General features: G+C 28.9%; 2 protein-coding genes and 1 pseudogene across 2 annotated transcripts; 2 read left to right on the forward strand and 1 right to left on the reverse strand.

Annotated features, from left to right (window-relative positions):
- The first annotated feature begins 12,212 nt into the window (after positions 1–12,212).
- On the forward strand, positions 12,213–91,661 carry LOC108564108. The gene is made up of 6 exons (XM_017923032.1): positions 12,213–12,225; positions 12,342–12,574; positions 28,019–28,154; positions 61,321–61,454; positions 79,233–79,455; positions 91,323–91,661. The coding sequence occupies exons 1-6, from the start codon at positions 12,213–12,215 to the stop codon at positions 91,388–91,390; spliced, it is 807 nt and encodes a 268-aa protein (XP_017778521.1). The 3' UTR covers positions 91,391–91,661.
- LOC108564109 lies at positions 39,627–40,436 on the reverse strand. The gene is made up of 3 exons (XM_017923033.1): positions 40,378–40,436; positions 40,157–40,318; positions 39,627–40,094 (listed from the first exon to the last, which is right to left on the reverse strand). The coding sequence occupies exons 1-3, from the start codon at positions 40,379–40,381 to the stop codon at positions 39,877–39,879; spliced, it is 384 nt and encodes a 127-aa protein (XP_017778522.1). The 5' UTR covers positions 40,382–40,436; the 3' UTR covers positions 39,627–39,876.
- Positions 47,122–51,908, forward strand: LOC108564107 (annotated as a pseudogene).
- Positions 91,662–126,871: the final 35,210 nt, after the last annotated feature.

The raw sequence follows: 126,871 nt of genomic DNA on the forward strand, positions 1-126,871 counted from the left end.
TTTCTACGATTTAGATTATCTTTTCGAAATTTGTTGCTAGGATTCCTATAATTGTCTGAATAATTTCCTTGCTGATGATCAGTAGATCTATATTTGGTATGATTCCTATGATTTGTGGAAAAGTCTTGTCTACTAGAATTGCTTTGCAAATTAAAATTTTGGAAATAATTAGTTAACTTAGTCAACTTATAAAGTTCGTCTTGATGTTTTCTTTTATTGTTTTCAATTTCTTTTTTCTCGGCTAATGCATAAGCTTCTTCTAGTGTATCTACACTACCTATATTGATAAATTTCTAATTTCTGGAAGGAGACCTAATTTGAAATAATTTAAAACTTCGTATGGTAATAATCGTTGGTGTTCTCGTCCATTTGCATATTGAACGTTATCGTCATTGCATCAACAATTTTAAGTGAAATTTCTTCTAAGCGCATCTTAAATGAAAAAACTGATTCATCATCACCTTGGTGACATACATTCAGTTTGTTCCTCCAGTACGCAACATCGGAAGATTCAGAAAATCTTTTTATTAATGCAGTCCGTAATTCATGCCAGTTATAGTCTTTTCCTCTAATGAATTGTTCTGCTTTGCCAACAAAGCTTGAAGTTATAGAATTTATAATTTGATGTTCTATGTGTCGAACTCTTTCACTTTCGATTAGGTTGTTACACTTTGCTATGAAAAATTCGGGAGTTGATGGATTACCATTGTAATGGAAATTCAGAATGTTTTGCAAGGCTTGTTGTTGAATAAAGTTCTCGAGAGAGTTATTAGAAGTATTAATGTCTTGGGTATTAGGATTGTGTGCTGCTGCAAAGGTAGACTCTAGCGACCTGGTATTAACCATTTTGAAAAGATTTTTTTTTTGAGAGACACATGAGAAAGTTTTCTTAATTAAAAGGAGAATAGAAACTAATAAATGTAAAATGAACAAAAATCTTTGAATTGAAAAAGAGTATACGACCGAAAATTAATATTTTGCTCGTTCAGAACGGTAAATTCGATAACGAAAACAGCAGCTCAATGATTTACACAATTATAATGATACAAAAATAATCGAATATCCACTTACATGAGTTTGAACATTGTTCTTCCTTTCCATCGGATTATACTTTGTTGATTCCTGAACCGTCGTAGTTTCTGGAATTGGTTTACCCTCTGTCGCAATTAGACTCGGAGAAACCAAAAATTCAAAGTTGAATCGTTGCAAGTTTCGACTAAGGATGAGTAACACGACCGCTCTGCCAACGGGAGTTGATTCCTGATGATTTGGCTTCAATCCTGGATGTTGTTGACTTATGACGGTGCTTGGCCACGCTGAGAGTTCGAGTACCGCTGCCACCAAAATTTTATATCGATAGCGTAATCACTGCTATCTTCAACTTTTGATTTTGGAACTTGGTACTCGGATTATTTGAGTTCGTACGCCGCTGCCACCAAAATTTTATATGTCGTGTCCCGGGGATGGAATTTGGACACATTGGATCTTCTTTTATTTCTGCAGTTGTGGAGTCTGAAGAGGGTTTTAGTAAAAGGCTAGAAAAGCAAAAGTCAATGAACGCAAATAATATATTTTAACACTGTAAATATAAGTAAACTCGTAGCTTGGGTTGCCCTTCTAGAACTTACTCTTAGACTAACTTTGTATTACATAAACATCCTATTTTATAGTAGGGAATTAACATAGTGGGAGTACAATATTTGGAAGGGAAAGATAGTACCTAGCTTTCGCTAATTCGTAAGTCATTAGGCAGATGTACATATTAAAGATCATTATAGATTGGACCTTCGAGTTTGTTCACAACATGGTGATTAAGAATAGTCGTTACACAATGATTAGTTATGGGATTTTCCTAAGTGGTATTTGTCTACACATGTATAGAATAATAAGGGCTAACATAATATAAACAATATCGGTTATACATAACAACAGACTCCACAACTGCAGAAATATAAGAAATCCACTGGGTCCAAATTCCATCTCCGGGACACGACATAACGTTCCCTGTTGAATATTCAACCTATTTTTTTTATAATAATTTATTTTAATTTCATTTATTGAATAAAAAATAAGAGTCTATGTAAACATAACTAAACAAAAGATAATTATTATTTATGGCCAATTTAAGTACTTTATTGATTAAAATATAAGTAAAATAAATAATTGATATTTGTTAATAATCATTAACATTTAATTTATTGCAATAGTATAAGTATTTTATAAGTTTAGTAATTTTTCAAATAATTTAAAAAACTTGAAAAGAGTTTTTGTTAGGAGTTCGTAAAGAAATAAAAAAAACCTGCATATAAACCTATTAATAAAATGTGTCTTCTTTGTTTATAATAAAAATCAATAAGTTATTTACATAAATAATTAATGAATGAGAAATTATTATTTTGAAGTTTTGTCGTGTCCCAGGGATGGAATTCTGGACACAGTGGAATATTGTCTGGTGTTGTCCATAAATCCATAAATTTGCTTCTTTGCAAAATTCCATTAACTACAAGAACGATTAATTTTTGATCAATATAGGAAACATCAGAAAAAGTTTTTTTTTTACGAAAAACAAAAAATCTAATAAATTCTGAGAGGAATGTTTAAATTGCGTGAAAGATGAAGAGAGGTTTATAAAAAATGTTACATACATAATTAAAAATGTTGTCGTGTTCCAGGGATGGAATTCAGGACACAGTGGAATATTGTCTGGTGTTGTCGTTGCGGAGTCTCAGTTGTAGGAGTTAAATAATTCAATTGGTTTAAAACAAGTTTATTATAATTGGTACTCTTGGGGTCCCTTTCCAAGACACTGTAGTTACTTTGATAGGTTGACTAAGACTAATTCTAAATATTTATTCTACTTATAAAGATAATTCTTATTAATACGGGGTGTGAGTTGTGATCGGGAGTAGGATTTGATGATTAAGCGTTCCCATGGGAATCGGCCTCGGTGGTTTTGTTTATTATAAGACAAATTCCTATGCATTTGTTTATATGAAAAAAATGATCAATTACGATTGTACATGTAACGATCGTTATGTGTTTATAATAAGGACTTGAATTCGGAGTAAAGGTATAGGAGTATTGATGGGAATGTTTACGCTTGGTGCCCTTTGTTTATATTAAAGTGTATCGAACTGGGATGACGGTAAAGATTTCTTTACATTGATGCTTATGTTTATATAATAATGCGACTAAGAACCGCCTTGGATGTTTCTAGTTCGTTAATACAATATGCTAATAATAACAAGTACAATAATAATGGTTGAACACAACAATGTATTTATCTATATATAAAAGTTTTGATTTTAAATTTTCGTGAAAAATCGGCACAAACTTTCCGGACAACCTAATACATAAATTAATTTGGTTTTTCAATTTATTACACAATTTATAAAAAAAACTATAATAAAATTAAGTTCCCATATAACTGTAATTAATTATCAACTTTCTTATGAAAAGAATCAATATTATATTCAAACTGATAATTAAATATTGTATAAGTAGATACATTATATATTGATGATTAATATATTATGTAAAATAAAATATAATAAATATTATTTTAAAATGATAATATATGATGATATTTTTTTAGTAAATTTTCAATAAAGTTTTCATTGAAAATTGTAGTAATATGCTTAAAAGGGTCATGATTCTGAGAGAACTCTTTCGAACGATTTATCAAAATTCAAATATTCCTTCCTTATAAAGTTGAGTGTTCCTAGATTTACGCATATGTTAAATATTTATCCCTTTAAACTTTTTGTTATAACATACAAATTGGAACTTACTTCGAAAATACCTCGAATAATGCGGTTTAGATTAGTCAGGATTCACTATAGTCCGGTTTGAACATTTCAAAACAAAGTAAATTTATATTAAGCATAATAAAAATAAATTCTAAAAAAATAGTACTGAATTTATTTTTGTACGTATTTAATTCCTCGGTTAATTTGGTTTCAAACACTTCGGGATATTGGCACAACCGATTACTATGCGAGGTTAAACCGCTGTATTTTCATATATTTAGGATTGTTCAATAAATAATTATGATTTGATACTGTGATGATTACTAGTTAGCTCTTTATTCGGGAACCAACATTAATATTAGAACATTTTTTAGAATTAAATATTTTTAATGGTAGTTTTGGAAAACAAAACATTAATGTATATTTGTTTGCTAATATTTACACTATTTTTCATTAACTATCAATTTTATTAAAACCTTTTTTACTATTAGAAAAAATAAAAAAAAACTGAATATGATTTTATAATGATTTATAATTATAATATAAATGAGTAAATACAAGCCAAAACACTCAAAAACCTTAATATATCTTGTTTCAAAAAAAAGAATATTTTAGATTTGTTATGATATACGTAAGTAAATCGTTAAGAAAAACCATTATTATTATTTTTTAAGTGCTTCTACAGAAAAAGTGGGCAAAATATGTCGGTGGGCGAATGATTTATGTATTTGTTAATACATTTGATTTCCTTTTATTGTAGCCATGTCAATAGTATATCATTAGGGGTGAAGAAGCAAATAACCCAATTATTATGTAGGTCGATAGAAAAAAAAAGTTCGTTGTATCGAGATGAAGCGAAAGTGAAGGACGGAAAGTCCAGGAATCGAAGTTACATTAATTCCAAACGGGCTTTTGGTTTGTTTCCAAAGTAAGGTGAGCCATGAAGCATCGTGTGCAATGTTGTGTGTATATACTTCCACTCCCATCGCTATTGTCTATCGATTCAACTAACAGCATTAAAACTCTACCTCGACCGAACTTAGTGCCCGAAAACCTAAACCGAATTAACAGCGCTGCCGTTACACTTTTGATAAACCTTGCAAATTGATATCCGTTTCGTTGAACAAATTGCATTAACGAACTTTTTAATTGGATAATATGAAAAACCCCTTACGAACTTTAACCTTTACCTTCCTTTTTCCTTCCTTCACATTCTCAGGTCTCCTGTTCTTCTTGCGTAAGTGGAGACAGCAACTTTTGGGCGATGTAACATCTTGACCATTAAGAGATCCTCCGACTAACGATGCCGTCGACTTTTCAACGAGCCATTTTGCGGCCCTAAAGGGTAAACACTAAACGAATTGCCGCCAAAGTGTGGGATAAAGACTTACGCTAATTGTAATCGGGCGGATTATTCCTCATTAAAAGAAATTACCGCAAAACTTTACCAGCTCGGCTCAATTAGCAATGCTACAATTTAGCATTTTTCACTTGGACGTATGTCCTTGGCTCCATTTATACTGCTCCACTCTTTTTTTATTCCCGCTAATTGCAACCCTCTTAGGACTTGCTAGTCTCTTCTCATCTCCTTTTTTTTTGTGTGCAAAAATTCATAATTGTTCCAGCGGAGTCCTAATTTCTGCAAGCGAGCTTCCGTAATTAATGCGAGAAATCTTATTAAAATAAAGAAGATTACAAGGCCTAAACCCTTTCAGTGGCAAGCTTTATATATTGCTCTTCGTTTTTTCTTTTTAACTTAAAAAGGAACCTAAACACCATCATGTACGGAATTTAATGCAATATGAAATATTTAAAAAACGCAGACATTATTATGAAATATTAGATTAATACTAAGAAATTGAGAACTAATCACTGATTTAATAACTAAATTCTTATTCAGTTTTAATCATTAAACTTATCCATCTAATTTTCCATCTTTAAATCATTCTTGATCTAACAATAAAATTATTGCCAAACTCTTTTGTTTTATATTTATCTTCATATCTTTCATTTGTCTAATAACTCTTATTTTTTTGCTATATTATGTAAAATGTATTCTGATAATAGAAAATTTACATTGTAACACATTTTGTCAATAAAGTCAATTTAACAAATATTTTACTCGAAATTTCATCTTCTCTAAATATTTTTTTTTATAATTAACAGTAATTATAAAAAAATATCGATCATAAGAAATAAACAGACACTTTTTATAGAATTTTGTTCAATTAAAGTTTAGTTTATTTTGAAATTTTCACTATGCGTTGTATTGCAGTATTTAAATATACATTTTCATAATAGAAACTAAAAACGAGAATACGAATACAAATTCAATAACTTTGAAAATAAATTGAAAAAAAATGAAAGGTGCATATAAATATACTAACGAAAAATTATTTTTATTTGTAAAATTTAAAATTGTAGTAGTTTGAAATATGCTTGTAATAAAAAAAATAGAACGCAGCGTTCAAATTGCATTTAATTATTTTTTAAAGTAAATTTAATTAACTTTTATATTGATTTATAATAATTAATTAATTCTGTATAATTTACATCTGACAGGTAACAATTATGTTTATGTTGAAATAATTATTTATTGGCTTATGATTATTTTGTTCACAATCGTGGAAGAAATTTACAATTCCAAGCCAAACAATGCAAGAAAATATGACTAGAAGTTGATTGAGAAGAATAAAGTAACATCAAAGAAATATAATTATCCAGATAGTTCAATCAACAGATATGGAAAATGTCGATAAAGATGATGTTAGAAATTTATTGAATGTAAAAGATGTTGTGGAAGATTTAAAAAACTTTGTTAGCAAAGCATACAAAGAATATGAAATATAAATTTAAGAAGTTCTTGTCTGAAGAATGTTAATAACCCAATATTTCAAAAGATGCTCCAATTTTTCAACAAAACTTCATTTCTAATTATGTATGCACTATTTCTATAAACCTTTCTTTATCTTTCACGCAACTTAAACATTAAGTTCTGGAATTTATTAAGTTTTTCGTCAAAAAAACTTCTTTAGTTGGTTTTTTAAATCGACTAAAATCTAAACGTTTTTGCAGTTAGTGGAATTTTGCAAGACCCAAATTTGTGGAAATCGGAAAGTGTATTGTCTGGTGAATACTGTGGATGGACGAAATTGGAAGAAATATAAAGGCTGATATTCTAATAATTTTTGTCCGTTAAATTGTATAAAACTTATATATCTTAATGGTTTATGTAAGCAAGTTTCAAAAACGATCGTCAATAATTGTTTTTGATATTTTTAATATATCGGCTCATTCAGATATCGTGTTATTCTCGATCAATGTCTTAATTTCAGTATTATTAATAGCAGAACTTTAATGCTGAAATCATCAGCTCTAAATTTAGAGAATTATGTTGCTAAAGTTCATTTAGCTAAAGCAACTTCTCCGTAGGCAGAATATATCTTAGTTATTGATTTAGTGGCATTTTTGGCTTTACAGTAATAACAAAGTATTAAAGTCTAAAATGCACTTTGTTTTATTCCATCTTCATGAGGGTACAAAATGTGTCATTTTCATTTGATTCAAACCAAACTTTTTTTTAAGGACAGTTGAAATCTTACTTTTTAGAATATATACACAAGTTCATTGTTTTTCACAATTCTGACAACTTTCAGGACAACCCAAAAATTTAGTAAAATGCATCCTATTCGTTAATCGAGGTATAACTGTATATTTTCTTACCAATTGTGAGTTCTGTATTTGATGAAATTGGTGCATGTCAAACTTATAAAGCATGAGTATCGAATATGTAACAGTACAAATGAATATAAATTAAATCGATAAGAATCGAAAGGGATTTCCGATAATTTTTCCCGGAGATCCAAAGGGAATTAAAATGCAGACGGCGAGCGCTACCCGTGCGCCCTTCTTCATAGTTACAGTTAAATCCGAGCAGATTTAAATATTTTTACATTATTCCGATGTTATTAATATCCCGTTCACGGATTCATTTTCGTTGAGCTTTCGTTCATCACGGAGCACGGAGTAAAAAAAGGAAGAAGTAGAGAAAAGAGGAAGAGGAGAATTGAGATGGTGATGAGGTGGTGGAGAAAGGGAGAGCAGATAAAAGGCGCTGGTACAGGGAGCGTCGGGACGCCTGAGAAAGGGAGAACAAAAAAATAGAAGAAATAAAATCCATTTTCGCCGCTAATGATCTCTCGCGGGCGAATAAAACATTATTGGATCCGTAAATCTGCGAGCACGTCAAAAGGAAGTATCAATATGTAAAGAAAGCCTTCGCCCTTTTCCTTGCCGACGCTCCCCGTTGCAACAACCGGTGTAATCCGATTGGAGAAGGAGCCGCGGGCGCCATCCGCAAGGCTGTAGGATCCTCTAGGATTATCCTTGCAGGATTTACCAACGCCAAAGATATTCATCATTGGTTTAATCAAATAAGAAATACTAATAAACAGAACAAACGTAAATATGATGTAACCAATAATATACATTTTGATCATGTTATTTACACGATATTTTAATAGATTAAACATTAAGTAAATTTTATTGAAGATGACAAAAAATTTGTAACTTTTTTGATTTATATGTACATCATAATACGCTCTGCCAATATGCTGAACTAATCGAGGACTTTAAAATTGCATAAAAATAAACTGCACATAATGAGAATTGACTGTACAAGAGAAAAACATAGACTCTACAGAAAAAGTCTTAATTCTATTTTCTTATAATTTGCTTATACTGTTAGATTGAAGCTGATTTACAATTTATAAGAAAGAGGTTTTCAATTGATTCAAATATAAAATTTATAATTATGTTTACTTTTATAAGACAAACAATAATTTTTGATCTTACCAACTAAATTAATAATAATGTTTAGATTGGAGAAAATTTCTATTTTTTTCTAAATTTCATTTGTTTATTTATTGGTTTCGTTATAGAAAAACTGTTATATCCATTCTACAATAATCACATGCAAATTACTGATTAAATAGGGAAATATAATATTAAAACAAAGTAAAATTTGGAATGCAATAATACAACTAAATTCTATTTTTGTTTTTGTAACTACTTAGTCGACTTTTTTCTACAGGCAAAATAAGCAACACATTTAAAAATCTATTCATATGAAAAAAAAAATACCTATTTGAAAGGCATTCATATTTTTTAAAACAATTTTTTGTTGGCTCTTGAGCCTACGTTAAATTAAACGAAAATTTCCCCGGAGACCTTTTTTATTCTCAGAGTAGATTTCCACTTTCCACCAACATCTTTGGATACAACTGCGATCTGATTTTCAGTAAAAAAGAGCATTCACAACTCAAATACTATGTATATTAAAACTGTATAAATATCTTTAAAAAAATTGAAATAGATTAAACATTGTAGAATTAATGTACTTTTTCACATGATAATAATACATACAAAGTTTATCTATTTTGTAGTTTACACATAAAATGACGTTTATTTTAAATTTTTTATAATTTAAGCCTCAAAATACGCTTCAGTTTCGGCAATCACTTCTTCATTGCTGCCAAATCTCTTTCCATTGAGAATTCTTTTTAGGTCTGAAAACAGATAGCAGTAGCTGGGAGCCAGATCTTGAGAATACGCTGAATGGGGAAGCAATTCAAAATGAAATTCGTGCATTTTTACCATCGTTTTAATCGACCAGAGTCACGATGCATTGTCTTGGCGAAAGAGCACTTTTTTCTTTTTTATTTGCAGCCGTTTATTCGTAATTTCTTCTTTCACTGTGAACAAACGCGGTACCCATTTCGAACAGAACTTTCTCATGATCAAATGTTCATGCAAAATGGAGAATACACTGCTTTAAAATATCTTCAGGGTGTCAGTAATTTCACACAAATTCATTTACTATCAGTCAAAACCATTTTGTGGACTTTTTGAACTAAACATGAAATTTTGACAGCCGTCATCTGAAAATTGGTACTTCTATATGTCATCCTACGAACTTATTAAGTGAGGTGTTTTATATTATTTACGGACTACTTTTCAGAGCAATGAAAAGTTCCACAAATTATAATAATACCTAAGAAATCAAATCATACAGACCCATAAGCCTCTTACAGATATTAACAAAAGTATTTGATAAATAAACTGATACCAGGCCATCAGTTTGGTTTTGGTTACAAACACGGCACAACAGAACAAGTAAATAGAATAGTAAACAAGGCTAACTTTTGAACAGCATTTACAAATTAAACCAGTATTTTCCAACCTTTTTTAGCCCATATTGCCTTAGAGGCGTGGGCCCCACATTACAATACTGGATTGAACTGTCTTAGATATAGCATTATGTTTCATTCTATTTGTGTTATTTATACTTACAAAAATATTTGTGATTGACGCGTTGGCCACCGCTTGATATATAGTGTTTAATATAATTTTCTATTTATTTTTTTTGAATATTATTATTTCTATATTTTATCCAATAATTGTATGTTTGTTTATTTTAAATAAAATTCAATATTATTATTTGTATACATATAAAACAAATATGTAAATACAAATATAATTATTATTTTATCTCTGGTCTTTAGGGCTTTGGTCCAAATAGGCGTCAATAAAAATATCTAAATAAATAATTATTATTATAATATTTAATAATGCATGTAATTCAAACTAATATTTTTAACAATAATAAATGCATTTTTTTTACTAAAATCTTAAAATGCAACCGACCGGAGAATTTCTTATCCATTATTATTTAGCATACATTTATCATCCTTTGTGCGGCCGTTCTTTAGAGTATATCATAAAGTGAACTAACCACAAAGCTTTTATTCATCTTTCTCAGTGCATACGTATAACTTACTCCTTTCGCTTCTATACAAAACCAATTCATCTCATTATCTCGAATATTAATAAAAAACTGTATAAATTCGCTACTACTTTACTTGAAAATGTATATATTTTGATTTTTTTTTAGTTCAAACGTATATATGAATAACATAAATTCGTGTATTAAATTACCTCAAATAGTGCGGATTCTCTATAGTTTGATTTGAATATTTTGTTAAAAAAAAATGTGCGGAATATTTTTTTTTTTCATTCAATGACCGGGAAAGATTAATTATCGGTTTTAATGTCTTCGATCAGTCCGATTTGAAGCAGTGCGAAATATTTTTTTTATTATGTCATAGTATATTTAATTTACAATCTTACCCAATCAAAGTTTTTACCATTATATTGTTCTGTAATTTATTGGTTGGCTGCCGCCTTGTATGTTAAATTCAGTATATTGATGCTCTGCGATTCCACTATTTCCTTCCACGTGAATCTGCTGCTGTCCTTAACACTTTCATTGACCATCGACTTGGCTGAAAATCCATATGCTGAACTTCTTTTATTTGACTGTCCATTCATGATGAACGATGGCCCTATTGCTGCATCCACTGAGAGGGTTCACAAACGGCCTGGTCAAACCAGGATTCAAACCTATTAGTCGCCCGTGTAAAATATAAGAAAATAAATAAATAAGAAAGACCTATGGTCAATAAATATTTCAAGCAGTTAATCTTTTTTGTTTTATTGCTATTTGTGATTTTTTTAAATTTTGGTTTTCTTTACTGTTGCAATAAATATTATTATTTTAAACAAAAGGTATTATAATAACCATAAAATTACATAGAAATATCATTATAAACTGATAAATTTTACTTAATTGTATCTGATTGAAGATCATTCTACTGCATATACCAGATGAAATAAAAATTATGTTACTTTTTTAATCAACTTCTAAATATTAGCATTAAAATACACTATCAAAATTGATATAAAGTCTATCTAGAACTGAATTGTAATCAAATATATTTGGTTTTTTAGAGCATCAATAATGGAATATACAAAAATATTGTCGAAAAGTTTACTAGTAATTATTGTGAATTTGTGTTTGTAAATCATTTAAAAAAAATGTATTCAAATTCGTTTCTGGATGGTAGTGAATCAGTGTATTTTCGCACCGATGAATGCACTTACAATTGCATTCATGTAATGTGGCTGATTGCAAAGCCCCCAATCAGTTTCCTCCCCATCACCGAATTAAAATAAAATAATTTGTGGCATGTAATTATGGCCTTCATATGTATGTATGTAGGTTGAATGGTTCGATCATGCAGCGAGAGAGATTCGTGAAATTTATTTCAAATGTCGATTGGAAATTGCAATATTTCCGATTTATTTATTGAATATATACGTGAAAACGAAAAAATAATATGTTTAATTGAAGGGAAAAAGTTCAATATTTGTATTTATGGGTGTTACGATTTTCAAATTGGATATTGTTGAAATTTTTAAAATACCATTTTGACGTACAATTTTTTAAGTGTGGTTTTAAGGTCATCGTATTCAAACAGTCCGGAATATTGGTGTATTTTTTATTTATATAAATTTGTATTAAATTAATCAAAAATATTTGTTTTATTTGATTTGGTATATATGATGTATAATAATAGTAATTAGAAATTTTAATTAAAAACATATAGTAATTACACTAATAAAGCCAAATTATAAAGTGTTTTCTTAACTGTATTATTATGAGAACTCTAGAAAAATTGTTTTTCTAATAAGGATTGTTTTTATTTTCAGGAATATACTGCAGTCGAAGTTTGTCGAATTTAAGACTGACCGTGCCTCGTGCGGTCAGGGTTGGCCATTCCGTAACGTTGCAGTGCGATTATGATCTGGAGGAAGCTCCACTCTATTCCGTTAAATGGTACAGGAACTCGGATGAGTTCTACAGATATGTTCCCAAAGAAGCACCTCCAACTAGAGTGTTCCCATTACCTGGATTACACGTCGATGTAAGTTAATCTTTCTTATACTTTTTTGTTAACTACCAATCATTACATAAATGACTTTCATCAATCGAAAATGATATAAATACCAAATATTTTATTTCAAATCATATTTTACAAAAATATCTTCATTAAAACTTATTTAGTTTAAATTTATCACTAATTATAATATTTTGTGGGAATAAAAATTGTCTCCAATTTTGAGTTTTTTTAAGGAACTAAAGCCAATAGTTGTTCTTTTAAAATTATTTTAGCGATAATTACTTTTAAAAAATTTCTCTATTTAGATAACCTTCATCCTTTATATTTAACGTAAATCTGAGAAATAATTTGTAAATCATGTTAAAAAATCAGAAATTTTTTGTGGTTTTAGAATATTTGATATGCATATGTCCATATTTTATTTGATTTTAAACTCAATAAAACTTAATAAATCATATATACATTAATAAAGTAACGTAATAAAACGTAATAAATTTTTTAAATATTATCTTACCTTAATTTCTTCATACTTCAGTAGCTTTTAAAAGTTAAATGGTTTATATAATGAACACAACATGATTAGATATGTTTAACTAGTATTAAGCATTTTGAAAAAACGAGCAGAACTAGTACTTCTATACATACATTTTTTTATGTCGTATAATTTTATTCATAATCTGTTCATCAATGTATATATATGTAGTAGTAGTATCAATGTAATATTGAAGAACTTAAGATCATGGTTGACATTAGGTAGGTAATCTTTCCCGGTGGATAGTTACCATCATGATGATTTGAACATTAAATCTAGTGGTTTGCAACTCTTCAGCCTGTTTGTGGTTTCACTGTTGTCGAGTAGGCCAATAGCCAGAACATTAGTAAGTGACTTCAGTCTATCTTGGTATCTACTACTAAATGTTGCTATTGTATCCTCGACCATATCTATATGAAGATCTTTGTGTATTTGTTTATTTCTGATGAACCATGGAGCCCTAATAATATTTTTTTGGCATTTTGATTGGAACTTTTGTATAATTTGTATGTTTGATTTACTGGCCGCACTCCACAATTGGATACCATATGTCCATACTGGTTTCAGTATTACATACATAGAGTTCTGAAAATAACATTACACTATAGTTATTTATATAAGGTAAAGCGAAAAGAAATGTCACTTTTTATTGTTACGATAATTTGAAACCATTTTGTCACCTGTTGTCTTTGAGTTAACATATTAGTAAATACACAGGTCAGAGATTGAAGAGATTGGTTTATGCTATTTTCACTTGATAAAGTAATTAAATAAAATGAACATACCCAGACCATTTGCGAAATTTATGGAGACATTTTCAATCCTTGAAAGTGGTTCCGAAAGATCTAAAATGATGATAGTGAGTTCAAGGACAAATCAAATATAGGAAGATTTCTTAAGATCGATAATGACACTTTAAACGCATTGATGGAGTCTGATCTGCTTAAAACAATCATGGAATTGTCGCAAGACCATGGACCACAATCAACAATGAAAGGAATAGTCTTGTTAAAAAAAAGAAGAAAATTGGGAGCCGCATGAATTTGCAGAAATCAACTGTTTATCTCTATTGTTCAGATATTATACCGGTCAGTTTATTAGAAGAATTGTTACAGCAATCCCAGAAAAAAAGTCAGCTTTATCAAATGAGGAATCTTTGTTTTCTCCCTTCGTCTTAAGGGGATTCACCCATTTGTTTAATAACTTTTTATGGAAATAATTCATTGTGAATTAGTAAAACCTAGTCTGACTGTTACAATAGAGATGTATTATGTCCAATTAGTAAAATTAAACTAAAAAAACAACAATTATAGTAAATAATCAAAAAAATATATGTAGCAAAACCACACATAGCAAGGATTACGTTGGACAAAATAAGAGAGCATTATCCACCATATACACCTGATTTTACACCCTCAGACTATTTTAGTCTTTACCTTTTTAAGTCCATAGAACATTCTCTTCATCATAAAAATATACAAATATTGAACTTTTTTAAATCACCGAGAGTTATCTATTAAGGAAAAACCGTCAGGAGAGGTAATTGATGTTACTGTAGCTGAATGATTTTCGTTATGAGAATATGAGGTTATTGTCCAAACATACAATTGTTTCGCGAAAGTGTTTGTTACAAAATTTGTTCACAGTTCAAACTGATCGTTAACCGATAATCCACTAAACTAATATTGAATCAATTGTCGACTAGTTAAAAGAAACCACTTCTAACAATTACAGATAATTATACTACTATCATCATTGTGTGTAAGCAAATTAAAGTAATTAATTTAATTAAATTGAAGTGTTCTATAGCAGCAAAGCACAATATAAATACCAAAAAAAGGTATCTCCTTTTTCATATTACAATTACATATTTTTTAATTATCGTAACAGGGATGTTCTGGGTTTCAATGAAAAGGCAAACGAAACAGCACAGCAGCTGCACCATAATGAGTGCGAGAAAATGCATGTTATTCCTTCCAAAACAATACCCATTTTTAATTATATTTATGCATCCATTTGGTGCGCGAGAAAAAAAATAAATAAATAAAGTGCAGCGCGGAAATGCGCAAAACATTTCCAACGAAAGATCTACGCTTGTAAATATTTTCGTTTAAGTCCGTTCATTATTTTTTTTGTAATATATATATTTTCGTTTGTTTGCTAAGCTCGTATACAAACAGCGCCAGGATTTAATTAAAAATATCCTGGCCGCAGTTTTTTTTACAAATTTATTTTTCTATTTATTTTTTACTCTCGCTGTCTCTGTGTGACGTGAATTGCTAGCTACGTACTTTTATACGTTTACATTGCTTCGCTTTGGTTTTTGAAGCTCGTTGAAAAATCCTACTTCCATCAGACATTTATGTCTCTTTCTAAATGTTCACTCTCGCGTTTGATCATTCAAATATTTTGATAAATATTTTCAGAGGTTTTAAAATTTTCTTATCTTAAGTAGAACTCTATAAATATATTATACTCTTTCAAATCATGTCACTGAAGATAAATTAAGAAATAGTTAACGATAATTGTAAAGACTAATATCTAAGCAGAATTAGTTTGCAGATTAAATAACTAACCTAAGCTATAAAGATATAACATATTTCTAAAACATATATGTGATCTTCACATAAACGAAATTGATAATAAAGAATTACATAGTGCTGCTAAGATCACTACTGATTTTGTTTTTTTTTTTAAATTTTCATGTCCTCGATTAGTGCGGTTTCAAATAGTGCAGGATATTGTCAAAACTGGTTACCCACACTCTACGATATATTGCTTTATTTATAATTGATTACGTAATGAATGTTGAATGTGTAGTTATCACCATAATTCTAATCACCATGATAAATAGGGAAAAAAAATGCGGAACAACGTGAAAAATTCTATTTGAGCTTTTACAAATAAAAGGCAAACAGCAGAAGGTTTCAATCTTCATTTATTCGGAATACTCTTCTTAATGACTGATTTTAATTATTAATGGGACACGATGTGTTCATATTCATGAGGAGGGGGATAAAATTTGAATTATCGTTTTCCGGATTTCGAGATGATTTACGATACAAATTTGTGTACGCAACAGCAGAACGAATAAAAATAATTATTACGTGTGGAAATATTACGTACAGCTTTATGACCGTGATTTTGTAATGGTTTTACTGAATAATAAATGGAACCAATTTTTAATGAATTATTATAAACTTTTGTCAAATTAGCTGTGTTTACATTATTTATGAATTTAATATGAATAAATAAATAAATATTTGTGTTCTTTCTATTAGAATAAAATTGCAAACACGATTTTAGTTTATAATTATATAATAAACTTAACCAGTACGTAGGTACTATTATATTCTATTGCAGATGTTAGTAAGAGCAAAGCAGGTGCGTTGAGATGTACTATAAATAGTATATTTCGGATAAAAGTGACCCGTGACCCCTTCATGTGTTTGCTGTAAAAATTAATAATTTAAATATTTAATAAAAGGGTCATTTTGACCTATAGTAATACTTGTGTTTTTTTAATTTGTCCGTAGTAATTACGGATTAATGCAGAACAAAATTTGAAAAAAAAAATATGTCGCAGTGTTAAAGAATATAATGCATAAAAAAGACAATAAGATAAATTATAATAAATTTTTGTTAAATATAATTTATTTAATTATGATTTTACAATTAAATTATGTGAGACTATTAAAATAATATTATAATATAAGCGAAACTTCATTTTCAGAGGTAAAAATACTCAGGCCAGAATGGATATGCTTCTTCGTAAATTAAACATGCAACTACCTTACTTAAATTAAAATCTAAATTTGATTGTGTTTTTTTCTTTTATTTACCTAGTATTGTTTTGCATTTAACACTGATCACTTAAAAATCACACTTCTTCGTAAATCAGTATCTTTTTAACGTCTGAAACAATTTCAATCATATTTCAGCGCTTTTTAAACCTTTGGTTGTTAACTTATTTTTAACAGGAACTTCTTTAATTATGTTATCATTCCTTTGTTGTTAACAAGGTATTATAAATATTTCATTATCTTCTCAATATAATATATATTTAACATCCTTTTCATCAGCATTTTTTAAACTTATTGTTTGAGCCATATGGAATATGCTTGAAATAACGTATCATTTTTTTATAAAACTGTAATTATTTCTACAAAAATAATAATTATATTTATTGCAACAGTCAAATTACAAAAAAAAACTCAATACAAATAATAATTATTATAAGAGAAATATTTATAAATATTAACTGTAATAAAAAGTAAAACTAATTAAATATTCTATTAATTATTTTTTGTATATGCAATTTAAGCTGTAAATTATATTTATAAATGATTTATTAATCTTTTTTATATGAAAGCAAGTAGAGTAATACACTTATGCGGTGTGAATGCAATTATGAAAGTTTGTTAAGTCCACGTCAACCACCCTTTTGTTTCTTATACCTGAGATTATCTTATCCGTTACATGAAGTACATGCTTATGCAATTTGCTTGCCGTGCACTTATATAATGCTCGGCGAGAGGAAAAAGAAAAATTAAAGTGCAGAAAAGTTCGCTCACATTAAACATACATAACATACACTTAATTAATCAAACTCTTCTAAACTATAAACAAATTGCATTTCAAATTATTGAATAAAACAATTTTGAATATTAAATTATCCTTGTAATACCATTAATATCTTGCATAACCGGATAACCGGACTAATCAAGAAATTACATACATACAAAGCTAAACCGGACAAAAAGATACTTTACTGTATAAACGGAAAAAATATTTCTATTTTTAAATAAAAGATGATTAATTTTGTTAAGTAATAAATTTATTAATAACAATTTGTTTTATTTATTTCACAATTTTGTATTTGTAATTTTCCATATATATTTAATAAAATGTTTTTTCTTAAAATATATTGTATATTTGAAATTGTGTGTTTAATTATTTAATTGTTGAAATAAATATTGTTATTATTAGTTTAATGTGTTTGGAAGGGAAGTTGTGCGAGAATCTGCTGAAATACGATGAAGATGAAATCACGCTGGAAACATTATGGCTAACAATTACAGTTGAGAAATGCACGCAGATGTAGCAGTTAATTGTAATAGCTTCAGACAGAATGCACAGCAATCTGAATCTAAATATAACTGAATTAAGCTGTCATCCATAAATGGAGACATTGCGAGATGTTACATTGTATCGCATATATTAACATCCGTTTATAAACAAACACTATGTTCCACTGAAACAAATGTTATATTTAAGTTTTGGGTAGATATTATAAGTTACGTAAGTTTAAAACGAAATTCATTGGAAAAATAAAATTGAATTTTCAAAAAAGAAATAATCTATTTACAAACTGAAAGAATGACACTTTGCCAAAAATGTATATTAAAATTTTAAAATGTTATAAATAAAGAACTGATATTTTAAATTTGACGTCAGAGTAGATATTTTTATATACTATTACATTGAGGTTATGGAAAAATACATGATCAAACAATGTAAAAAAATTGTTGAAGAAAATCATTCAACATTAATACGTCATCTTATTCAACAATTAAACATTTCCAGAAGATCTCTTCAACCGATTTTGACAAAAGATTTGGATTTGTTCGCTTACAAAGTTCAGTTGATACATGATAATTGAAGCCACATGATACAACAAACAAGATAATTTAACTAAAAATACAATTTCCATTTTGTCAAATATTGTATATTGTGTATATTGAGATAAAATATGACATAAGACGATTACAATATATAATTGTATAATCAATATAATATGTAATTATAATAATATTTATTGCAAAACGTACACCTAATGCAAATAAATATATATATAAATTAAATTATTACATCAGAATAATTCTAAATATTGTCATACCTTTACAAGAAAATATTGACCAAAGATTAAATTGATGTTACAACAATTGATGCCCTAAAAAAATATAATGTTATATTATTAATAATAGCAATATATATTTAATGGGTCTATATCGCAAGGCCGATAACCAAAATACCGTCTATCGAAATTCCGACGTTCGAAATCCCGACTGTATCGAAATCCCGACTATATCAAAAATTTCTACAATAACATATTTAAATGATTTCAGACCTATATTTAATAGATATACATTTCCATACATTTTGACGAACAAGAACAAAAATTATTACTTTACAATTATAATTTTAATGAAATCGAGTAAATTATTTAGGTTTAATAATAATAAAATTAATTTATTGCATTGTTTGCTTCTACATACATACAAAGGATGACACAAGTTTTTACCTATATAAGTTTATGTGTACAATAAATTTTATTTTACTTACTACATGAATTACCACAAGTAAATAAGTGTAATGTTACTTCTACACAATGCGTGACATGAAACATTATTGTATGATACCTGTAGTATGTAAAAATATTAGTATAGTATGAAATTGCATTTAGCGATTCAATATCATTTGGACTTCATAATTTCTATAAAAGTTGGTACACCTGCTTGATATTTATGTTTTATGTCACGCATTTTGTTGAAATATACATTATGTTTAACTGAAAAGTGTAAATGTTTATTATAATAATAAAATTCTAAAAATAATCGTTTTTTTTTCAATTATAAGTAGGTCTCCTTGTATTTAGTTTCTCGATTAAATCGGTTTTAAATAGTCCTGGTTATATACAAAACAGATTATCTGAGGTATTATTTTATTAATTTTTTTTATTAGTTTAAAGTATAGATTAATAGCATAAATTTATGAGTAAAATATCGTTTGCTGCAGAAAATCGGATATTTCAGCATTTTAAACGAAATGAGTGATGCAATGTTTAATATAATGCATTTGAGTGAGGATTGGAAAAGGTTTCTTAATGTATTTAAATTAATTTCAAGATCGTCTCAGGACGAATGAAGTGCCGGTATATTTCTTAGAACGATGTAATGTATTCCGGAATGGAGACGAAAGGCTGCCTCTGTCGGATAGAAGGAAGGATAAAGAGAGAAAGAGAAAGATTTGATTAAATATTTATGCGCTAAAATGAGTAGAGTCAAAAATTAAACGAAACCGCTTCGGAATGCATTTAAGTGTTGAACGAGGGCGGATGACGAGTTCTGCGAGGGGAATTTTCAGGATGAGAGAAAGAGAGATGGAGGTTATGTGATGGCTTTGCCGCTCTGTGAGTATTTATATACATACATATATAAGTATGTGTTTGTGCAACGCGCTGAAACGACTGAAAATAAATTTCTTTGTGTAAATTCCGTCGCTCCGCTGACAAACGGCCCTCCACTTTACATCCGGCGATATATAAATACACAAATTAAAGAAACAATTTCCATTAAAAGCGACTGCGTATATAAACGTGTATATGTACATGCGAAATTGGAAACGGGTTTAAATAAATTAGAGGGCGCGTGGAGAAAACGCGAAACGTGAGGGTTCCGTTTCGGTGGATGCGCCGGGTAACGGCGATACTGCGATTCTTCCCCAACCGAAACCGTGGGGTGTTGTAGATGGAGTTTGGTAGAAAGGGCAACAAAAAGCTGCGAGATGCGAGCTGCGACCTGGGGAGCTTCTTGCTTCTGGATGACTGCTGTATTAGCTTATTTCCAACTGATAAACGTTTTCCGTGCTACGCGGAGACGGCAACCCTAAATCATTCCAAACAAATACACGAATTAACAGACTCCACCCCGGATTAATTTAGTTTCTCTTTCGTTTTTTTTTTTGCATACACGTAAAACAAACGACACACGACGAATGAGAAAATAAATAATTAAACCGCAATCGAATTCCTAATCATTCTGCGCTTCGGCTTCTATTCCGCTTGTGTTCTTTTATTATCGTATTCATCTCCTTCTTGGCGTTCTCTCGTTTCGTAACTCCATTTAACGAATTCGCTTGGATACAATTAACTAAACAATTTAAATTAAATTATACATTCAATGATTAAATTGAGGCCGTCAAACCGAAATCAACAAAACCAATTATTTTTATTGAGAAAAATTAACGAAGCACTACATATTTAATAAGAAAATTGATTTTTAATATCCAAAGAATTTTCCTCTATATCGTATTTTTCCTATTTAATTAATTAAAACTACTTTTAAGATTCATTACTAATTCGATTTTCTAAATTCGCGAGATATCTTGCTCAGTAATTTATAGATTGATAAGATTACATGAGACTTGATGACGTCTCTGTCGACAAATCTTTATGAGTTTTATGAAGTACTAACCTTCAGACGACGTCTGTCAAAATTTCATGTCAATTTGACGTTTAGTTCACAAGTTACAGTAGTTTTACTGGCGCTACTTTTGTAATTTTGAAAACAATGGAAAAATCTGAATTTCGTGTGTTGCTTTTTGTTATAGTGACTCTTCTCCGTCGAGACATATGGCAGAGAATAGATTTTCTGAATGTTACCATTTCCATCACGATGCCTATATCTACCTAACTGTAATATGAATTCATTGCGGAATTGCGGCTACCTGAATACATTTTAAGATTTGAGCAATTTCAATGAAAAAAACCGTTTTCTTTTTAATTGAAAAAAATCGACAAACTCTGGCTTTTGCGTCTGTCAAAAAGTAAACTTAGGTTGAGTTTGAACAATTCATATTTATTCATATAGTAATTTATCGATTTACGACCATACGAAATTTTGACGAAATAAATTTTATACAAGAATGTAATGGTGTATGCTCTTGACGTAAAATCCATTAATGTACATATAAGTACATACATTTATATTTTTTATTAATTTTGTATGAAATTCGACTTATGAACCAAACCTGTACTGTTTTCGAAAATGCATAAATTAGACCCTACATCGAGAAGTGACTATACATTTAAAGTAAATTTATTTAAATATTGATATTTTGTAATTGAGATAAAAACTGGACATTTTTAATGAAAAGTGAAGTAGTTTCTCTGAAATGTTAGGTTTTTTTTATTATAATCTTTGCACCCTTCACTTAACATATGTCAAGTACAATTTCTCCAGCTACTGCTTAATGGAAATGTGACGTTTAGGTTATTTTAGTTATAATATGGAAAAGTTAAGAATATCAGAACTATTGAAAATATATATCTTACCATAATTGAACATATTTCATTATGACTATTTTAGATGATAGTAATATGCAAGAAATGTAAAAATACTATTTTCTTCAAATTAAGTGATAGTAATTAAAAATTGTTTGAATAATGACAATGTCACATGCGTATAAGATTCTGTTAATTTAATTCTTTGAATGTTTGTTTACTTCCTTTTATATTATTTTTATAATAATAGCAATATTTATTGAAATAATCATAAAATTACATAAATAATTACAGAAAGACTTATTAACAATTACACAAAAAGAAACACACGAATCATTAAAATCTTGTCATTAACTGTATCATCATCAATAAATGTACAATATTTCATTAATCTTGTATATTAGAACTATAAGTATTGACCTATTCCTATACAGTGGATCCTCGCTTAATGAGTTTAATCCGTTCCAAAATTTCCGGATTTTTACTCGTATAGTGAAACATATTAAAAAATACATATAATATGTTTTAAAAATGATGTAGCAGGTGTGCATTCCGGCACTTCTCTTCTCATCGACAGTCGCTATGCGAAACGTTGCTTGTTAACCGAGTCATTTTTTTACTATTCATTTTGCACGCGAAACGCTCGTTATGCGAGGTACTCCTTAAGCGAGGTTCCACTGTATTATATTTTTTATTATAAAACAGAATATAATATCATTATGTAAGTTTATTCAATCATCATTAATTGTTTGTGGTCATACCACTCCGTATAATTGTTCTCCAAAGACGAGGACAATGCCGGAGATTACCGAACAATCTGCACGTCGATCCATCACCAAAATGCGTCACTCTGACAATCACCTACATAATCCATTGAATCAGCTTTTTTTTACAAAAATAATAAAAGATAAAATTCTTAGAATACTTTCAAAATTACAATACGTATCAACGTCTACAAAATTGTTGTTTCTAATATGAGCCTTTTTGTTTAATAATTAATTATATTATGTTACAATAGAAATGTATTTGGATGAATAATATAATAATATTTTAATTCATATTTTGTGTGTGTGTTTTCTTATATTAACTGAGTTGAACCTGTTTGCACGTATACTTTTTATTAAATTTATGAATAAATCAATCTATCTTTAAAATAACAAGCGTTACAAATGGGTTAATAAGAGAAAGAAAAAGGACAATTAAATGGAAGTAACACGAACATTATAAAAATTTAAAATGCTTGGGATTCCGAAAAAAAAATCGGTTTTCTAACTGGTGAACTGATAATAAGGTTTACGAAATTTATTGTGATGATAATGGTTATGGTTTTCAAAGAAATTCGTATTTTTAAAGTTATTACAAAAATAAAAACCTAAAAAATAAGGAAATATTAAAAAATCAGAATACGAAACTCCCATCTTCGTTAATATTTTAAATCTACATATTTTTTTTTAAGATATTTATATCAGTTATTATTGATATAAATCTCTTGGGGTTTTTTCTGCCACCCTTTCAGTGCTTATTGGTTCATACAATTTTTTGTTGTTGGTTAGATTCGAGCTGCCAACTTTTGTATTCAATTTTATCTATATAGTTAAAGAATCATAAACTCTATTTTGATCTATTAGAAATATAAAACATAGACTTTTATCAAGTATATGTCTATTCAAGTCTATTCATATGTTTTAATCATAGAAATGACGTTTGTCTTTTTATTAATAGATTCTTTAATGGTATTATAAACCCTTATTAATCTCGTAATCAAGATTTGAATAATTAATAGGACGGATTAAACGCAGACCCCCAAAACGTAATTACTTGTTGTGATTGGAGTGATTGGTACGCATCATGATAATTGGATCGTTTGGTCTTCACTTGGTTGAATGCTCTCTCTGAACTATTTTATTGAACTCTTGTTCGAAACGCAATTAATTAAGTTACGGTTATTTTCACAAGTCAATCACCGTGAGTTTAACAGAACGATGCTGGCAGGTTTAGTTTTTATATAAGTTTTCTTAACCTAAATAGAAGACCAAATAATTTTAACAATAATCTAAATATTTTAATAGTTATATTATTACTGCTTATTGTAAATAATGAATTTATTTATATTGAATAAATAAATGGAATAATAGAACAGCAATAACTCATCAATGGGGATTCAATAAAGTAAACAAGTAACAAATTGGTATATAAAATTATTTTTTATATACGTGAATGATCGATATTTTCAATATATTTAAATTTCTTCGATTAGTCCGGTTTCAAACAATCCAATATATCGGATCCGATTACCACAATACATAAAATTATATTTAGTAAAAACATGGATTTCAACTAATTATGTTCTAAATAATTACATCAAATAGTGTAAAATAATTGTCATAAAAATATTTTGTAAAGAAAAAAAAAATAAGAAAACAGCGAAATTATAATCACATTATGTTTTTTTTATAAGTTTCATCAAACAGAAAAATGTGAAATGTGAAACATATCCTAAGTTTGTAACTTTTACGAAGTTAACGTGCATTTGTTAACTTCGAGGCTATTAAATAATCTAATTATGAAATTTATTTTATTCTTCAGCTTTCTTAGGTTGACACTAGTTTATATTGCGGTCTTGTGGCTCTCTCTGCATTCTTTCAATTTCACAAGTACTTTCTTGGCGGCAATCCAAGATGAAGTGTGACCATAATTTAGTTTCTTGAGAGGACATTTACAAAACCACAAAGAATATGTGAGTTACAATATTGTCAAATAATATAACTAGATTTACACTAGAACAATATATAAAGTGAATATGATATACCAAATATTTTGAGTTTAATCAAATATCAATGATTTCACATTAAATTTTTTTTTGCTTGTTCGAAAACCGAAACAAATTATACTTTTCATATATCTCATACAGTATTTCTAGTTTGTTCGAAAGTTTTGTTAGAAAACCGATGCATATTTTTCCTCATCGTTCGAGAACCTTGGTTTCTTTTTAATATTCTTTTGTTTGAAATTAAAAAAAAAATCATGTACAGGTATACTTAATGTTACTTAGTTATCTAGATATTATTTTTCTTAACAGTTTTTACACATAAAAAAATGATTTAAGGTATAGTTTTTCTGAATGGAACCACGGTTAAATGAGATCAAAAATATTAAACTATACCTGATTTGCAGTACGTCTGGGGAACCGAAACTGAGTGTTTTCTGGTTTTATGTTCGGGAACCGAATCGATCGGAATCGATTTAATATATTTTACATGTTTTTACCATTCTCAATATTAAATTAGGTCTTATAATTATGTCGTATAATAACAGTTATCTCCACTTACTTTTTTTTGTTAAATATTCTTTATATGGTTAAATTACTTTTCTTATCTATTGTAAAAAATAGTTATTAATAGTTAAGTTGTAAGTAACGAAAAAAGCTGAGGAAGGTATTAAATATTTAAAGACGTAATAAAACGATTAATGGTAAAGACGAATGAATGGAATTCGTCGAGCATAGAATCAGACAGGGAGTGAATTGTCCATGAATTGGTAATTAAATCGCTCACATTTCAGTTCTTGCTGAGGTCTATTGAAACGCTTTAAAAATGTAATAACGCGATTCAAATGCCATTCGAATACTCTTAAAAATCAATGTCGAGCTTTGCACGTACTTAAAACATTGAATTCTATTCACTCTCCACCCTCACTAAATATTCTACCATTTCTCGTATTTTTTTAAACCTCCTCCTCTACTCTCTACATTCTCCCTCTCAGTAATAAATACGCTTTAAATGTGTTCTTAATCGAATTAAAACCCCGTTTTCTCCCACTTAAACAACTCTCTAATTGCTCTCTTTTTCTTATTAATTCAGGGCCATCCGTTATCTGCGTAGTCCCCTTTTTCTTTCCTTGGCTACGGCTCTTGCTTATAGAACGCGTTTTAAGTGGAAAATAATGGTCGAAAGAGGACTTGGAAGGGAAGGAAGAAAAAAATATATAAAGAAAGAAGGAAAATATAAAGTGTTTGCGTGCGAAATATACGGGTCCGATTCGTCTCACCTGGCGTTAGAGGCGTTAATTAAAAGAAGTTGGAAAAGTGTTACCTTCGTTAAGGCGGACACGGGGATAAGAGAAAGGCAGGTAGAAGAAAGCCGAGGAATGTATGCGATTAATTCGATTCTGATTTCTTTTTAATCCTGATTAAGGACCGACATGGCCGCGATTAAGACAGGACGGAAAAATTAATTGGCTCTGCCTTGACTAGAAAAAACCTGCATGGATTTTCTTCAATAGTCGTCTTTTTCTACTTTCTTTATTTTTCTACAATTTAATAGGATTGTATTGATTTTGGGAATAAAATTAATTTATATTTCAATTTCATAAGATTAATTTCAAAAATAACCTAATATGTTATAATTAAATATTTATAATTGTAGTATATAACTTTGAGAATTTAACCAGAATTTAAACTGATTTTTTTTCTATTTCTATTTTTTTCTCTTGCAAATGCACTAATAATAAAAGTTCAAATATAATTAATTTTATATGTCTATATATAACTATATATGTAAGTATCAAGAAGCATATGTATTATATAAACTTTTAAAGTTATTGATAAATTTAGTTTATAGTTGACTTTTAAATTGGTCAGTAACTAAAATTGATGTAGTTTAAATTACTGATGAGAAATATATAATAAATGTTTTCAGTGAAGTGTAACAAAGCTATAATTTAAAACTTATCGCATAAACATGTTGAGTTCAGGTTAATGTTCGGAATCAGTCGAGGCTGTGTTTAGTGTAGCGCGAAATAAGAATTGTATGTGTAGTTTCTATGTGAACGAACTCACGGGACTTGATATAAGTATTTGTGAAATTGAGTGAAATCTTATTTGTAAGCATTAAAAATACATTCGCTTGCGTCGTCAGAAATCGCCATCTTTTCACGCAAACATTTCACATGTGGCAGCATTATAGTGAATAGTCTGCAAGGAAGGATCCGTAATAAAAATGCTGACATTTAAATGTCTGCACATAAATTGGACTGCAAACATCACATATATAGTCCACACCTAATCATGTATAGGAAATGCGAAATACATTCGTCGACAATATACATAGACAAAATGCTATGTATGCTAAATCAGAAGAGAAAATACTTTTTCTTGGTTCTTAACCACATTGAAACATAATATGAAACTAATTACCAAAAAAATACACGTAAAGAGATAAATTTGTTAAGTAATAAATACTAATTATATATTTTTTATGACCAATAATACTAATTCGTTTTTGCAGCTGATTTTTTCAAGTATTGAAATTTTATCTGTTTCAGCATATAAATAATTTAAAAGATTTATTTTTTTATATAACTTTTGTATACAACAATAGCTCGCAAAGTGCGTTAAATCTCCCACTGTTTTAAACCGGACTAATAGAGTATTTTAAAAACGTATAAAAATAAATAGTATATAATGTGACTTAACTGTGCAGAGATAGAAATGATATTTTTGTGTACTAATTTATCCGAATTTATTTTCATTTTAATCAACTAAAATTTTTGTGTTTTGAAATTTTTAAAACGTACTATAGTGAATCCGCACTAGTATATCTCAATCATAATTTTATCGATAATTCAAAACATAAGAATATAGGGGAGGATTACCAAATTTGACCACAAAAACATAATTTTTCCTTTTTAAATAATGACTATTTCCATTTCAACAAAGTGTAAATAGTTTAAAAATAATAAAAAAAATGATCAACTTCCAAATCAATATTTTGTATTGATGTTAAGAAAAAAAAAATCATCACAAGCAAACGTGCTACTGAGAATAATTTCGTGTTTGTTATATAATAATCTTGATTTACTTTTTTTGTTTCAGGTATCAGTGTCAAATGCCCAAAAGGTGACATTACTGGCAGTCGGTAGACCGCTTTCAGGAATTTTTCAGTGCGAAGTTTCAGCCGACGCTCCACTATTCCATACAGAAATCAAATCTGCGCCTATGACTGTTGCAGGTATGTGATTTTATATAAACAAATAACGGTATTAACCCTTTGTTACTAGCGCGACCGTACGTAGCATCGTTATTTACGTAACGTGAGAAACTCCGTTAAATATAACGTTAGTAATCAATTCATATAAATATATAATTGATTAGATTGAGGAAAAAACAAAAGATTAGTTTCTAAGCACCTTTATTTTATAAAAAAGGTAAAAAAATATCATCACTACAAACATGCAGTCAGTATAAAGAAGGGACATAGATAGGGGTTGCTCCTTTGTAGTTTTAAATGTTATGATTGATTTGAAGCCAATTTTCTTGAACTATAACACAAGATTTGCAACATTATATAGCAAATACATCGTATATTGCGGTTTCAATCTGTTCGGATTCACTATAGTCCGATTTAAAAATTTCAAAATAAACTAAATTTTAAGTAATATAAAAATATACTGACATGATTGTTTTATTTTTGTGTCTATTTTATTTGTATATGATTTTAACGTTTTCGTTTAGACCGGTTTCAAACAATTATAATGTATGGTTTTACTAGCTAGATGCGCCTGTCAGAATATCTTATACTAACCATAATCTAACATATCCAATATATGTAACTTCTAATGTTAGGTTTAGTACAGATTATACTGATTATACAAGATAATTCGTTAGATAAATTTTTTATTATAATTCTAATATTTATTTTATTAACAAATACTTGATTTAGGGTATAATAATATAATATTTGTTATTACGTTTTATAAAAATATTTATGAACTTGAAACATAATTCTAATATCATTTTTAATTATTCTTATTATATCTTATTCTCTCCACTCTTCTTCGGATTACTTTCGATCGAGCTGTTGAGAAAATAATAAAGTAATGACAAAATCACCCTGTATACAGTTATGAAATATTTCCCGAGAGTCATCATTTCCTGTGACTTCAATATCCCCCGCAGGAAGCTCCAGGACCATCAGTCATTTTAATATCCCGAATGGCGACTCACACCCGCCTCACGAGCCAAAACACCCTGATCCACCCGCACCCTTCTCCACCTCCTCTGGAGCCAATGTTTCAACCCACTCTCACCCATCGCAACCAACTTTTAATCCTGGCTATTGTGCAAGAAGTTGGAGGTGGAAAGAGTCCGCGTTTTTGTTTATTCAATCTGTGGACGACCTTTCAACGGCACCCCTTGCCCGGTTCATAATCGGACACACACACACATAGATACACAAAAAATACGCTGTATATGAAAGAGAAATAGCGTCGGTGATCGGCGACGTCGACGAGGAAAGATGAAGGGCGGCTACACAAAAAAGTGCTTATATATATATGTTTAGAGTGTGCGAAAGAAAGGGAAGGAGAAAGTCTTGTATAAAGAAAATGAAAGGCAATCAACTTTCAGGGACGCATTGGGCTCGTAAATGCATTAACGATATGGCGACGATGTAATTGATTACATTAGGCCTATTATTATGTGATTCCGTCAGAGTTGTTGTTGTGTAATATCCAATGTGACCGGTATTCGTTGTATGCGAAGTAAGATGAATGATGGTTTTAGGTATAATTAATACAACACATATCACAATTAAAATATTCTCTATCTATTTTTTTTTGTACTTTCATTATAATAATAATACATAAAGTTTGTAATGAATTTACTAAATAATTATATTTATTACACAAGGTACATTGTGATTGATTATTTGTAAATAAAAATATAAACACATTGAACAATTGAAATGAAAATAATAAAATATTGTAAAAAATTGCAGAAAATTAATAAAAAGCTTAAAATTATAATAATAAAAATCAATCATATTATAATATTAAAGACTATTTGTTTACATTATATTGGGTGAAGTAAAAAGTTTTGAGCGTTTTTCGTTAGATGACTTTAGTGAGCCTATCTCACGATGTATACGTTTCATCTTGTCATTCTATAATGCGACTTAAAGGCGACTTAAAGCCGACATAATGTTTTAAAAAAGTTCTTTGACAGTTTTGTCTTTAGTGAATCCAGTTGTGTGTTAGAGCGTTCTAAAATGGAGGTAAAAAAGAGAAAATTCGATACATTTTTCAGTGCCACTAAGACCAAAGGGAAAAGCGGAACAGGCGGCCAAAAACAAAAAATGTGATTTTTTATGGATCCAATACAGAGTAAAGCGTTGGTTCTAATACTTCCGTTCTGGTAATATGAACGTCGAAGATGAGACAGGCTCTGCTAGGCTAATCGTCAAAAATATTGATAAAACTTATTGGTTTGGAACCAAGGCTGGTCTCAAGAAGAAGTTCGATGTATGGGACAAAACGCTCAGAAGTTTTTACTTCACCCAATATTATCATTATGTATGTGAATTTCCAAGTAAATATTATTTTAATTAATGTTTGATATTAATCTTTTAACTTTGCTAGCAATTACCTTACAGTTCCTCATTAGATTTCGAATAATATTTATTATAGACTGTAAAAACGTTTTAAATACAGCTTAACGATCGACATTTCGCATAACGAGTGACGAGGAAAAGAGATGTCCCTAATTGTGCATCTGATACATCATTTTCAAAACTTTTGTTCGGACATATGAGTATTTTGTGCAAAACTGTTTCATTATACGAGTAAAAATCCGGAAATTTTGGAACGGTTTATGCTCGTTAAGCAAGGTTCCACTGTATATTAATTTAAAGTTATAGGTTTTAATTATTTCATTTTGTAAATATAAGTTATATTACGTTTTGTAATTGCTTGCGATTAAAATTTTAAATATTTAGAAGTGTCTTATTAATTTCATTAATAATTCAGTTCTAAGTGTAAAAAATCAATGAATAAAGAAGAAAAAAAGGAATATCGATTATATAAATAATGCAATAGACATTTCATATAAAAATAGTATTAAATATTTTTTATTTCTATATATTGTTTGTTCAAGAAATAAAGTAAAAAAAATAAAAGTATTATGTTTCAAGTTATTTATATTATTTATTTTATTCTTTTTATTACAATGAAGCCGGATTTAAATTGTAACAACTTAATTAGAACGATTCTAAAAATTGATAACATTAATATAAATTGACAGTAGAACATTTATATTTAGTTTAATAAAGTAAATTTTCAACAATTGTTTATTACAACCTGATAATTAAAAATAATTCAAATCAGTTTTCCATATATTCTTCAAACCAATCACACGCTAAACGAAATAGCGTTATACGAAGTATATTTAAAATTTATTTCTGATTGCGAATAAACCACATTATATAAAATTAGCGTTAATTTAGATATCATATTGCATATGATATTATATAATTATTATTTTAACTGTCATCGTAATTAATAATAAAAGTACAACAATATGCTAAATTTATCTAATACAATTGTTGTAGGTGTACCATACGATTTAGTTAAAATAAAAGTAGGTAGGTAGATTATCTCAAGTGAATTATCTCAGTGAAAAGAATCAAGAAAGTAAAATAATATTTTTTTCAACAAATTATGTATTTTTGTCTAGTATCACAAAAGGGAAAAAAACATGTTTTTTTGTATATTATATACAGTCTGCGAAATATTTATTTGTATAATATAATATGCTGAAAAGATTACAAAAACTTGTTTTTATACTTAAGAACTGCATTCAAAGTGGTCTTTCATGGAAAAATATTTGCCTTGATTCGACTATTTAATCCATATACTTGCCATACTAATTATAACATTTTCAATGTGCAATTTTTAATTGTATGTTTTTAAACAAATAATTTAATTTGAAGGATTAAATAGTAACATTTATTACATGTTCTTCTATTTTTTTTAATATAAAATATTATTCAAATTCGGTAATATTATTGTAAAATAGCGTTGTTAATGAAACCGAAGTGGAAAATACATTTGATACAATAATCCTGTTTTTGTTCATAAGTCTATCAAATTCATTGGATATTTGAAGCACACCTCTATACATATTTTTGCTAAAGTATTCCATAATTTTTGAATGTTTTTATACCAAAACTCTTTTTATTATCTCAACAGTTATGTTTTCTTTTTGCCCTAAACCGAAGGTTCTCGTTTTTTTTTATTCAACGGACTTTGTGGGCGTCGAGAGGAGAAGGAGGATGCAGAATTTTTATATCTCCGGGAAAATTTGATTGATTACATCGAGCGGAATAAAACATGAGGTCAATTTTGCACGCCCCGAAAGCCCATCAGAAAATGAAGAGATAGATAGAAACTAAAATAAAATTCGGTTTCGAAACGCAATCCATTTCGCGTCTTCCTTAGGTTTTCTTTTCAACTAAATATACATTTAAAAATATTCTAAATATCTATTTAATACAGGCAAAACATACAATAACATGAAGATCGAAATACCTCTCAGTTATTTGAATACAAATGGAAATACATTACAGACTTCGTCTGCGTTGAAACGAAAAGAAATACAAAACTTTCGACGAAAACCTATTTCAATTTTCCATCGGAATTTTTCACGAAATGTAAATTTGAGATACCGCGAATTAAATGCTCCAGAGGTAAATAATTCTGTAAACCGAAGTGAATGGGGGAGAACAGCGTGGAAGGAGTGTATCCTCCACCTCTTCATCCTCATCCTAGTGCTTTTCGCCCGAAGAGAAGGGAGGTGAAACCAACCAACCACCCACGCCCTCCTCTTACTCTTCCACCCCCGCAGTCTAATTGCGCCATAGAATTCCATCCCATTCTCGCAGCCCTTGGGGGCTCTATTAAAATGTCCGTCGGGATAATGGGGGACCTCAGGAGAATGTTCCTTCCTCTACGGCATTGCCGATGTTCGATGCCGAAAAGAAAATTAGAGATTACTATTTCTGCCCTATTTGTTTAATAACCCCAAAATTGAAACATAAAACTCAACGTTACTTTTTACGTTTATTAAGTGTTCAGTATTAGAACGAAGAAAGATATTCAAATAAAATTGCGAAATAAAAATGAAGCATAAGGAAATTTCGTAAAATATCATTCACATTTCATTTTATGTACATCTTTAATCAAATTTAATATTGTATGTATCCATAAAAATTATCATTTTTTTTGCTTAGGTCACCTTTGTTTAAAGATATTTCATATTTCATTTCCAAAAAAAATCCACAATTTACTTATTTCTGAATTTGAGGAAACAATTATTAAAGTAGGGTACACTTACTATTACAATTTAATGTTTAATTAACCATTTAAAAAATATGTAATATATGAAGTATGAATTGAAAATAAAAACTAAATTATAAATAATGTTCAGAAAAATTAATATTGAAATTAGTATAACATATATAACTATAATCCAATTAATCCAATTAATCTAACAAAATTTTAATTTTTTGAAGGAAACTTATAAGCGAATTAAATTAATTACAAATTATCAACTTTATGCCGATCATTATTTTGATGGTACTATCATTAAATTAACTATAATATATAGCGATAGATCAGATAATGCTGGCTATTAACCTACTTAATAATAATAATAGGAAACCATAAAGTCTTAAGTTTCTAATCTTGTTAAATTATCAAATAGAAAGATTTTCATGATGACAAAAATATAAATTAATAACTTTGAAACATTTAATGATTTTTTTATTATGATTAAATAAAAACTATATATTTTTTAATTGCTTATATATAATTGTTTTAATAAATCTTATTATTATTATTAAAACTTCAATAAACTGAATTTTTCTGCCATTAAATTTAAATATACTTGTATTTTTATAATTAGAAATCATTTAATAGAATAAATTGTCAATTAAATAAAATAAGAAAAAAAAAATACAATGTAATCTTGCTTATGTTCAGACATTTGCGTTTTTTTGGTGCAAAGTGTAAGTTCCCGTGCAATAATATCTTGCTTAACAAGTGTTTTGCGTTATGAGTAAGAGTCTGGAATGGATTATGTTCGTTAATAGGGTTTGTCGGTTTTTAAAACCCGGTTTAAAAAAAAAAATTTTTTTTGAAGAAATTTATATAATTTCAAACCAAAATAATGTGATGTTTTAACTCTCGATTACATCAGTTAATGAGCAGAATATCGTAAATTGTATAGTTCGTTAAAGTTGAAAAACCAATACGTCAATCAGGATGTGAATTTTAATTATGCCGGTTGAAAAAATAGAGAATTTTCATGAAAATTCTAAAACCGGTTTAAACCTGATTTATAGAAAAGTTGAGATTCGAAAACCGGTTCAATGTACCACTGAATAAAAATACTTACATTTGGTGTACATTAGGTCTTTTTAAATTGTATTTTTCATAAAAATTAGTAGATTTCATTGTATAACATGTTTTATTAATAAAATAGTCAATATCTATTGTCAAAATCAGACAAACTACTGCCCGAGCACCAACACCGTTGTAGTTGTGGATTAAGTTTACTAGTAAAAATTGTCTTCAAATTCTTATTAATTAATTTGCATCATATACATATTTTTTGTATATATTTCATTTCAGATAATGTTTTGGCTCTTGCGACTTAGTGCAGGAGTCGTAGGTGTAGTTTTTAGGTTAAAAAGTTTTGAGACCCTAGTATTACTATTACCATTTAAATAACTTATAGCTAAGATGATATAATCAATATTATATTAAAAAATGTACAGAAAGATCTATAGTCAATAGCAATTTGTAATGATCATGATTGAATGCAAATATCCTATTGTATATATATTATTTTTGTTAAAATTTTATATATTGCAAAAAACTAAAATTTTGTGACAAAAAATAATTAATTATTTTTTTAAAGGGTCATGTCATAAGGAATGCGTTGAAATAATATTTTTTTATGAATCGTACGTAGATATTTGTTCAGACAGTTGATAATAAATAAAATGTGTTCCAATATCCATTGATTACATGTGAAATGTGACGTGACACACATCCATGCACCGATATTTTAGTACAAATAATATCGGAGGAGAAGGGGAGAAAAGTTGGAAAGAGTAATGGGAACAATCTGTTATAGCAGAAGATGCGAAATGACATACACTTATAGAGTGGCAACTGGAAATTTTTACCACTCGATAAATGCCAGAGACGTCAGGAGCCAGGCGCATCCACATTTTAGCATTTCGCATCCAGAAACTATTCATATTTTTCGTTTTCCGCTTCGGTCTTTCATCCTCTTCTTTCCATGTCGTATTGTGTATATGTGAGTATACATGCATGTGTATATAACAAACATATACACAGTTTGCAGCGAAACAGACATCCGACCGAACAACAATCGATACGGGAAAAATTTGAATATCAGAGAAATACTCTAAACCGATCTTGTTTTCCTCTCCCACAATAATGACTTTACTATTATTGCGTTCCATTTGGTAATACGTACAGTATTTTGTTATTCCACATTGCTCGTGCATTTTATTAGACACGATAGGAATTTTCTTTTTTTTTTCACTTTGTTTTTGTATTGCATTTGTAATGCAAATAATATTGCATTCGAATTTCCAATTCAATTAAAGCTATACATTTTATTACAAATCCGTGCAACAATAATTTTCAAATCCTACAATATTTATTTACAATTCGTTCCAAGTTGTTGATTCCAACATTTTTACATTAATGATACAAAATTAAATCTTTTATTCTGCAGCTTTTTTATACTTATTAATTATAATAAATAATTATAATTTATAAAATTTGTATACAAGAGTTTCTTGCAACAATATTTTTAGATTTTCTAATAATTATTACAATTGATGCTGTCAACACAAACAAATCAATATTAAATTAAGCTTTGTTATGAAATATATCAATATACTAAAGTATATTTCAATTATTTCTAAATAGAATTTTTATATACAAAAATAAATATTTATTACATCCATTCTAATTATTTTCTTTAATGTTTTTTTTTTTATTAATTATACATTTTTCAATATTTTGTTTATTATACTTATTTCATTACATTACCGATTTTTTCTCTTAATTAATTAATTAATTAATTAAATAAATAATAAACTGTTAAAAAAATGAAAAATCTAGATTGATAATCTTTTGATATAAATTAGGGTTAACACAGGGTGGCCCAATTGAACTGCAACTTTTCAGAAAGCTGTATCTTTTTTATTTGAAATTGGATTTTATTGAACCAAAGCAAAAAATGCTGGATAACAATTAAATTTTTGAATACATTTAAAATTTTTGATATAACGTTATGAGTTGGTCGACAAGCGAGTCACACGCTGAATGAATGTGAACTTGCGGAATCTTCCTCCATCACGAAGAAGGGCTTTATTGAACACATTAACACTCTGGTATTTTTTTAGGACATTGGCCTGTAAAATGACCCATGCCGATAAGACGAGCGGTGAAATGAAGAGTGGAACTTTGTCTCTCGAACCTAGTTTTTTTTTTAACATCTGTGAGATCTTGTCCTTTTTGGATCTTGTAAGGCTTTACTTTGAGTTTGATTTTGAGTATGTGTTGCATGGTTATTATTGAAGGCAACTTAACTTAACATAAGTTGTCTTCGACTTGCTCGTGGATTTCATTCAATTCGAGCCTTATGTTTCCGAACCACTTCTACCACAGATGTAGTTTTTTCCGACCACCAAAATAGCATTTTTTAACACTACTAGCTTCGTTATAATATGTTATGGTTCGAGACACAAAAGATTTATTCACATTAAGGTGTTGGAGGGCTCTAACAATAGCCACTTTTGGTATTCCGCTCAAATAGTGGGCTCTCTCACTATTGCGTTTGAAATGCATCACTGATAACAAAAAACTGAGATACAAATGCTTCCGCAGGCTTGTAAATTATAAAATCAGCTATCATTAAACGAAATATGGACACAACATTGCTAACGGTTCAAATTTCAAATTGGACTGTACTGAATCCGTCGCCGCACTATTCGAGGTATTGCTGTACTTCTATTTGTTCTAAATATATAAATGCACCTAAATTATTTCTAAACACAATTTCCTAATAATTTATGTGTCGTATAAGGATCTGAAAGTAATTCATATGTTTAAAAATTTTGTATTTATTTTATTTTTGTTAACATTTTATAATTTGCACAAATATAAAATTTAATGATAAAAATAATTTATGAATGTAATAAAAACATATTTTTAAAGAATCATGTACTGAATCCGGATTAATCGATGCCGCACTATTCGAGATGTTGCAATCAATGCATATATCAATTAAATGTACTTAATTTATTTCTAAACACAATTTCTTTTATAATTTTGGTACAAGGATCTGATAGTATTTGTAGGGTTGTTGAAACACCTCCAGCATTTGCTACTACGGTACAGTTCATATGCTTATAAATTTCAATAATCACAGCTCGGCTTCGAAACCTGAACAACAGGTGATGATTAACTCGTAACAACTGTAATTGATGTAAACTAATTTACAACATACACGCATTGTTAAACAAATTGTAAATTATTAATAATGGATTTCCCATTGCAATTATTTCAACCAGATTATGGACTGAAATTATGTTACATAATTTTAATATAATTAAAATTAAAACTTTATTACAGATAAAAGTTCAATTATTATCCAATAAAAATAATTAATGTTAAAATGAAGGAAAATTTGAAGTCAATAAATGCAGTAATTAATATAGTAACAATATCTAAATAAAGCCTCTTTATACAATAATAATAAAAAATAAAAAGTTAATTATAATAACTCAAGAATATGTTTTCATTTATTAAATTAAATTAGTTTACGTTTTTTATTTGCTTATTATTAATAAGTTTTTCATAATTCTTTATTATATTACTAAAATAATATCATACATTGCTGAAATAAATTAAATAAAATAAAGTTATTAAATATTATTGAGATATTAATTATTATCAGGAATATTCAACATAAAATTAAATTTATTTATATTTTCTTTGCATTCGTTAGAAATGAACTCAAAGTAATAAATATGGAAATTCATCTGTACTGGAAATTAACTATTTGAAATCTTTGTAGTTATATAAAAGTTCAAGTGAGAATGTTTGAAGAAAGTTATTGGTTCTTTGTGTTAAATAAAAAAAAAACAGGAGTATACATAAGATCCTCTAAATGTAAACAGTGAAGAAAGCTATGGAAATAAATAGCTGCGCTTGAATGCCACATAAATGTTCTGGCTATAAATCCTCTTGACAACAGCTTAAGACTCCAACAAACCGAATCAATTTGATCCACTGGATTTACCTAGGAGATTTATTAAACAACATATATTAACACATTATTGAGAGTATATTATTAATCGAGAGATTTTTCACTCTTATAGTTACAATCCATTTATATTGAATAAATGGACTATAAGAGCCAATATAAATTTGTAATTAAATATTTTATTTATTTGTTTATTTTAATTATTTTTAATAGTAAATTATATTAATAATCTTTTTTGTAACACATAATAAACATTTGCATGAGATTCTTTATATTTTTTTTTCCTTCAGAAGCTTGTTGACCTAAATCTTTATGCTTTATTATTCTAATGATAATTTGTAAAATCTAGAATACAAATTTCTTGCAGCGTTTTATAACAATCTTTAATTATGTAATCAAGAAATTGATAAACTTATAGTAACAAAATTGATTGAATGTAGAGTATATAATTTCTTTATTTATTAATATGCAAACAACTTTACTAGGATAATAGATTCTCGTTAAAGTTTGATAGTTATATATTGATTGTTCTTTAAAATTATTTTTATCTTTTTATTTTCCATATTTTGAGAAATGATATTAACGCGAAATTATTCTACTAGACCAGTTGTAAAAATTAAAAGAACATACCAATGTTGGTTATAAAGATTTAGACGATTTAGATGTCCCGTCTTGGATTCAAAGCAACACATTTGGTATTTATTTCTCTTTGCAAGAAGAATTGAAACCAAAGAAGAATTTGGGAGTCTAAAAATCAAGTGAGTTTTTGCTAATTTTGGGCATTGCAAATACATTTTTAAAACATACGTCAGATTAACAAATACCTTTGAAAAATCATTTTGAAATTATTCTAATTCTTATTTGTTATTACGAAAAATAAGAAATAGATTAACAACATCAGAACGCGTTGGTTTAAGATTATTGTAACTATTTGCTCTAAAAGTATTACTAAAAAAATATCAACCACAATAATTGGATTAATCTAATTTGAATTTTTATTTAAGGTGATCATTATTGAAGTCAAACGAAGTTATACAATTTTTTATTAATAAAAAACTATTATGTAGCTGGATTTCTTATACCAATAGCTATTTGGGAAACAATTTAGAGGTCCATGATTTTTTTTAAGTAGGTCGATATAGAAAAAGGTTTGGGATTCCTTGTTATATAGCATTTTATAGAGGCAGAAATATTGAAAATTATAAACGTCAGACTATTTGCAGAAAAAGTCATATTTATCTACCGGAATATATTAGGAGCGACATCTAAAGTTTTTGGAATAAAATTTTAAAAAAAAGCTGAATCATAATGTATAATAATGTGTTATATTTTATTTGTTAGTGTAATATTTTATTGGAAGAGCCGCACTCGGCTCGGGAGCCGCTATAATGTACAATAACATGTTAAATTTAATATTAAAAGTAATGTATTCAAGTATTAAAATTTTGGGTTTAGTACAAACATTTTCACAAATAAAAAATTAAATGAGTATTTTCAGGTAATTGCTAAATGAATAACTACTCTATTAATATTCTTACATTTTTCACGAACGATATGAATTATGTCAGCTAATTTGTCCACATTCAAGTGTAATTTGGAAACATATTCTTAAATATATTGCATACCTTGCCCGCCAGAGTTGTCTTTGGAAATAATTCCATCAACAATTTTCGAGTAGCCAACACAGAGGAACGAATCAAACTTCTATTTGGTCCAATTGAAACCATATCTTCATGCCGAACTTGATTGACATGTTCCTCTTCCAGATGATTTTTCATAATCATCAAACTTTTTATTTTATCTGAATTGCAACAAGAAAATAATTAATATTGATTTAATTATCGAGCAAATATGTATACTCACCGGATTTATACAAATATTTTGCACTAATAATTTCGCCGTTTTCCAACCTTACCGAAACCGGCTTTCCCAGCTGCAAGAATGCGCTTAAAATATCTTCTTTTTTAATAATTTGATAGTAATATTTATACTGAATTGATGCGATTCTTACTAGAATATAAGATGCTGCAAGAAAATAAAAGAAATTAATTTTGAAAACTTCACTACATAATATCAATACTTACCCATAATCAAATTTCAGAAGCTGCAGATATTTATTTCTTAATTTAAAACTATTTCTTATAATTGATATATTCTATTATATAATAAATTTAATTAACAATTTTATACAAACATTTGCAAACATAATTACAACATCATATAAGTTATCTACATTGCTAATAACATTGCATTTTTTTTAATTAAAATTGTTATAATTAATGATTAATTATATTGTTATATTTATTTTATGATTGTTAATTGAAAAGTACATTAATTTTATAAATATTATTAAATATAGATGTTTCACTTTTAGTTGGAAATATAATTTATTTTGTACTAACAAATTTATATGAAAAATTTCTTCTTCTTCTTTTTTCCTTTTATTTTTTTCCTGCTCCTCTCGTTTAAATTTTATAGTATATACATTCTATTTTACCTTCTTTTTAAAATAATATATTTAATGTTGGAATTTTTGCTTAAAAAAAAACTGAAGTCGTAGTTTTTACTAGAACGAAAAGTGCGAGACTATGCAAGTGGTATCTGAGGCCCATAACGGAATGAATGTTCTAAGTCTTGTATTATTACTCCCCGCTTACAAATATTTTTTTATGCATCTGAAGGATGTGAAGGAATACAGCTTTGAGGAACGTAAAAGACAAGAAAGAGTTTACGTATTTCTTACTGGAAAAAGTAATGGCAACTCTATTTCTACCTGTTTGCTATGGTTCATTATTTAATACTCTAACGACGATTAAACCAAGCTTGTATATGCAATAGATCCATGTGAGCAATAGAAAACAAATTATAAAAATCCCTTTTCTCTATTTTTTTGAGAAAATACAAAAAACGGTTTAAACCGGTTTTGTAGAAAAGTTGAGATTTGAAAACCGGTTTTTATATAAACCCTGATAAGAACATATATTAAAAATAAAAATATGAAAAATTTTAGTAATCAAATTCATATATAATAAAATTTTAATGGGAGTCGCACTTGACTCAACGAAGAGCCGAATTTGTGCACATTTTTCATATAATTATAAAATCAAATGCATGCAAAAATATAATAAACTTAGTAAGAATCTATGGATATTTTAACCACTTTTTGTAATTTTATTTGTTTGGTTATACTACGTAATAATTAATCTTGTGCAATGCCCCATTTATTAGATTGCTTTATGGTTTCGAAAGTATTAAACAGGGAGCGGATTTATGCTGCTTCTGGTGGAAGTCACAGGGCGATTTTCCAAACGACTCCCCCGTCGCGATGAAAAAATAAATAAATAAAAATAACACAAAAACCGCCGGACCGACCAGAAAAAAAGAACCAATGATGAACAAAAAATAAACAAGGAGAGCACATAGAATGTCCCCCGCAGCTTTAATATATTCGCATATAATAACTGGTCACCGCGTGTTGCCAGAATCTAAATCAGGAACCGACTGGACCTTTAGCCTTTTTCATTTTTTTTTACTCTCATCTTCATTATTTATTTCCTTCTTTTCTGTAGTTTTCTTTGTCACTCGTTGGCTTTATTGCATTGTGCATATCTCTCTATCCATTTTGCAGCTAGCGAAATGCGAACGTACCCAGCGTGTGGCCATTGTTCTGCTAAAACGGCCGATGATGAATGTGCGAAAGAGTTGAACGAGCGATATTTTTCTGCTGGAGTTTAGCCGCCGCCTCCACAGCCGCCCGAGAAATTACCGGAGCGAGGAGCGTGATTAAGATTAATCGGCCCCCGCCGCCTCCGACGGCCCCCCACGGGATCTATATTTGAAATTAATTGCATTTTTCATTGTATCGGAATCAATAACACAACGAAAATATTCTTCGTCTTCGCCTGCTGAGAGCAAGAATACTGTCGATACAGCCAATGTATATTAATCTCTGGGAGAGCACAAAAAACCTACTTTTTCTTTCTTGAGAAGTTATAATGCCGTATAGTCGTCCAAATCGTTATTCAACCTCTTAGGACTGAGTTGCTGAAAATTTTAAAGTCTTATTTTCTCTTCATATTATTAAACTTAATATACATATTAATATTTTTAATCAGTATCGTCGCTATGAGCGGTCAATCAGACTATTATGGGGCCCACAAAAGGTAGTACTTGAGTCCCCCGCTTATACTTTGGGGCCCCACAACATATTTATGATCGGGGCCTCAAACTCCAAAGGACTTTTCTTTTTTAATAAACAACAATACCAAATATATTCTATAAATTAGTTTATACCATATAATATACATGAAAAACAAATTTTTTAGGCATATAATGAAGATAAAGTAAATTATTGAGCAGAAATACAGAAATGCATTTAAATCATTATTTAATGTAGAAATCAATTAATTTATTTATTTATAATATATGATTAATAAACTATATATTAACTATACTAATTGTTAATAATTTAAGTATATTTTTATTGATTATAAAAAATATTTTTTTTTCCGTTGAACGTTCATGTCATTTCATTAAATAAAATTTTTTATAATGTTTATAATTTAAACTTATTATTATTGATTGAAATTACATATGAATTACAAACTATTCTAATAAATATAAACAATAATATTCTAGTCTATTAATAATACATTGATTTTGAAGCATTAAATACATATAAATTATATATTAAATTTGGTTAATGTCAAAATTGCACTAATTAAACCTTTCATTATTTATTCAATTAACATTTTGTTAACTAATTTGGGTACATTTTAGTAGTAAAAGTTACATAATGTTAACGAAAGTGTATTTGATTAAAAACGATTATTTGTATTACGTTTACGAAGTTGGAATGCAAGAAGTTTATTTAAACAGACCACGGAAGTCTCTGGAAGTATATACTTTAAGGTGTTAAGGGGTGGTCTTGTAAGTTGGAAGTTGAATGTCATTTAGAAGATCCAGCAGAGAAAGCGAAGGGATATGATTTAAGAGTTTGCTTAATAAAAGGGTCCTAATTTCCCTTCGTTCGCTTGACTTATATGAGTCCCATCCTCGTAACTTAGTGAGATTTAAAATGCAGGAGACAAGGGGGAACCTGCGGGCTGCTGTCTACGGGCGGCAAAAGGTGAAGGTGGAGGAGGATGAAGGTGGAGGCAGATCCCTTTTTAAAATGTATAAATAATTTCTCGTCGTCCGTTTCATAAAGTTTCTCCACCGGAGATTACACTATAACGCGGCCGGAAGTTAATATTTTCTATTAGGAGCAGGCCCCTCCGTACACTTAAGAGCAGGCGCGCGTTTCAAAAACTTTCAGTTTAGTTGTAATGAAGTGCTTTATACCTACGTGCATATACATCTTCTCGTCGTTGGGTGTGTTCCGTCCTTCATCTACTTCCATTTTTTTGGTTTCTGCTCTCTATCTCTCTCTCTCTGCGTTTGGGCCCCTCTCTCTCTTTTGTGGATGGTGACATTTTTCCGAGGATGATTTAGACCGGATTTGCATTGCAAATTCCCACGGCCGAACGAGTCCTGGGACAGATTGTAAACGCGCACGCAATTTTTATCTTGCACAGAGAGGGAAAAAAATATCATGGAAGGCATTCACAACAGCCTAATTTCGTTTTAATCTTTCAGGACAACCTATTTGCCCTTACAGTCTAGCCCACAAGTTGAATACTGAACAAGATATTTAACTTAATTTTAAGAGTTGAATTTTAGCTAAGTGAGACCTGATGACTTTAGTGAAATAATCGGCAATGTAAATAATGAAATATAGCAATACCTCGCATAGTGCGGATAAACGATTAAGCCGATATTCAATTGTTTGAAATCGGATTAATCAATAAAACCGATTATTTTTTGATTATAGTCTGCATACTTGCAGTTTTTAATTTTTCAATTCAGATTTTAATGAATTTGTATTATGCGAGGTCCAAATATTTCAATGAAAATATGCAGTTTATTATTATATTGACAATGCTTTTCGAATAAATTATATCACATTTTTTTATTATATATAAAAGATGAACACCTAAAATATAATGTAATGTAAAAACAAAATGTTTAACTTAAATAGAAAAAAAAATAGAGTTAGAACATAATAAATATGTAACATTCACATCTGAACAAATTATATCGTACTGAACTTTATATTACTAAGTCTATGTTAGTAATATACAATATAAAACTAAGACTGCAAACATGTATATACATATCCTTTGAATATATATACTTATAAAATTAGTATATTATTTAGATTAAATTATTGAATTTTATTCGAAAGATATAACTATTGGTGGTTCATTTTTTATAGGCAATTAACAGTTTTGTTTTAAATAAAATAAGAATAATAATATTTATAAAATAACAAAATAAAAAAACTCAATACAATAGTATAAATATCGTAAATCAAAAAAGTGAACTGCTTCAAAGAGCTATTGACCATGGGTCTTTCTGCCCGAGCTAAAATATGAATAATATAATTTATCTAGTTTAGTTGTTTTGTATATAATCAACATTCAAATTATCTAAAGGTCCCAATCAAAATGCCCAATAAATATTATCAGGGCATACTAATATTCTTGCTATTGACCTGCTTGACGACAGAGAAACAATAATTAGACTTAAGCATTATAAACCACTAGATTTAGTATATAGATTTAAGTAATTATTAATCTTCATAATGGAAAACTTTATCCATTTCATGTCCACGGTAATTAAATTTATTTATTGTTTATACTGAATAAATAAATTATTACGACAAAAAAAGTATAGTATTTGGATCAAGTCTTCGTTTAAAAGAAAACGAATACTATTTTCTTTCTAAAACTGATGCAGGTATAATAAGTAGATGTTAAGTTGAAGTTGAAACAAAAGATAGAACTGAACATGAAGAAGTACTAAAATATGTAAAAAGGAAGGCAACATCTATTACAATTTTGAAAACAAATCTTTAGAAAAATAACACCCACCTTAGTAAAAAATGATGAAATGTATTATTTGCTACTACAAATGTTATGGTAATAAAATGTGTCATTTGCATCATTTTAGATAATATGAAAAAGTGATATGAAATTAAATCTTATTTAATTTTAATAAATTCACAAATTAAATCTATATCTATTTTAAACTAGTTTTGAGCAATAAGTGTGTATTTAATGAATTTAATTTACGTACAATAATATTAGAACTTTCTTTAGAATAGGAGAAATATATAACAAAATTATAAATTACTAAAATTGATTTTAATATAATTGTAATAATTTCTGTACATAATATATATATAATGTATACAAATTAATCACTATTTATATTTGAAATGTGTCTGCATATATTAAAACTGTAACACCCTGTATATGAACATATGAAAGGCGAGGGTAGAATCCGGCGCCTCCACCGAAAGTAGCGTGCCGAAAAGCTTTACGTTCATTCTTTTTCATCTGGCAGCCAGTTCTTTCTCCTCCTTTGTTTGCAACAATACGCGAAACGAGATGAAATATTTCAGGGGTCTCCGAATTAAAATATACACTTTATTGCATTGCCATAAATCCGCACAAAGCTTTACTGCCTTAATAAAAATTCTATTGAACATTGACCAAAAAAAAAAGAAGAAAATATAAACCATTTATTATTAATAGACTATTATTACTGTGCTATGCTTCAAATAACTTGAACTAGTATTCATAGTTCGTATATCAATTGTATATGAACATTCATGTGTAAAATAACACTTTCGATGAGAGTTGTATAGAAAATAGGTTCAACTGAAATTCGATACTTTTTTGTGAACATTGTGCGTATTTCAACAATGCTTTTCCATTAAATCCAATATTATTTTAATTGTAAAGCTGAACGAGTAAAAAATCAGATAATCAATAATGATTTCTATTTATTAAATAATTTATTTTTATGTCATGATCATGATTATAAAATTGAGAATAATAATTTGCTTATTGTTACAATAAATAAAAATAGATTATAAAACTTTATTCAAAAATATTGAAGTCAAAATCCTTATAGTTTTCAACCAGAAGATTTCTTTGTGTAATTATTCACTTTGTCAAGATTTTTTATATGTTTGCGATTTCGTGCGCGCCGGTTCGAATCCTGGTCAAGCTTTATCAGTCCTCTCGGTGCTTGCAGCAATATGGCCATCGTTCATCACAGATGAAATGAATGAGGTTTCACATATGGACCTTCAGCCAAGTCGATGGACAATGACAGTGTTAAGAATAGCAGCAGATTCACACTCAAAGGAAATAGTGGAATAGCAAAGCATCAATATACTACTGAAGTTAACCTACAAGACGACAACCAACCAATAAATTAAAATGAAAATCATCATAATGGTAACTATCCACCGGGAAAATTATCCATTTATTGTCAACCGCGATCTTAAATTTACTCAATGTTCACATTGATGAATAGATTGTGAATAAAATTATACTACATAAAAAAAGAACATATACATCTAATTTTATTTTATTTTTAATTATGGTTAAATTAAGCAAATCAGAATGAGCAAAATTTGATATATTCTTTTAACATTACAATTGTCAATCTCACAATTTCCTAATTGATAATCATGTATTATTTGACGACTAATTACAATATCAAATCGTAATATTTTAGTTCCAATTACAAGTATTACCTTTAACACACATTGCTTAACTTTATTAAATAGTAAAGGATTCATGTATGTGATCATCCAGAAATATTTTATTTACTTCAATTTATCACAGCCGTGTCTGTCGAAACGTCTGTCGCAGTGTCAGATTTGTTGATTTTTTTGTAGCACGACTTTTATTTCCGTTTTATTCCCAACTATGAATAAAAGTTTGGTGTCTGTGAATTTTGAGGTACACGGAAAAGTTCAAGGCGTTCACTTCCGAAAATTCACCTGCAGCCAGGCGGATAAATTGGGCCTGAAGGGTTTTTGCAGGAATACAAGGAGAGGCACTGTTCAAGGGATCTTGGAAGGAAGCGAAGAGAAGGTGGAAGACATGAAGAAGTGGTTACGTGAAGTGGGAAGCCCCAAGAGCCGCATAGATAAGGTCGTTTTCAGCGAACAAAAGCGGATAGAGGCAGCGCAGTCGAATTCGTTCGTAATAAAATATTTTTAGTGGTGATGAAAAAAAAATGTGGACAAAATGCCTAATGAAATACGCGTATAATTCTGCCGAATGCAGTTTGTTCTTTTAAAATTATTTTGCAGGCGCAAATTCCGGGAGCGAGATCAAATGTATTCGCGAAACAAAGCGTCCGGCTTACGAAATAAAACTTTGCGCGAATGACTTTCGTTACAGCTTTCATGGAATTCTCGTAAAAAAGTTTTATTTCTTTTTAAACGGTATTATAATACGGAAGCGTTTTGCAAAATTATAATAAAATTTATTTTAATCCTGGATTAATATAATAAAATATATAGAAATTTTATGTTTACTAAAAAATACAAAATAAATATTCATTATTATCGTATGTTTGATAATAATTTTCAATTTTTTAATACATTTGACAGCTCTAGCAACTTAATGATGTACCTATACGACTCTTGTTTATAACATTTAACTATAAATTTAGCAATTAATTAAACTATACGTTAAGCGAATATACAATAATTAGACGATACATTACTGAGTATATTCATTGTATATGTGTTATAGAGGCGAACATAATTGTGTTGTTCATTGCTTTTATTTTTATTAAGGAATATACGCCTCCTTAATAAAAATAAAATTAACATATACGATAAAGTGTACGTATGTACGAATCGTGCACAAATTAAGAGTGCCATAAATGAGTCTAGACTATTGTTAAAGTCACGTAAAGTTAGGGATGCTTTTATATTTACAATTAGGTAAGCTTTTGTCTCTTTGTTCGGATGAACATACAACTTGTTCAAACATACGTACACTTTGTAGTATATTAATTTTATTTTCGTTATAGAAGTGTACGTAGTCATGTACGTATTATCGAACTTAAATTAAGACTAAGTGTAGTTAGTAAAGCGTATTATTAACTAATATTCAATTATAAATTTAAGGATGCGAAAAGATATATATTATTTTTAATTAATAAATTATAAAGTTATTTCCGACGGAAACACAAAGATTTACGTTAAGCGAATGTAAAATAAGCACACGATGAATATATAATTTAATAGATGTTATATTTTTTGTTACACAATTCGTATTATCGAAATTGAATTAAGACAACGAGCATTAAGTGAGTCCTGAAGGAATATTGATGTATAGCTTGAAAAATCAGAACTCGAATATTAATAAAAAAAACTATATGTTCCAGAAAACAACCAGTGATTAATGATGACAAATTGATCTTGCAAATATATGGATTAGCGATATAATTAGGTAACTTAACCATTAAATAGTGGCAATCTCAATTGTGTTTAATGGGATCGGAATCAGCGGTGTGCTATAATTTGGTGTTAAAAAGATGTTAAACGTTATTATGCGTGCAGATGAAAGCCGGTGATGGTCGTTAAACTGCTATTACTACGAAAGTGCGAATGTTAATTCGGTTTTGATAACGGTAGCGGTATAGGCCGTTCCGGTGCTTCCGATGAGACCTGGGCTATTTCCACTCGTACCGTACTCGAAAATCATGATGTATCATTTTCTTCTTGTAGGGACGTTTATGGCTGCCCAAACGCACTGCAATTGAGAGAGTAGTGTATGCTTTTTTCTTTCTCTCTGACCCTTTCCTACGCCACGAACCCGCATTATTTCTATAGGGTTTTATAACAATAAAGTTATGGCTTCCAGATATTTTATTAACCTTATGCCACTCCTCCTACGAGTCCCAACTTTATGTTACATATTCGTAATAAAATTATCTAATATAAAAGAAAAGACCAATATATGTTTACGATATCAGAGAAAGGGAATAAATTTAATATAACATCTGCTATTGTTTTAGTAAATATGACATTATAATGTAATATTTAAATTTTAAATAATATTAATAATTTATAACTCTTAAAGATACGTGCACACCACCCGAAATTAGCAAGTAAATTGTGAAATATTGCATTATTAAGATAATAATCCCAAGGAACAATAGTATCTACTTTTATATTTGGACCACCTGAATTTATTTTTTTTTAATATTTTTCAAACAAAAACATTGATTTTCTTAGTATATAGTGTAATTAAACATTGTACATAGAACAATGTTTAATTCATTAGACTAATAAAATTTACAAATACAGAAGTACCTTGCTTAGTGCGGCTTCGATCAGTCCGGATATTCTATAGTACGACAAATGAAAAATGTATTCTCCAAATAAGTACACAAAATTATACATAAATCATTAGTTTATATCTATTATACTCTATTTTTGAATGGTTTATTATTATGCATAAAACCGTTGTTCTTAAATAGTCTGGTTTCAAACAGGCCAGTATATTAATTATTACCCGGACTATATGAGGTATTTATGAACAGCCGTGGCTTCAATTTAATTCTCATTAACTTAATATTGGGATGTATTATATCAAGTTAAGTTGACTAATATATTACACATACAAATTCGCAAGAACTGGGTGATGTGTACGCAACTTATGATATTGAAATACATGCAATATAGGTTGAAGGGGTCACATATTGCGATGCATGCTCATATTACGTAATTCCTGGCGCCACCCGACTGATGTTTAAATATTTATAACTGCAAAATTGTTTGACTTACATGGCTTGAGTATCAAATTATCCGATGCGCTCGTAAAAAATGCGCGATGTTAAATTAGTTCGGAAACTTGTGCCCATCAAAACATGGTGTCTTCGGGAGGAAGGTGGTAATGGTAGTTTGCTCCAGTTTCGCTATACATAAATTATTAGTGAGGTGTATGAAAATTAACGAAATATCCATTTTATTTAACAATACTTTATTTATTAAAATTTAAATTATGAGAAAAATAAATTTCCTTAAATTACTAAATGGAATAGTATTTTTATTTAACAATTTATATTGGCCCAAAGGCCTATCAACCGTAGTCTTTCCGCCCATGAAGTATATAGTTATTTATAGTTATTATAAGAAAAAGTTATTATGTACTCTTTCGTTATATATTATTTTTTATATATGGAGTTTAGTTAAGTTAATCCCTTTGATGAACTTCAAAGGCTGAAGATCTTAAGCTTAATGCATATTTTAATACTTATTATACGTTACTTTCATATAATAAATGTCTATTATAATTTGTTATTACTATTATTAGTACAGTAATAACTTTACGCAGTTTTGTTTAGCTTTTGTCATCTAGGAACGCATCCTATTCGCAAATCGAGGTATTACAGTAATTTAAAAACTATAATGTATGTAGCATACAAGTATATTAAACAAAAACATCAATACTATAATTAATACCGTCAATAACCTAAACTGTTTAAATCCATGTCAGTTCTCACAACTGATATTCGTATTCATAGAATTTGAAGACATACAAACTGAACTGTAAACTATCAAGTGCTCATAGTAATTGGTATACCTGACAGACATTTATGCCTCATTTCATAGATTAATTAACTCAGGAGGTATTAAATAATAACTATAGTTTTGCAGTACATCACTAATTATTTATAAAATTGTATTTTTTTAAGGTGTATTAATATAATTATTTTATTTCTCAAAAGAAAGTTTGCTGGATATAGTTATTTTTTAAATTATTTTATAATTAATTCAAAGTACCATAGTCTTTTTTGACCTTAAAGACCATTAAACTCATATTATTGAATCTTGCCAATTAAACCATTTTTTTTTTTCATAAAAATAAGATACTAAATATGAATAAATGCGGGCATGAAACAACTCGCGGCCCAATTGAAGTTTTCTGCATTCTAGATTTATGTTTTGTAACAGGTATAACAATGTAATTAAATGAATTAAATCAGGTACAAGATGAAAATAAGCTGATTATAAAATGTTATCAAGATATAAAATCGTTCGGAACAAAACTCATGCTTTATGAAAATCAATTCAGTATACAAATGGCTGCCAAGCTTGAATAAGCTGTTGGAGCTGTGGAATCTTTTCGGGTTTTTAGTGTAACTTGAATAATTATTACTGGTCACTGATTATTAAAGCATTTGAAAAGGAGCCTATCATTTCTGCGCTATCATCCAACATTGAGATTACACTCTGTAAGGCACTGACCACAATAATGGAGGGCTTTAGTGCTAAGTTTCAAAAGATGAACAGTGAAATTGAGTTGCTCATAACTGAGAATTTATACCTTAGAAGTAAAATGAGGAAGATTAGTGATTTTATGGAGCAAAACAAGAGAAGAAAAAATCTTTGCATGTTTAATCTGCCGTAAATTGAGAAAGAAGAACCAAAAAGACTTTAAGAAATGTTTTGAAAAAAAAAACTAATCATATGTTTGCCGTCGAACGCGGAATGTCTATAACGGCAAACTTGATGATTAAATTTTCGCATTTTTTTCGATGATTAAATTTAAGGGATCAAAAATTATGGAACACGAGGACTTGACAAAAACAAGATGTGAGTTATATAACTTTGTTCAGAAACGGTCGCGACAGTGAAAGGAAATCTATGAGAGTGGGATCGATTGGTGATTTGGAGGATAACTCTTAGCTATTGGTTGTATACTTGGGGGGTGCAATTACTACCAGCTGGTCAGTTATATTGTGTCTGCTTGTGCATTTATTGTATTGTAAGTTTGTTATTTATTGCTGCTGTATATTTTTATATTTTTTTACAATTATTTGCAGTTTCTTAATATTTGTTGCATTATTTTCTTGTTTTTTGTTTTGTTTAAGTATTTAATTGATTTTCTTGCATGACTAGCTGTATTTACGTAGTATTTAGTGTTAACATGCCTTATTCGATTCATTTCTGGTTATAAAATAGTGACAGTAAATATTTTTTTAAATATTTAAAATATATGCAAAAGTATGAGGAAATGTTCAAAATATTAATTACTCCATTTAACGTACAGGTGGATCATAGAGTTACAAAGTGCATATTCCAATAGAATAAGCTTGATTTTTTTCAGAAATGTATGCTGAAGATACATTTCCAAAATGAAAACGTGCATTATAGCCACAATGTAGTAAAAACAAAAATTGTTTTGGTCCACCAAACGATTGGGGTTGGGCACCCCAGAATTAGTTCATATACATGTCTTTATAATGGTCCTTTTATAAACATGCAATAAGGCGAAATTTGGAAAAAATAGAATCAGAATATAATAAAAACAAAAAATGCAAATATATTCAAATGACTCTGTGGACCACCAAAATGTAATTTTGTTTTAAACGAATATTAAACACAGAAATAAATGCTGGAAAGAAACATTGTATATATGGTTGTAAATCGAGTAACATATTGTCGGGAATTATCTCGAGTGGATTATGTGGTAAAACGTTTGCTAAAAATCTATTTGGAACAGCAGAATAGACTGCCAGAGCGAAAAGGATGCATAAGGAGAACAATTAAAACGTTATACGAATGTGCGGCGCTTTCAGCTCTCGTCCAGACATGATAATAATAGCTGGACGAGTCCGATGCTCTCTCATGTGAAATTGCATCCAAGCAAGTGAAGTGTCTCGAACCATTGTTAATTGATATTTTTACTTCCGGACGAATTGCTTTTACGGCGCCGGACGTCTTTTATTTGTGTATTAAGAGGTTTCGTGGCCGGCGAGAAGTATCGAAAGGAAAAATAATAATGAAGATGGAGGAAATAAAAGAGTGCGGATTGTGTGGATGTTGGATGGAAGAGGAAAAAATTGCGTGGACGGGGATGGAGCTGTGGCACGGTACGGGCATTGGGGAAAGGGGATGGATTTTAATCAGGATAATCGATGGCGGTGGGACGAAAGCTGCCTCTGCACTTCCGGGACCGACCATCAATCTAAATCAAACGTTGATTTTCAATTAGCACGGAAGACTTCATTTTTTTATTCCTGTCCTCCTGCCTTTTCCTAAAATTTATTAATAGAACGAAGCCTGTATTTAAACGGCCTTCACGGATTAATTAAAATATTTTTACTCTTATTAATTACTATGTCCATACATAAGCAATTTTACAAAAAATAAATAAACTCACATACAGTTACTTAAGTTTTTTATGTCTGCCTTCATTTTCCTGTAGTCTATAACATTTTTTAATACTTCAAGGTGTAGCTCGCACCTGTAGCCTAATATCTCCATTATTTAAGCTAAGTGCTTATTTTTAGGCTGTATAATAAAGTAAAAACTATTATATTATCTATACAAGGTTACACAAGGTTATACAAATACAACGCTTATCTGTAGTATTCGTGAACGTTAAAGCACGGATAATTGAAAAACAAGGTTAATACACATATTTCTTTTAATTTATAAAGAAACATGAAAGAGTCTTAAATACTTATATGTAATCTTTATATTATATACAAAAATTATTTGTTTTGCAATTGGAAACTCCAATGGACTATAAACCTACATTCAAGTAAAACATGTCATATCTGTACAGGTTATTTTCTTATGTTGTAAAGAAAAAAAAAAGATTAATTTGTTTATTTTAACTATGGTTTGGTAACAAAGGGTTAAAAGATAATCTCTATATATTTTTTTTTGTTTTCGTTATCCTTAGGGTTTACCAAACTTAGCTTATGAAATAAGTAAACATATGTACATCATATGTGATCATATATATTGCTTGCGGCATTAGTTCTTGTATAATTTACATTTAAATTTTAAATATAAATTTATCAAAACTAATTAATGTTCAATATATTCATCGAAATAATCATGTTAACTATTTTATTATGTATTCTAGTGATTATCAAAGTGGGAGTAGCGAAAAATATTTGGGTCGCCGTAGAAAAATTGATGATAAAAAATTTGAGAAACACTGCTGTATTTTATATAATCAAAAATTAACAGTATTGACATAATAAGTCATACAAATTTCACTCATATCGAGCATATAAGTTCAGATATTTACCATTAAATAATTGTAATCACATTTGTAGTAAATGAAAAATTGTATATTTTCAATCAGCACAAACTGAGCTGAGTCCCATCGAATCGGACGTTCCACAAGGTAGTGTCTTGGGACCAACTTTATATATATTATACACTGCATATATACCAACAACAGAGAAAACAAACATGGCAACATTTGCAGATGACACAGCAATCATGACATGAGACGAAAGTCCCATAATTGCATCTCGACATCTTCAAGGAGAGCTTAATTGAAATACCTGTCCTCCAATGTTCAGTAAAATAGATTGTAAATAAAAACTGTCAAAAAAAATCAATCTTGAGAAGAATTATTAAAATAATATTTGAATGATTTCAGCCAAATAAAAGAGATTTATAAAAACTTAATGAATCCCACATTCCATATTAATTTAATTCTGATTTTATATTCCGTTATATAATTTGCAATCATTTTAATTAACTTGGCTCTAAGAGAAGTAAAATCTTTATGTAAATGTACTTAATTCTAAAATATTGATAAATTATTACCATACTATTCAACTGCTCATAATTTTCGCTTGCGGTTTCGACATATCTCGATATTCCGTTGAATTTATTATATCTTGAATACATTTGAATATATCTCTTGTTCTTAATATCCCTTTTAACCTGAACGATAATAATTCTAAATCTATTTTTACCTTTATTATACTAAGACAGAAATTAAACTGTATTTAAAAAATAGCTATTTATTATCTTAGCTCGTATCAATATTTTGTCTCTTTAAGCTGAATAAGGAATTAATGTAATTAACGGCTTTGAATAGACATAAATAAATATAAAAATGTGCACAAAATTATTTTTTATCGTTTTTCTTTGCTATATATATCAAAATCTCTCAATTAATTCGATTTCAAAGAGTCCACATTAATGGCGAAAAAGATTATCCGCACTATGCGAGGTATTTCTGTTAATATTGATTATTTTTAAGCTTATTTTTAATTCTAAGAGAAACAGATTAAACTTTTCTTGAAAATAATTTCATGCAATTATTGGATATTTTTAAGATGTATACAGGATTTTTGTATACATTTTGCAATTTATTTTGTGTAAAATATTTATAAAATAAAACCCAATACAATAACATGTGATACACCATATACAATTTGATATACGAATGTCTCGGTTCCCGAATATAAACAAAAACATCTCAGTTTTCGAACCTGATTTTGGATTCTTAATTGGAAACTGGCAACCAAGTATGCGGGATTCGGTTTTCGAACAGCCGTAAGGAATTAATTATATTTGACAACCGAGGTTGCACTACAGTTCATATCATTATTCTTCACATTTAAGTACGAATTATTAATTAGTTGTAACATTGAAATGTAACCATGAAAATTTAGATTTTGTTACAAAATATAATTTAATTATTATAATAAATAAAATATTAAAACAATATTATTATACATTTATTTAGAAATATGTTAAATTAATTACGTATAGCAAACGATTAAATATGTTAATAATAGCCTGATGTAAAAGCCTCGTTACAAATCCCATCCACCCGCATTACGTACGGCGCGATAATAATTAAACTCTGCACGGTTAAAGTTTTGCAATTAGCTAAAAATACATTAATTGCAAAGTGATTTCAACTTTTACATTAATTTCGCAATCAAAACAATGTGGAGCCGAACAAAATGAAAAACAAACAAGTGAACAAAAAAATATGAAAAGGGAACTACGTTCCGTTTTTAATTGATGTTAATCACTTTGCGTTTCATCAGTCTCAACAGATTTAATTACATTCATTAGGCCCTGTCTTAATTAAATTCAAACTGTAATTTGTGCATATTTTTTCTTCTTCTCTTCTTTATTGTGTACATTTAAATGTCGACTCGTGGGCGAATTCCGCTTCTTGTATTTTTATTAGACTGGATTAACTTTGACGCCGTGCAATTTGTGTTGTTTTTTTCTTTAGTTCCTTTGTTTGTTTGTATGTTTAATTAAGTTAGTTCAGGAATGAAAATGATGTTTTGGTTTGGAGCCAATTTACAGTAAAGTTTACTACAACTTGTATAGTTTTACGTAAATTGTTTTATTTATCTATGAAAAATAATAATTAATAATTATTTACTATCAAAAATTGATATTTATAATTACAATAAATTCCACTTAATTGGGACACATCGGGACATGTACATTTTTTCCCAATTATCCCAAGTAACACAAACATTACAGGGTTAGTGTTTATTACTATTTTAAAACAAGTCACAAAACTATACGTATGCATACATATTGTAAAATAAATTCTGTGGTTGCGCTGCTGAATATTGTCCCGAAAAAGCAGAGTAAATTTGTGTTATTCCTTAGTTTTGTTTCAGTTCTTTAAGCTTTGTTAATAATAAACGGTTGTCCCGATTAATAGGTGTTCCAATTAAGCAGAATTGACTGTATTTGAATAGTTTTTAATTGATTATTAATAATTGAAGAATAAATGCACGAAGAACAAATTACAATAAAATCAATATAAAGTTTGAAGTTTGATTGAAAGAATATTAATTGCTTGATTTAGTTTATCCTTGACATATCGTGAGTATATGATGCTTGTGTTGGTATTTCAGGCAAAACTTTGGAAGTCATCAAATATATACAAGCAATATGTCATGTAATTCTATAATTATGAAGAAAATATTTCGATAATCATACCATAAATATTTTATAGACATAATTAAACTGTTTTATTAATAGTTAAGTTTATTATCTTGCTATTCTCATTTAATTAATTTTATCATAAAATCACTCACAAATCTATATTTTCAAAATATAATTACTTTAATAGAATATTAAAAATGTCCTTGGCAATCTTGTGGATTAACTATAAAGAACAGAGAGAAGATAACAGTGCTGCAGCCTCTAAATGATCTATAAATTAGGAGAAGATCCAATTGGATACATCACTTATATAAATTGTACAGACTGGTTTCTGCTAATGAAATGAAAGGAAAGCAATGAGCGGGATAAAGAAAAAAAAGAAGAGGGTTATTCTGAAAGTAATGGGTCATCATCTCCATATAGAAAAAAGCCTGGTTAATCATTAATACCGTTATTTAAATCTCTTTCAGGATTGAATAAAAAAAAGGTTTCTATTTAATTATATAAAGGTTTGTTCGCATAATCCGGTTTGAAAATTTCAAAATAAATTAAATTTTAATTTAGATAAATAAATTGCAATTATTTTGTTTATATAAATAATCGATTTTCTTCCTTTATTATTATTTTTTACATATATCTAGTATCTCGATTAGTTCGAGGATATCCGTGGAACCGAGTACCCGCGCTATGGGTATTAATGTATTTAGTTCCGCGATTAGTACGGTATCGAATAGTCCAAGATATTGGGGGAATCTGTACACGCACTATGCGAGATTTTATTTCAGTTACTTATATTTACATCAGATTTGATAATTCTGTCTTTTTGATATAGATCTGATGAACAATAATGATATAATTGGATACACTTCAATGTGATATACTAAACATAGTTAAATAAATACAATAAAACTATATGTATAACTTTTTACAAATTCATTGAAATATTACCATTGTATTTAAATGTATAGAATATAAACTAAAATTTCAAATACATTTCATTTCGTGTAATTGTTGTTAAAATGATGATTTACAATACGATTTGGGGAATTCGTGTCGTGTATTAGGGGCCATAAACATAACAGTTTTAGGGTCCGGGAAGTATAAAAAAAGTGGTTCAATAAATTGCAATAAAGAAGGGTTAGTGTTGACACTTTTATCAGCCGTGGAAATTTATGTATCAGGTTTAATGGAAAAGCTATGTGTAAAAATTATACATACTGATTACGCATTCATCGATTCAATTCGCAGTTTACATTAGAATACAAAGTGTTTAATTAAGTTTGATTGTATTTTTGTAGTAAAGTCGTTGTGAATACGCAGATTTTTTTCTCGTAGCAAATAGACCAAAGCTATCAAATAAGAACGTTCTGAATTACAGCAATACCTCGCATAGTGTGGGCAATTAGATCTTCCAATATTCCATATTATTCGAAACCGGACTAAGCGAGGAACTAAAATATATGACTGTCATAGGAAAAAAAACGATCATTCAGTTTTTTTGAAAATTTTAAATCTAATTATGATAAATCCGGACTGATCTTGACCACACTATGCGAGGTATTGTTCATGACATTCTTATAATACGATTACCCTCTAAAATAGTTTATGAATTGGATAAATCGCCGTTCTAACACTATTTTAGAATTAAAAAATGAAGAATAACACGGTTTTCTTTCAAAAAAGTTTCTATCTACCACGATTTGATAATTGAGAGAAAATATCCATATAGATTGCACAATAATAAGGATTACTAAGAAATTAAGTATATTAAGAAGAATTCCATTTGTAAGAATGTTTTATATCATCAAATGAATCCATTATACCAGAAAATTTTCAAATTGTTTAATTAAGTTTGTCACTTATCCAATTTTATATTATGTTAAAGTTATGAAGTTTACAAAATACGAGTATCTTTTTCTCCTGGGAAATGGATCGTAGCAATGAAAGTTTTAAAATAGAAAAATTGTTGATAATTCCGTTATGTTGCTGATAAACTGAGGGGGGTTGTGCGAATTTAATAAAGTAAATTATATGTTGTTGGCCTTCGCCGTCTGCTGCTGTTTCGAATTGGAATTCTGCAGGTCCCTCGTTTTATTATTATTTTTTCTTCCGGGTTGCCACACCTCCGCCCACCCAAATCCTCCCGTCATTTCATAGCACCCTACGACTCCCATCTTCCTTCCGCCGCCTTTCGCAGAACGCAGCCTGAATTATTGCCAAGTTCTTTCGCCGTACACGAAAAACAAAAGGAGAAAGAAGAAAAGTGGCTTTAATTCTATTCGAATGGAGTTTAATTCCGGGGGGCCGCACCGAGATAATTTAGCGCCGTTTTAAGGACAATGGGGTTAAATGTAATGCGAATGTTTACCAAGTCGGGTGGTTATTATACGGGACTTTGGGAACAGTTATATTGCCCGTATAGATGCCAAACTAGCGTCGTCGGCGTCTCTCGGTGAGTGCATTACGGGTGGCAAGAAAGGGCGGCTCTTTTCTCCCCATACCTAAAGCGCACAAACCCCACAGAAAACCGAAGAGGGGAAGACCCTTCTTCTTGGTTCAAGGGAAACGCGAGCGAGCGATCATTTTATTTTTCTTCCTTCTCTCCCCAACTGTTTGCGAACTACGCCAATAAACTCAGACGGAGGAGACTATAATGCGCAATTATTGTAATAATTATGGGAACGTGATTGGAATTAAAACGTTCCTTTTGGTGTTTCCTTTGGCATACAACCAAACCGTAATAGAAAAATTACGTTATTAGGTTATTCTGCAACTGCTATTGCAAACGTAATCGTTTTACAGTGGTGTAATTCCAATATCTATTAAGTAGAAACTTGTGGAGTTACGTGTAATAATGATAATTAAAGAACCATAACCGAACATATTGATGGTTTCTTTTGTATAATATAAAAATTCTATTATAAAAAATACAGTAAAATTTATTGAATACAAAAAAAAAATCATACAAAACGTTAATTAATATATAATTCTGTTATTAATATCACTTTTTTCAATTTATAATGGGTAAACCGAGAAATGATTAACGATTTTTAAATTAAAAAAAACAATTACAATTTTTTATAATGAAATATATAATAACTAATTTTATATATTTGTATTGCAACAAAAGAACAAAATTAAACATTTTTCTAGAATAATAATAACAAAAGTTGACTATTGACATCAACATTTTCTCTATGTTAGTTACATCACTCAACGTCATTTTACAATTCCATATAGCTTTCAGATACATTTTCAAATTGATAATTTAATGTTTTTTAACACAACCTATGTTTATGTAAGCAAAGTAACTAATGAATGTCTATCTAAAGTCCGGAAGATTAACACATGCAAATATAGTTTTTGTAGGTTGCAGTTTATTTTGTTATTATTGCCATTCTATGTTATTAAATTAATTGTAGATGCATTGTACATTTCTGTATTTTTTATAATTGAATGAAAAGTTCTATGTAAATCCAATTTTATTATACATCGATATAGTTTATGTTATTGGTTTAAAAGCTTGTTAAAATGTAATTAAAGTAAAATTAGTGTTTCAATTAAAATGGAAGCTGAAGAAATAAGCAAGAAAAGCCGGATTTTAGAGGCTTGAAATCATCACTTTATTAGTAGATATTTCTTTAATCGATACAAAGCAATTTTTGATGACTTCTATCAATGTTACAATTATATAGTTTTTATAGTTTTTCTCAACAAATTTTCAACAAATTAATTGTTATTAATTGAAAGTGAAGTTACATCCGCCGTATAGCTCTGACTTAGCGCCATTGCCATTTGTTCAGACAGAGCTTTACAAAATTCCTTGAATTGTAAAACCTTCAATAATTATTACGTTGTAAAATTACACTAGCTCAGTTTTTTGCTGATAAAGACCAGCAGTTCTGTGAGCGTGATATAATGAAGTTGACTGAAAGATGGCAAAAGGTCATTGATCAAAATAGAAAAATGTAGATAAAAAATGTTTCATTTGTATAGTCAAATTGGCAATTACATTGTTCTCAACCCAATCATTAGATAAAGGGATCGGGATAAATTTCTATTTGCAACTTGCGCACCATAAGTCCTAAACTAATGCCGTACATATAACATAAACGCGATGCAAATTAAATCCATTGCGTAATTGTACCACTTTGTGTATTCTAGTATATATGTTTTTTGTTTTCTGCTGTTTTGGGTTTAAACCATCTAGATTCTATAATATCTAAGTTGCTAATAGATAATTAATAATGTAATAATAAACATTAATAATGTAATGTTATTCACTATTGTTAGTACATAATTACTGATGTAAATGTAAATTAAACATGTAAATATATCTCGAAGAAAATAAATTTGCAATACATGGATCAACTTATTTTAGATTATTTTCAATTAGTTTTTGTTTCTTCTTCAGTTGTTCCAGATGGAGTTCCCACTATAAACGTAGATAAAGCTGGACTGGAAAGGGGTGGACCCCTAATTGCGGAGTGCTTTGCACCACCCGCATCCCCAGCACCCAACCTCACGTGGTACGTCAATGATCAAAGGGTAAGAACAACTTTTGTATTCTTTATATATATATGTGCCATAAATTATTATAATTGAATCGAAATTGTCACTTGTTGCTTGATATAACATTTACTTCTTATTGACGTTAGAAACTTTGACCTTATTTTTTTAAATGATTTTTACATTTTATATTTCACCTTACTAAATTAAACAAATCAGACAGTAAAAAATTATAAAATTAATTTAATTTATTTTCTAAATAATTTCTTTGAAATAATATTTTTATAAGGATTATTATCCTAATTATACCTATCACAAAGTAAATTAAAGCTTATAATGGTTTATCATTGCACAGAACAATGCTCGATTTAAATTTAATATACACACACTATGTGTATGTAATTCGTATTGTTGACTTTCTCTTTGTGGACACCCAGATCCTAAGAGACTTAGTCGATTCGGAGCACAACAGGAACATGAACAACAACAACAAAAAAGCCGTCATCTCAATAGTCCTCCTGCATACTTCTTCAAAGGAACTCCATTATGAGAAAACCCAAAATCCTTTCTACAATTCGTCTTTCTCCTCCACCCCATTTTTATCTTTCTCCGTTGCACAAGACGCATTACCTAAGTAAAGTACATAATGGATTGTGGCTCGATTCAAGAGAGTCGTTTAATAAATTCTGCGTGTAAAAAGAATGAACGTGAATGTATATGCAACATATGTAACTAAGTTCGTTGCGCTATATTCGCATTATGTAAAACATCAACGAAGCTTATGGAGAATGTATGGTGTTTATGGTGTGCTGATCTGTCAAGCTTAATGTACTCGGAGCCGTCGGTTGTGACATAATAATCTCAGTGCATTGATACACAACAACGATGCAATGTGTTTATCTTGGTATATACCACAAATCACGTTTTAATCAACGTAAGACATCAACATTTATGTAATGATAATTATTAGATATTTTTCAAAATACTATTGTATAAAAGTTAGTGCTACTATTTCTTTCTTTTTATAGTTGTCTTTATATGTTATGAATTATTTATTATGTATTATAATAATTAATTATTATAATAATCTGTTAATTATTTGTTTACTATATTTTAATGTTGCTTCTTTAACGCTGTTTCGTTTATGGCTTGTCATCTAGGAACGTATCATAAGCATATTCATACTACCTCGGTATGAAAATTATTATATTTTTGTAAAAATCTATTTAAAATTTGAAATATATTTGTATTTGGGATTATCATTTTGTTATCATGCTAGAAAGTAAAATATTAAATCACCGAAATGAGTTTTATACTAATAAAAAATACTCTGCAGTTAAATATACCAGCATAGATTGAAAATATTTAATATCCATTTGAATAAATACTAAAAAAAAAATGCAATGTACAGCAATACATCTCACTGTGCAGATAATCAATTATGGACTATTTGAAATAGTACTAATCGAGGGCCTAAGAACAAAAAGATACTTGACTATACATTATGTATAAACAGTAATTTTGTAAACCAATTTTTTAGAATTTATTTTTATTTTGATAATAAAAATTTAGTTTGTTTTGATATTTTCAAATTATAGTGAATCCGCACTGATTGAAACCTCACTATGAGGTATTGCTGTATGTATTAATATTTATAAAAATTCAAATATATAAATTGTTTAATAAATTATAATTATAATTAGTATAATTTCTGAATAATCAAGTATTAATTACTAATTAACATTAATAACTTAAGCTCAAATTAAACTGTTTGATTATTAATATAATTGTGCATTCATACTGCGTTTTATATATGTCTCATACACTCAACTACGTGTCTCATTCAGCTCTTGTGAATAAATGTTAACCTACATTTTAGTGAAGGAAGAAATATTATTTTTACAAAGAATATTGGAATAAAAACAATCAAAGTCAATGTTAAAAAATTTAGAGATTTAAATACAAAACTTTGATAATAACTATAAACAAATTATAAGAAAAAACTAATACTACCAACTAATGTGGTGACTAAAATATAACTAACTTAATTTGGTTCTGATTTATACTGAAACATTTAAACTAATTTAAAAATTAAAAATAATAAAAAAATCTTAAAATTACGTAGTTTTATCAGAATATAGATACAGTAATTAATATAATAGTGTGTAAACGCTGCATTTTGTAATCCGACGTAGATGTGATTTTGCTATTAATTTCTTTGTTAAGCTAATTTTCATTTACAACGGAAAAATGGTATCGCCATTTGTAAAGAAAATTAATAGTTTTTTTACGAACAAAGAATAATTTTATTAAATAAACAGTCTACTTCCATACAAAGTGAAATCGCATTTTAAAATGTGTCTTGAGTTGATTATTTTCCTTTTTATATGGAATTATAGCATGTAACAATGATCGATTAATTAGGAACATTAGGATTCTAAATTAGGAACATTTTCACTAACCAATGAAATTGTTTGTTTTCAATGTTATATAAGTACCTTCATCCTTGATTGTTAACAATATTTTGGCAAAAACCTCTTAAAAATAAAGAAAATTAAGAAGCAATCATTTTGTTTGTTTATTGCATTCAATAAGTTTCTAACATTTTCTTTTCGACATTATCAAAAGCTTTTTTTATATTATTTTCTTCGTCTGGTATAATTTATACCGCAGACTTCATTATAAAGTAGCTTCGTTATCAGAGATAACATTAACCGAGGTATCTCGGACATATATAAACTCAATATAGATGAATTCAATTGAAACGAGTAAATATGGGATAATTTTTCGGTAATGGAAAAAGTTCATATTTGCAGAAGGATCATTAATTACAATAAAATAATGTTTGCAAACATTGCGCAATTAGCTTGAGTACTCCCGGGGGGAAAGGTTCGAAAATAAATATGTGCGCATTAAACATTACATATTCATCATACGGTGCAAACTTGTGCAGTAGCGAGACAACAAAACATCGAGGCCAATGTGCAATCCCCGCAGGCCGAATTTACACGATGCATGTCTCTCCGCACAAACACACCCTCTTCATATACCGCAATGTCCCCAAAAAAAGCACATACATACATAGACAGCCTCAGAAAGGGGTGGAAGAGAGGTGACGGAGGCAACGTTACGTGCGGCCTTTTAAATAAGGAATGTCTTCTACGGGCGGAAAATGCAAATTGCCGGGGAATAATTCACAGGGGTTGGGGGGATGAAGTTAGCGAAGGGGTTCGTTTGGATGTGGGGTTTGTGTCAAAAAGCGGTCCCCCTCTTTTTTATCGGGCTGATTCGCGGGATTTCATAAATTTGATATAGATGAAGCGAATTCATTCGGTGCGATTTATTTATGCGATCGGAGGCTGCGTTATTCTTCCATTTCCTCCCCAATGATTTACATCTATTTTATATGATCGGAAACGAGCAGCCTTTAACGGCCACTCCGAGGAAACGTTTACTTGTATTCATAAATTTCGCTTCTTCGGGTCTTCGAGGATTTATGTACCTGGCCAACATAATACTAAATAATGTAAGCGTACTTCTTTGCACTCCTATCAGATGCAAGGTTTTATTTCATCGCTATTTTTAAACTTGTTCATATCATTAAAACAACCATTACAATCGATACGTAAATAAAGAACAATTATAATTTTAAATCAACATTTTAATTGTCGTATATAATCATTAAAAAAATAGAGACTTACTTTGTAAAGTCAGGCTTCGATCAGTCTATAGTAGGGTTTCTCGGTTTTCATAAGACGGTTTGGAAATACCGGTTTTTTTAAGAAATGTATGTTATTGGAAAACCGGGTTTATCAAACAAAATAAACAGGTTTTTGTGCCATAACTTTTTATATAAAAATTAATTAATTATTTCATTAAAAACATAACAATTTTGTCGTCTCTGACATAAAATCAGAAAAGGCCATAATAGCTTCTCATGTGCTTCTCACATGTAAAATTAAGCAAAGTATTTTAAAATTGTTCTGGAGGTAATAAATAGTCAATTATTGTTATTCATTTTTATATAATGTTCTACATTTTTTTTAAGTTTTGTTTTCTCAACTTTTATATTGATTTACTTTTTAATTTTATATATATGTAGTAGAAAAAAATACTTTGTAAAACTTCTTCCTCTCTATTTTGTTGTTGTGAAGATTCGAATACCGGTTTAAACCAGTTTTATAAAGCTTGCTAATTTTGAATAAACTATGTATGATTTTATTACAAAGTTTATTGATTTTCTTAACCTCTCTAAGGCTATCTATTCATATTTTGACTGATACACTACAAATTTCATCATAGCTGTAAACAAATATGGCAAGTAAACAAATTGCTATAACTGGGCGTCCTAGGCAATACCAACCTCGTAGTTGGCAGTGTTAAATGCTATTGGATGTGAAATATTTAGCAAAGTAGAATTACTCTAAATATATTTATAAACATTACATATAATTCAATCTACAGTGTAAATGTTAGCTATAATTCATATTCATTTTAATTCCTATATATTTAGAATATATAACTTATTTGCTTTAATTCAAGGAATAAACATCTACAGTTTATACAAAACAATTAAATTAATTGAAATTTTTAAGTAAAGTAAAATTACTCAAGGATCATATTTAAATCAGTAATTAGCATGTAAGTCATGCTCGAGTTTAAATGCTTAAAGCTCTAATTAAAATTTACATTTTAAGGTTAACATGCAAATTTTGTTAGAAATTAACACAATTAAAACTTGATATAAGAATATCAAACTTATTTGTGTTTCACTGCTATTTTTAACTTATTGAGCTAATTTCTCTTATTGTATTAAACTAGATAAAATTAATAATTTTGTAAGTAAGAATAATGAGTTTTATGTATGAAATTATTTAAAGTTCTGTATAAATTAATATTACATGTTATATTAATTCAAGAAATTCGTCTCATTTTTTTGATTGATATATCACTCGTCCAAGCACAGTCTGCTTAAATTGTTCGTTAACTGTTTATAATTAGCAATTTAATACTTTAATAAATTATAAATAAGTACAGCCGAACCTCGGTTAATGTTACCTCTCATAGCTTTCATATAACGTAGTTCGCAATTTCAAGCACTTAAATATTTCAATTTAAGGTCAACACTGAAAATCATCCTCAATACGTTGTAAAAATGAAAGTTGTCCAGATGACTCAATCAAAACGTTTCGAAAATGTCTGAAGAGGATGTTAGAAATTTATTTATTGCAAAAAATGATGTTTTTCATTATAAGTTTCAGGAAACCTTGTTAGCAATGAAAATAAAGAAACGAAATTCTGTCGAAAAACTGTTACTCCATCAAAATGAAGTAATTTCGTCCTATTCGTTAATCGAGGTATGCCTGCATTTAGTTCATTATAAATACAATTATTATAACAGAAATAATGGTATTAATAATAAGCATTTAACATTTTATATATTTCTATCTGTAAAATTAATTATGTTGTAGAAAATCTATGTATGATTGCAATTACCTGACAACAATGAAAACCATTAGAATACAGAACACATTATAATTGAATTACCCAAGTCAAGTGTTCAAGTTTCCCGTAGGGGGAAATAAGTTTTCCAATTTCCCGTCGTCAACCAATTGTATCACCATTTTAATAGTTATTTCCTGCGGGTTTTCGGGTGCCCGAATGTTTTCACCCGTCCCAAGGCAAACCCGATTGAAAACATAATTGGTCCAGAGTCCAGGCCCAGGTTTATTCACTTGCTGCTTATTACGTTTCAATTTTTTATTTTCTTCGTCGTAAATCCCGCTCAGTTGACCGTTGGGAAATTGGGAAATCCGTAGGAAAACTGTGGAGGAGTAAAAAGGCGGACGGAATCGAAATCAATCGAAGAGTGTTTACACACTACTCGCTCAGAGACAAAAGCAAAGGCAACAAATCATTGGATTCGCGAAAAGCGGACAATCGCCATTAATCGCTCTACTCTACACGATCCGAATTCAAAATCGCTCGCTTTTACTTTTCTGTTATTCAATTCTGCAGCAATTGGTAGATAGTGGTTTGGGATAGAAGTGTCTGGGGAGCGTTCGATGTGCCACCTCAGCGTATTCACGTAACGAAAATAATCAAATCAGTCGTAAAGTTTTCATTCCATGCAAAGAGGTCTGAATATTCAGACTGCATCAACTTTATCCCTAATCATTTTTTTTTGTTTTATTATTTTCAGTCGTTTTCTTTTATTCCTACGTTACTCGACTTCCTCTGATGGGTGCTGAAATGCAAGTGAGAATGGACCTGGAGTCTTTGAAAGACCTTTTTGCAAATTGCACTTTCTTCGCTGTAGTTTCAAAAGGTTTTGAATGAAATGGATACGGAATACAAAAAAAATCGTTCACCTATCACTGGAATGTGTTGCTAGCAAGAAAAACAGTTTTTCTTTGTATTTTCTCTTTTCTTTTATAATTAAATAAATTATTAATTATTTAAAATAATAATCCTTATATCTATTATACATAAAATCCTCTATGTCGGGGTTTTTACTTATTACCCCAAAATATATTCATTTACACACCCACTCAATCAGACGTGGTAACATTTTTTTATGGAAATATAGATAATGAGCGGGCGAGTAAATTTCAATATTTTTCATGGATAAACGATGACCGGAATTTAATCTTTCCAATATTTATTCATAGAAACATAAACAAACAATAATTCAATTTAACCCCCATTTGGGGTAATTTACCCTAGTTTGCCGACCCATTTTTATATTACATTTTAATTATGCATCGGATTTCTTCATATTTTATTAATGAAAATATTAAAATATCTCTTCTTTTCACAGTATTTAAATTGTATTTACAATTGAAAAGACATAATGGCAATATTCTATAGTATATTAACTATAAATAAATGTGGCGGATTGGCGTAAACACGACGAAAGAAAATATAAACGCATTCAAAGACAGCTAACGAAACTAAAATAATGTTAGCAAATGATCGAGACTAAACTAAATCAATATGATTAAAGTAAACTAGTACATGGAATTATAGGTTATACAAAATTTCAGAGTAAATAAAAAGAGCCAATGAAATTATAAAATTTAAAAGAAGATTACTGGAACACTACAATAACACAACAAGCTCATTCATTACCAGTTCCAAAGATTTCCGAAAGAACTGAAGTTGAGGAGCACCACTATTAAACAATAATAAAATTAAAATGTGAAATAGTATAAAACTTGTATATAGAAATAAAAAAAATACTGAAGAAAATCAAAAGAAATGTTTGAATAATGAAAAGTTTTATTAATTAAACAATCAACTTACATACAAAGTGAAATCATATTTTAAAATTGATTAAAGCTGATTGTTGATTGTTGATTGTTTGTGTTTTATTTTTCTTTCATTTAAAAATTCCCTATACGTTGTTATTGCATTTGACAATGATCGCTTAGCAAATCCCTAAATCAGGATAAAATTTGAGGTGGTTAACATTTTTTGGCAGAAACTTCTTTAAATTCGTCTTAATTTTTTTGTCTTCGTTGCTAACAAGAATATTATCTTTTATTCCTGAATTGTTGCTTGAATAAAAAAATTAAGTTTTTAACTTGCAGTTTTTTCAAAATTTTATTAGATATTATTTAGATTTTAGAAGAAAAATATATATTCCTCAAAATATTTAGATTTTATGTTTTTTAAGTATAAATTACATGATGCCATGAAAATGTTGTTATTGTAATTATTAACAAAAGGTTCGTATTTGTCACGTGAAAATACGAATCCGTTTCTAATGTAATAACTGTTGTTAGAGTTGTATATATCCCATTTGTGTAATCTAAATTGGATCCAGTGCGGTCCTCTGTTTACCTGAGCCCTGATCCTTGTCATGAAATACTTACTTTAAACAGACACACCGTATTTTGTGCCTAAAACGTATATGGATTAAGATCAATTTCACATTAATTATATGGACCTAAATTGCGACATTTAAATAGTAATTTGTATCTCTGTCTGTAACATTAAACAGTATTAAAACTTACAACAACCAAAAACGCAATATAATTTAAAAATTTCTGTATGAAAAAAATCCTAATTTCTACTGTCAAAAAAATAAATTAGACCCCATTCAATAAATTTTCATTTCATATTTATTATATTAACTTAAATTGTGACAGATAAACAATACTTTGGATTTTTATCTGTAATTTTATAAACTATTAAAAGAGAAAATATTTTTTTTAATATTAATTTAATCTTATAAACAACTAGACTTTAACATTTTGTATTTGTGGTTTTTATTGTCAAAACAATTACTTTCTAGTTAAAGCTTACTTTACTTTCCTAATCTGTACAACAAGTGTCTTTTTTTACTTATTTGAATGATAAATCATCTATATCAGAGGTGTCCAAACTACGACCCGCGGGCCAAACCCGGCCCGGCAGGCGATTTTATCCGGCCCGTCAAGTATTTTGAAAAATTTCGTAAAATATAAATGTAGCGTCGCACGTCGGTATTAGATCTCGCGCAGATGAAGAGCGCATTCTTTAATTCACATATTTACAATGCTTGGCCCCCGCTAATGAATTTAAATACCAAACTGGCCCTCGCAGCAAAAAGTTTGGACGCCTCTGATCTATATGTAAAAAATATTAAGTTAATGTATGAGTAAATGCATAAACTTCACCACACAATAAATTCCTTTTTTAAGTTATTATCCATGCAAAGCTTATTATTTTAAGACGAACCTAAAGTTTACAAGAGTGTAAAACGTTTTATACCGACGTGTAGCTTGGTCGAGATGAGCATAGAGACCAACAAAAAAAATTATAAATCAAAATTTTTATACTGGCGTAGTCGAATATCAAATTTTATAGCTCGTAATTCTCTTTATTGTATAAGCATGTAATAAAAGCGTTTACGATGATTATATAATGCAGTAGGTAAAATAGTGTATTCCGGACAGCAAAAACTGGTGCACACTGCATTAGATTTACTCATTTTGTGTGCAAAAATGAATATAGAAGTATTGATCTGTAATGAGTTTTTTTTGTGAGAAAAAAAAATAGGATAAAGCCCATTCAAAGAGGTTAACTTTTGTCAAAAGATAAAGTTATCTATTAACTCTGTCTGAAAAAAGAAACTAGTGGCGCATTGCTTAGAACTAATATTCAATGACTGCGCCAGTGATCTTGCGTGTAATTTTGCATAAGTAACCTTCTGAGTAGATGATAGGGCGGATATATCCGCCGCATTTTCACAAATGGATGAATCGCTTTTTAAATCAGAATCATTTTCATTAACTAACATTTTTAAGAACTTATTTAAATTTTTCGTTGTTAATTTATTTTCCACTACTTTCATTTTGTCTTCAATTCTTTGTTTTTGTTTCATCATCTTCATATTCAATAAATTTCTTACTCTTCTTCATCATCGTTTTCGAAACCGTTTGTACTGCGATTTGTATTAATTTTATTGAATAAATATATGAATAATCATTTATTATGTAACATTTAAAAGTGTTGTATTATTTAAGCATGTCAATAACTGTGTGCAAAAAGGACAATAGAGGAAGTAATGCTTGTTGCATCATTCCCAGGAGTTTCGATGAATCACAGTGGCACGTACACGCAGAAGATGTTCTCTTCGTGATTGTGAGGAGGGTGGGTTTTGTGTTGGTCATGGCACGAGTTTGTTTCGACAGCGGGGCTTGTCGTCGTCGACGGTCGGTTTTGAGCAGCAGTTGTTTTGAGTTATGCAGGTCGTCGAATGGGTGGAAATGAGGGTGTAAACGGGGAGGATGGTGGTGGTGAGCAGAACGAACAGTAAGTTTCTGTCGTTGTGTAACGTGCGACCGACGCCCGACCTCCCCCAAAACGCCGACATTTTGGGGGGAATCGCATGGGGAGTAACATATGCGTCGGGACGATCATTGGTCATGTCGGCGCAAATGTCGACGACGCCATTAACATTGCGCCGTTCTGGCACTTTCACGGAACTACGATAGAGATTTAATACGGAAACTATATTTCAACCATCGCGACTCACCACCCATTCCCTTCGCAAACATCCTCCCCACGCCAACCAAATGCGGATTTGGAACGGAAATGGAATATTGACTTATCCGCCTACCTAAAACCTACACCTCCACCCCTTCCTTTAGACCCCGCTTCTTCCTCTCAGGCAACAAAGTAATTAAGCAGAGATGCTTTTAGAAAATCATCAAAAAGTTTTTCACTTGCAGAACACAAAGCTTCACCTTTTAACCACTAATGCATACAAAAGCTAATTGATTTTTAAACTTCCGTAATACTTCGACACAATCAAATGCCGCTTTTGCTTCCTTCATCTTATATATACATATATACAAAAAGTTCATTCTATGTGGACTTCCTTTCTTCGATTCATTTCCTTTTTTGCCTTAGTAAATTCAATTTTAATTAACTTGCGCTACTTTATTTACTCTAAGAAACTTTCAGAGTTCATAACTGATTTCCATGAAAACGATAACATCGTTATTGCTTTCATACCTTCAAGGCTTCAAGATCGCGATTGATTTCAGCTTTACTTATTACATATTTCATACCGCATATTATTTTCCAATCATTGTAAATTAAACAACATAACAGTTCACATGATTAGTTTTATTTTTATGTTACCAACTACATTTCAATAAAAAACTGAACTATATAAAAGAAATTACATATATATCGACGCTTACAAATTAGAAAATAGTAAAGCTTTTTATATTATAAATTAGGTAGAAAGTGTGTTTAAACAACATCTTGTAAATATCTGTCATTAACAGTTTATAATTTATATACAGACTAATAGTATCATATCATATGGTTTTCAAAGTTAGTTTAGTTAAGTGATTTATCACACCATCATAGTAATATTACTATTTTTCGATATTTTATTCCCGGGAAACGAGAAACGAGTCAAATATAGAAATAGTAAGTAATAAAATAAAATTGTTATAAACCACAATCTTTCCATTTATCATCATTAACTACAAAATTAAAAATGAATATGAAACACATTAACATCTATGATTGTGAACATTAAAATTAGAATAAGTACGATCCTTTAGAACAATGCTTCGCAGCCAAAAAAAAAACAATTAATTTTACGTGGAAATACATAGGTTTAAATGATTAGATTAGAGTTTTTGACTGATTTTAGGAAATTGCACATTTAGGAATTTGAAGATTCCACATTTGTCAATCATGAATCAATAATTGTTCGATAAATATATTAAACATTTCCGGAAATTCTCGGGCGGTAAGGAAATTTTCCTAATGTTACTTCATGAGAATAATAATTTGATGTACAATAATTTACTTAGCAATTTGGCAATTTGGATATTTTTCTCTAAATCAAATATTTTACAAACAACATTTCCAAGTGTGTAATGGAAATATATACATTTACAAGCATGTTTGGAAATAATCAGTTAGTAACTAAAATTGTAGGTATATCATACAATTTATTGTCATTGTAAGCGGACTTTGGCTATTATTCCGAAATAACACATTAAACCGAACATAAGGTAATACATGAAGTAATCCTCTGAAGATAAATGTATTCGATTTTAATCTAGTTTTAATTACCGAGCATAACTTTACGGTGAATTACGGTGCGTTGTGTACGTGAAACTTAAACTGCATTAAATTAATTGAACTTGTACTCGGGTATTATTATTCTGCAGCGACATGAGATGTGTCAAGAGATTCAACCGAACACAGAATACGTGTATTAAAAACAAACAAAATTACGTTAAATTCCCATCTACTGCTTTTCTCATTATAATGTTCATCCGCTTTAGTTCTTTACATTATATGACAATGTTAATAGCTTACCAGTATATAATTTTATGTAAATTAAATATGATTTTAATTAATCACAGTTACATTTTATTGATAACTTGTGAATATTGGTTTGGCAACAAAGTAATTGACGATTTTCTTATACAAATGAAACATGATTTTTTTTTATATAATTATTAAACTTTATTCAATAATATATTTTCCATTTTGATGAATGACCTTTTGTCATCTTTCCGTCAACTTCATTATCTCGCGCTCATTGTATTCCAGTGATAATGAAAGTTGTCTAAGTCATATATTTTTCATTTGGGGATATTTTTTATGTATTTAAAATATTCCTGATAATTTGGTGGGATTATTTTTAATGGTTCATAGGATCACAAACATAAAATCACGATCGTTCGATAATAAATAATAACCAGATACCACAAATTTTCGAGAGTGCAAGTGAATTAGTCCACTTTCAACATAAACATTAACTGAATTTTGTTGAATCAACCTAATTTAATGATTCAATTTTGCAAATATTGCTCCAGATTACGTCAATGTAAAGAAATGCAACGCAAAATAACTGACAAACTCATTATTTTAGATTTTTGTCTCAGGCTAATTTTTGTTTTTGCTAATTTTATTCAGATTTATTATGTATATTGAAAATGAATTGATGATGTTATTTAGATAGTATAAACACAATAGTATAATTGAAATGTAATATACAAATTGTTTTAAATGTAGTAAGTTTTTGTTAATACAATCATAATTTTGTATGTCATGTTAATAAGCACTTGAAACGAGATAATGCAATTTTTAATGAAGTTTTTTGTAATAATTAAATTAATTAAAAAAGGATTATTAATATTTATATATAGACATAATATTTATTTCAACAATTACAATAACATAATATATTTCAATAAAATATAATTATTAAACATACTAAAGTAATTAAATTACGCACTAAAGAAACTAATTATTTTTTTCAATCAATTATGTTTTCTTTGAAAAAAATAAACGAGTTAACTGTTATTATTAGCGTGATCATTGTTTATAATAAATTAGTCGTGTGCTTTCGTTTCAAAACGAAATTGGATAGTCGCAAACAGGTTAATTATGTAATAATAAAAGTTTTAGGTGTGCTCGAAACTAACTCGTCCATGTTACATGTTTTAAAGTGTTAACTTTATTAGAACTTGACGGGAATTTAATTTGTATATTAATGTTGAGCTTTATTTATTTTTTTAAATTTATTTATTTTCTCTCTCTTTTTTTCGCTCATTTCGGCCGTAAAAAAGTTTCGGTCCCACTCGAGTTTTGGGGCAGTTTTCCGCAGATCGAGTGGCATTTGCTCCCTCTCGCCGCCCCCAGCCGATCCTCGGATTTCATATGGATCGCACGGAAACAGGCGGAGCGGACGTGGAAGTTTTCAATTACCGACAATAATTGAATCAATAATTAGCAAAGTTTCCTCCATGTCCGCAACGAATTGCATAATGAATACACAAACAAAATTGAGTGTGTATATGAGAAAGAAAGAACGAAAAAAAGAAGAGTAGAAGCACTTGAAAAACGTGCCGCTTTCATAATAACACTACTCATCTTGTCTGTGGCTGTAATTAAACTTACTTTCGTTTAATTGAATAAAGCTCTAATTATAAATTGCAATTACTCCGGTAATTAAGAGCGTTCTTTATTTCTATTTTGCTATTTCCATTGTTATTTCAATCTTTATTACACTTTATTACACTTTATTATTCTTATGTAACGCCAATTTGCATATAGGCTTTAAAACCAGTGGTTGTTATTTTATATTTATTTTTATTAGTTTTTTTTTACTTTTTAGTTAGCATCTTGTAATTAGGGTTTTCGATTCGATTAATTAGTCGAGCCCCACTCGGAAATGTGTGTATTACGCAAACGTTAATTGACAGTAATTGTGATGATTTAGGCCTTTATCACCCCCAGTCTTCTGAACACATGAATCACTGGTAATATTATCGTCGGGGGTTGCGTGCGGAGGCGGCGGAGGTGTAGCAGATTAGTCGCAATTTGGTGCTCCGGGGGGTTGGGATCCCCGCCGCCGTTGCCGCCGACACATTTTCATGCACGGCCCACTTCCGCACTTAATGTAATTACATAATTATTGCAACGCCTTCGGAAGTAAAACGTTCCAAATTGCTGCTAATACCGCTTCTTTTCAAAATTGGTTATATTTCATTATGGGCGAACAGCTTTTACTTTCTATTGCGGTAATTACGATTCATCACTTTAATTATTTGAAATGGATATAAAAGTTTTTTATATAATTTTATATAAAAAAAAATAATAAAACTTTAAAATAAAAATATTAAAAATTAATCATAACCAATTAAAAACACTATAAATATAATTGCAAAAACTACGAAAAGGTCAATTCGAACAATTATAGAAACATGCCTCTAAATCCAGCAAGTAGTTCGCACTGGTACTGAAAATGGGTGGAACATAAGATTTGTCAACCATCAAACAACCCCGATTTCAATGTCCCCGATTTGAGTTTTTTTAACGCTATTCAATGATTACAACACAAAGATGAACTCATTGTGGCCGTGCATGGGACGAAATAACCGCAAAATGATATAGGGCTTTCATACTGAATTCTAGGTTTATATAAAATTATTCTGTTATTAAGAGAAACGGTTATTTTCACTCGAATGAGAAGTCAATACGAAAATCAGATTATTTAGATTGTCGACATTCAGAGGATCAAAAAATAAAAATAAAGTCGTAAGGTTATTGTTCACAAGTACATATAACAATGCGATTCAGGACGTCCCCAACGGAACTCTTACGCTCTCCATCTTTATCTGATACAGAACTAAAATAGCATTGGTCAGTATCCAAGTTGGGTAGCGCTATAAAGTGTACTGGAATTACAGCTATTCAACGTAGATTTATGTATTGAAACGGAAGTGCAGATAAATTTCATTCTCTAGATAATTATACGAAAAAGGATGAGTATATGAAAACACGTTTATACTTTTAATTTTAATGCTGACTATAAACGTTATATTCATCATAACTTATGCCAGTGGTATTCAAACTTTGTCGAGTCATGACTATAAATTCTCTTCCCCACTACCATTTTTTCTAAAGAAAACTGTGAAAAAGAAATGAGTGTAACTTTGAATATCAATCATCTTCATAAATGTAATAAATTACAAGGATATCAATAACATAATAACAATAAATGTAGATACAAATAAAAATGTCATTAGACTTGACAATAATTATTAATACAAACTAAATGATATAACTATGTATAATTTATAGTATTCATGTAACACCTTTACACTATAGAAAATAATCCAAATATGTATGATGTACGGTGTAATTTAATGTTGATAATGTTCATCTTTTATTTTCCATTGCAATTTACTCTAAAACACACTAAATCATAAAAGTATACTAATATTGAAAACAATATAATTATGAGAATAACCTAATAATATTACATACATTTATTTGAGTTCATATACTTGGCATCATCATCGAAATCGTCGACTTCCAATTATTGAGTTGGCAACAAAATAATTGCCGATTTTCTTATACGAATGAAACGTGATGTTTAAAATATAATTATTAAACATTTCAATAACATTTCAATGATATATTTTACATTTTGATTAATGATCTTTTGCCATCTTTCCATCAACTTCACTATCCCAAGCTCATACAACTTCTCGTCTTTATCAGCAAAAAAATGGACTAGGTGTAATTTCACAACACTATCATCATTGAAGGTTTTACCATTCAACGAATTTTGTAAGGCTCTAAACAAATGGTAATCCGATGGTGATGGTTACATCCACCTGACGGATGTGACATCACTTCCCAACCAAGCGTCAATAATTTTTGGCTAGTGATTAATTATGTGTGTATCTGCTTTTGTTCTCCATGTTAAAATTGAAACAACACAAACAAATCTTACAAAAAATACACTTAATTTTATTTTTAAGAATGCCAAAGTACACTGCTGACAAATGCCAAAACTATATAATTATGTCACTGACAGAAGTCATTCAAAAGAAACACTACCTACTTTCATCCAAATATAAAATCAGCAATTACTTTGTTGCCATTCCAATAAATGTAAAGACATTACACATGCATCCTTGTATATGGCAGTGCTAGCCGTTTCTTCTTTAATACTACAGTATAATAGATTACGTAAAAGATGATGGGAATTATAAAATGGAAATATTATGTATTAAGAAAAAGCAAAATCAAAATTATATCCACAATGCAAAGATGAATAACAATAAACAAATATAATCGAATATAAGTTCACACCAACAAAAGAAAAGGAAATTCTAATAGAAAAAATAGAAATGGAAATAACATAAATATTCTTCATAATATTAAAATAAGAAAAATAAATCTAGCCAACGGTCTTTCTGCCCAATATATACATATAATTAAGTAATTGCTTATAAATGAGAAAATTGGAAACATGTATGTCTAATGAACGGTTCAAATTTATACTATTGTATTTAGCAACAAGAGATGTTAGGCAAAGTTCAAATTACACATAAACCTGTACACCAAGCGGACTAATTATTGAGGATGTAGGATGTAATTGAAAGTTCATAATGCAGTTTGCTCTTATATGTTCGAATTTCAATTAGAAGGACCAATTTTCAGTTCACGTAAAGATTATGACATTATGATTAGAATTACAAATTAGAAATAAATTAAAGGAGATAATAAATTGTGTAATATTGTATTTAGTATTATTAAGAAAATATGATGTAATGCAGCTTTCTACTATAAGTCAAATGCTTAGTTCGCTTATGATATTTTATATTATAAGATTACATGGAAGAAATTATTTAAAATTGTGAAATTAAGTAATATTGTTTTTAATGTTATTAGGGAAATATAATTTAGTTTAAGTAATTTATCTTACAAAATTAATATGAAACCAATGCTTGGCTTATCTAAGATATACCAGAAGTATTTCAATAATCTAGAAGAAATTAATGCGTTTGTTAATAGTCAGTTTACATAGAAAGTATCACATTTTATAATTATAAGGAAGCAATTAACTCAAAGCGTTTTTGAATTATGAAATAATAGATGCATTCCCAATCGAAAAACGCTAAACGAAAGGGTACTTTCACATGTAGCAAATATGTAAAGCTCTTTTTAGGCTTCGGGTAAACCGCATTATATAGAATAAGTTTTAATCGAGGAAACGATAAACGAGGTCTCACTGTATTGGATTTAGCATCATTGGCAATGTATGATGTATTATAATATTTATAATGTAGCTCACGTCCAATATTATATTTGCGTAATCACTCCAATGGTCATTTTACATAACAAGTATTATTTGAAAGAGATACAGGGAAAGTAAACGATATAGAATTTGAGTTCATATAATACATGCAATTCTATGTGAACGAACTTATTATTAACGATATAATTACAAGTGATAATGCGGTTTGTTATTAAAATTTCCTATTTCAATTGCAAACTTCAATATTTAGCTTAGGTAAACTTACAGGACATTATAAAATTATAAGGAAGAATTAAAAGAATTATAAAATTGTAAATTGTTGAACGTAATTGATAATTAATAATACAGATTTCTATTACATAGTTCAATAGTAATTTTACATAAGAAGTATCGTGTTACCAAATTATAAGGAAGAACTTAATTGAAAGCGATATAGAATTTTGTACTTTTGTATTTGGCTTTATTCATGGTGTATGATGTAATTATATATGAATAATGCAGTTTGCTATTATAAAGTCGAATGGTTAGTTTACATAAGAAGAATCGCATTACAGAATTACAAGGAAGGAAATAATTAAAAGCGATATATTGTAGAAACGTTGTATTTAGCAGCAAGGGACGTCAAGCAATGTTCATATTATTACACATACACCTGTACACGAAGCTTACTAATTATTTAGGATGTAGGGAATGTAATTGAATGTTAATAATTCGGTTTGCTTTTAACTTTTAAGGTACCTGGGTCCACGTCGTCGTCAATAATTAGGGACACGGAGCTGCTGGAAACGGCGAATAGTAGATTAGAGTTGACCGGCGTCGGGGGTAGCTGGGGTGCAATCCGTCTGCGATGCGAGGCGACACAGTTCCGACTATACAGGGCCAACAGTTTAGTGGTCGAGGTCAAACCGGACACCCCGCAGCCGGCCTCCGTCCTCCTCATGGGACCCAGCACCAACGGTACGAATATCCTTTCCGTAGAAACCCTATCCTATTCCCTTAAATTTCATAAATGGCCTCTACGCTGCATGAATATTTCCATACTATTACCACTGTATTCCAGATTACGTTGACATTGATTTACATTTGAACCATTCCTCTCTTCTTCCATGCCACCTAATAATAATAGTGCTGGTAGTGGTGGTGATATTTGGAGACGTCGATTAATTCGTGAGATACGGAGGCGCCTGGTGACGGCCCTCATGTCACACTCGCTTTGTGTATACCACTCACACAGTAACATACATATCCCTGTGTGTATATATACACACGCTTCCGTCGGGCCGTCAAAACTTCCTGTCAAGTTATCGTTATTGGGCTCGACGTCGACTTGAAATGACTATGCCTTCTGCACGCGAAATTGACGCGCCCGTCGCGACACATAAGCCCTTTCAATTGCGCCCATCCGTCGCCATCGTAAAATGCATTCATACTGTATGCGAATAGCTCCTCCATTTTTCTACATCCGCAAAACAAACAAGTTCCCCGAGCCATGCATTATAACTACAGCAAAAATACACTAAAAAATCGATAGTTCTATTGCCCACCATGCGATTAATCTTAAATCAATCATATATACTACATTATTTACAGTTTTAGACGTATGTCATTTAAATATCAACTGTTATATGCACATGACAACCAAAATCTAAGATAATATTTTTTAGGTCTTCAGAAATAAACGATTATGAAATATATCAATATATTTTTTTTTATATATGCTCTTCTTTATAATTATATACTCAAAGCTGGCATTACACTTTCCATTTTTTACATAGTTTATTAAATTAATCTATAGAAAAATAACAAAATTAAATACGTATTTCTGTATACAAAAATTCCCTAATGGTAAATCAAACTATTTTTACTGCTTTTTATTGCAAGTGTACACATACATTTTTGAAAACTCAGTGGAACCTCGCTTTACTACTTTAATTCGTTCCAAAATTTCCGGATTTCTACTTGTGTAGTGGAATTCTCGTATATTAAAACATATTCAAAAATACACATAATGTATGTACACAAGTTTTAAAAATGATGTAGCTGGCGCGCAAACCAGGACTTCTCTTCTCATCGTCGCTCGTTAAACGTCTTATTTTTCTTACAATTAATTTTGCTCGTTAAGCAAAATGCACGTTATGCAAGGTGCTCGTTAAGCGAGGTTCCACTGTATGTATTTATTAAGAAATTCGACTTGGAATATATTTTTTTTTTACTTGAACTCGTTTATTTTAAAAACTCAAACATCTGTCAAGACAAATTCAAGGAATTGAGAGAAGAACTTGAAGAAACTGAATTACATTAATATTTTATTATTATTGAATAAAGTTGGTTCCCAGTTTGCTTTCGGTTCTAAATATGTTTTTGAGCAAATTGTGAAAAGCTTTGAAAATTCAAGGAAATCACAAATTAGAATGTATTGGACAATGTATTATAAAAATTTGAATATTGTTTCAATATTAGATAGTTGTGTGTGTAACTAATACATATATTTTGTAATAATGAAATTGTAATCTAAATGTATTTTTTTTGACTCTTAGAAAATTAAGTTTGAAAAAATGCAAGAGTTTCTTTATTAAAATATTCAGTCGGAACAAAAAAGACAACTTCACGATGAGACAAGCGTTATAATTATATTTAATGAGTTTAAATTAAAACTATTCAGTGCAGCGCTGAAAAAGAATTGGGCAGAGTAAGAGAGAAAAAGGCAACAGGATAATTACGTTCGCGTTACGTTATTAAAGTCTGAATTAGAGACGGAAGAAAACGTAAAAGAGCATCTTTTCGTGAGACTCGTGATTTCTGTAATGAATGTTTAAATTATACTGTAATAAGGATTATATAACAAAATCTTTGAACTGATGAAAAGGTTTATTGCATAACCTGGCATATTTATAACTATTTAAATTGTTTCAAGAAAATGATAATTTTAAAATTTGGTAAAAATCATATTTCTTTTACATATCAGTTGTAGTTAATACTGTCTAATTAACAAAGTATAATTAATATATTAAATTGTTTTAAAATATTATTATATAAAAACATATGTATTTTTCAATAAAAATACAAACTAAATTGGCTAGAAATTATGCAATAACTTTATTATATTTCAATTATGCGATTATATAATAATTTGAATATACATCCTTTTAAACATTAAGCTCTATGTACTTTACATTAAATGATAGGAGGCGCGATTGCATCTTGAATGACGTAGGAGCTAAATAAGGTACAAAGTCGTGGATAATCGCTTCTGAAATCTCTTGCGTTCAAGAGGAAAAACTTCATGCTGTATTTCATATAATAATTTGGCAAGACAAGCGGAATCTAATTACGTAATTTCATTCCTCTTTTGTGTGGGCGTACAGAAGGGTTGAGAGAACTTTGCCTGCATAGAAAATGTACTCTCTCTCTGTATTATTCCGTTAGGAAGGATAATTGAACTTTGCATCAACTTAATCGAACAAGAAATAGAATAAAATGATTTAAGATTTGCGAGGGTACGCGACACGGTTGTCTGCCGAAGTGTGCAAAATTTGTAAGGATATTATACTCATCCAACTCTTCAAATCCCGTGTCAGTAGCAAATATGCTTTTGTTTTATTTATTTTAAAGAGTAATAGAAAAAAAAGTGTAGCAACTCTAAGTAAATCACTTATCTAATAAATTAAATATTACTTGGTTTTTGGACCATAAGACGCACCTTTTTTTATTTACTTATAGAAACCAAATCCTGTGCTTAATGTAGGGTTATGTCATGAGCGAAGCTATGCATGCTATAATACAGCAATTTCCCAATTGAAAGCCATTCTAGAATCAGGGAGTCATGTCAAACCTCTCCAACTGTTATGAAGTGCTTTACTCCTTTGCATCTACTAGCTAATCTATGTTTGTCTTGACATTCTGTTGTTACTGTGTTAGTTAGTACAGGAGTGACTCTCAATCAACCTAATAACAAACCAAAACAATACTTAACATTTGGAGACTGAAAGTAAGAGAAACCATCTGGGAGCAAAATAAGATCAACATCCATGTGAGTCTTTGCTGGCTACCTAGTCAACAAGGTATCCCAGGAACGAAATTTCAGACACTCATGCTATGTCATTGTGTCTGAAATTTGTATTATTATACAAACCACCTAGTTTGGTCTCGTGATTCTGGTAAAAATATGAAATACTTCCAATGACAACTTAAATAGACTTGACCTAATTATTTACCAACATCGTAGTAATGGCTGATTACAAGAATATGTATGTTATATCTCATATAGAGACAACATTGTATAATTCCACATTACATTACACTAATTTGCACCACTTGTATGTGTCCTCTCCTAATGTTTCATTTGTGAAGAAGCGTTTCATTCTACGGGTGGAAACGAAACATTTCCATATGGCAATATTTTCCCACCCTCGAGTTAAGCTGTTTTCGCAAGCAGCGAAATATGTTTACGTTTTACCGCACTTTATCCGCGCCCTCACGTTTTTTTTTTTCATTTTCACTTTTTTTGCTCTCTCTCTCAGCCCTCATACCCTTGCTGCCGATGTTATTATTCTGAACAGCCCTACCATTAGACCTCATCCACGGTTCCCCATGTACAAAGCAACATTATCATTACATGACGGCACGGAAGAGAAAGAGAAAACATGAAAGTAGAAACACCTTGCTGCATACATACATACATACATACATCCATTTGACGTTTATTGTTTCGAGTTTATTTTAAATAACGTAATCGTCGTTCGCTTTTACTTTTTACCTTTTTTCTCATTTCCCCATTTTTTTCTCTCATTTTCATTAACGAAACTCCAAGCAAATCCAATTTAAAACCCGACGAAAGTAAACAGATTTATTTATATATATACACGCATATAAATCGTAATTTTGTATTGAACTGCCAGTTACATAAAGGAGCGGATTTAATTGCGACCGAGTAGTTTCTGAATGAGGAAAAAATAATTTAAAAAAACAGGCCTTTAGAGTGGGTTTCTGCAATTATGCAAAATAATTTTGAAGTACGGGAATTTAAATGATATGTTGCCAGCTTTTTCTTTTCTCTGTACGTTTTTTTTTTGTATTCATTTCGTATACGTATTTTTATATATTTATTTCATACTTTTCTACATATTTGTATGGAGAAATGTGGTGTGTTTGGTAGCACATGCGTTTACACAATGCAATTTTAATATGGTTTTTATTTGACATTTACTGCACTTCTGCTCGCATCAAAATTGAATTTATTTTTAATTCCTCTTGTTTTTACATATAATTTCCATATATTTAAAACTAGTAATTTTAATATCTATTATTATATTATCATTAAATTTTAAATAAATTATAATTGAATATTAATAATATTTTATATATTTCGCATATTTCAACATCGAAATGTAGAAAAAACTGAAATGGAAAGTTTCTAAATATTATAATTAAACACATATAAGTTTTTTAAGTAATAGTTTTGAGACCAACTTCTTTCCCACTTTTGTTCGTAAATATATTATATTTATTGAATTATTTATTGGTATATCTTTCTTATATTTGAAAAAGTTGTGAAATACTTTAACAATGTGATAATGCTTCCAATGAAACTGATTATTTTTTTAGATTCAACATACATATGGGAAGCTGCTTGTCTATGATTTTGTAGTTTAGTTTGATAACAATTTTGTGGTGGAGAAACAGGTGTTTGCTTGAAAATATATCCAACATACTCCTCCTTTGAAGATGATAATCTTTATTAATAGTTAATTATCTTCGAAAAGCAAAGTTTATGTAGAGCATATTTGATATTTCCTTGTGATGTGCGGACGGTGACTATACGAACGATGTTGTCCTCCCTGGGATGATCCAAAAATGCTTTTCATATTAACCACCTGGAAGCCTGATTATTGACACATCTTGAATTTCCTCTTCGGCGAATGTGGTTAATGTTTCATCAATAATAAAATGACCAGGTGTAAGGGTTTGTAGGTCATTTGTATTAGATGATAAGAGTGTTAGGGAACAAAAATTATTGCATGCTTCAATTCATGTTAACACTGTTAACATTTAGCTTTAATTAAAATGATTAATTATTGTAAAATGGAAATTATAAAATGTGCGGGGCATGGTGTAAAAAAAGAAATAAGTTGCAACTGTGACGTGTATTTCCTATAATTTTGCGCATATAATTTTTTGCAAAGTTTCTTGTTTGATCTTATTGTAGCTTTGGATCGATCTAATTAATCGCCTTGTTTTCATTTTCGGATCATACTCCTGATTGTTTACGTATTTCTTCGTTAAAACTATTTAACGGCTTGATTTGTTGTTAAATTGAATCCGATTCGAAGGAATCTTGCAACACACTTATGTAAAATGTCTTACTTCATGAGTTTCTACATATGTGTAGATCTAAGATTTTATAGTTTAGTTTGTTCTTGTTTAGAGATATGCGACAACTGAATTACTTTTGTTACATATGATCTACATTAACAATATAGGGAACAGGTTGAAAGTATATCCAACAAATGTCATCTTTCTAATAGTGCGGGCACACCTTTATATGAATTATAATTTCAAGTAATATTTTCTGTGATTTTTAATTATAATAAATAATTTATTTTTAACTTAACAAAACTTAATTCGAACAGTGAGATATCTACTATAAACAAATTATTGTTGCAAATGATATTTACATTTTTGTAGTATAATATTTTAAATTATAATTAATAACTTTATTTGTAACTTTGCAAAACATGCCTATTACCTTAACCTAGTTAGGAGAATATATAAAGTATACACAGCAATGTTAATTATAAATTCTCATAAAACTTTATAACACAAAGAAACATTTGTTTTCGTTCTCTATTAAATATATTATACTGAAATTACGAGTATTTACGGTCCGTTATATTTAATTTGAGTTAATTACAAAGATTTTATACCAATTCCATTTCCTCAGATTACACCAATTAAACTAATTAGAATTTAAATTACTTAGACATTCATTCATTGCACGGATTAATTAAATACCAAATAACTAATTTAACTTGATTTTCCATACTAAAATAAGTAATTTATTTACATATTGATATTAAATAAAAATAAGTTTTGTATGTAGAAATTAAATACTTTATATAGTGGAACCTCGCTTAACGAGTTTAATCCGTTCCAAAATTTCCGGAATAGTCGTATAGTGAAACACGTTTCCCCATATAAACTAATATAAATTACGTTAATGCGTTTCATGACGGACAATAAGAAGTATAACTTGGTCTCGATTTTTCATGATTTTGCCTTTCATATCTATAGTTATTTTTATTATTTAGCTTTTTATTCGGAAACATGGCAGTGTTAATAAATTTTGCACAAAAAATCACAAATAACATATCTGAACACAAGTTTGGAAATATGTGTGAATAATATGTATACACAAGTTTTCAAAATGATGTAGCAGGCGCACAATCCAGGACTTATCTTCTTATCGTCACTCGTTATGCGAAACGTTACTCGTTAAACGAGTCATTTTTCGTACAATTCATTTTAATCGTTAAGCGAAATTATCGTTATGCGAGGTTCTCGTTAAGGGAGGTTCCACTGTAATCTAAATTTATACATTTTATAAAAAGTCTAGTTAATTTAAGTTATCTTAAGTTAAGACATTTTAAATCAAGCTCAGTTAAATTAATTAACCTAATATTAAGTGTACTTAAATTTCAGTGTACTTAAGTCAATAAAACGTCATAATTTATTTTTTGTGTATATTGAAAAATACATGTATTCTGAATTGTGATATGATTTGTATTTCAATTACTTTGTTGCCAAATAAAAAAAAACAGGCACATCCACCACTTGATTGTTACAATTCAATAAAAAATACAATGCAACCATTGAACTCGTAGTATCCATTTATTTACAAACGAAATATTATAATGAAAGATTTAGATATATCCACGTTCATGTCGGTAATCTAAGATACGTATGCAGGTAATCGATAATTCGCATAACTCCAGTGCTTATAAACGACTTAATTACCTCTATTTTCTGGACTTGGAAAGTTAGTTGTTATTCAAAGATTGTTATCAGCAGTAATCTTTATCGTTTCTACATCTATTTTTCCTTGTGCCCATTTACGTGATGCCGTGAATGTATTCCACTTAGTTAACCGATAACGGCCGTTTTCCTTCCATGTAAGCTTCCACATATTTCATATGAATCTTGCCCTATTATCACTTTATTGCCTCCCTTTCATTACGTTTGCTTTTGAACATATATATATATATATATCCATTGAACTCACGAAGCCAATTAAACTCTATATATAAAATACATTATTCATTTATATATTTTTTTACTATTTGTAGAATGCAAGATTTCTTTACCGCAAAAGAATTCATAAATATTTCCAACTATTTCCAACATAATGTGTGTAATTGGTTCCGCAAATATCGCGGACTATTCAAGAAACTAAATACATACATAAATAAACCGCACAATAATTTGAATATTATTTTTTACATTTTATAATCCGGATTTGTCGAAACCGCACTATGCGAGGCATTGATGTATATGTATATTAACATAGCAATTTAAGTTATACAGTGAAACCTCGGTTTAAGAACATAATTTCAACTACCAATAGCCGAATTGACGTATTAATTTTATATTAAATTTTCAAAAGTTTAATAACTTTCATTTGGATTAAATATTCTTAAAATTCTTTCATATTTAAGGCTTTTTCCCTATTTTACTTAATTTTAGGTTACGTAAATATTATTATTTATAAATTGATTAAGATTTTGTATATCTGATTAAAAGAAATAATTATTTATGCTACGTGAATGGATTTTTCCATTTTACATTAAATCTAGATAAATTGGTTTAGTTTTTACAATAACAAATCGGTTGACGTTCAACATTTAAGAATGTAAGAAGGATTTATCTTAAAAAATCAAGGTTCTACTATCTCTAATTTGGAGATAATTAGAGATGGAAAATAATTAAACTGCCTGATTATAGATTGATATACAATTTATATTAAATGCATTAAAATACGGTATTCAGAAACACTTTGATATTTTGTGAAAGTTAATTGAAAAAAGAGTATTTTGTGTATCTCTTTGGGAAATGTGACCCTATCGTTTAATTGAGTAATACATCCTTTGTTCTAACGTGAAATCGATTTCGTAAATAGGAAAAGTAATTAAAAATCTGTTGAGCGCAGATTGAGGAGATTACGAAGTAATAATGGTCTGAGCACATCGAGTGGAGTATACACGTGTGTATGTATATAGATATATGTATATATAGTATATATGGTATATATATATTACACAATGCCCTCAGCAGATCGGATTTCCAGCATTTGATCAATATTGATACATCCGCTAACAAATCAAACAGAAACTTTCCGCAAAGTACTTTGAGCTTCCGCGACTTTAGGGATTAAGTTATAATTGAAACTTTACCAACTTTTCGACAAACAATACTGAATAGAAGAGAGAGTAGGAGAATAAAAAATGAAATCCGGAACGGCAAGAGTAACCGCAATGCCGTTCATTAAAATTCATCAATGTTATGTTAACTTTCTGTAAGTTTAAATCATAGGAGAACATGAATTGCAATGAATGAACCTCGGTGGCCAAAAATAATATATTCTTAAAGTTCATATAATCTCTTCCTCGAAAAACAGATTTGTTCTTTATTGAATTCAATTTTTATAAGAGTAATTAATGCTTAAAGTATACAAAAATACTGTAAACAGGTAAAAACCTAAGTAATGATAAAAATAACAATTAGCGCAATAACAAATTATATGGAATAAATATATTTTTTTAAATTTATATTTAGAATTATTTGAAAAAAAATCATTTTATTTTATTTGTACGAACTGGTTAAGTCACCCTACCCACGTGCCAGTGGTCACAGGTTCAAATCCTGGTCAAGCCAGGCCCTTTGTGAGCCCTCTCGGTGCTTGCAGCAATAGGACCATCGTTCATCACAGATGGACAGTCAAATGAATGAGGTTCAGCATATGGACCTTCAGCCAAGTCGATGAACAATGACAGTGTTAAGGATAGCAGCAGATTCACAGTGAAAGGAAATAGTGGAATTACAGAGCATTAATATACTACTGAACCTACAAATTAAAAATCATCATAATGGTAACTATCCACCGGGAAAGATTACCTACCTAATGTCAACCGCGATCTTAAATTTAATCAATGTTCACATTGATGAAGAGATTGTAAATAAAATTACCCGACATAAAAAAAATTGTAGGAATAATTGATGACGTAACTAATGAGAGTATCTTACGAAGTACCATTGTGTATTCGTCCATAATTGCTAACTTTAATTTAAAAAAATAGAAATTCTATATTATTCATTTTGGATTTTTGTTCGGAAACCGACAAAATTCGATTTAGATTTTAGTGCGGAGACCGTTCTCAATTTTATTAATATTAGCAATTATTAAAACTTAAAAAAATAGTTTTCAAATATTTCTTTTTCTATTTCGCAAGTAAATGCTTTTATACGTAGAATCGATAATTATTGATAAATTTGTTCTTGAGAAAAGGAAGTACTACTTAAAAACCATAATTCTGTTCGGAAAGTGAGAAGTTTTTGGATTTGGTTTTGGAAACTAATTTCCATCTCATTTAATTTTATCTATCAAGTACTTTAATAAATTCTCTATCCGTAATTTGTATTTTTTAATGAATGTGTTAGATAATAAACAATTATAGAAATTTCAAAAATTAAAAAAGTTTTTTTTTTAATTTTTAACTAAAATGCATTTATTTATAGACTCCATATTTGCTGCATTCTTTCATATTCCCCATTGTATGAAAAAATGTGAAATATTTGATTGATAATTTGTTTTTTGGATTTGATAATTTGTATTTTGGATTTTTGTTTTGGAAAATAATTACCACCTCATTTTCATGTTTTTTTACCAGGTACTGTATTTAATACTCCGTAAATTGTACTGATTTATGGATGTGTCTCGTAATATCACCCAATTATTGAAACTAAAAAAAAGTTTTTGAAGTGTTTTTTTTTCAATTTTGCATGGAAATTTGTCTTTGATTTTAATTATAGAAACTAGTTTGCACTATGTGTAATTTTATCTACCAAGTACTTTAATTAACAAACCGTAAATTCTACTGATGAACGCATATGTTTCGAATTGTAAGTTACATAAAGAAATATGCAATTGCTTATTTGTTTGTTGATAAACGAAAATTTTATTTGAAAATAATAAACTTGTTCGGAAACCGAGACGTAATTTGTTTTAGATTTTAATTGTAGATACTAGTTTGCACTACGTTAACTTTTATCAAGTACTTTAATTAACAATCCATAAATATAATTGATTTATGCATGTTTCAGGTAATAATAACCAATTATTGAAACTTAAAAAAAAAAACATTTTTGAAGTGTTTTTTTTCAATTTCGAACTGAAATGCTTTTATGCGTAGAATCGATGTATGCTGCATTATTTCATATTCCCCGTTGCATAGAAAAATTTGCAATATTTTATGGCAGAAAACAAAAATTGTAGACTAGAAATATGCGTTGCTATCATTTATTTAGTATCATTTCGAGTTGTTCCCAGTGGGTGAATTTATTTTTGCACGTAAAAAACTATCGCTTTGTTTAAATTAACGGAATTGCGCTTTTTAGTAAATGTGATTGAAAGTTCTGCAGAGGTTTAACCGTCGGATATCTAAAATTTAAACAATTGTTGATTTTTCATACGCGATTTTATTTTGGTACGCAGTGTTTAATTACTTCTGATGCAACGAAATATTTAAACATCAATTTAATAAATTCATTTAAAATGTATTGTGTTTATAACATGTTTTTCGTCGTATTTTTTTATAATAATACTATTTTTTTATATTTTTCATAAAAATATAAACATAACTTCAATTGTTTTTTATTAATTAAGAAAGAGATCATGTTTAGAGACAATTTCTGTACTAGGAACATGAATCATTTTACTACTGATATAAAATGAACAAATTTCCCGGAAAACATCGTAATCTCTAAACTTTGTGTTGTTTTTCGCAGAGGATCAAGCGAAAATGGAATAAGTTCATCGGTTACCTAAAGTAAACTAAAATTTTCCTAGAATAACGGTACAAGTTTGTTGCTTTTATTTGTATTTCATAATCTTCTAATAGCTGCAATGCTTTAGATAATAAATAACAGATGTATATAACTTCTTCCATTATTATCATATCCTTTTCTGCCTCAATGTTGCAAGATAAAAACTTTGGGCTTTTCTTAATTATTTCTTGCGTTTTCCATTGAAATTCACTGAACTACGTTTTGTTTTATAATATTTCTACATCTACACCATCATTTTAATGGTACCAAATACTATGTAACTTTGAAGTTTCAAGTTTTATAAAAATTGACAATAGTACACATTCCTTTTTTAACACTTTGATATAAATATTTTTCCCAACTTACTTAATTTATATATATATTTTGTACATGTTAAGGACATTTTCTTTTATTTAATATTTCCATAATCAATTTTTTTCCTTATTTATTTACAAACAGTTTAAAGATATTTCTGTTTATTTAATTTGTCTACATTTTCATAATTCGTTTTTATGTGTATACAGCAATACCTCGCTTTGTGTGGTAATCAGCTTTGCCAATATCACGCACTGTTTGAAATAAGTCTAATTGATAACTTTAAATTACGATAATGAGAACAAAAAGAAACTTGACTGTATATAGAAAAGAAACCGCACTATGCGAGGTATAGCTGTAATGAAACAAATATATTAGGGGTATAATTATATAATTTGTTTGTATTGTTTCAGGTGGTGGTTGGATAATTCCTAGTGGAGCTCATCTGTTCTTCGTGTTGTTTATTGGTGCAATATGGTGATTCTTTTCTATGGACAGTTTTTTAGAACACTTTTGGGTGCGTTAAGTAAGTGAAAAATTAAATATTAGGTGATAACCAGAAGAAAACAAGAGGTACTTTCTATAGTCCCGATGCCAATCAAATACCCGGAACTTCAACAAAAACTTCATGAATAACATCTTTGAATTATTTAGTCAAAAGCTGAATTTGGAGAAACAGTATTAAACTTTAGTGAAATGAAAGCAGAATAGAGAAAATCATAATAATAAAGTTTATTATTTTTGAAGAAATATGTGCATAAAAAAGTAATGAAATTAAAATATTTATTAGATAAATTATATAGGTAAATTATGTTTACAAATTCGTTTAATAAAATTTACCTGGTTTAATTGTGCAGATAACATTGAAAACTTGTGCCAAGATATCATTGGATTCCTCTGAAATTATTTGATTTAAATGCAATTACATTTTTTTTAAATACTTTTGCATTCTATACAATATGTGTATAAAAAAATAAATAGTTAAGCAACGTCACAACACGTATACTACTTGGATGGATCATGATTATAGGCAGTGCCATCTATGGATATAATAAAGTAAATTTAATTGTGAGTTTACTAGTGTTATAAATTTCAATACTATACGTACACAAGGCTGAAAAAAGAACACTTGCAAATATTTTAAATGGGATTTGCAATTTACAAATGTTAAAAATATGTTACTTACGCACTGCGCCTGACATAAAACATACAAATCTATCAGGTGTACCAACTACTTTCTGCAGGTCGTCGTATACAAATCTGACAGGTCTACCAACCTATTGGTTATCATAGATTGATAAACCTGACAGATTTTTATTCCACTCACAGTGTTGATGCAACTTGATAAAAACAAAATAACTTCTGGATTAATATTGCTTATAAAAATAAAAAGGATTCGTGACGTAATGAGATATTAAATGTAAGTAAGGAAAACAGGTCTATTTGAACATAAGTATGAAATATCAAGTTACTCCGATGGTATTTGATTGGCTATAGGGTGACCAAGTCGTATTCAAAAAATTCAAAAGCCAAAATCTGTTGGCGTATTATTACGTTTCTTTTTTTTGTTTGTGAAATTACGTGCGCCAGGGCTGCGTTTACGCCATGTAAAAATATATCTTTACTCTCGTGTCGTTTGATAAATTTATGTATTTTACCTATACATATGTTGGCAGCCCTTTGTAATGGTTCGCATGTGATAGAAAGGCTGAGCATGTGTACGAAGAGAAGAATAAACAAAAAAATGAATGTATGAATGAATGAATGAGTGCATGAAAGAAGCGACGGATTATAACTGTGGTATGGGCTGATTCGTAGATGTAACAGAACAAGAATGTAACATACTAACATAAATAAATAAAACTTAAAACGCATACACACATACCATAATACTTATAATTACTATATAATAATGTACATATACTGTGGAACTGTATTATAATTCTTACTGGTTGATTTCATGATAAAAATAAAAGAAATTAATGTAAAAGTCTATATTTATTTTATTATTGTCCATCTGAATTCCATTTCCCATTTTTTTTCCTAATATTAAATATATTTATAACTAATGTTATTAAATTTACTTCTGTTAGTAACGTTTCATTATTTGGATAAACAATTTTAAGGTAAAGTACATATTTATAAAAAAATATAAATTATAATTGTAAATAATCTGTTACTATTTAATAAAATTGTTTCATAAATAAAATTAAATGCAGTTCTTAATACATTAATTCTTCAATTAACGAAATTATATCATTAAGCTAAACTTCGTTTTTAAAGATAAAAATATTATGACAAGAATGGTGAAAGAAAGTTTTATTTACATGTTAATACATGAATCTAAAGTTGATTTTTTATTGTTTTATTTTCTTTCATTTAACAATTGTCTGTTTTATTTAATTAACATTGATCGGTTTATAAAAAAACTTCGTCTTAAATCAGGTACATTTTCACTACAAGAATGAGACGTTTTCAATATTCTAGAAATATTTTCTTGGCTTTAAATTGGAATATTTATTATGAAATTGTATACTTCATTATAACAAAGCTTCGTTAACAGAGGTATCATTTCAAAAGCTGTAAATATATCTGTTTTATATATAATACAACTATTTTTTTTTAAATTTAAATCTAAATCTAAATTATTGTATTTAGAAATATATAAAAATTAATGAATAATACCATAGTAAATGAAAGTAATAAAAAAATGACTGACAACAATTTTATGTTGCGTAACGAGTTAAAATTTTGCGAGAATAGATTGATCAAGTGAAAGCGAAAATTATATCAAATGAAACATTTTGTTTTATACTTATAGTAAATAATGATGGACAGATATTCACGATTTTATTAATTAATAACAACTTTTCTCTAATAGATATGTAAAATCTGGAATATGTGCAATTTCTATAGTTTTTTTTTCTATCGTCACATACCAATCACTGTATATTGCATAATCTATATTTTAAACTGCAGTTGGAATTCATGTGTTAACTTTGAATCTATTGACGTTGTTGCCAAACTTAAATTAATTTACTATATTTAGTTATTTAAACATTAAATCTTCTGGGAAATACAGGAAAAGAACAAGATTATCTCACCCACCTTAATTGCGTGAACGAAGCAACTCTACAGAAAAGAGCTGATCTACGTGTTGAAGTCATTTTTCTTCACAAAAATGCGCGCCCAAAAACCACAAACATCGCGAATCGTTCTACCGTATGCTCCACACTCCATAATGAAACGAAGGACATTACTTTCGCCAATGACGAAGACTGAAAATTGATTATAATTGCAATTCGGAAAATTGCATATACTTTATATAACAAAATACAAATTTGTATGGAAAAATTAAATACAAAAAACTTGTGAACATATTACACCACCCAATACATAAGACGAATAGCGTAAGATACTTCCGGGTCTATATCGAAATAGATTACAATACTATCGGGATTATGGTTGTCGGGATTTCATTTACCACCGTTTCCTTCCTACTTACCTCAGCTCTACACCTTACATATCTACACCTTACATATAAAATGAAGTTAAATATTGATCCTAAATGAGCCAATAAAATTATAAAATAAATGGAATGGCACAACTGAATATTATTATAATTTTAAAATAGAAATGGTACTTAATAACAATAATATATTGCACAAAAATTATAAAACAACATAAATTTTAATATGACCAACATCCGACAAACCGATTTTCGTAGCCACTTCCCCCAGATGTTGACATGCAACTCGGAGGATCACGCTTCATGGTCATCCAAAAGCGCAACGAGACCAACAAAACCCACCCCGGGTATACCTAATACCAAAATAAGGACACAAGTTAAATTCGCCAAAGAATGCAGAAATCGCACAGAGGTTCTGCAACGCTTGAAGAGACGTTTTATAAATAACTTCAATGTTGAAACACACGTCTGTTTGTCAGGACATCATGTTTATGTTTTGATGTTTTACGTAGATGACCCGGAGCAGAAGTCTTCTACGAGTATGAACCACAGGACGTCCAGGTCTTTCATCATGAAGAGAGTATAGACCATGTCCGAACGAATTTTATCATTTTTTTTTGTATGATTTATTGTGACAATTTATATGTTTTTTGTGTCTCTTTGCGGAAAGTCTTAGGTCGATAGCCCTTTGCTCACATTTGTGATAAATAAATATTATTTGCAATATATAACAAAATTAAAATATATTATAAATCCAACAAATAATCGACCTAGTTTTTTTCACCCTAGTAAGTTTATAATGTTCTTTATTTATGGTACAGTTTTTCTGACATAACTATTTATGTATTGAGAATAGTCATATTTGCATCTGTTATTATTTGTGGATGGAATGACTTAGTTTCAAGTAAATTGCCGATAATGGATGCATTAATATACATGCAGTGATTTGCAATACGTAATATGCTGTTCGGACTAATGGGGGTTGTAGGCTAATAAACATTTGTATGTAATAATGTTTTGGTAGATGAGAGAGGGAGCATGTATGTATGTCTCTATTATCTCATTGGAATGTGTACATACCACAAAATTGCACAGCAGAGAACATCTCTCTCTCTCTATACAGGTGCTCCGCAACATAAATATTATTTATTGAGGGACGACCGATATAATTGTTTTTTATACCCTTGCGCGTTTTATTATTTCCGTTGCTGCAATGGAACAAAACGAGATTGGACTCCAACCAAAATAATCAAAAAAAAAATGGTTCAAATCCTTTCTCTCTCATGTACAAAAATATATATGTTGTACATAAATCCGTGCACGTACAAATATATATATATATATATAAACCACTAACCCCAAAAATACGCGCTAGAACAGATAAATTATATATACACTAGATCCCCGATATTTAGCAAACGAAATTAATTGCCCTTTTATTGGGCAATCGATTTATTTTTGATTGAATGAAAGATATGTTATTATTGCTGAAAAACGAAATAACATCAATAAAAACGGAAATGCGATGAAATAACTCTTTTCACAAGGGAAATTAACTAATCAGTTATTAATAATATATGTATTTATATTCACATAATGCTTAAATTCAATTCGAAAGGTAGCAGTTTTTTGTTTACAATTTATCCTATATAACAACGGTGAGCACACATGAGGCCAAAGAAAGCCGCAATCCGGTTTTTAAATTTTATAAAGAGCCACAAATTATTTTTTTTATTTAATATTATTGTATATTTTCATATAAAAAGTATAATTACAATTTGTAGTAAACTTAGGGAAAAAAACTAATGCTATCTATTGCAATTTGTTCAAGTTATTATCCTGAAAATGAATAATACGCCAAAAAGGGCACATTCAACTTTAACCTTTTTGACAGTTCATAGCAATCGAGTAGGGTTCTTTGAAGGACTAATCTTTTGTCTTTAATATGTTTGCAATATCTAAATTGGAACACTTTTTCAATTTGTTATATGAGCGGTTATTTTTGAAAATGGATAAATCTATTTTTTCATATTTAATTTATTTTTATTTTATATTTTATTTCTTGTCCAATAAATTGTTATTATTATTATAGTTATAAGTGAGTTTTTGAGTATTCGTCGCCCAGTTGGCAGGTGCTCACTTGACCGTCGCCGAGTTACCGTGTACCCTTTTTTTTTTAGCTCTAAATGGACTTTCAATAATAACATATTAACAGTTTCTTTTTTAATGTGGTAAAAGTTCATTTTGGAAAAAATAATAGTTAATGGTAATTTTAGTAAGATATACCAATATTTGCATAAAAAAAAGTTAATTGACCCTCGAAGAATAGATGTGTATAAAAATATTAATTAATCTGTCATCAATTTTTCTGCGATTCCCCAAATATGTTTCCCAACCCCTACTTTCAAAATCATTGATATAAATAATTTCTTTTTATAGGTCTTGACGTTTTATATTGTGGCAACATATTATGGTGTGCATTTGTGTATTTATTCTTCATATGTGTAGGTGCAGTCGTTGTGAAGAGTCCATTTCCGGGGAACTTGTATATGACCTTCCTAGGAGAGTGTATCTGTTAATCCGCCGAACGGGCAGGGGATAGGGAAGTGCGTCTATTGCTGACCCACTATTCCTATCATGGGCAATAGCGGTCCCACCATCCCGAGCTAAGCTAGCCAGCCGAAGGATACAAATTCTCAATCCACGGGGCCGGAGAACCCTGGGTGGGGGACCGAAAGGGGCTTCGGCCTGGGCATGGGCAGGTTCCCGTAAGGGGATGCAATCGTGGTTGGCCGTGGTGCCCCAATATCGGGAAAGTTGTGTCACCCTGCGGCGTGGTGGTTGCGAGAACAGGTACCCCACTACAGATCCTTACTTGAGGCGGCGGATTGATAGCGACCGGAGCCTTTTTTCCGCGTAGCTCGGAAGATCCTTTTGGACCTCGCATCGGCCAGGCAAAGCTTAATTGCAACCAGGCGCTATGAGAGGGATTCCTTCAGGAGACCATCACCATCATTCGACTGAGGCAACATATTAATTTTGATGAAATGTTTGGGTCTTACTTGTTTTCCAAATAAAAATTCTTAAAATGCAGCATTTTTTTTCATACTAGTTTCCTATTTATCATAAATATTTTTTTGCCTCTATTTCTTTTGATTTTATCTTGTTTACGATGTTGTTGTTTTTTAAACTAGCTAATATCTGCTAAAGGGCAGTGCATACTGAATCTCTAATAATCAATAATAATTGCAATTATAAAGTTCATTTTTCACTATGATTTATAGAAATGGATTTATACCAATTTCAAAAATAATAATGTTATTACAATAAAAAACATATACAGAAATAAAAAGAACAAAGTAAATATATATAATGTCAAAAAACAGGAATTGAACTTATGTACCAATTTATGAATGGAGAAATTTGTATAATTATTATTAATATTCAAAGAAAGGAAATTTTAACACAAATTTTGATAAAAAATAGTTCACTTAAATATTTTAAAATATGTATATTTAAAATAAAGTATTGTCTAAATATATTTATGTAATTAAAGTGTACAATACTAGCTTATTACATACCAATCTTCCGTGTTACGTTTCGCGGCTGTCTTTCGGTACGTTGTCTTCCTCTCGGTAAGAGTGTAGGAATAACATACATTCCAGCAATCGCTATGACTCTCAGCTCAAGCAACCTGTTTCCCAATTCTTGCATTATCTTTATAGATTCTCGCGCATGTTCACAAATCATAACCACAATTGCAATATTCTTCTTCGGATCATTCTGCTTTCTATAGGTTAATATTAATTTGGCAATACCCTTCTGATATTTATCATAGAATGCCTTTATATCGTCATACAAATCATTCTGTATAATTAAATACACTGAAAACGGAACGTTGCTCATCGGTGATTGTTTTAATTTGGACATGTCAATTAAAATTTCTATTAGCTTTCGTTTCCGCATTAGTGAATACAATTTTAAAGCATATTCGTAAAAATTTGTGATGTCAGATTTTGCAGCTCCATTTTGTTTACGATGTAACTCTCTTCCGAGCTTATGGCACATCACCAAACACTCCTTAATTCCATTCAATTCTTCGTTAACCTGTCGGGAATAGTCGTAACTTATATTTTTGTGAGATACTGCCATATTGAGATATTAGCTGGAACTGAGTTAGCTTTGAATATTGAAAAGTCTATTTGTACAAATTTTGACAGGTTTTGGGGGAAGTGAAGCGGTAGGGGGATCCTTCCGAGAAGCTGTAAATCACTAAAAGGAAGCAAAATCAATGAGAAAAGGATTTATTTTGCTGCTTTCAGAACTTTTAATACAATAGTATTATAGTATATAACAATTATAAGAAAAATAAAATATCTTGTAACGTTGTAAGCTGACAACACTGTAAACAACGCTCCACGGTGCAACGATGTCTCCAGAATTTCGAGGAGACCAAATAAATATATTTATTTAATTAAGGAAAAAATCTGTACATATTATTTTGTATACCGTATATATCGTTTCTCGTATACCGCACACCCACGTTTTCAGTGTGAGGTGAGCTGTTATTTATTTTTGTGAGATGTACCGCGATATGAAATTTGCGGTTTAAAATAGTCCGGGATACTGATTATCCTCACAATGTTGTATTAAAAAGTATTCTTTTATTTAACATATTTTTTGGCCAGACTTATGACAAAAGGGTAAAGGTTTATTGTTAAAGTGTTTTTGTATTCCATCGCTTTGGAACACTTGATGCAATGATGGAAAAATAAGAAATATTTGAACATTTCAAAGAAAATGGTTATTTATGGTAGAAAGATCAATTGTATGACTGTTACAATGATTGGTATTATTGATTCGTTCAATGTTTTAGTAAATTATTTAATAAATATATTATATAATAATAATTATGTTTTCATTTATTAATTTATTATTAGTTACAACAGTCATTTTTTTTCAAATATAATAATAATAATATTTTTTATTGCATCAGTGGGTCAAAAAACAAAATAAATATATTGTTATTATTATTAAATTTTCAAATATTATGTACTAATTGTTTATTTATAGTATTTATGGTATAATTTGTCTTTGGAGCCCCACGCGGTATTTAGAATATTCCAACGATTATTGTTCTCAGGTTAAGTAAACCCTCTGTAGTTTTGTTAGTGAGTGGTCATAACGAATATAAGATCTAAACGCGTCGCGTCTACTGTTTGAATACCATAAGCTTTTAAACTCTTTTTTGTTGTAACCTTTATTTTATACACAACTTGCCAATTTTTGGCAATGAGTAGAATATGTTTGGGCAGTGGTCAAAAAAGAAAATAAAAACAGAAAAACAGAAAAACAATATAACAAGTGTGGAGCGGAACGATTTCCCATCGGAAATCTTCCTATAAACAAATATAAATTTAAATAAAAATATTCACTCTAATGGACAATAAAACTAACTTTTAGTTTCTAAAGGGGAGGTCGAGAGTGTTGTGTCTCTTTAGTCTGTGGGGGGTGTCACTATTGTCGAGGGATAGTGGAGATCTTTTGCCGATCAGCCAGTACAATTTCGCGAACTTGATGCCCAGTTGCTTCATTTTGGTTGCGATGTGCTTCTTCCACATGAGTCGGCGATCCAAGAACAAGCCCAAGTACTTGGCATCGTCGGCCTGCGGGATGATTTTGCTGTTCAGTGTGAACGGGGGGCAGATTTCCTTTTTGCTTTGAAACTCTAGATCACAATTTTCAAAACCATATTGAAGTTTGAAGTTTAAAAAATATTTATTTAGAGTAGATATACATACATAGAGTGAGATATTTTTTTTTAAGGGGTGGCGTACATGTGAGCTTGAGCTCATTTAGCCAGAAAAACCATATTTTACGGCAAATTGAAAAATGAAAAACTAAATTGGAATTAAAAATAATTTGAATATTTTTAATTTAAGGTTTTTAAAAATGTATTCTTGTGCGATAAATTTTGTAATAGTCCTTTATACAAAGTCCTATTTTATACTCGGGAGGCCAAGTTGTAACATATTTTCTTTTTTTTCACCTTGAATGAGCATACATGGCAAATTCTTTGTCTACTTTCAGTAGAATGGTCTTTCCATGAAATTTACTGCAGCTAAATGATTAATGGTTTCCATACTTTGTCAGCCCGGTCAAGCTGTAGAGTTCCGTGTTTTTGTAAAAGTTGTATCACGTCGTTTCTAATAATAATTTTCAATGCAGTAAAATAATATTTTTAGAAGAAATTTTATAAGAAAATTGCAGGTAGATAGCACTAAATGAAATGTCACTACTACAACTACATTCGAAAATAAAATGTGGATAAATTAAATGCAGTCAATGCATCTAGAAAAAATAAATAGCTCGATATAATAAATAAGTATACTCATAAATCCAGTTACCAAAGATAATAAAATAATCATAGAATATATGTATTCGTGCATACTGTAATCATAATGAAGTTCCGAGATTAAGCATCCTACAATAATATATAGAATGGTCAATAGACATTTATAAAACATAGATGTTACAAATATACATTTGGAGTAATATTGAAGTTCTGGTAGTTCATTTCTTCAGCTATTCAGTTGAATAGTAGAATTTTAAGAATTTCAGGTATATTTTACTTGATTCTTAAAATCGAATTCAGACAAAGCAACAACCAATACTTCGGTCCCTTGATAATATTAAGCTTTTCTCTGGGATAATCTTTTGAAATCCTTTGAAATATTTTTGCTTCTACAAATTATTTTGAATTCGTGGATCAGATCTAACATTCCGACTAGTTCATTTCTCAATTTTAGAATATCATAAAATATAATCATCAGTTGCGTATGCTCGTCATGCCATCTATATTCTTAATCTAAACTTTTTTTTACAAATTTTAATGCACGAGTATTTTAAAATATTGTTTAATTTTATGTATACAATCAACTATATCCAACTATTGCCAGAAAATAATTGTGGTTTATAAAATTTATTTTAAATTTATGTAATATAAAAATAAATTAATTTTAATGTAATTACTAGCCAATTTTCAAAATATATTTCTATATTAAATAATTACATTAAATATTTACATAATAAATAAATACACAAATTTTGTTCAAGGGGAAAATATACTTCTTTTTATTGCAGTTGAAATAATATACATTTTTGAAGTAATTGTAATATTTATTCAATTTTAGAATATAATAAAATATAATCATCAGTTGCAATATTGCAATACTTGATTTATCTAACTCAGCCCGATATATGACAACACTACTAATTAAGTTAAATACAGTTAACTAAACACAAATAAGCACAAAAGCATTAAAACGTAATCAGTTCAGTTTACATTATGTCATGATATATTATGAAGTCTTTAATATTATGAAGTAATTAGTATAATTATGTTATTTCCATTTCTATTTTTGTTTATTATTATTTAATTAATTATATTTTTTTTAAATTTGAGTTATTTCTTTTATTTTGTATTATGGTTGTAATTTTGGTTTCGGTTTTTTTTTTGCCAATAAAATTCTATTATATAATAGTATAAAAATGTAACGAATAAAATAAATAAGTCATTATAAATAAACTTCTTAATAATAAATATTGTTTATTCGGGCAGAATGACTCTTAGGCAACAAAATAACCTTTCGCACTAAGTTTTTGTTTTGTTTTTATTGTTGTCAATGATTTTTTTTAATTTTGCAGTTATTTATTATTACTTTAAGTGTTACAAACATGGAATGTTGTTTTATCTTCAATATGTTTAAATTCACAAAATAATAATATTAAACTGTAATTGCATGCAATATTTATTTTAATGTTTAATTTTGAATTGAACAAATTACAATCATAATTAATTTTACATAATAAATATATTTATGTAATAGTTTATTTTATATGAATATGGTGATAATTTTATATCATTTGAATTATTTATATAAATAATTATGAAAATTAATTTGAATTATAAAAATTTAATTAAATATTGGATTATAAAAATACATATTTTTTATTCTAACGTCAAATTTTATTATACATTAAAAATTAGTGAATATATAAAAAAAATATTATTTTATAGATTAATAAAAAATACACAAGATCATAAAAATTTGATTATTTATGTTGTTGTTTTTCTATCTTATTTTTTAAATCAAAGTTAATATCAAAACTTATTTAATTCAAACTATTAAAGCATATTTCACACTATTTAAAATAATTAATTCTGATTATACAGTTCAGTTCTTTAGATATTCATATATTAAATGTTTACATAATAAATAAATACACAAATTTAGTTTAAGGCAAAAATATATGTTTATTGCAGTAGAATTAATATACATTTTAGGATGCAAATGCGTTAAAATAAAATATCTTAAAATGCACAACCATCAATGAAATATGTAGATGAAATTAATTAAATAAAACAATACAATATATTGGTGATATTAACACGATCCATGATTTCTTTGGAAACGGTTCGTCAAGATCCTATTCCTTGAATTAAGTGTTGGCCTTTCATAACCTCTAGGTATACGACCAATCACTATAAAAGTTTTCATTTCTCCCAACCTATCTTCCAGCTTCCTCATTTCTATGCCCACAGCGCGTACGTGCGAGGTTAATTCAAAAATCGGCTCTATGTTTTCCTCATTTATAAGGCCTTTCAATCTTAGAAATATATCACTTGTATGATAGTTACAGTTTCTCTCAAATTTAAAAATGTCCCTTGTTAGCTCATTCTGAATCTCCATGATAAAATCCCAATACGAAAAGCGCGTACACGGAGTTCTTATACCCCACATCTTCGACCATGCACCGCCTATGGATCTCTTACTTAGAATAGACTCTAATTCGTTCAAATTGTTGATCGAATCTTCAATATATCTAATATTATCGCTTTGATCGTTCCAGTGTATATCCCTTCCAATATCACGGCACTTTGTGTATAACTTCTCCACTTGCAAAATGTCGTTTTTCACTTGTACATCTAATTCATATTTTGAATGCCAATTTAAGTCGGACGCAAACATGGTAACGTTTCTCACAGTTTCACAAACAGAAATGATGCTTTTTTTCTAGTGGATGTTACTTACGATTTTTTGGGTTGCCGATGGTGGGGTAGAAAACGGTAGATTCCAAGAATGGGATGGTTTAAAGGGAAAGGCAGCAAAATGCGCTTTACCTAAGTCCTTCCAAAAACTTGAGGGTAAGATTTTAGGATCCGATCTTAGCCGACAGACTCTAATGAAAGCAAATTCGTATAGTCAAATTTACCCATATAATAAATATGACAAATTAATATACAGGCGTCTCTGAATCTACACGGTACTTTTTGTACGTGTAAATTAGAACTATATTTACGAGATATTTTTTCTACGCGAAATTAATTTACTGCAGAAATTCATGGTAAACCTCTTCAATTAGCCATAAAATAAAAAGTTTAATTGTAGACATAGATCCAAACATTCAACGTAAAAATTTCAGCAAATATCACCAAATTTATGAAAACTTAATAAAAGAAAATATTGAAAAAAAAATTGTTCCAAAAAAAAACTTTAATAATGAATATGAAATCGAATTTCTAAATATTTCAAGCCATGAAAATGATGGATGTGTGACAATTAAAAATAAAAGCAATAGTAAACAGAATAAAATTTACTCTTGTTTTCTGAAATGTTATAATTAATTTTTGTTAAGCTATATGAAATATATATGTATTTCCAAAACATATACCAGCTTTTATTTCTATTTTTGTTGCTGTACTTACAGACTTTATTTACGCAATTTTTATTCGAGTTAAAAAACAAGTGAAACGGAAAATCGCATAATTATCGCACAATGTCAAATAGTAAATAAGTAGTTTTACAGCTTTCTTAGGTTACGAGTAGACAGCATTACATCTAGGAAGCGATAAACAAGATTTTTATAAACCATAGTTTATTAAATATGACAAATTTAGTTATTATAAAACTGTAATGACTACTAATAAACTTGAACATTTTTTTTAAATTTTAATTAACCATTCCAAAATTCATTCATAACTTTTTGTTACTGTTAATGCGTAAAATCGGTTATTTTATAAAGTATCTAGTTATTATACCTATTTATACAATAGGTCAAGATTATGTATAGAATAATCAGCTAAATAATTCAAATAATCCAAATAATTTATACATTTATTATAAACTTTAAAGTATAGAAAGACAGTTTTTTTAACAAATTTAAAAATTATTAAACTTTATTTTTCATTTTTAGCAATTATCATTTGTTATATTAGTCGGAGATTATCTTATGAATTCATTCATATTTTTTTCTAGTTCAATTTATTTACATTTGCTTGAGTTTTTATTTTGTAAATTATTGTTACAATTATATTTCTTGAATCAGATCTAACTACGGTATATTCCTCAGCAATACATTTATTTTTGCTACATACATACTTTTGTCAATGATGCAATGGAGTAATTTGGAAGTATCATAAAAGAGATCGTCTGTTGCATCTGATCTTCATTTTTTAATCATTTTATAGCTAAGTAATATGAAGAAATTCAAATTAATTAATATAAGAAGATATCATTACTTGATTTATCTTGACATGTGACAACACTGCAAATTAACTTAAATAGTGTTGACTTAATTCTTTCCGGTTTGTTTTTTTTTTGAAATGAATAAAAAATATTATAAACAATGTTTTGAGAACTTAGTATATATCCAAAATTAAAAAATAGTTAGGTATTTTGTTTTTATTTATTGTGTGAGACTTTATTTTTATCAGGACAGACATTGTAATTATTTATCTCTGGTACCAACAGGCTTGAAAGGGATAATATAAATAAACAACAATTAAAATGTAATTAGTTTATTTAAATAATAACTATCATCTAATATTATCACTATCATCTAATATTATCACAATTTATAACGTTCAGCGTCTCAAACTGAACTCTCAAATCTAATATTAATAGAAAATCATTGCACTGTAATAATTAAATTTTAATTTATGTGGTGATATTATAAAAATAAATTAATTTTAAAGTCATTGCTAGCCAATTTAAAAAAAAATCTTATATTAAATGTTTACATAATAAATAAATATACAAATTTAGTTAAATGCAAAAATATATTTTTTATTGTAGTAGAAAAATAAAATATCTTCAAATGCACATGTATCAATTATGTAGACGAAATTTATTAAATGTTATTGTATTATAAATCAATACAATTTTATAACTTTTATATACAATGATTTTTTATGTATATAAATGAAGTTATATGGATATTGTTGATATTAACATTATCCATGAGCTTCCTCATTGCTATGCTTACAGCGAGTAGGTGCGAGCTTAATTCCGAAATTGGCGCTGCTGTATTTTGCATTTTATAGAAGCATATTTAAAATTATATTTTATGTATATAAAAGATGTTATGTGGATATTGGTGATATTAAAATTATCCATGATTTCGTTGGAAACGTTCCCTTAAGATCCAATTCCTTGGATTAAATATTGGCCTTGGATTAAATTCATAGCCTCGAGGTAAACAACCAATCATTATAAAACTTTTAATTTGTCCCAACCTATCTTCCAGCTTCCTCATTTCCATGCCCACAGCTAGTACGTGCGAGGTTAATTCAGAAATCGGCGCTATGTTTTCCGAATTTCTAAGGCCTTCCAATTTTAGAAATAAAATATCTGTATCACAGTCAAATTTTCTCTCAAACTTATAAATATCTATGCTTAGCTCATTCTGAATCCCCATGAAAAAATGGCAGTTCGTAGAGCGTCTATACCTAGTACTTATACCCCACATCTTCGACCACGCACAGCTTATGGATCTCTTACATAGAATAGACGCTAATTCGTTCACATTTTCAATCGAATTTGCAATGTGTCTATTCTTATCACTTTCATCGTTCCAGTGTATATCTCTTCCAACATCACGGCACTTTGTGTATAACTTCTCCACTTGCAAAATATCTTTTTTCACTTCTCCATGCAATGGATATTTTGAATGCCAATTTAAGTCGGACGCAAACATGGTAATGTTTCTCACAGTTTCACAAACAGAAATGATGCTTTCTAGTGGATGTTGCTTATATTTTGTTGCCGATGGTGGGGTAGAAAACGGTAGATTCCAAGAAAGGGATGGTTTAAAGGGAAAGGCGGAAAAATGCGCTTTACCTTACAAAAAAATCGAAGGTAAGATTTTAGGATCCGACCTTAGCCGACAGATTGAACAAAGCAGCTTTAGTATTTTTTTAAGCACAAATTAGAATTTTTTACGTAAAATTAATTTACGCAGCCAGAAAATATAAATAATTAACTGCAGAAAATTAACTACGATGAAAATGATGGCTTTGTGACAATTAAAAATAAATGCGCTAGTAACATAGAATTAATTTTTCTCTTGTTTTCCGTAATGTTATAATTAATTTATGTTAAGCTATATGAAATATATATGTATTTCCAAAACGTATACCAGCTTTTATTTAAATTGTTTGTTGCTGTACTTACAGACTTTATTTTTGCGATTTTCATTCGAGTAAAAAACAAGTGAAACGAAAATTGCATAATGATCACATTATTATATAGTAAATAAGTAGTTTTACAGCTTTCTTAGGTTACGAGTAGAAAGCATTACATAGATGAAGCGCTAAACGAGATTTTAATAAGCTATAGTTTATTAAATGTGACAAATTTAGTTATTATAAAATTGTAATAAATATTAATAAAAATGCATCCATTGATGTTATAAGCGTTGCTCAATTTGGACCATTTGAATTGCATGAGAAATGCATTTAACCAACGCGCTAATGTTTTCAAAGTCAGTGGTACTATTCGCTTGCCCAACTAATTTACACACCGAAATTAGTTTCTTCCCGACGGTATCCAAATCCTTGATCAGTTTATTTATGTTTTCCACGTCTGGGATGAAGAACGGCGGTCGATTTGGTGCGCTTTTAAGTTTTTGATTTTAAATTTGTATGGCTTTAGGCTGGGACTCTTCCGAGTCGTTCGGTAGACTAGCTAAAACTGAATATGGGTTATTGACTAAAAGGTTTATTGGCTCATTACTACTCATGTTTTGTTGTTATTTCTGTTTCTGCTGTTGTTGCTGCTGTTGGTTTTGCGACATTCTCAAAGCACGCAACTCTCCGCAGTCACTTGCTTAATCGAAATATTTATCTCAGCTTATTTTTCAGTCTCTATATTTTTTCTCCTGGTTCGGGTAGAATGTGCTCCAAAGAGCCTTTGTCTGCCATTCTGGTTGGCACTACCAGCACCGAACTCACTCACCCAACAACAATTGATTTTTCACAACTGTGCTGAATGCAATAAACTGTATTAATTTATCACAATTTATAACTCTTAGCTTAGAATATTCTAAAGCGGAGCACACGCCTTAACTCTTCAACATCTCAAACTGAATTCTCAAACCTAATATTAATAGAAAATCATTGTATCATAAATCAATACAATTTATAGAAGCATATTTAAAATGATATTTTATGTATATGAAATATGTTTTATGGATATTGGTGATATTAACATGATCCATGATTTCGTTGGATACGTTTACTTAAGATCCAATGCATTGGATTAAATGTTGGACTTGGATTAATTTCATAGCCTCGAGATAAATGACCAATCAATATAAAAAAAAACATTCTATTTTCCAGCTTCCTCATTTCTATGCCCACAGTGAGTATGTGAGGCGTTTCAATTTTACTGTAATCAAAATTGTATCATTATAAAATTTGAATTCAAACTTTTAATTGTCTACGATTATTTGCTGATTCCGAATACCCTTTACATACTCCCACATTGAGCGTTGAGGTCTTATACGCGAGATCTTTACCCATGCACGTTCCATGGATGTCCTACATAGAATAGACGTTAATTTTTTCGCATGGAATTTGCAATATATCTAATCTTATCACATTGATCGCTCCAATAGATATCCTTTCCAATATCACGGCACTTTGTATATAATTGTTCCACTTCCAAAATATATTTGCAGCAGGTAACCTTTTTTGTTTTACTATTGTTGTCAATGAAAATGTTTTTTGACTTATCAATTATTATTTATTGTTGTTTTTAAGAAAATCATTTAATTTGTACACAATGTACAATGTTGTTTGTACCCCAAACCCAACATGTTTTGGTTTAATTTCACAAAACATTAATGCAGTGGAACCTCGCTTAACGAGCATTTTGCGTAACGATCAAAATAAATTATAAGAAAAATGACTCGCTTAACAAGCGACGTTTTGCATAATGAGTGACGATGAGCAGAGAAAACACCTCATCGCGGAGTGCAAGAAGGAGAAAACAACAGAAGCAACATGTGCCATGTGCAGCAGGAAATACCCTGCCAACTACAAGGATAGTCCGTTGCCCAAAAATATTCCACTTATTGTCAACAATTGGCAGGTAATGTATAAAATAAAGGTTAAAAAAAATATTTATATTACTATCTAATTTTGAATTTAACAAATGACCGTACAATTATAATAGTATTATTTCCTTTATTTGTATAATTTATTATGAAATTACAATTATCAGAAAAATTATCATTAAAAATGTACATATTTTATTTTAACTTTAAAATTAATTTATTGTAATTTAAAACTTATCACATGTATAAAGAAAAATTATCAAAATAATTTATATAGGTTAATGCAAATCTAACTTGTTCATATGTTATTGTTAATAAAAAATAATTTAATTAAAATAAATGTGTTTTATATAAATATATAAAAAAAAACAAAGTAATGTTTAAAAAACAACCATTAAATATGTATTTAGGTAAATAAAAAAAATCAAATTTAGTTTAAGGTGAAAATATATTTTTTTTATTGCAGTAAAAATAATATACATTTCATAATACAAATGCGTTTTAATAAAATATTTTAACATGTTGAACAATCAATTAATAAGTTGAATACATTTATTAAATCTATTAACAAATAATAAAATAGCTTTAATTACACTACATATAGGAAGCATATTTAGAATTATTTTTAAGTAACTTATATAATAGATATAATATGGATATTGGTGATATTAATATAATCCATGCGAACGATTGTATTCTCTAGTGCTACGCGATCCAAGCACTGGCATTGGATATATTTCAGTACTATCCACCGTATTACTTTTTATATATGCCATCCTCTCGTCCATCTTCTGCATTGCTCTGATTACAGAAAGTACGTACGTGCTAAATTCAGAAATCGGCTTCGCTATGTTTTCCGTGTTATTAATGCTTTCAAATTTCCGTACGAATCTAGTTGTTTCAATATCGTATTTATTTTCAAATCTATTAACATCCAAGGTTAACCTGGAGATTAAAATACTTCGAAGTTTTAGTATACCATCAAGATTTAAACACCACAACCTAGCCCATGCATTGCCTATGGCTCTTTTAAATAGAATGATTGACAATTTTTTTGCATGATCGAGGCTCTTCGCTATAAGCACGTTCCTGTCACAATTTTTATTCCAGTGAAGAATCCTTCCAACTACACGGCACTTGATGTATATCTTCTTAATTTCTAAAATATGATTATCAACCTCTGCATCAAATTGTTCTTTCGAATGCAAATGTATCTCACCCACGTACATAATAACGTTCTTCACAATGCCATAAACAGAAATGAAGCTGATTTTTGTAGCTGCATTTACACCTTATGTTTTGTTGGGTAACCGATGGTGGGGTTGGAAACGGTAAATTCCAGGAATGATATAATTTAAAGGGAAAAACAGCAAAATGTGCTTTACCTAAGTCCTTCCAAAAAATGGAGGGTAAAATCTCAGGGCGCTATACAAGTTTCTTAAATATACACTAAGACTTTATGATTCGACAAAACGAAATAGCTTTGTTCAGTTACATATACATATAATAAATATGTAAAATTGTCATATAATGACAATAAATAGGTCATATTAGCATATGAGTCGTTATTTTAGAAAGTGGTAAAAGTCAGTTTTTCATCGAAATGTTTAAGGGTTTGCGTTTGAATCAATTTAAAAATATTGATAAACGTTAATCAATTCGAGTGATGTTCTTTTTATTATACAATAATAATTACTAAAAAATAAACGTTCCAAACTCTTACTCGTAACGCGAAACACTCGTTAAACGAAACATTTTTTTCTTATATAAATTTCTGTCTAAATTATCATTCGAATATATTGAACTTATTTTCATTATTAAGAAATATAATTAGGTTAGGGTCTATATCGCAAGCCCGACAACCGAAAGACCGTCTATTGAAATCCCGAGTATATTGAAATCCCAACGTTCGAAATCCAGGCTGTATTAAAATCCCGACTATGTCAAAATCCCGGCTATATCAAAATCCCAATTACCATAATCCCGACAATCAAAATCCCGACAACCATAAAAATGTTATTGTAGAAATTTATAATAATAAAAGACACACTCGGGATTTCGATATAGTCAGGATTTCGAACGTCGGGATTTCGATTCTTTCATCCTTAAAAAAAAGTTCTAATTTTAATTTGTTTGTTAATATTTATTTTTGCATTAGAGTATTTTTTTTTCAAATAGTAAAGTTGATTAAAGTATTATAATTATATTTATTCAATATAATTTACTTATTCTGATATTTTCTGATATTTCTGAAGTTTTCTTTGTTGCCACGTCTACGAAAGAGAAGGATATTTTGACAATCCTTGTATCTGCAATATTTCTCCATACTTTATGAGGATTAGATTTTGCTTAATATAATATGGTTATTAAGAATCAATTGGTGGTTATTGTTTACGTGACAGAGCATAACAATACCAAACTGCATACATGGAACAATTAGATGAAGACCACTTTGGCAAATCCTCGATTCAATTAAACTACTCTCCAGTAATGCACTCCCACTTATAACGTATGACTAATTAGTTAATTATATTGGTACAAGCTTGAATCTACCATAAGTCAGAAAGTTTATACATAATTTCTAATCAATAATAGTTTTTCTGGAAAAAAAATATGATTAATTTAATAATTACTTAAATGCAAGCTTAAATCCATTGAAAGTTAGAAGGTTTCTACATCATTTTTAAAACCGAACTAATGGAGGAAATTACTTTATAAGGAGAAGAAATAGATCATTTATATAATATCAATTAATATTTAATTTGTTTTTAAATTTTCAAACCGGACTATAGTGAATCCGGACAAATCGAAGCAACACAATGTGATATATTAACTAGAAAAATTTCAACAAAAAAAATAGTTTTTGCATATTGTTATATCGTATTGAAAGATAGTAATTACATCAAAGCAATTAAAGTTTAATAGAAGAATATTATTTTCTATAAAAAATTTCTTTTTTTCAAAGTATAGTGCATTTGGTTACATAAGGTGTGACATTGTTGTAATTAGTTGTATATTGAACTCGAAAATTAGAAAATAAATTGAAATAATACATTTAAAAATGAATAATTTACAAATTGCAATTATTTTATATCCCGGAAGTTTGAAGAAGTTTAAATTGATTTAGCAATCTGGTTTCTATACTAAAACATGATTTGCATATTTATTAGCAATCAAGTAAAAGGATGAGGTACCATGCATGTAATTTTCTTTAGGAAACTTGAAATCGCTAATGTACAAATTGAAATATTTAATTGAACTAATTTTTAATTACTGCATGAGAAAAACAAGAAACTTTTAAAATAAAATCGTGCTAGAAATGATTTAAATACGAGCGCAAAGGAATAGTGGTATAAATTGAAGTCGACTGGAATTTGTCGTTATTTACGTTTAAAACATATCAGATTGCGCGATTCGCGTCGTTAATCCCGGAGCCTACAAAAAAAAGAGAGGCTGTATACTTGCTTTCCGCTAGCCTAGGCACAACATCCAGTCAGCCAAATTTCTCTCTCTCTTTCATACTCGTGTTCATATAGAATCTGTCTATTACTCTCTTTCTATCTCTGCGATTTTAATTAAATTCAGTTTATCCGTTTTATTTTGCAACGACGACGAACGCACTTAACTAACTTTTGGGCTTCCTCCAGGACACCTCGTCGCCCGCCGTACCCGACTAACAAGTCCCTAATTTAAATCCGCCCTACAGGTACTAAATTAATCCCCGCGTCGCGAGTGTGTGTCTTGTTGTCCGGATTTCATTATTTATTTTCACATCCACGTTTTACTTCGTTTCCCTACACCTGTTCTTGAAGTGAAGACTTAATTCATCTTACTTTATTGCATTTAACATCTTCGATATTTCATTAATATTACATAAAACATCTTTGTAATAACACCAAAAATGGTTATATTCCAATTTATAATTTAAAAATCGAAATTTCATATTGTTGTTTAATTGAACTTTTCGACATTGTAATATTCTATTGAATTCGATAAAAACTTGAAGTAGAGAGTTGATTCATATTGATTTGAACATATTTAGAATTTCATTATAAACACTTATTTGATACTAATTAAAACATGAATGTAATAGCAGTAAAACTGTTAGATTTTAATTTTTTAGAAATCAACATGTATTTTTATATATAATTAATTAAATTTGCTTTATATAATTCATCATTTTTGCTATTTCGTCTGAGGCAGTTAGATTTATTTATAAATTGTTTAAATATGTTATATATGATTTTTAAATGTATTATTTACATTTTTTGTTGTCTAATGCATGGATATTTGATTTATCTGATGTATTAAACAATTGTTATCTTTTTTCGTATTTATGAATTCTGTTTCTTAGTATTTTCTCCTTTACAAAATTGTATGACAACTAACAAAAGAATTGAAGATTTCACAACTGACAAGGAAAATTAGGGTTACGGTCAGAAAATACGCAAAAGGTTTAAACGTGACTTTTATGGGTTATCTAGAGATAGTTTTAAGAAAATAGTACGAACATAGTTATAATTTACATGTACAGCAATACTTCGTATATTGCGGCTTCAATAAGTATGAATTTATTATATCACGGATTGAAAATTTAAAAACAAACTAAATTTTAAAATTAAAATAATTTCTAAAAAAAATATAAATATAAATATTATTAATATAATAAATTTGGTTTACATTAATATTGTAAAAATCGCGTCTTTTGGTAAATGTGATTAATAAATTGTAATAATTATATTTAATTATAATTATAAATAATTACTTATGTAGCTTGATACATTTAAGAACAGCATATGTTTGTGTTATTTTTTTTACATACTATTTCTTTATTTTTGTACATTTAAAAATGTTATTGTAGAAATTTTCGATACAGTCGGGATATTGTTATAGTCGGGATTTGATATAATCGGGATTTCGATACAGATCCCAACTGTCGGGATTTCGAACGTCGAAAAATTAGTAATAATAATGACCGATTATTATTAATATTAACCGATTAATTGTTTTAACCGTAACACGTACATAAATTATAGAATTTTTCTTGTATACTATAATTAAGTTTTGTTCTGCTGATTATTTCTTGGCAAAACCAAATATTTATACACAATGCAAGAATATTTTGTATTTGAATTTTCTTATTAAAGTTTCTGTATTTATTGAAATAATTAAACACGAATAAACAAATGTAAATGTGATACCACCAGCAATATGAGATAGTTTTAAATTGCAAATGTTGTTTAAATAACAAAAATACTAGATTTTGACGTTTCGTGTATCAAAAAAAAACTGCTGCTCACTCTACCCCCAACGTGCACATACTCACATCCTCTCTATATCAGTCGATTGATTGTATAAATAAACTGGGGAAGGGAAACTGGATGTATGACAGCAATATATTGAATTACAAATCAGTTCTATATGTAATTTTAATTCCGGACCCGGCCGTATTATATGTTTGTGTACAGTTTGCGACCGGAATATTGGATAGGCCTGACGTGACCCATTCCATTACCAACGAACCAGCACCCTAAAAACCCTCCTCCACTCCCCCATATGATTTTCCAAACATTTCTCTACGAACCACGCACGTTGGCATACCAACAACAACGCACAGGATGCATGCTGAAAAGGATGTGTACAACCCGCACATGGAATATACTCTACACGTCCTACTCTTCCTTCTCCACCCCAACCCTTTGAACACAACCTGCAATATTGAATAACATATAAGTATCACTATTCAACGTGGATATGTAATACTGGCACATGCAAAATAATTTACTAAAAGCGTTTTATAACAGATTTATAAACTTACTCATTTCATTAAACTACTTCGATTCTGTTATTAAGATTTTTCGGATCAAAATTTGAAATAAAAAACATTGTATTGAAAAATAGTCTTTTTGTCTCATTAAATTAATATCATTAATATACTGAGTTTTGCAAGTATAATAATATTGAACCACCCGCAAAGTTTGTGCTGATTTTTTACAAAAAATAAAAATATTCTTTCACGCAACTTAAACATTCGATCTTCCCAGAATTCTTAAGGTTTCTTGTCAAAAACCTTTTCCAGGTCATTTTTTGTCAACCAAAAATTAACCATTTTTAGAGTTAAAGGTATTTTGCAAAGACCCGAATAAGTAGAAATCGGATGGTACATTGTCTGGTGAATACTACGGGTGGACAAATAAAACTGTCTAACTTCAACATTTTTTTTTGTGGATTTTTTTTTTGATTGATATTTATAATTTATCTGTTAATTCAAGTGTCGTATAGTGCTGGTTATTATGGTTATTATTATTTTAAACAAATGTGCACGAACTTTTCGGACATATTGGATAGATGTATCTAATTTCTCAATTTGGTTTAATGTATAATGTATATCAATTACGTTCATTATATATAAAGATTTATATTAATAGTGTTTTTTCAATGTGAGTTTAATGTTTCCATTGAATACAAGTTGTTTTGGTAGATTATCGAGATTTGATCATAATTTGTGTGATAATCCCGTATAAATCACAGCTTTTTTTGGCATACATTAACCTGCTCTACATTAAACGCAACTTATAAAATATGTATACTAATACTATAATCCGCATTAGTAGCTCCGTGCTTTAAGATATTTTTTTATAAACCGCAGGGTTAATTTGGAGTGAATCATCAAAAGATTTTCTTTACTAAATCAAAATTGATATTATATATTATAAAATTGTGTTATTTATTTTTAACTTGAATTATTGAAATAACAATAATAATATAGTTCTTTTAAGGAAAAACAAATCCAACACACTTATTTAATTATATATATTTAAATCAACACAAATTTGTTTAAATTATTAATAAACAATATCAATCATATATAAAAATACTTACATAAATATTTTAAATTAAATATAAATTAATTATTGCACTAAGTAAATCTCTTGATATCTGAATAATTATATAATTAAATTTGGCACAAAATTTTTGTATAATGTTAGCACTCATTTTTTAAACTTGCTATTAGTAAATTAGTAAATGCAGCACAAAATATTATTATTATTAAGTCATTTTATAATAGGTAATGTTTTATACTTTGTAAAATTCATGGAATTTTCCATAGAAATAATTGAAAGATAAATTTAAAAAAATAAGGAACCTAAGTCGATTTTGTAAAGAACAATAAGTTAGAAAACATTACAATAGAATTAAAGAATTAAACGTTTCAGAAAGCTGTAAGGTGCAAATTTTCCAGAAAAAATGATCTGCATACCTACAAGTACAATTACACGCAAGTATGTTTGGTTGCGCGCCAAAGATGTTTAGAAACACAGATCTAACCTAGACTACTGGGGTGGCCGTTGTCGTGTGGCTATGGTAGCCTGTATCACAAAAATCTGATACAAAAGGTCGTTGGTGCGATTCCCAAAAACCAACAATTTTTTTTTCGCGCCTCCCTTACCTTTATTGTTTTAATAGATTAAATAATATAGACACGTTTTATTTATTACAAGATATTAGGTATAAAAATTAATTTATTAAAACATTTTGGCCTCTCCCCTGGCAATAGTCCGCGCCTCCCCGGTTGGAAACCGCTGGTCTACTTTAATTTTTGTTTTTATATATTTATTTTCTTCAATCTTTTTAATACCAATTGATAATAAATACTAAATGAAAAAAAAATCATATGTTTTCCTTATAATTTAAATAAGTGTGCTACAACCTTTTAATCCCCATGGCCAGGAGAAAATAAGACAAATATTATACGAGTCTGCAAAATCTAGAAATAAAAATAATGTATATAGAAAATGATTTATTAAATCTAATGTTAAAATAATTGCATTTATAATTAACATAGCTTTCCGAGTTGAATATCAGCAGACTGGACTTGATCAGTTTTTCTTTCTCACAAGGATCAAATTTAATAAATTTTAAAGTTTTTAGTTAACGCTCTTAAATATTGACTTCTTATGTTGAATATAATTTTCCGGTTTATATCAGCAGCATTCAAAAGTTCTTCTCGCAGATATATATTTCAAGAGCTTATTTTTTATTTGTATTTCTTTGTGTGTTAAGTCAATTGATTCATTAAGTTCAATCGCGAAACATTTCGATTTCTTTATCCCAGTCATATCAAAATGGTGTTGTCCAAAAGAGGTATTGCCTCTAGTTTTTTAGTGGCTTTAAAACCCAACATATTATGTACTACATCTAAGATGCAAAGATTTACTCCTCGCATTTTGTTTTAGCTAATCGAAGAGGAACAAAATAAGACGTTGGAACCAGTCATCGTCATTTACATTTTACTTTTTTTAAGTGTCATCTGTTCATATCATCTCTATGCTTCGAATTCAATCAGTTTGGACAGGTTTAAAGTGTTATTTGGATGTACATCTGAACATATTACACACAAAAGGAAAATTTTCGCGGACCAGCAAAAAAATTTGCTCTCGAACCGGAGCCAATCCGCAGTTACATTTATGTAATTATAATAATATATTTCAATGAATAATATTGACATACACATCACACTATATATTTCACTAAACAGAAGTGCTTCAGACATTTTGAAGCACGAATGCTGCGATTGTTACGTATTGGATATACAGTGGTGGTTGTTGAATGTTGGAGCATCCACGAAATATTAAAATTCTGTAAACTGGAAACGAAATTTCGCTGCGAGCATCAAAGAATATTGCCATTAATATTATAATATCGAGGGGACGGCATCCCTAATTGTCGGATGCCACTCGAAAAGAAAATCAGAACTGAAGGCAACCGCGTCTACCATATCTGGCCAATATTAAATTCCGCACGCAATAAATTTTGCCCATATACACATATAAGCATGAATATTATGGTCCATGCCTAGGGGAAAAATATCTTGCTGTTAGTTTCCGGTTCCGCATTGCAATACGATGTATGGATAATAAAAGGCGCATTAGTGCGAGGTCGAAAAGCCACAAAAATAAAACGAAATATGCAATATACAAATTAATCTAATGAAGGAAAATATTGTGTGAACTAAAATTGGTGTCATCGTAACATAAACCTGACGTCATGTTTAATGATGACTTACAGTCATTGACTTTTGATTGACATTATTTTGACGTTAATCGATGTCATCGTGACATAAATTACGTTAATGACAGATGTACGTTATACTTGTCATTATGACGCATATCTGTAGTCACCGTGACTTTGCTTACAATATAATGACTTTGATTAACGTCATTGTTAATTTACTCTATTGTTATTACTTTCAACGTCATCGTGATGTAGAATAGTCATCATAGTGACGTTGAGCAATATCATTGTAACGTAGATCTATATAAGGGTTTTCAAACGTGGACTATAATGCAAAAAGATCAGTTGTTCTGGGCCAAATTCAAACAATACACTAATAGTAATAATTTTAATAAAGAACTATTAAATTAAAAAGTTTGATAGTTTTAGTCGCAATCTCATAAAGTTTGTATCGCGGGCTCTAATTTAAACAAAATAAAATACATTATTGATTATGTACAAACGCTTTTCATGGATATTATACATATTCTTAGATATTGTAAATAGATATAACAAATAAAATGTGTAACCGTTTGCATGAACAATTTGTTTTTGATAGTTAGTTTAACAAAAAGGACAGAAAGACTTTTACTTTTTTTATAAATAAAGTGATGCGAATAATATGTTTTTTGTATATGGCGGTTCTTGTATGAATGGAGAAAATATAATTTGCATCCACTAATTAATGCAACAATCTGCAAAAAACGAGCCGGGAAATTAAAAACTGTCCACTTGCGTGCATTTTCCATTCCCTTCATCCAAAAACAGCGCTCACAATAATATCGTTGTTCTTATATTCGTGGGAATTGTTAATGAAATTATTCATGTACATATATAATATTCTGACAATTTTCTTTTTAACTATTTATTTTTTTTTACTATATATAAAATATAATTTTATATATAAAAATGATAATATTTATTCAAATAGTTAAAAGTACATAAATAAATCATGAAAAAATTATATAAGATGATGCTTTTCAGATGATTGGCCGATATATCCGCCCTATCCTTCATTCAGTAGGCATACGTTATGCAAAATTGTATGCAAGGACACTCTAGTGGTGCAATCATCCAGTCTTTAACCCTTATAAGTACCGGCACAATTATGTCACGACTTAAATTGTAAAAAGATTTGAAACAGACCTCTTGGTACTTCAATGATTGGTACTTCAATGATTTGTTTTGCAATAGGAAACACCAAGTGAGTATAAACCTACATTTAAGTAATACTTGTCACTTCTGTAAAAAATATTTTTTTATGTTGTAACGAAAAGAAAAATTGTATAGCAGAATACAAAAATTGATTCGTTGTTCTAATCTAAATATTTTTTTCATTGAAAATATTGCTAAAATTCAATAAAAAAATATATTCAACTTAATTTTAATGTGTTTTAAAAGAAATCCAAAGAAACTAAATATTTTTTATGTTCTGTTAACAAAAATTTAAAGGTGTAAACAAATGTAAACAAATTGTATAAATTGAAACAATTTATATAAAAGTACAGTAAATTATTGCACGTATTGGTGGAGTAGTTGCATTAAATGTTAGGGACAATGTACATAAAATTAATTAAATTCCTGTGGTTTCAGGGGACGTTCGGACACCAGCTATAAATTCTTCGGGCAGGATTCGGGCCATGTTTTGTTTTCTTCCCAGTCAATATCATATATCTTCCAGCTTTCTCGTAGCCAATTTATAAATAAAGATCGTATAACTTAAAGATCTCAGTACAAGAATTTAATAAAAAGTCGAAATAGTTTTAGAGTTTATCGAAATAATATATTTCACATAATAACCATTTATTCCTTACATAGATTTGATTATTTAATGTTTAATAATTACATTATGAGAGTGCAATAAAGCATTTTAACAAATATGTATTATATTTTTCTATAATTAAATTGTGCATTTACATACATAATTAACTACAATTAGGAAAGAAAAAATAAACTCATATTTATAATACATGTAAATAATATTTTTTTTTATATTTATTTGATATTGGTAATCTGTAATATTAATTTATTAATAAACCAATATAGAATTACTGGACTTTAAGCGCATATACCGATATTAAATTAATTATTTGAATAACGAATAGATATATTAATATCATTGACTGTTTATTAATATACAATAATAAAAATAACGAATATTTAAAACATACACAATTGATAGTAACATGAAAATAATTAGTAAATACTAGAATTAATACAGCAAAATGTACTTTAATCAATAGTCCTTTGCAACACTCAATCTTTTTTTTGATGATTGTTCGTGATTGTTCTAATAAAAATTATTATTATAATTTGAATTACATTTAAATGTAAATATATACTTCCATACGCAAATATATAGAAAAATAGAAATAAATGATGATTCCCACGTATACAATTCTATCCGCTTTAAAACACGGCCATACATTTTTTATTCCATTTTTATTTTCGCGAACTTAATTCCCGTTTCAGTCACATCTGTTTTCGAAAATTTATAGCCGAAATGCGGATTCTCCCGAATTTAAACTGTATTTACTACGTTTGGACGTTGCCCAATTTAATTGTTATAAATCGCCGAACTCCGACTAATTTCTTATTAACTACTGAATTCAATAAAACTTATAATTAACTTGAATTACGTTTATGTAATTATTATTTTTAACCATTTTATTTTATGACAATTAATGATAATTTATTACAGAATAAACTGCAGTTTTTAATAGTTGATTCGCCTGATAAATATTTCTCATGTAATGAATAGTATGGATGAAGTATTGTATCTAAATACAATCATATGTGCTCCACAGAGCCATATATTATACAACAACTTTGCAAAGGTAATTATACCATCTACATGGACTCTAAACTAACGAATATGAAAACTAACATTACAACATTTTTTTGGAGAGTTGAGCAAGAACAACACATGTGAGTCTGTGCTAACCACCTAGGTATCTCATGAAACTACTTTGCCAATATGCTACACCCGCATCTGACTTCACAAGTCCAGTCCAGTGGTAAGCCAATTATTATTAGAGGATGGAATGACACAAAAAATTTAAGAAGTTCCCCAGTTTAGTAAATTCAGAGTAAGATTATCCAATACTGATCAATATCCATGCAGAGTCAGGAGAGACAAACCATTATATATTTGACTGCTCACATCAAGCATGGGTAACTTCTAAATTACTAGAATAGTTAGTCCGACATTATAAGAAAAACTAAGACATCACTCTAAGACGTTTAGTAAACGGAAATACTTGTCCCTGCAATCTATAAAGGCAGAACCATAACCAAGATACAAATGTTAGTCAAACACGGATGTTTATTCCCAATAAGTATTAGATATAACTACAATGATGGCAATCGGATACATGGAATCATCTTAAACTTTATCAGAAAAACTAAGACATCACTTTAAGATGTTTAGTATACCAAAACACTTGTCCCTGCAATCTATAAATGCACAACCATAACCAAGATACAAAAGTTAGTCAAACAATCGGATACAAGGAATCGTCTTAAAGTTTATCATAAAAATCAAGACATCACTCTAAGATGTATAGTAAACGGAAAAACTTATCATTGTAATCCATGAAAGAAGAACTATAACCAAGATAACAACAAGAAAATGTTAATAAACAGTATGTGACTGATAAATGCATCAAGCGACGGGCTAAATTGAGCGTTGCGCCACCACTGCTAGGTTGCCTCTGATAACGAAGCTTTGATAAAAGGAACTCCGTAATTTCAAGCAAACTTTTTTAGAAATGAAATTATTTAATTCTTTAAATTTAAAAAATGATGATAAAGAGAATGTTAGAAATTTATTGAATGCAAGAGGTGATAGTTTTTCAGTGGAATATTTATAATACCTCACAACGAGGACTAAGAAAATGAAGACAAAAAAACATCTTTATTTTTGTATGAATTCACTGTGTATGTAAGTTTACTGTTTATTTTATTAGACTTTTATTTCAGTCAATAAAAAGCTTTGCACTATTTATTTATGCAAATTATATACTTATTTTTCGGGTTTTCAGATAAAATACGTTTTTTGGGTTATTTTTTATCATTATAAACTAACTGAAACCACTAGTTGACAAAGTGGACACAGCATATTACATATATTATTTAATTAGAAAATAATTCACAACAATTAAATTACTTAGTATTTAATTTTCTATTTTCATATAACCTAATTTATATTAATTAAAAATTGTCCTTTGTGCTAAAAATTAATCTTTACGAACCTGACTATAACATGAAACAACTTTGATACCAAAAAAAAAGTCTATTTAAATAAAATATTCATGAAAAATTCCCATTACGTCCCAGCGACAACCCACATAATAATAGAATAAACGTGGGCGCATTTTAATGAAATTATAATGAATATTTGGTAAACAGACATAATTAATTTTGTATAAATAATGCGTTGCATGAACTGTCGATGATCGAAATCAGATAAATACTTAAAATGAAATTAATTTAACTTTATTACAACAGACAGGAACACTTGCATATCGAAATAAATTGTTCGCCGCATTTTGAAAAATTACAGATGACGAATCATCAATTTCTATATTAAATTGTAAAACATACAAATGTATATTTTCGTAATATCGTTATGTACGTTATATTAAATACAATTATTTGTTCAATGTCTACGTTATCAATCAATCAAACCATCTATGACAGCGATTTACATATTATAAATAAATGAATATTAAAATAAATACATGCCACATGTTGAAATGTCACATTGATTTTGATGTATTAATCCTGTCCGGTTAAACTTTCCAACAAAATTTAAATGGATTTTATGGACTTATGTTTAGGGCATATTGAATAATAGCGGAAATAGTATAAATATTTTATTAACCTCCATTGGGGCCAAAGGGTTATTGTCATAGGTCATTCTGACGTATTATAAATATATAATCTTTATAATTTGGAGAGTGGCATTTACATATTTGAAATTACAAAATATAATTTATTGTAAGTGCTTCAACTAATATTATGACCCTTTGAATAAACCTTTTTGTTGGTAATATTCAATTAAACTTCAATAATACAACAAGTATATCACACTTATTTTTAATGAAATTATGGACAATCCTTTTAACATGGACTTTACGATTACGATTTTCGTACACAACAATCTGACAAAAGGGTTTATTTAATAAAAAAAAATAAGCATTTGCTATCTATCCTTCAAAATGATAAAAATAATTTAAAAAAAACAGTTAAGAATATTAAATAAAATAAAATGTACGTCAATTGGTCCAATAAAAGAAACTACTTTCCTACGATGGACCATTAGTATAATTACAAATTTCTTGCAAATTAGCTAAACATTTACATGTATTTTTTAATCTTTATTATGGAAATTAAATATTTACTAATTAGTTTATTTTTTATATTTTAAACTGGTATTTTGCAATGTAAGTAGTAATATTTTTTCAATTATTCACGTTAATTACCTTTTTTTTACTCATTTTACACCCGTAAATTCACATACACTTTGTTTGAGAGGTAATATTTTGAATGTTTTATTTATATTTAATTTACTATTGTTTTGTTTTTAGGATTGGATAGATCAGAATATGGATATATAGAGCATACAATAAATCAATGATTAAAGAGATTTGCTTTATGTTCCATTAAGTATTTGTTAGTCTCTATTTTAAATTTAATTTATTTAGTTCTAATTTTTGTATTTCTTTCTTTATGTATGAATTACAAATTTGTGTTATGGGTAGATTTTAAATAACATGACCAAATATTGGTTGAAAATTTATAAACTATTATTACTATGATACCTACCAACGCATGTTCCAATGAAAGATTACACATGTGAGGAATATAAATCACTAATATCATAACAGAACTTTAAAGGAACGTTAAAGATTGAACGAGATTAATCAACTTTTTCAAATTTGATACAGCTCATAAACCGGACTTTTCTACATTGAAAATATGTAAACCCAAATTCTTATTCCATAAAAAATAGAATTTAAAATCATTCGTATGAAAGAAAGTCTCATCGATTAATGTGCAACGACTTGAAACAATTGCAAGTTTCCGTGAGAGATAGAAATGTAAATTTATGCGCGACGGCAAACAGACGTAATATTTGCAATATATATTTGCGGAGTCAAATTGGCCAGAATTAAATATGAAGGAAGTGCGTTTGTTTCTGACATGTTCCTGATAGAAATTCTGAAAGTGAATCTCGGATGTTACCTCTCGTGTTTCTTCCACTGAAAAGTGGGAGACACGCAGAGGGGGAATGCTGTATACAATCTAATTAGATTCCTGCAGTTCAGATCAATGCACTGATGTGGCCTGGGGGCGGCTGCAGACCGAGCTTTTGCAAGTAATTATCCGCAATTTATGAGCCTGACCCCCACCCATCCTATGCCACGTATGCGTACACAAATTGAACTAATCCCAGTTCAAGTATGGAAAACTATAGCGTGCCAACACGACAACTTGTACACCTTTTGTTTCCATCCTATTATTTATAATAATAGTTTTAAATCGTAAAAAAAAATCTTAAACTATGATTAATGTACTAAAAATACTAATAATTTAAGAAAAGTTATAAATTTAATTTAAAATGCACATGTTTAACCAAAAGAAGATCAAGTTACTTTTCTGACTGACTGACTTAACAGACTTTTTTTATGTTGCTTAAATACATATTAGAGTAGTAGTTATAAGGGGGTGGCGTACATGCGAGCTTGAGCTTATTTAGCCAGAATACATTTTAAATATATACAAGGTGACAGTAAAAAAAGAAAAAAAAAGTTTGGTGGTTAAAGGGTTAACTTAATGCTAACTGGAAGAAAATGGTTGGGGTTAGTTGTCAGGGTTTGGTGGGCGGTGGTTTGGTAGGCGGAGATTTTGGTTGGTTTAGAAAGTGGGATCAAGGATATATAAAAACTTAAAACAGCGAAATATTTTATATGTGTTGCTGAAAATGATGAAATGGTTACAAATGGACCAAACAGAAGTTTTTTCGTTTCTCTATGTTAAATTCTATCAAGAAAGAGTAAGAAGAGTCCTTTATTCTGACAATTAATTTTATATTGTTTTTATTATTTTTGAAAAGTTTGTACTAAATTGCAACCAAAGAGATTGACATTTTTATTTACTCCTATTTTACAAAAAAATATATTTAACATTTTAATAAAATATTTTTACTATCAAATAAAGTATCTTATTCTCTCTATAACATATATTAATACATAATAATTCAAATAATCTATTATGGGTAAATATTGACATTATATAGTGATGTCTTTTGATATTAATATTATTTGCAGCTTCTTTCATTTTAGTAAATCTTATTTCAAATAACGATGTAAATAAATATAAAATTATTAAAAAATCTAATATTATAAGTACATACTTGCAGATAGGAAAATCCGTTAAGATTAGGTTGGAAAACGATGAAATTATTACGACAAAATGTTTGTTTAAATCTGGTAAGTGTACATATTTACTCAAAAATTAAGCAAATAGTAATTGTTTCTTTTTTATATTTTAGATAAAATTAAAAGTTTGATGGCTTTGAAAAATCAAATGGAGGAATCTGTTCCTAATTTAGTTAGAATTGGAGCAAACAGAAGTTTTATTTTATACTCTGTATTAAATTCTATTGACTCTGACGATCACAGGAAGGCCACCAGACAAATTTAAATGGAATTATTTCCAAGAGATACTCTGGCAACCCATAGTCTAACGGGTAAGAAGAGCCCTTTATTTAAAAATAGCACGAAGATTGCTAGACCACAGTTGAATATAAACAAAGTAGCTGATTGATGTCGTAAGTGAAAAATTTAAGAATGTGGATAGAGTACAGATAAAGTGACCATTAATTTTAATATTTATCTATTTTTATCTGTGAATATGTTTGTACAAAATGTAACCAAAGAGACTGATTATTTTTTCTCTAGTCATACTGTACAAAACATATGTTTAAAATTCGAATAATTTATATTATTGGTGAAATAAAAAGTTCTGAGCGTTTTGTCTCATACATTTCAAAGAATTTTTTAAAGCGTTATGTCGCCTTTAAGTCATGAGATATGGCTCACTAAAGCCATGTAACGAAAAAGGCTCAGAACTTTTCACATCACCTATTATATATTATATATTTTCTTATATCATTCCATCTAAAAATAAATGATTTACTTATTTATTTTTAATTGCAATATTTAGATGTATGAAACAAGAGAATCATAGATTTACAATGAAATCTTTCTTAATTATATATCTATCCGGTGTACCAACTAATTAGACATTTGCAGTTTCAGTGTCATCGGACACCGTAATAAAATATTCAAGTATAACCTATAAAATGATCAAATGTCATATTTTACTTTTTATTTTAATGTTAGACCTAGAGCACTAATAAACTTTTATGTCTGAAATATTAAATTGAAATCCGAAAAATAAGTTATTTTGGTTTTTGTTCTTTGAATGTTCAAACAGTGGCTGGCTTATAGGCGCGTAATGCGGAAGCCAAATGAAGACGGGGGAAAAGAAGTAATATTAAATTATTAAAAAAAATATTTGCAAAATTAAAAATGTGTTTTGCATCCATCGATATTAAGATGATTATATCAGCTTCGAATTGTCATATTGAAACTATTGTAAACATTATATGTATAATTTTCAATTAACACTAATAACAATAATTTATTATTCATTTATTTGATCTTGTTGAATTATTCATAATAAACCATAACAATAAGAAATAAAATTAGATTATCAATTGTCGTTATTAATTATTGTTGTATTTGTTTTCACTGACTTATTCTTAAGAAATATTGTAAATTAAAATAATAAATAATTTATTGTTATTAATATTAAATAATAACAATTAATAAACTAATTTTAGTATAGAATATTTCTTATTGTTACATTTTATAATTAATAAGTCAATACAATATTAATTATTATTTATAGTAATTAATACTCAATAATAATAAATAATCAGGCAAATTTAATTTATTATTTTAAATA

The sequence above is a fragment of the Nicrophorus vespilloides genome, unplaced genomic scaffold, assembly GCF_001412225.1.
Source record: "Nicrophorus vespilloides isolate i.1.1-1 unplaced genomic scaffold, Nicve_v1.0, whole genome shotgun sequence".
Taxonomy (NCBI): Eukaryota; Metazoa; Arthropoda; class Insecta; order Coleoptera; family Silphidae; genus Nicrophorus; species Nicrophorus vespilloides.

Coding starts and splice junctions, on each gene's coding strand:
- LOC108564108 (XM_017923032.1), top strand. Junction 61,455..79,232: donor GGTACGTCAATGATCAAAGG/GTAAGAACAACT, acceptor TTAACTTTTAAG/GTACCTGGGTCCACGTCGTC. Junction 79,456..91,322: donor CATGGGACCCAGCACCAACG/GTACGAATATCC, acceptor GTATTGTTTCAG/GTGGTGGTTGGATAATTCCT.
- LOC108564109 (XM_017923033.1), bottom strand. Junction 40,095..40,156: donor AAAATATTTGTATAAATCCG/GTGAGTATACAT, acceptor GTTGCAATTCAG/ATAAAATAAAAAGTTTGATG.